The sequence below is a fragment of the Trachurus trachurus genome (assembly GCF_905171665.1).
Source record: "Trachurus trachurus genome assembly, chromosome: 4".
NCBI classification, from domain to species: Eukaryota; Metazoa; Chordata; class Actinopteri; order Carangiformes; family Carangidae; genus Trachurus; species Trachurus trachurus.
The window spans coordinates 12,736,440-12,858,335 of NC_139898.1; the positions used below are offsets into that span (position 1 = coordinate 12,736,440).

General features: G+C 43.2%; 3 protein-coding genes across 3 annotated transcripts; 1 reads left to right on the plus strand and 2 right to left on the minus strand.

The window, feature by feature from the left end:
* Window positions 1–45,664: 45,664 nt before the first annotated feature.
* midn (midnolin) lies at window positions 45,665–74,620 on the minus strand. The gene is made up of 8 exons (XM_083970248.1): window positions 74,170–74,620; window positions 71,557–71,785; window positions 69,667–69,754; window positions 69,435–69,497; window positions 58,257–58,814; window positions 56,837–56,969; window positions 56,361–56,684; window positions 45,665–49,468 (listed from the first exon to the last, which is right to left on the minus strand). The coding sequence occupies exons 1-8, from the start codon at window positions 74,243–74,245 to the stop codon at window positions 49,206–49,208; spliced, it is 1,734 nt and encodes a 577-aa protein (XP_083826374.1). The 5' UTR covers window positions 74,246–74,620; the 3' UTR covers window positions 45,665–49,205.
* A 21,616-nt stretch (window positions 74,621–96,236) lies between these two features.
* On the minus strand, window positions 96,237–100,949 carry atp5f1d (ATP synthase F1 subunit delta). The gene is made up of 5 exons (XM_083969684.1): window positions 100,712–100,949; window positions 99,920–100,073; window positions 99,309–99,397; window positions 96,546–96,675; window positions 96,237–96,370 (listed from the first exon to the last, which is right to left on the minus strand). Exons 1-4 carry the CDS (start codon window positions 100,826–100,828, stop codon window positions 96,553–96,555), a joined length of 483 nt encoding a protein of 160 aa, XP_083825810.1. The 5' UTR covers window positions 100,829–100,949; the 3' UTR covers window positions 96,237–96,370; window positions 96,546–96,552.
* Window positions 100,950–102,929: 1,980 nt separating this feature from the next.
* cbarpb (CACN subunit beta associated regulatory protein b) lies at window positions 102,930–116,032 on the plus strand (the record flags this gene model as incomplete). Its single annotated transcript, XM_083970217.1, has 10 exons — window positions 102,930–103,020; window positions 103,953–104,025; window positions 105,640–105,779; window positions 108,452–108,513; window positions 110,212–110,374; window positions 110,814–110,985; window positions 111,413–111,565; window positions 112,327–112,564; window positions 113,149–113,338; window positions 114,505–116,032. Exons 2-10 carry the CDS (start codon window positions 103,978–103,980, stop codon window positions 116,030–116,032), a joined length of 2,694 nt encoding a protein of 897 aa, XP_083826343.1. The 5' UTR covers window positions 102,930–103,020; window positions 103,953–103,977.
* Between the last annotated feature and the right edge of the window lie 5,864 nt (window positions 116,033–121,896).

Sequence of the window (121,896 nt, forward strand, 5' to 3'; positions counted from 1 at the left end):
CTGCCCAGAAAATTTAAACAAATAGCCTCCTTTTTGCTCGGCCTGCAAATGAGGTGTGTGTGTGTTTGTGTATGTGGGAAAGTGGGACCATACTGTATATGTGGGGGAGGGCATGCTGCTGCTGCTGCTGCTGCTAGTGGGGGTTTGATGCTGATGAGGTCTGTAATGGGAGTGAACAGGGAGCGTGAGGGGAATAGATTGGGACTTCATTGGCAGGCCCACTCTCCCTATGCACTGCAGTATGCTTGCCTATTTATTCCCCCATTTCAATGCGCCTTTGCTTTGACCTTTCTCCAGCCAATGACAGTAAAATCACATTGCCACTAGAGAGCTACACATCAGCTACTGAGCACCCCTATATGATTTCCTCATTTATTTTTTTTTGCCCTATCGTTCCCCACAGACTGGAGCAGTGCAGTGCTTCAGACTGAAATGAATTGTACCTATGGCCACATGTAAATGATCACAGCTTTGACTATGTAAATTCAGGGACAGAGAGAATGAGGCACAGTCTGAAGAGGAGGGTGGTTATGGAAAGACATCAATTCAAGATTCATCACTGTATGCCAATGCTTTATACACAACAGGCAGAGAAACGTGGCAATTAATAATTCAAATACATGTGGATGCATAATTAGTGTCACATAAAAATTGATTTTAATGTTTTGTGTGTAATTGATGGATTAGGTGAAGTGCACAATTTTTTTTTTGGTTTATAGATTTGGATGCATTATAAAGGAACATATTGCATGAAAGGTTAAAAATGAATTAATTTTTTAAACTTTAAATAATAAATAACTTTTGGGATTTTTTTTCACTGTGTAAGCGAATGCCTGATATTACTTATTTCTCAGTGTCCCTGACTTCCACTGCTATCAAAATTGATAATATTGATTAAAGCAGAAGTAAGCGATCCGGTCGTTTTGGCTAACTTGCTGTCAGCGGATGGAGTTCCCCGCCCTCGTCCCTACGTCACCACATGCACGCACATCGTCCTCAGTCTATGCAACTGCCCCCTTGGCTGCACACACAGAGAGGACCGCCCCTTTATGCCGTTCTCTCTCTTCATTGGATAAAGGTTGTAGGATACAAGGAAGGTTTTCTCCTCGGCTTACAGCAGAGCAGAGTGACTGACAGACCCGTGTTTCGGACCAAACACTCTATATAGTAAGTGATTGCTGTCGGAAGATATAACTATTTAAGACTTATATTAACACAAACATTCTGCTTACTTCTTCTTTAAACATTATATGATACGTGAGTCATCATTGCTTGCATGCACAGGATATTAAGTTAATCATAACTCTGAAAGTGTAATAGATATATAGATATGTATATAGATATAGATATATAGATATATCTCTGTTTCGAAAACAAGTTGGATTATCAGTCCCGAGGACAAACTAGGATAGTCGGAAACATGTGAGATCGTTGATAGGAATATTAAATGTAGAATATTGCCTGGTATATCAGTTAAAACAGTTTTTCCTCTTCGGGAAAAAAAAGTTTTTTCTTTTCATCCAAACAGCAGAGACAAGGCAGCATGTATGCACTGACACGGAAGACTGTGTTTCTACACAGTTGTCATGAACAACAGAGAGTGGTGCACATAGCAGAGTTGTGAAGTTGAACACGAGTGTGTGTGCACAGTGAGCACAAATGTAGTAAAACCAAAGGCAATGCTCTGTAATAGGCAGAAGTCCAGATGGTGAAAAAGACCAAAAAACAAAACATGTTGCCCGGCGTGATGGCCTCAAACAAAAAGAACACATTCAGCCAAAAAAACAGATGGAAAACACTCCCTCTGTCTCTTCTCCTCCCTCATCCTCTTTCCTGCCGTCTCTCCTCCCTAACCCCTCTCTCTCACTCACTCACACACACACCACCACCACCACCGTCCTCCCTTTCCCCTTTTCCCCACAAATCCATCCTCCCATGTGATTTTGAGGAGCAGATGCAGGCAGCACAGCAGAAATAGAAAAGGGTTAAGCAGTGTTCACCCATGAAGCAGGCAGAAAGAAAAGGCAGGAAGCTTGAGATGACGCTAAAAATAAATGAATCCTTGGGTGAGAGCGAAATGCTCAAAGGTCCTAAAATAGCCGGCCAAACAAAGGCATGAATAAACTAGAATGAGTGTGAGGGTTTCTTTTTTTTTCAAGAGGAAGCCCCTCTGTGTGTGTGTGTGTGTGTGTGTGTGTGCGTGTGTGTTCCCTCACACAGCGACTCCCTGGTTGCTAGGTTACGACACTTGTGGCCGCCATCCACAGACTAAAGGTGCTTTTTGCATTCTCAGAAAGGCCTTCTTTTTTCATCCATCATTTGAAATTTAAAAGAGGAGAAATGGAAACACATGCATTGTCAATTAGGGGAACACCAGGCACAGTGTGAGGGACAAGATCAATTTGTACAAAGACAGCCTGTATTTCAGACGCACCATGGAAACAGAGATGACTCTAAATTACCTCAACTAACACGAGTGCGAAAGTGGAAAAGTGGAAAAATTCAAATTATGTTTGTTTGTCCTTGTGTTTCTGTTTATTTATGCTGAATATCAATACCAATTCTGACCTGCTGTCACCAAGGAAACACCAAGTTTAACAATAGGCCTATCTTATTACCAGTTCTATAGTTTCTATTAAAGGGACAACGAGGAGTTTCTATTCGGTTATAAAAAAGTCTCACGTTAATGTGGATGAATCTCCGCTACCCACACTTGTTAATGGGCCCATTTTCGATAAATATATAGTTCTGTCTCTATCGTTATTTTGTTATTATTAGTGGTGGCGGAGATGCTGGTCGAGCCGACCAGCGTTTTTTACTTTCGGTTTCGCAACGAGTCATGAGAATAACGCAGCTGAATCGCCGTTTATGGTCGGAACTACGACGGTATGTGAACCTCTTTGAACCTCTGACTTTAATTCTTGATGAATGAAAACATGAGTCCGTCTTGCGCCGGTCAAAAGAATTTTACGGTGCGCGCGGAGGCTCATAAATGTAGTGTGAAAACGCTTCGCTTTTCCAAAACTCCTCGTTGTCCCTTTAAATGAGGTGAGATTTACTAAAAAACGCAACTTTTTAATCCCAAAATAAAAATATAAAGATGTGTTTGTGGCACAAAGTGGCAACAACATCTCTGGAAAATAGTAAAGAAAAAGAAAATGTAACACTGACACTTTTCTGGGACACAATTTCCCCTTAAAATCCTTACAAAGTGGCACTATTCACCTCCATACACAGCTGTTTCAATGGACATAAATCCTCCCTTATCTACAACACAGGCTGGAAATATCCTCATCTTCATGGTAAAGCCTTGCCGTATCATATCGAATACCAAGTAGAAACTGGTATTACACATAGGTCATTTCCTACTACATTTATCAAAGTATCAGTGACAACTGTGTAAATACTTCTCCATTTACTCGTTCCCTCTGCAAAAACACATATGGGAAGGTTATGAATAAAGTACAATTAATAATGAAACACGTACTCTCTTCGTAATTGCATAGCTTTGTAATTAACACAACAGAGAACAAAGTAACACGAGTTCACTGTATTTCACAGATTTACAATTTGATTTCTTTTGTGGCAAAATCGATAGACTGGAAAGTTTATAATTTATTTTCATTCACATTATGAGTTTGTAACCTAAACCATGTTAAGGACATTATTTCAAATGGTGCAGAACCACAATCATAACATCTCTTTCTCTCAAGACATGTTATTCAGTAACGCAGAGAGTCATTATTTTTGAGTTATTTGCAATCATATAACTGTATTCCATGAGTCCCCAGTGCTGAAAGTGCACAGAAATGCACACAAAGGCGCGATGAAAAAAACATACACACACCCTTGCCCATTAGGGACTCAAGTTCAAACAAGCCTACACCACAGGGCAGGGCCCATATTTCATCAGGGAGGGGGGTCAGAGTTGAAGCCCCAAGGACATGCCGTTTCCTCTTGCTAGTAGGGTTCCAGAGGGCAAGGCGGACATTGTTTACTGGACACCAAGTCTCCATGGTCTCCCTCTGGACAGAAGGGAGTTGGCTCGCTTTTAGAGCTCAGCCAGTCAAGGTGATTTAAACCACCTAAAGCCGAGGCATTATGGACCAGGCCTGGCTCCCCATTCCTCCAGTTCCTGTCTTTCATTCGTCCCACAGTAAAAAGATCACAGTCCTTGTGTTTCAGTGTTTTCAGGAGGTTGTTATTGTGTCCTTGGGAGCTGATTTACAGGGTAACCTTGTGCGCTGGGAGCTACTTTCATTGGTTTTCTTCTTCTGCCTTTAATTGTGAGCTGCAGTATGGTGGCTCTGAGGTACAAAACTTTTAGAAAATTCATGAACATACACACACAGTAAAACATAATAACCAGTGCCCCTGATTATGACTGGGATCTACTGCAGATGTTTAGGTGTGATGCAGGAAGTGTAGTAGGTCTGTAAAGTGAGATAAAAAGTGAACAATGTGAAAGTTGCAGTGCTGGATGGATGAATAGCAACTGCAATTAACAGTGTAATTAACTGCAACCCTGACTTTCCCCCCCAACCATAACCAAGTGTTTTAGTAATCAAACCTTCCTAACCTAACCTGAAGCATTTGCCCCACCTATAACTGTAACCATATTTTTACCCAGTGAGCATCCACTGTTGGCAAAACGCACAATTAATACATACTTGGGTTATGATTCCTCCTCATATACAGTGGACAACAAAGAATATGATTTCCATGCATTGTCTTTTTCATTTCAAATTCTTTTTATATGCTACATTATGTAGAGAATCTGGGGGCAAACCACAAAGCCGGTTCTGAGTCACTGATTAATATTTCACTGTTCAGTCCCACATGAACTGCATCCTCTTGTATGTGTGAATGTGTGTTTATGTGATGCTGGAGGAAAACAAACACGTTTATTCTTTGAAATGAATTTGGTATTAAGTACATTTTGAAAATGTTTTATTTTATGATACTCACGACCTGAAGTACTGTGTGTCTGAAATGACATTGTGTTTCATGGTATTTCGATATTTCTCTCTCTTAAGGTTCATATATTTGATCTGTGAAATGTGGTTATTTAACACATCGAGGCTACCATAAGGCTCAGACCAACACACACACACTCACACTCACATACTTGACTCACGACTTTTGGGGAGAGCTTTGCCGCTAGCGGGCAGGCAGTAAGGCAGGAGAAGAAATGTCTTATTAGAGAGTGAATGGGAAACAGGCGGGCCTGAGCTGAGCCAGGTCCTCTATTAACCTGTCCTTCCAGGGGAGAGGCTCGTAAAACAAGGCTGTGATGGCAGGAAGGGCTGCAGGAGCCAGGGAGGAGGTGGAGGGAGAGATGGGGAGGTAAGTGTAGGCCTTCGTGAGGGAGGGAGCGGGTATTGAGGGGGGTTGTGGGGGCGCACCTCAGGGACAGCACTTGTCCGTTCAAAGGAAGAGGAGAGAGCATTGATCTGTGTGATGCCTCTGATGTAGAGGACATGAACACAAAAAGGGACTAACGCATAGACGCTCCGGATGACAAGCTGTCATATTCTTTTAAGTCCCCACGTTGAAAGATGTATTGTTTGTGGGAGTGAAGATGAATCCATCCCATTAGCCCGTGGCTAGGACTTTTTAGGGCCAATAAAAATCACTTGAGCAAACCTGTGATTGATTTTGAGCGAGTGGAAATGGCAGTTTGGTAGTTCTGCCCATCTCCTGCTCAGCGCAACTCTGCTTTCTCCTTAATGTGTCAACAGCGCACACACACATACACAGTTCGTTTCTCAAAAGGCACTGTAGCCTCAACGAACTGGGTTAATTTGGGGCACAGACAAAGAAGCGGGTCATTTTAGTCTACATGGCTTGACTTGACAGACAACAGCAAAAACAAACACACACTAAACAAACAGGCTGTTGAATGCTAACCAAGCCTTTTGTTTCTTTTGTGGTAGTTTTTCAGATGAATAGAACAAACATGGCAGAGGCCGGAGATTTGGGTGGAATGGGTATACAGCAAGCCTGGAGAAAAATGAGGACATTGATGGAGATGAGGAGCAAAATGGAAAACAAAGGTCCTCTCCTCTCTCCTCTCTCTCCTCTCGCCCCCGCAGCCTCCTGAGCACAGCTGTCTACATGGCTGGGCTGTTTTCACTGACAGGCTGTGAGAGCCATGAAACAGGAGGGCACCAGGGACCTGGGCCACCTCGACAACATGCGCCCCCACAATCTGCTGTTCACAGTGTACCCCAACCCTCCCTCCTGCTCTCTCTCTCTCTCTCTCTCTCGCTCTCTCTCTCTCTCGCTCCACTAACAATCTCCTTCACTATTTCAAATATTTCATCCCTCAGGCTCTCTCTCTCTTTCCCTCCTGCACAATATTTTTTTTCAGAGTGTCTCGTCTCAGTTCTATCAGATTTTCTGTTTGTGCCTGTCATTTTCTCTCCCTAATACTCCCCCCTTCTTTTTGCCCTCCAGTGGCCCTCTCATACTGTCACATCTGCATGTTTTTTGCTGCTTGGCTGTCATGTCCCGTGTTTTTGCCTCAGCCACACATCATTTCTCGCAAACAGCAAGATGAAAGCAGGGAGGGGGAGAATGAAACGGAGAAAACAGAAAGTCCAGGCTGATTTGGAGGAGGTTAAGAAAGCATGTGGAATAAGAAGGAGGCAGGGTGAACAAACCAACAACAAACAATTTCTTATTTTGACTGGCTGCACAGCGCAATTGCAAGGCTGCCTGGGATTTAATAAGCACTTCTATGGCATTAGGAGTCTGCTTGTTTTCCTTGGTGCCGAGGCAGAGGCACTGCGTGGTTTCCCCCATTTTCTAGCTCCAGACGGAGGCAGAAGAGAACACGGCCAGGGGCTATGGGAGGAGAGTCCCTCTTCTGTCTCTCTGTTTTTCTCTCTCTCTTTCTGCCTTCTCTGACTGGGTGGAGCTTAACTGGGGTGCTGAGCCTGAGGGTAGGTGCAGGAGCCGAGGTAGTGATGGGGACAAGCTCCCCTGGAAAGCCCTGGAGGGAAAACAGATTCTTTGCAGTAAATAAACAGCCCACTCTCCCTGCATGGAGCAACTCCTCCCTTTATGCATCTCAAACCCTCAAGCCTCACATCACTGTATCCCTCTCCCTCCTCCTATGGTTCCCCTTTTCACTGTCCCTTTTTCTCACACAAACCCCCCCTCTCCCGACTCTCTGTCACGCCACACTCATGCAAACATTGTCATCCCCCCACACACACCAACTCACCAAAACCTTTTTCAACACATCAGATCAGAGGACAAAAATGTGATCTTTGTAATTCCATTTTTCCCCTTCCCAGCCCACACCATTGTGAAGTTTGTATTTATTTTTTTTGTCGTTTTTTTTTTTTTCCAAGGAGAGACAAACAACAATGAACAATGTGGGATCTGTCGCATTCTTCCCATGGGAGAAGACTTTTAACGGCATCTTCTATTAGGGATGGAGACGAAAGAAGAGAAGAAAGGAGAACACCCCCACTGTGCAAACAAAATCAAAGGAAGAACCATAACTCGGAGCATAACAGCACAGTGGTATCAGATTTGCTTAGAATTTACTAAATGCAAAATCATTCTGTATCCTGTAAACCTTAAGAAACTCACACATTTTGTAAAATAGCAAACCAGCATAGCCTGTGCAGGCAACAATCAAACAATTAACTTACTTTATAAAGTAATTCTAATTTTCATACAAATCGCTATCTGTTGTTTTGAATGGCTCACTTTCTTAGCTCACTTCCTTGTCCTTCATGTCAAAATCCGACCACATGTGACAAGTCATCAAGTGCAGCAACATGAAAGTGAGATTCAAGGTCAATGACGGATTTCTCGCGTATTGCGTGAGATGCCTCGCTTTCACCCGATACAAATAACACATCTGATTAGCTCGCTACATAGTCCACCCACGTACATAGCATGCAACATATACGTATGCTGCACACACACGCTGTATGTTTCTTGCGGTTGTCTTGATGTGATACGGCCTCTAATTTACAGGGGCCTTTTGCTACTTCTCCTTCTCTCTGCTTCTCATAGAGCTGTTCCTGCTTGACTCTCACCGCTATGCACAGTGGGACTGACCCACTTCTTATGTTGGTGGGCCCAAGTGACGGCCCCCAGGAGAGCCAGAACACACACACACACACACATATGCACACAAGCTGGCATAAACACATCACATTATACATGACTGCTTACATACAATCACGTACACTGATGAATAAAACATGGCATTATTGGTACCTCATAATTTCATCAATGAACCGTAGCATGTGCAGCTCCTCTGGATCGTCCATAGCAGAGCAATTGAAAACACTGCACTTAACAGTGATTAATACACAGGAGGGAAAAAAAATGTAAGGAGTCAGATGAGAGGATAATTCTGGTTTAGTACAACCTGGGTTTTGTTTTCATAGTTTCAGCTGTCATTACTAATAATAGCCTTGTATTTGATAAATTGCTGAGATCTGGGAACACACAACATGCTGAGGTCATCATGGGCAAGAAACACAAGCAGATAAAATTCATTGGGTTTAAAACAAACTTCCAGAAGAAAGTAAAATGGTTACCCAAACTGTCGACTGAAAACCTCCTTTAGAGTTTACAGCCCAAATCCTGGTTTAACTTTGACCTCGTGTTTTTGCACTATAATTTTTCAAAACTTTGTGTTAGGTTGACTCAAAACTAACAAGCAATTAATTCAAATGAATCGTTACTCAACACACATTGTCAAATCCTAACTATTGTGGCGCCTTTGCTGCCTCATTAGCATAAGAGAATAAGCTAGCATTGCTGTGAAACAGTTTCATTTTACAAAGTCAGGAAACACCCTTGACTTAATTTATGATGATTGTTTTTTTCCATGTGTGGTTGTATATTTAAAAATGTTGCCTCATATTTATTCTTAGATAAAATGGTGTCATATCTATCACATCTGCACAGCTTGCTTGTCCTGAGTTGGTGTTAGTGAACAGAAGGTCAAAGATGGGTTTCTCACATATAATGTGAGATGTTCTGTGCTTGTAACCCCCCTCCTCCCCCATCCATACAGATTGGGTAACAAGTTATGCAAAGGGTCATTACAGATCCAATATTTACCACATTTGAACAAATGACCTAATGAATATCTGTAGGCCAACAGAGCTCAGACACTATAAGCTTTTAATCCATAGCAAACTTTTTATGTGCTTGATACATAACATGTGGAATGGCTACTTGATGAGTCATTGCCGTACAGGACTACAAAAGACACGACAAGTCCCAGATCACGGAGTACTGAAAATCTTGGTAAAAAAAAAAGAAAAAGAAAGGTTAGGAGATTTTTCTTCATTTTACTCAGCCGGGAGAGATACTGTAGAAATCACCCATCTCGGGAAATAACAACCCATGAGTATAAACAAATTCTCCACTGAGTGGTTAAATTTGTTCAAATTATAATGACAGCCCACTGTGTCTCCACCTTTTTGTGCTTGAAGTACACCACACATTCATTACCTTAATGAGACAGAGGTCTGGCTGTGTGAGATTAAGACAGAACAGGAGACAAACTACTTCCTGCCTAGCATCAGGCTGCATTCATCTGGTTCATCACATGTCTCACTTCCCATACAAAGACCAAAGACAAGGCAGCACACAATATAAATGCATGCACACGTGTATCCTGACCTGCAGGCATGCATGGGAAGATCCAAGGTTACCTCCAGCTATCATGCATGTGAAGGCTCTGATATCTGGACAGCATCTTTGATGTCAAAATGATGAGAGCATTCTTAGAGCATATAAGAACACAAAGGCAGCGGTCCAGGGTCAGATCTACACTATCTGAAAGTCCCCTCTGGTTTAACTTATTCATCAGATGCGAGCACTAAGAATACACAAAGACATGAATAGTGATTCAAATAAGAAATAGTGTTGTGAGCATGTGTGCTGCAGTACTATGCAGTTTACTGGATCAAAAGAAATATACATATGGTGTACACATGGTGTCTGCTGCAAGTTATTCTGGCTCAATAGCACACAGACAGCATCAGATATCCTCTTTAGTTTTATATATATATATATATCGGCCAAAGAAATATATATTGTGTGTGTTCTCCATCCAAAGGGTGCAAGGGGTCACTGAATAGTTTGATATTATTATGGCCATCACAGTCACCACACATTGAACATGTTAGACAGCGCTGTCCACCACCATCATCAAAACACTAAATGAGGGGATATCTTTTGATAGGATGGTGTTAAGTCGATAGATTTGTTGAGTTCATGTCAAAGAGCATTGAAGCTGTTGTGGTTGCATGGTGACTCAACACCTTATCAATATATTTCATGTTGGTTTTTGGACTATGTTGGACTAGACTATAGATGTCACAATTACTGGTATATGTTATTGCTACCCCAAAATCCCCCATTTGAAGACATGCAGAACAATCACAGAGCCACCACTGCACTAATTATGAAAGAATATAGTCATATTATATGTCAAATTAAACAGCAGAAGCTGGCCCACAACGTGTAAAAAACATGTTTAGGCCTATATGGCCCAAACACAGCCCAAACAACTAAACATAAAACTTCATGAAGCACCTCTGTGTGGACCCAGTCGCCACATTCCTGGTTCGTACTGTACATTATGCAAAACACATCACCAGCTACCGCTCATATGAAAGAGCCGGCTACAAACATTGAAACATTACATAGCACCTGCAGCTACACAGAAGCACTGCAGAGAGAGAAGCCAACAACGAGCAAAGTCGAGCAAACACAGACACAGCTTGGCCAAAACATGGTTGTATTTCCTCTTACCTTTGCTGTTTTGCCGTGAAAAGTTTGTTTTATGGGTAAATCCCATGGTAAATCCACAATATTTCCAGTTTGAACTCTGACCGGTGTTACATCTAAATCGGTCCGGACGGACTTTAGGAGCCTTTACGAGCGCCGCACACAACAGCCTGCGCGTCACACATTTCAGGATTTGGCTGATTCTGATTGGCTTCCAGTTGTCAATCACATTAACGTGGGTATCATTCTATTGGCTCTAACGGTTTGAATGAGCTGTCAATCACTCGAATCAACCAATCCGCTGCAGAGATAGAGCCAGGCGTAACTGCAGCAGGTCAGTGCAGCTTTACACAGAGGGACACAGAGGGCCTAGAAAGTAGCCTATAGTAGTTATTTAGTCCCGGTTGATTCTTTTTTACTTAGTTTATGCAAATTGTGTGAAAATAAAGATTAAACAATGGTTTATAGTGGCAGGTGGTTCCAAGCTGTGCCAAAAATGGACATTTTGGAAAGCTCGCCTGAATATTTAGGGTCCGGGCAGCGCAGCTGACAGGACACTATTGTATTCCTAGGAATTCTTCTTCTTCTTCTTCTTCTTCTTCTTTCTTTCTTTCTTCTTCCAAGGAAGTCATACTTCCCATGGGCGAAAACTCACCAAACTTTGCACAAAGGTTCAGTCCCATGCCAGATTCACTCAACTCCAAGGACATGTGCCCCCCCCTCCTAGGGGGGGCACAATAAGCGTTTAAATTTAAAAACTTTAAAAATTCCTACCAAACCAACGGTAGATGCTACAGTGTTGAAACTTCACCACAATGTAGCCTCAATACTGCTGAAACTTTTGTCCACTTTAACTTATTACAAATTATGAAGTCCATCACTCTGTTTTTTTCAATAACTGTAAAACTTTTAAAATGTATCTCCTCCCACAATTTTTGCTCAATTGACACCAAACTTGCTAGAGAGCATCTCCAGACCGTCCTCCACAAAACTTGTTTCTCGGATTTTTGATTAAGCAAAAATTGAGCCTACAGTGCATGAAAACGTTTGACTGTAAACAGTACTGTAAACGTATACCATCAAATTCTTGATAAATACATTTTCAACCTTCCTGAAAAAAAATGAGAATATTCTGGAGTCATGGTTGATGAAGTTTGGCAAATATCAGAATTTTATCTCAAAAACTGAATTTTCTAGAACATTTTGAATTCTGCTCTCATGGGAACAACTGCAGTCAATGTGAGAGTGGAATTTATAAACATCATATTTCCTCTTATGAAGCAAAACACTTATCATTAAAAACAAATCACCAACATTTCAATGCTGTCAAGATGCAATTTATGTATTATCCGATTTTTGTTTAGATGACTGAATTATTGACATTTTGACCATTTCATCACAACAGCTGCCCGGGCACTGGCTCACCTGAGTGGATAAATGAAGCTACACAGCAGGTCTCACTACCAGCCAATTAGCTCAGCGAGTTAGGAGCTGGTTCTTGGTGTCAGAGGTTGTGAGTTCGAGACCCAGCAAAGGCGATGATGATGATGACAGATCAAAATGTCAGTTGTCCTCAACACGAAACACAAGACAATTGTCCTAATGGTGGCATCACAGCAAGCCTCTAAATTTAAAAATCCAAATAGCTTGGACTGGACCATGTGCGAAGGCTCTTAACATCCATCTTCCATAGTAGATGATGTTTGACAAATACATATCATTATTTTACCTCAAAAACTGATTTTTCTTTTTACTGTGGTTTCAAATCTGCCTACACGACAGTGAATGGCTTACTCAATTTGTGAAGCCACTGTTGAATGCCACTTGTCAATTAGCTGAGTGCGATAGACAACGGTCTTTGGTTTCATGGGTTGTGGGTTCAATCCTCAACTGATGCAAATTGGACATTATAAGGACAACTGTTCTGTCTTCCTATTCTCCTGTTTGTTGCTCAGAATTGCCTAAATTTGCCCAAAATTAGCCCGGACCCGACCCATTGCTGCGCAGCAGCTATAATTTGTAGTAAAATCTCAATCATCAATGTTCATACATTGTACAATCATTTGACAGAGGTTTTGAGCTTTAGCAGCATCAATCTGAAGGACACTCATCTAAAATATGATTTTCTTTTTTTTTTGGGGGGGGGGGGGGGGTATTAATTTTATTTTATTTTTTCTGTGTGACATCTTCATTTACTCTTCACCAGTAACACATATACTAAAATTTACACATCTCAGCAATTTCTAAATTTTTTACCTTTACTATGACACCAAAAGTATTCAAATAGACCTTGTGGTTGCAGAGATATACTCATTTTATTATGGATATGCAATTTTCGAGAAAAGCCTAGAAAATAGGCTTGGTTTTAGCACGGAAAGGCTAAAACATTCTAACCCTAACCCCATTTTCACTATCTATCATCAAATCAAAATTTACTGTTAGAAAAATAGCTCGTATGATATGAGAACTATGTGGCCTTGTGCAATAGAGTAATTAGTGCTGTGTTAGCAAACCGTGGCATGCCATGGGTCTGCATGTACTGTATGAATGCAGAGTAGCAGACTGATTCAAGCAGCAATGGGGATGCTCAGGGAGAGGTCACAACCAAAACACACTGCCTGGTCCACTGACAGCACACCATGTCTGTCGAAAGAGAAATCCCTGCAGTTTTGCTCAGCATGATGTGATTAGCATGTGGAAGTGAAACCTCACTGAGTCTTGTGAGTGAAGGCTACAACTGCAGCTCAGCATGATGGGCTGAGCTGCACATTCATAACAGACATGAACATTTCTATCATATGACCCCTATAGTTCCTATAGCGAGAAGGTTTGTATGGGTCAAACAACAAGGACAGGAGTGAGACAGCAGAAGGAGCTGAGGAGTGGGAGGAATGAAGGATGCAGGAAATGGAGTGAGAAACACAGGGCATTGCTAAAACAATAATGACTTCCACTAATTGTGTTTCCTATGGCCAATGTGAGTGTGGTGACATTTCAGTTCTGTGTTTGTCGGTCAAAGGATGAGCTAATTAATATGGTAATTTAGCCTCAACGCCTCCAGTGACAACCACACCCCCTCGTTAGCAGCCACAAGGACAAGGGTCGGATGCTCCGGGAGTGAGAGAGGGAGACAGAGACAGGAGGAGAGAGAGAGAGCATGTTCTTTTTTTTTATGGCTTTGCCTTCTCAGCAGCCCCGGAGTCACACGCCTCTGTCTCTGTAACGGGAACAAGTGATTATTTCTGAAAAATGGGGAACTTTGTCAAAACGTGTCCCACCCACACATTATCTCTCTCTTTCTCCCTCTCTGTCTCTTCCTGGTTCTCTCACACTCTCATACGCACAAACAGAAGCTCTCCCTCTCTCCTGCTCTCTCTCTCTCTCTCTCTCTCACACACACACACACACACACATGCATACACACTTTCATGTTGAGCATGCGTGGGCACTCACATGCATTGGTAGGTATAAACACACACAGCTGTTCAAATATGCAAGCACACACTTAGAGGAACACGCACACGTAGGACTTATAAACTCTAAGGCAGGTTGTTTGATTGAGTTCATCAAGCCAAGGGCGACTCTGCCTGTGAAGACTCATGTGGCATTCGCCGTCTTCCTGTCAGCAAATCACATAGGATGAGACGTTAAAAACTCCAATTAAGGTTTGTTTTCATCAAAAAGACATTTTAGAAACTTCACAAAATGTGACATTTGGCTTAGCTGCACTGCACCAGAACATAATTGTGGAGGAGGTTCTCAGATCCTTTATGTGAGTAAAAGTATCACTACTACCACCTACTATATTACAGATGTTTCAAAATCCTGTTTAGGTAAAAGTATAGGAAGTCCCCTGGGGGTCTAGACAATGATGGTGCTCCATAGGAGAAGAAGAAGGTGGAGATCTGGATGCGTGAGGAGGTGATGATGAGCTCAGCGTGACTGGATATGAAGACCGGAGGTGGATGAAGTGGAAGATTGCAGCAAACACTCTGAAATGACAGCTGACAGCAGGAGAGAGGAGAACACAATTTGGAGCATGACAGGGGCAACTCGATTGGTTGGTTGAGATCGTGGTGAGATCTGATTGGTTTGCACAACACCTGAAGTCGGCTGGTTACAAGGAGTGAGGTGTGAGAGGGAATAGATAGAGACTTTCTCATCTAGACTTATTTTAAGCTTCATTAAAATGTATGTGTTTATGCACAAGTAGCATTAAGCTATCTACCTGTATCTACTGTATGTACCTATATTATATGCTCAAAAACACTATCAAACAGTAATTAAATCAAATACCTGAAAATATACTTAACTACAGTATCTGGGTAAATGTTTTACTATAAAAATCACTGCTGTAAAAAAAAAAAAAAAAAACTTTTTGTTTTGTTTTGCTTTGCAACATAAGGCAAACAGAAATAATTTTCTGCGATGATTGAGCTACCACTGTCCCCTGTCTGATTTTTGTTTTGTGAGCTTCAACACAGGGGAATGGGATCCTGCTTGCTGCCAAAAAACACTACAGCGTCCGCTAATGCAAACAAAAGGAGACAATCCAGCACTGGAAATCTGAGGAAGCGCATAAATGTTTGTGTGTATACGTTCCAAACAAACCTAATTGTAATGCAGCTTTGTCAATTCAGAAATGTTATCTAAATGTCACATGAGGGAAAAGTTTGTTTTGGAAACTTGTCAAACAATGGTAGTCCAAAATCAGTGTTTCATAGCCAGATAGTTTTCCACTGTGACCTTCTTCTTTTTTTTAACACAGATGTGTTTATGTTTCTGATTCCTTCCATATTAGTTTCTCTCTTGAGTCCGTATCTCTCAGAGTGCAGAGAGTTTTATTATTTTTGTGGTTGGAAAACTTACAATAACTCTTTTCTTAACATTCTCAGTGACTTGTAGCTTGTAAATTAACTTAAAGCTTCTATTTTTTCATATTGACAAAAGATCATGTGGCCACTTTTATGTGATAAGGATCACTCAGCGTTGAATTCACAAAAAAAATAAAAAATAAGACTGCAGCTCACCTCAGCTTTGTGAAGCTTATGGCCCACAACTTTCCTGTTGTGGTTAAGTCCCACTGCTTTCATTGTCAAAGTTCCACACCACAACAGATATAGATTAAAAAAGAAAAGAAAAAAAGAATTGTGTTAATATTGGACTTACTGTAACACCAAATGAACACAAATATAGGAATAGTAATGTTGCTGAATGCCTTAAGAGGGATGAGTTTTTTTTAACAAGTTTCTCATATCATCATGAAAAGGGCATATTTATGTCTGTGTGTTACTCAAGCAAGCATTAAGAAAATCACGTAATGCAGAAAAATGCAAAATTGCTTAATGCAAAAACAAAAAGAAAGAACAAAGAAAAGAACAAAAAAGAAATGAAAAAGAAAATCAAATTTTATGCATTTACATACCGGGAGAGCAAAGCGTGTCCTGTTTACCAAGTAACTAAGCCATTTGTTAATTGAAATAAAGATTCATGAATGTATACTTTATCATGAAAGCCAACACACTCCTCTGAAACTTTGAAACTGTGATTTCAGTATTGAGAGGAAACAGAGAATCGTAAAGCGGAAATGCTCCGAAGCTGAAGGGTACAGATAAAAAAAAAACAGGGACTGTGGTGTTAATGAGCAAACCCCTTCGTCTACCACCCACCACATTATTTCTCTTTACCTCCCCTCAGTTGCTCGCATCCCAGCATACCCAATACACAATGACACACACACACACACACATACACAAACACTGCCTGGCTCATTAATTAAAAGCACAAACAATTTACAGAAGCCAGCTCCTCCAGCTTCCAGAGGTTAGGGCATTTTTTTCCCTCCATTTACGAAGGAATGTTTGGGAGCGCTGAGCCTTCTTGTTAATGTAAATAATTTACCTTTACCTTTATCCTGATGGAATCTTAATTGTGCCTCTCCGGCGCGCCTTGCAGCAATTCATCAATGTCCTCCTTGACCAGAAAAAGATGCGCTTGCCTGTCTGTGAGCAAGGGGGAGAAAAGAAATCTAGCACTTTGAAACAAAGTAAGAGGGCGTGCAGACAATGGAGGAGCACACACACACACACTTACACACACACACACACACACACACACACACACACACACACACACACACACACACACACACACACACACACACACACACACACACACACACACACACACACACACACACACAGGTGCAGATTAATGACAACTCTAGAGCAATTAAATGAGTGTTTGTTGTTTTCATCTGATGCTGCTGGTCATCCATTGTCTCTGGATATTGATCTATATTTCAGTGGAGCAAATACAACAGAGAACAATAAGAGCAATACGGGCTGGGGCCATGTTAGCCAAGGAACATTTGGAGTGTTATTGGCGAATCCATTCATTCCAGCGCAAGGTATTCATTATACTGTGAGACTGATAAATGCAAAGATGAGCTGCATGCACATATGGGCCTGGAAGCCATTCATGGGGCAAGATACTGACTGTGCATGTGCATGTGTGTGTGTGTGTGTGTGTGTGTGTGTGTGTGTGTGTGTGTGTGTGTGTGTGTGTGTGTGTGTGTGTGTGTGTGTGTGTGTGTGTGTGTGTGTGTGTGTGTGTGCAAGGGGAGGGCCAGAATGGTGGAGGAGAGGAGGGGTTGACTCTTTATTTTTCATTCTTGGCATATCAGCCTTGGAGGGCCTCAGTGGTGCAGTAAAAAGCCATGCATCTCAGTCACGTGACCGGCGCAGTGTAATTGCTAGCCTCTCGGCTCAAAATGAAAGCAGCATTCGGCCATTTCTCAACAGGGCTAAAAAAGAGACCGCAAAAACCCACCACTTCCCTTAGCGAGAAATCTCCCTGCACTCCCACAGCCTGCGCTCTTTACCAGAAGCAGCAGCAGCTGACAAGGCAACAGTGGCTGAGGCTGTGTGTGTGTGTATGTGTGCGTGTGTGTGTGTACACAGGCAGGGCCTACGCTGGTCTCTGCTGATTTATCTGTGCTTAATTATGTTGCTCTGCAGAGTCACAAGCCAATTATTTGCCCTTTCAAAGCTTTAGAACATACTCAGGAGGAGAAGTACAATAGAGGCATATTTTTAGCTCAGCTAAAGCAGAGATGTGCTATCACAGGTACATTTTTGGCCTTCATGAGAGCGCAAGTGTGTGTTTTTTATAAATATGACTCACTGGGTACAAAATTGGAAACCCATAGTGACAGTAATTAAACCCCAAAAAAATTGCAAATATGCTCAAGAGAGGATGTAAAATACCAGCTTCTACTAATTACCCTTACAGCTTTGAATTTTAAAGTATAAAAGTATATACGAGGCATATGCAGGAAAAGATTATGAAGAGAAGACAGAAAAAAAAAAGCACGAGAGAAATATGAGTGTGACAATAAAACAATGAGGTGAGAGGTCAACTGTGTGTGCGTGCATGTGTATTTGAGGTGTGCGTCTGGGGGACAGGTGACACATAGTGTGTGTCCCAGTGATGAAGGGTCAGCTGAGGGTCACAGTGATCCAGTTACACTCACCTCTCCTCTCCATTGATCCCTCTGATTCCTCTGATACACTGCTGTTTCTATATTGACATCTAACCATACAGACGGATGCTGGAAGGCATACAGACTTACAGTGTCTGAGCTCTTTATTAAGCCATGCGAGAGACGCTAATGACCAGGATAGCTTCCAGCAAGCTTGCATGCCGCTCTCCTCCACCCGTGTTGACCTCTGTTCAGATCTCGGAGGTGTGCGACCGCTCGCGGCTATGATGCCATCAAGAGCGTATGTCTGTCTTTCAGTCTTTTTTCCTATTTTTATCAATACTTATCTCTCTCTGTCTCTAATTTGTCTTTTCTTCTCCTTTTCATTCCAGCTCTACTTTCTGTCTCTCTGCCCCTCCTCCCACCTTTCCTGTGTTTCCCCACCCTGCACACCTGCTCTGGGACCCAGCCCTGTGCCTCCGAGCCCGGGCAGGGTGGAGAACAGACGGCCCCTGTGTTTTCTGATAATCATCACATAGCTTGCATGCCTGCTCCTCTTCTCTCTCTTTCTCTCTCTGTTCGTTCCCCTTCCCTCTGTGCCCCGCCTGCCAGTTTACCTCAGCCAAGCCTATAACTACCCACACCCTTGAACCCCCCCTCGGCTCCTCCTCACTGCATCTGCCCTGCCATACATCAGCCCTCTGACAGCCTCACTCAGCTTCCACAATGCCTTTGTCTCACTCTTTTCACCTTCTGGAAACAGTATATCCAGTGTTGTTTCCCCTAATTACCTGCATTTAAGGAAATAGTTTGACAGTTCGAGCAAAAAAAAAAAGAAGCTTTGTCTTCTGTCTGAACATACCTTAAGGCTAAAACTCATCGGCAGGTTAGCCTTACTTGACATAAACATAAACACAAAAGAAAGAAACAACCAGCTCCTCAACACGTACGATCTCAGTTAACAAATATGCTGTCTGTTTAATCTGTACAAAAACAAAATGTCCATGGCGTCTGTGCTGCTTGACTGGAAACAACAGGATTTCAAGTCACTGCACCGAGCTAAGACATTTTCCAACATGTTTACACAGTAAATTTTGTGCGGTTCAGCAAACAAGATATAACGTGTTTTTATTAAGTTTAAGAAGCGCTAGTGGGAGGATTTTTTTTGAGCCACGTGAGCTGTAAGTAGAGACGTCACAAACTGACGCAAAACACATCCACAAGAGAGGAAACTGCCAGAGGTTACGTTCAAACTACTCCTACTGCAATCTCTATCTAGATTAATGTTTTTGCTCCATATCAGAAGTCATCTACGTCCATATCAACTCACTGGAAAACACGTGTCTTATTCGCATTTAAACACCGAGAAGATTGTCGACTTTACTGTTGTTGCAGAATGTAGGTTAAACAAGGAACATCAAAAGCAGTTATTGCATAATTGAACTGCACAACAGCTGCTAGCTGGACAATAAGGTCAGAAGCTATTTTAATGTCATTATCCATGCTTTATTCACCACTGTGACTGATGGGACACAATCAGGAAGTGAACCAAGAGGTGAACGTGTGTGTGTGAGTGTGTGTATGTATGTGTCATTGTTTCCAGAGGTGTCAGTTTTTTGGAGAAGTTGCTATTGAGCTCTGCAATTATAGTCTGAGTCTGAACAAACCCACTCTGACAGACACATTTGTTGTTTCTGCTGCTAGCTAGTTTACCATCTTCAATTTAATCAACAGTTATATAATCTCATCTTTGTGCATTTCAAGTCTGGTGGTCAACTTTAATGACATGAGGCCAAGATATGAAATCTGTTTTACCAGTTAGCTTACTTTAGCCCACCAACAATTATAAAGCTCACTGTTCAACTTCTCCAATAGTCAATCCAAACCAAAAGGCAAGTGTGAAAAATCATGATTGCAATTTTACAGAGGATAATGTAGAGGCACAGAAGAATGCCAACATAATCCCCATAACAACACAAATTGTCTTTTTTATTTATTTATTTATATATTTTTTTGCATTTGCATTTTAAAAAAATATGTTATAATATTAATAATAATAATATAATTGTTCATATTGAACAGAGCCAGACAAACTGTCTAGTCTTTATGCTTTGCTAAGCTAACCAATACTAACTATAGCATTACATATCATTGACAAAAAAACAACACATTTTTTTTTCATCTGTCTTTCTTTTTTCTTTCATCACCTCACCCTTCCCCCCTCCTGACCCAATGTCTCTGCACCTCTTAACCCTGACTCTCTTTTTCCTCTGCCCCCTCTCACTGTGCCTGTCTCTCCGCGCAGGTGTTCCCATTGCTGGTGGGTAAAAAGCAAAGAAGCAAGAGGCGGCTGCTTCATTCAGCTATTGAGCTAATGGTTCCTCATTCACCACCCACACTGCTTATTAGGCTCTGCTCTAAATAACCGAGAAAAGAAACAGAAAAGTGGCAGTCAGTTCCCTCCCAGAAGCTATTCACAGATCCCACACTGTGCATTACTCCGACGGCTACACGAGCGAGGATATCAGCTCTTGGTGTCATTATATGATCAAGTGGTTTTCAGCCATCCAGTGGTCTGTGTAGTTAGTACTTGAGGGAATGAACACCCCTGTGGGCCCCTCGAAGCATCTATTGTGTCTGTGTAAAGAAACCCGGATGGAACAGGGGGCCCCTGTTGTAGAAGAAATTGTTCATTTATTAATTCATGGTATCAGGTTGTCGGGTTTCATGTTTTACAAAAAGCGCCAGCAATGGGCAGATTAGTTATCAACACCAGCTGTCCAGACTAGACTGGCTGGACTCTATCCCCTCCTATCCTGCTTTACAGTTTCTGCTATACCATCCTATCTGTGTTCTTATCTGTTTTATCTTCCCTTTGCTATCCTTCCCTACCCTCCCCACCTCTTCCTCCTGTGTACTCTGTGGCATTAAGGTCTGGATCAGGCAGATGGACAGAGCCGTAGATCAATCAGAGAGATCAATACTTCCCAGACTGGCTGAGACAATCTGTGCAAACTGACGGACATCTGACGACTGATCTGGGCATTTTATCTCACCACGAAGAGCATTCCTAAATCACACTAAAGTTTCATACTAAAAGTTTTCTTGCACATCCTATTCTCGAAGCTGCTGGGGCAGACCTTTTTTTCATAAAAGAAAAACAGGAACTGCTAAGCTAAGAGTAAGAGTGTTGCTGTGGCTGTGCTTCAGTAAATCATTTCTCATGGACAAGCTTGCTTACAATAACCACTGTGATTGGTTGATGAGAGCCTGGTCTGGGCTGGTGAAACAAGTGCCGCAGTAAATCAAAAGTGGGAGAAATAAACAAAGACAGACCAAGTTAATAAAAACAGATGAAGGGCTAAAGGAGAGCATTTTCCAAACAACATCTACTATATGGTGATGTTTGTGTAGACCTGCATTTGTTGTTTTGTGACACCAGCTGCTTTTGCAGCATTGCTTTATTCCTCAACTTAAATTCATCATCAGTTAAACTGATGAGTCTTGACATCTGAGTTTCATTGCAAACAGACTAGCTATATATGACTTCCTGTTTTTCTTTTAAAATCATTTTATATACATCCCAAACTATGGCTTCTTACAAGGCACAACCTCTTCATACTTTTTTCTGCCTCTCCCCCCCTCTCTCTCAGGTGTTCCTTTTAGTGGCTTTGTGAATTACTCTCTGTCAAAACATGGAATGCCCATTATTTTTATGAGTTTTTTTTTTTTTTTTTTTTTCCCCAAAATAAATTTAGTGTCTAGTTTTAGCCTTAAGAGGCTTTATGAATACATGCCCTGGTTCACTCCAGCCTGCGCTATTGTTTTTTCAGGTCTTGGATCAGATTAGTTTAGCTTAGTTTAGTTTAAATCTTGTCTGGTATCTTTCAGGTCTGACATGTTTGGATTTCAGTCTGAAATGTTGTACAGTTTGTGAGCAAATGCATTTTCCAATTCATCAGTCAATATTTGAAAAATAGCTGACTGTCCTTCAAATGCCTACTCTGAAAGCACATAAACTAAGATTTCTCAACTTGTGGTTTTCTTTTCTTTTTCCTGAAATACATGTCTTGGACAAAATCCATTAATCTATTCTACATGTGTCTGTTCTAGATGTAGAAATGAGCAACAAAATGATAGATGGCTGCGTAACTCACATGAAGGCTGCAACAATCGCACAGTTACCTCTCCTCTCCCTTCATTCACAAGTCATTAAGTCAAAAGACAGCTCTGCTAAATGTCAAAAAGCTGCAGGGGGGAAACCACATAGAGAACCTGGTTTCATTGTTATGCTCTGTGATTATACACAGGTCAAGTGGAAAGTCTATCTTCATCCTCTGAATATAACCTTTTCCCTCCGAAAATTGGCATGTACTTTATTTTGTAATTTGCCCTGCACCAAGAGAAAGGATCGCAGCTGAATGAGGATGGTTTTGCAACTTGACATAAACTCTGATATTCTAATTTTCTGTCCCCTTGAACATAAAGTTCAGACAAGACTGAGCAGAGGAGCATGCTGATGAAAAACAGACTGAATGTTGGTTTACATCTCTTCCCACCTGCTCGACACCCCCCAACTGCACAACACTGCTTCTTCTAGGTCTTTTTTTTTTTGATGATAGACAGTGACAGAGTTGAGCAAAGCTTCACGGTTCCTGCCTGTCTTCCGGCTGCAGCGTCTGGCGCATGTTTGATGTAGTCCAGGCTTACCGCTGGCCCTGTCTCTGACTGTTGGCCCATGACACCAAACTCAGACAGAGCTGAAAACTGAAGGAGAGGAAGGAAGGAAGCACACTTCCAAGACAGTCAACTCAAAGAAAAACAACAGCCAGTCATCACTCAGTCACTGCTTATACATTGTGACATAGTTCAAAGGTTTTGCTGAGTTGTTTTAGTGGATTTCCAAAGACAGTGGGCGGAGAGGAGATGAAATGGAAATAAAGTTGATGGTTAGGCCTTTTCCAAAATAGAAAATATTCCTTCAATGGAAAGATAACAGTATTCTGACTCATCCCAGCAACATCTAGGATTTAGGGATGGCAACAGCAATGTGTTGGTGAGTTCAACCCTCTGATCCACATTTAAATATGTAACATTTATACATTCATCGAGGATCAACCCTAAAGATTTTAGTGCTTGTAAGATTTTTTGCTTTATGGATTGGGAATAAACAGTTATGTTCCCCTGAGCATAAATCCTATAAGTCTGGTGATCCCTGACTTTTCATCTAACACTACTGTATCATAAAGTCTATTTTGTCTAATATTTTGGTTTGTGACCAAATGTCTGCAGAAATAATAACTTTCACATCATCCTCACTGTAAGGATGTTAGCATACAGAGTCCTCTTGGTCTTGTTTATTTATTGGTGGTAAATTATACATCTATTATTACAGCAATGTCCAGTGGTCCAAACTACCATCTAAACAGTGGTGATTAATGTTGTTATGATGCCCTCCAAATATCAAAATTAGACTGGAAAAGTTTCCTATGTGTAAATAGTATGTTGTCACTGTCTTTACTCAACGTACCTAGTTTTAATAAAGTGAGCTGTGAGCCTTATCGGCACATTATGTAAGTGTAACAAATTACCTCTCCCCATGATTAATTTTTTTAAGTTAATAACAAGGATTTAGTAAAAAATTATGTTTTAATGTTTGCCAGAGGCTTAGAAATCTACTACACTGGTGTTGGACAGAGATGGTTTCATTAGGTCATTAATGAGCTTCATACATTGAGTTGCCTGTAGCATGAACCAGGAGGAGCAAGTGACTGCGATCACTGGTTTACACTGGTTTACAGTGATCTCAGTCACTTGCCTAGTGTGGTAGTGATCTTTCTTCACAGTTTTTTGAATTTGAAATGTTTTGCTATAGCTAGCAGATGATTCGTTTCAGGTTTCTGCACTCGCTTAAACACACATTTCCTCATGAGTCCAGATGTTTCTTCCATCCTGTCTCCCACCGAGTATGTTCCGTCAAGGTGGCATTTTTCAAAAGAGATATTGTCCTATACAGCTGGCTGCTCCACTGACCTACTACAACACTATACACTACTGAGAGTAGTGGCTGGTCAGTTACCACGGACTAAACTCTTTTACCCAATGCCATAAACAATGGTGAGGATGGAAACAAGGGTCAACAATAACCTTACTCATAAAGAATCTGAATATCATCCTTTAATGTCATACCTTGGTGTTTTAATGCAAGATTACATTCAATTATGAGGGTATTATAGACAATTGAAGAGCATTGGGATTCTGATTCATCACTATACTGTTCTATAGTAATAAACTTAGTCATGAGTGCAATCTTACATATCAACTGTAAAACAAATGGTCATAAAAGAAAATCTGCCATTGATGTTGTAAGGTGGCATAAAACCAATGTCACTTTGTACTGCTGCATAAACAAGTTGCTATTTTGGTCTCTGTAAGTGTAATAGCACCTATTATGCTGAGCAATTGCAAGTGCGCGAGAGAGAGCGACATAATTATGGAAACGTTTTCAAACCCAGAGCCACTGCTGTTTTTAGCCCCTGCGTGTCTCTGAAATGAATAAGTGACGATATGAGGTCAGCGTTAGTGATATTTGTTGCACTGGCTAAATTTACCCCAGAGCAACGTCCTATTGTTACAGGGCCTTGGCAAAACTGAGAGAGGCATAAAAATACACTGTCAGTGTGCACGTTTGTATTCTTAGAGCATTTAAATTTCCCCCTGGGCTCTTCTAAAACTGTCATGTGATGAGGGTTTGGCTGAAGGTCATGATGTGAGTCACAAAGCAGAACGGGCTCGTGTTTCCTGCCAGGGGAGTCAGAGAGTGTTTCATGCTTCCTTGCTGGGACAGGAAGTGGAGGGGTAAACAGAGGGAATCCCACATGCTGACGAGGAAACTCCACAGTGCCGTCCTACACTCACCCCGCAGGGACTCTTGTGACTGCCTCCGTCTCTCTCTCTCTACCTTTTTCTCTCTCTCTCTCTCTCTCTTTCTCTAGCCCATATACACACATACAGTGCACGCATGGATGCATTGCTACCCACTTAAGTACAAGTGTGCACGGGGTCCCCCATGTCCTCCTTTTGAGACAAAGGATTTCTGTGCAGCGTCTGGCAGAGATAAGAATTTAAATGATATTGGTTCTTCAAAGATTTTTTTCTTTGTTCCATTCAGTAACTTCATGTGGATAGACACTTTTTTTGAGCTTTGTTTTAGAATGCACAGCATGAAGTGTGGTAATTTAGGTATATGGGACAGGTTATTTCTCCTTGACAAAGAACCTTTCTGGGCACTGGGAAAAAAAACCCGGCGCTCTAAAGGGAAAAAGAGTGACTCTGATATGCTTTGAACATGATCACCATCGTGATGCAATAATGTGCAACGTGCCCTTTATAAATTTTCTGGGGAATTAGCCTAGTTTGTGAAATGTCATAGCCATTGCTCACCTTGGCGTAGTGCTTTCTCCCCTGTTAGCATGTGACCTTATTTCTCTTATCTGTGGCAGCCATGCAGGACCTGCATTCCTCTGTTTACGTGTCACTCATTTGTGGTGCACCGTTGCTAGAATCTGGGTCTGAGTCCGTCTCCCCACCCCTCTCCCTCTCTCTCTCTCTCTCTCTCTCTCACTGCTGACATGTGTATGTTTAGGCACTGGGTTGAATGTGTGGTTGCCGTTTTCCCGTTTTGTTTTGACGACACAATACCACGATCTGCCTAATGGGAAAGTGATCTGGAGCCTCTTGAATATTTGATGTTAATGTAATAGAAAAGTCATAAAAGCTTTTCAGATCTCAATTTATCCAGTCAAAGCAGCCATTGATTTAACCTGCGCTGATTTAACCATTGATTCCTGTTTCCCCCTGGTTCACCACAGTGGCTGTTATGCCCGTAAATTGCACGTCCAAATCACAATGAGGATTTTTTCTTAACCATAATTTATATTCCAAGGGGCTTAACTATCTCATTTGAATTATTTACTTGTGGGTTTGATGGAGAGACTAGGGAACAGCTATTGATCTGAAAGATTTAGAGCCTGTTGTCCAAGCCAAATGGCAGGCTGTGATTTTGAGTGGAAGCATGGGGGGGGGGGGGGGACTTGGTTATCTCTTCTCCATAAGGAACATGGAAAATAAATCTGCAAAAAAGGTACAACATGAATCTGTTTTCCATTTAAATCATTTCTCAAACTGACAAAAGAGCTCTATGGACCCAAAAGTGTATTTGAAATTTTTTTCAGAAACTGGTTCCTATTGTACAGTATTAGATGTTCTGTGTAGATGATCTTGGGCAGCAGATGTAATGCATGGTCGCCTCTATAGGCCTAAGGCGACCCTAATACTGGCTCAGTCTGCCACACTTGTGTGACGATGATGATCCAAAGAATCGTGCATGTGGGTCAATGAGCGCCTGCCAAGTGTGTGTGTGTGTGTGTGTGTGTGTGTGTGTGTGTGTCAGTCTGTCTGTGTATGGGGGTGGGGGGGTTCAAAGATCAATACATAATATCTTACAAATTGAATTCGACCTGGATCGATCCAGAGGGCGTGTGTGACCGGCTGAGAACTGTGGACGAGTGCACAGTAAATCCCACTGATCAGTATGGAGGTACAGAGGGGGAAGAGAGTCGGGGGTGGGAGGGGGGTGGGGCTTCCTCTCTCAGGGGTGTCTGCTCTGGGGAAGGAGGCATGAGGAGTTGGGTTTAGAGGGGTGATGGAGAGGAGTGAATATGGAGCAGGAGGGGTGATGGAGTGAGGGGACGAGACGGGGGTAGTATCGTTTATCACCCCCAGTCGGGGGGGTCACTCACTTCTCTCCGTCATTATCTTCAAGAGGCTTCACCCCCAATCTGTCTCTATAATGGTGGGCTTGTTTGGACAAAGTCAATTTTATGGTCTCATCCAGGTCCTTCAAGTGGTTATTTGTGTCAGTGTGTGCCTGTGTGTGTTCATGCGTGTGCGTTCAAACTTAGCAGAGCCATAACATAAAAACTGGTTTTAAGGCAAAACAGTGTTAGCCTAGTTTATCTTAGCTCAGTACAAAAAATGGAAATGGACAGCTATTCAGTCTCTGTGAGAGCGTGACAAAACTAAACTAAAGATGTGTTGCTGTGTCACACCTCATGTCTTTGTAGCTGGCAAAAAAAATAGTAAATCATCTTTACACTGGTTGAAGATATTGAAGGAACCAGATAAAGCCAGACTACCTCTATCATCCTGTTTCTCATGTAACTGCTTCTTTTTCAAAATGTCAGATTTTTGCTATGAATGTAAACCCGTGCGATGGATTTTGCTCTTTGATAATATTAGCACATGCGTCAATGTGAACACATCTACATTAGGCATGATAAATGTTTCCAAGAAGAGGCTTTTATCCTTTGCAGCAATGTGTAATTTACACCCAGAGTGGTAGAAAAGTAAGTCGAGATCTTGCAGCAAAACAGCTCAGTGTACTTTTCTGAAAGGTTATCGAAAGTCTTTTTGACAAGAGCAAACAACCGCAGTTTCATGCTATTATTCAGCAAATTATCTCAGCAAATTCTTCTTTCTCAAAACAAAAACAAGCTCGGGGCACACTTGCACATGTGTTTTCATTTTTGTAAACTGCAGTTGGTTTTCAGAGAAACCAAAAAGAAAGTGTGAGCCACAGAAGGTAAATCACCTATGATGTCTGCAGTGTCACACACATTGTCTGAGTGCTCACGAGCAGAACTCGGGGTCATAAGAGAAAAACAATCTGTGCAGCGGAAAAGCTCTCGGTCAATTCTAACCCAGAAGGCCCTTTGGTCGCCCCGGCTCCAGTGACACGGGGGCTGATGTGTGGGTGTCGTTTACATGGGAGGCTCTGCATACGGCCGGCCTGCTGAGGCTGAGGGCACATTTATTTGAGTCAGTATAATTGACATGTTGGGATCGATGGGGGAACAGAAAGCCTCTCTACAGAGTCCGCCAATACAGAGCCGGTCCCCTGGGCCCCCACACGCTGGGGCCCGCTACCCTATCAGTCACAACCATAGCACTGAACTAAAAGACACCTCTCCCCTCTCCAACCCCTCCCAATATAATTTAAACACACACACAGATGCACACACACACAGTGACTGGGAAACAGACACCCAACGACCACCGCAGACACACATATAAACACACACAGACAATCAAACACACAAAATCCCTATTGATCATCACCCCCCCCCTGTTGTACCAGAGGCCCCACACTGTTTTGGGGGAGGGTGGAGGGAGGGCAGCATAGCAGGAGGGTCCCGGATGATCCACTGATCACACCATGGACAATTGGATCACACTCAGTGGTATCTACTGGAGGGCTGCTGATGTGTCACTCAGGACTCCTTTGTTACCGAGCAACCCTGACACATAAACTATACATCACTAGTAGAGAAATAAGAATCATAACATGTGTGTTTTACCTCAGCACCAGATTTCAAAACCCAGCCAACCAAATCTCCTAATTATTCATTAATATATGACTAAGCTACACTAAACTGTTTTGTACATGTGGAAGTTAATATGATTTTTTTTAGTAGCACAATTAGGTACTGAACAAATAGTCTGTGTAATTTAATGATGAAAATGAGTTACATGTAAACCCTGTTCAGTGTTAGTACTTCATGGATGGGAAATGTGGTTGTCATTTGATAATAACACCAAAGCATATTTTGGCAAAGGAAATTAAAAGCATATAAACATATTTTATGGGGTAAATGACATGGTGACTCAGAAATAAGAATATCGGTAACCCATTGTCCTTATTGTATCAAGCTGATCAGCAGCTTCTGAGAGAAGCTTGACACAAATCAGCATTAACTTTTCATTTGTAGTGTTTATTCATCTGTTATTATTGACATACAAGCAATATCAACCCTTATTTAACATTTATTGAGTAAAAGCAACCGCATTTGAAGATATTGCACTGAAAATATTACCAGAATTAATCCTAAAGATTTGTGTAAATGACCTTTAATATGAGCATAGTATTTTCATAAATGTGTTTTTATGTTTACTTAGTAACATTCTTTAAAGCCAGGCTTTTATTTTTTATACATTAGGCAGACGGATATTCAGTGCTCTTATTTTGAAAGCGTCTCGCTGAGACCTCGTACATATCCGGTGCTTCGGAGTTTACCGGCAGTAGGAAAAGTGTGTCTTCAATGCTAAAAGCAAGCAAAGTGTGCCTAACCCACAGGAAACGCCCTAGCACCTGGCTAATAAGGGGCACAAGCTCTTACTGTAGCATCCCCGGCTAAATGATGGTCGGACTCTCAAACTGATGGTTCACAGTGTTTTATTCCTTGGACCGTATTCAATGTAAACACACCGTAAGAGCTATGAAAAGAAGAAAACAAATACAGTTACCTTTACTCTTACTTGAAATTACCTTTAACTGCCTTTATCACAAACAATCATGTAAGTTGACTCTCTTTTTATCTAATAAACTTATTGTAGACTCACAGGTTTTACTCCATGAATTTAAATATATATTTTAACTGCTACGAATAATGTTACAGTCATGAGGGAAAATTCACATTTTAACTGAAAGACAACCTCACATAGAGTGCAATATAAAACAGTATTTAACATGAAATTAGCGTTTTTAACCGTTCGTTTTTAACCCAATAAACAGTTTTTAACCTTAGCAGACCTTATATAAAACAGACAAAATACGTCCTGTTGCATTAATAAAACAACCTACGAGTTAGCTTATAGCTTCATCTCACTTCAATACAGACCGACACGGCAGCTTGGCCGATGCTAATAGTAGCTACCGCTAACCACAATACGTTTTATGCATGAAAATATCCACGGCAACCAAACTCGAGCCGGACATAAATATAGCATGAGATGGTAACAAAACAAACCTTGTGCCCCTTATTAGCCAGGTGCTAGGGCGTTTCCTGTGGGTTAGGCACACTTTGCTTGCTTTTAGCATTGAAGACACACTTTTCCTACTGCCGGTAAACTCCGAAGCACCGGATATGTACGAGGTCTCAGCGAGACGCTTTCAAAATAAGAGCACTGAATACTGTATTTTGTTTTCTTCTTTTCATAGCTCTTACGGTGTGTTTACATTGAATACGGTCCAAGGAATAAAACACTGTGAACCATCAGTTTGAGAGTCCGACCATCATTTAGCCGGGGATGCTACAGTAAGAGCTTCACCTCATCCGTCACATCACGCCGCTGACCAAGGACAACTGTAGAGGGACCTGATGTGATGGTCAAGGATTGTGGTACCTGCTCACAACATGGAAGCATCAGTAAAGACGCCTCCAGACGACAGAGACTCCGAACAGATGAAGGATAAGGATACTGAAGAGGAGGATCTCCGTCGCTCTGGTCGCCTACGGAATCCCACGGAAAAGATGCTTGCATTTCATGAGGAGGAGGCCCACAAAAAGGAGAAAAGGTTGACTCACATTTATGAACAATGGAAGATCCAGGCACGTAAGGCTAGAAAACAGTTAAAGTTAAACATTCCTGAAAGTGACATTGCAACTCTTATAGACACACTAGAAGAAGGAAAAAACTGTGTTATAAACCTGTACATAGACATCAGAGCTCACCTCACTCCATCTAATGAGACAAGACGTCGTATTGATGCCTGTGAGGCAGTTACAAGGGACATTGTTAAAATTGCTCTTGAAAGGATATCAGGCATAGATGGAGAATTTGATAGTGAAGCTGTAAGGCAACGTCTTCATGAGCTTCTTAACAGAGACTACGCTCGCTCCATCTACGGATCCACAGCTTCACCTCCAAGTCAACACTCAAGTAAAGGTTCCAGTCAACACTCTGTCATAGCAGCAAAAAGAGCAGACGCTGCAGCAGAATTAGCAGCAAAGGAAGCAGAGTATGAAGTGTTATTGAAGGAGGAGAAACAAAAAGAAAAGATGCAAGTCTTAGAACGTGAGTTGGAAAGATTAAAGGCAGAGAAGGACATTAAAGCTGCACGAGCTAGGTTCACAACTTATGATCAGGAAGTAATGCAGGAAGCAAGTGTTCATTCTGTAGATCAGATGAGAACGAGAGAACATCAGTTTGTGTGTCCTCCTTCAGCTCTCATCCAGCAGCCCACTGATATCACAGTGACAGCATCACCTGCAAGGACAGATGTAAGTTATCTGGCTCAGGCAGTCCAAGATAGCATAGCTCTGAACAGGCTCCCAATGCCAGAACCGTCTGTATTTACTGGTGACCCTATCCAGTTCATTGAGTGGAAGGCTTCCTTCACATCCCTCATAGACAAAAAGAACATTGCTTCAGCTGACAAATTACATTATTTGAAAAAATATGTAGGAGGTCCAGCTCGAAAGACACTTGATGGCATATTTTATAGAAATGATGATGACGCCTACAAAGATGGATGGAACCGTCTCAACCACAGGTATGGTCAGCCGTTTGTTATACAAAAAGCATTCAGGGAAAAACTAACAAACTGGCCAAAGGTCCATCCAAGAGATGCTGAGGGACTTAGAGCATTCGCTGATTTCTTACACTCATGTCTGGAAGCCATGCCTTACGTTAAAGGTCTGAACATTTTGAACGATTGTGAAGAAAACCAGAAATTGGTTCAAAAGCTACCTGATTGGGCAGCATCACAGTGGAACCGCAAGGTCACTCAAGTCATGAGAGTTGACCAGGAGTTTCCCAGCTTCCAGGAGTTTGCCTTCTTCATTGTAACGGAGGCAGAAATTGCATGTAATCCTATTACTTCATTCCACGCTCTCCACTCATCAGAGGCTAACTCATCACGTCATCTGAAAGAAAAGAAATGTAAATCCAGTGTTTATCACACACAGACAGTTACAGAGAATGAAACACAAGGACAGTTAAGAACAGGTTTAAAGCCACCATGTGTGTTTTGTCAAGACAGTAAACATCAACTTCATCGCTGTCCTGAGTTTAAAGGGAAAGCTCTGGAGGAACGACGGAAATATGTGAAAGAAAAGAAGCTTTGCTATGGCTGCTTGAGGACGGGCCATAACGCCAAGGACTGCCGCAATAGACATTCATGCGACAAATGTAAAGCAAGACATCCTACGCTTCTCCATGATGACACCTACACCAAGGCCAAGCCCACGTCAGTCTCAAATCAAAGTAACACAGAGGAAACAGCAACCACATTGGCTCTCAGTGTGGCAACTAAGGAGCCATCTACCAACACTTCAATGATAGTGCCAGTGTGGGTTTCTTCTGTCAGCAATCCAGGTACGGAAAGACTTGTTTATGCGCTGCTTGATACCCAAAGCGATACAGTCTTCATTGACCAAGAAGTCAGCAATAGTTTACAGACTGAAACTCATCCTGTAAGACTGAAACTAACAACCATGACAGGAAAGGATGCATTAATGCATAGTCAAAGAGTGTCAGGTTTGAGAGTGAGAGGTTACTGCTCTGCTATCCACATTGATCTCCCCCCTGCTTACACCAAGGACTGTATACCAGTGAATCGAACACACATTCCTACCTGTGACACGGCACGGAACTGGAATCATCTCATCAAAATAGCAGATGAAATCCCACCACAGCTGGAATGTGAAGTCGGTCTGCTGATCGGCTACAATTGCTCAAGGGCACTGGCACCACGGCAGGTAATCCTTGGAGGAGATAGCGAACCATATGCAGTTCAGACGGATTTGGGGTGGAGTATCGTAGGCTGTTCACCTCACCACAACTCACCAAGCATCACCAACATGTGTCACAGAGTTTCAGTCAGAGAGCTTCCTCCAGTGACCCCAGCTGAGGCACTCAGGGTTCTCGAGTCTGACTTTAAAGATGCCAATAAGGACGGAAAGACTGTGTCTCAGGATGACATCCGCTTCCTGGATGTGTTAAAGGAAGGGATCAAGAGGAACATTCAGGGACATTACGAGATGCCACTCCCCTTTAAAGAGATACCTCTAGCTACAGATGTTAGAGCAGAAATACAGATTGGAGATCCTGAAGTCAAGAGGATTCAGACTCTAAACACACAGACACGGGAACAGCTGAGTCTCTCAGACCGCCTGTCAAAGTTTTCCTCGTGGTCAAAAGCAACTCAGGCTGTCGCTCGTCTCATTCGTCGTGTCAGACATAAGTCAACAGACCACAGCACCGTCCAAGAACGAGAAGACGCACGCTGTATCATCATAAGAGACTTACAGAGACAAGCGTATCCAGAAGAGTTAAAGTTGCTCAGTAAGGTAACTCAACTTCCCTCTCAGAGTAAACTGTTTCAGATGGATGCTTTTCTTGATCAGGATGGACTCCTCAAGGTGGGAGGAAGACTGAAAAATGCATCACTCCCTACCTCACTGAAGCATCCAGTGATCATACCAAAGAGTCATCCCATCACCAAGGCAATAATTGCTCACTGTCACGAGAAAGTCCAACATCAAGGAAAAGGCTTGACTATTAATGAGATCAGATCAAATGGATTCTGGATTCCAGGAATCAACAGAGCTGTGGCAACCCATCTGCATCAATGTGTTGCATGTCGAAAACTCAGAAGATTCACAGAGGAGCAGCGAATGGCAGATTTGCCGTCTGAGCGTGTGGATCCATCACCACCTTTCACCTATTGTGGAATGGACTGTTTCGGTCCGTTTTTCACCAAACAAGGACGCAAGGTACAAAAGAGATACGGACTGCTTTTCACCTGCCTTTGCTGTCGAGCTATCCACATTGAAATGTTAGACGACATGTCGACAGATGCCTTCATAAATGGACTTCGTTGTTTCATTGCAATAAGAGGAGCAGTACGTGACATAAAATGTGACCAAGGAACGAACTTCGTTGGAGCTAAAAATGAACTGAATGAAGCTCTCAAGCAATTGGATGCTGATCGTCTGACTACGTTTTTGGCTGAGAAACAGTGTGACTTCAGCATGAACGCTCCGCATGCAAGCCATGCTGGAGGCGTATGGGAGAGACAGATCCGAACGGTGAGGAATGTTCTTCGTTTAACTCTTTCACCCTCATCAGGCAGGCTGGACGATGCCTCTCTACGGACATTCTTTTATGAGGCAGCAGCTATTGTGAACAGTCGTCCACTCACTGTTGACAACTTAAATGATCCAGATAGTCCAGAGCCGCTAACGCCCAATCACCTACTCACCATGAAACCCACTGCAGCCTTACCACCTCCTGGCAGATTCATCAGAGAGGATATGTATGCTCGTAAGAGGTGGCGCCGTGTTCAGTACCTTGCAGAGCAGTTCTGGGGCCGGTGGAGAAGAGAGTATGTGTACAACATCGCCACCAGACAACGCTGGCATACTCCAAGGAGAAACCTCAAAGTCGGTGACATTGTGATGGAAAAGACAGAAGATCAACCTCGCAACGAGTGGAAATTGGCTAAAGTTGTAGAGACAGTGACTGATAAAGATGGACTAGTGAGGAGAGTGAAGATTCGTGTTGGAGACCAGAAAATGGGAAAGGAGGGACAGCGTTCTGGCAAGCCATCCATCGTTGAACGTCCAGTGCAGAAGCTGATCCTGCTCCTAGAGACTGTTTAATCACCCCCTTCACTCCACAACCTATCCTTTACAGTATGAAGAGTTTATGGACATTTTTGACTCAAGCACTAAAGGTTAAAGGTCACATGGTTTAGAAATCATTCATGCTTTACATCTAATAAGGGGATGAAAAACCAGTAATGATTTGGTGGGAGTGTAAATGACCTTTAATATGAGCATAGTATTTTCATAAATGTGTTTTTATGTTTACTTAGTAACATTCTTTAAAGCCAGGCTTTTATTTTTTATACATTAGGCAGACGGATATTCAGTGCTCTTATTTTGAAAGCGTCTCGCTGAGACCTCGTACATATCCGGTGCTTCGGAGTTTACCGGCAGTAGGAAAAGTGTGTCTTCAATGCTAAAAGCAAGCAAAGTGTGCCTAACCCACAGGAAACGCCCTAGCACCTGGCTAATAAGGGGCACAAGGTTTGTTTTGTTACCATCTCATGCTATATTTATGTCCGGCTCGAGTTTGGTTGCCGTGGATATTTTCATGCATAAAACGTATTGTGGTTAGCGGTAGCTACTATTAGCATCGGCCAAGCTGCCGTGTCGGTCTGTATTGAAGTGAGATGAAGCTATAAGCTAACTCGTAGGTTGTTTTATTAATGCAACAGGACGTATTTTGTCTGTTTTATATAAGGTCTGCTAAGGTTAAAAACTGTTTATTGGGTTAAAAACGAACGGTTAAAAACGCTAATTTCATGTTAAATACTGTTTTATATTGCACTCTATGTGAGGTTGTCTTTCAGTTAAAATGTGAATTTTCCCTCATGACTGTAACATTATTCGTAGCAGTTAAAATATATATTTAAATTCATGGAGTAAAACCTGTGAGTCTACAATAAGTTTATTAGATAAAAAGAGAGTCAACTTACATGATTGTTTGTGATAAAGGCAGTTAAAGGTAATTTCAAGTAAGAGTAAAGGTAACTGTATTTGTTTTCTTCTTTTCATAGCTCTTACGGTGTGTTTACATTGAATACGGTCCAAGGAATAAAACACTGTGAACCATCAGTTTGAGAGTCCGACCATCATTTAGCCGGGGATGCTACAATTTGATATTTCTCAGGTTGTTTAACTTTCCTAAATTCCTAATATTCATACTGAGGAATTTTCCTCAAGGATCACCACAGTAATGGTTCTCACTTGTATTTAGTTCACTGACTCTAACATTTAAAACTAAATGCTCCAGAGCTGCAAAGCGCATGTCTTTTGACTATACCAGTGACCCAACAGATCGAGTAAAACGGTTCCAAGAAAAGCACAATTTGGCAACACAACTGCTGACACCTCAGACTCCTCCTGCCACAGATGTTTCAATGTATGGGTCTTCTAGGAGATTTACCATCATAAATCATAACCACTGACAGACGCGGAATAACAATCCTTGTTTCTATCATTGTGTGTGTGTGTGTGTGAGAGAGAGAGCGATAGAGTGGTGCACAGGGGGCTAATGAGTGGAAGACCATTTCTGCAGAGCTTTAAACCCATGAGGCAGCAGCACCTGTCCCTCGCCTTTCAGAGTGCTGTAGGAAAGAGAGGGACAAAAGGGGGGATGGCGAAGGGGGGGTATCTGGATGATCACAGTGCCATAAAAGCAGATGTTTGTCCGTAGGTAAGTGTGTTACTGGAGATGAGCCTCCCTGTCATGCACGCGTCACAGAGTTGGTGTGGCTGCAGTGGGCTTCAGGGTTTACCCCAACCTCCCCCATCTGCATGCAGACGCACCTCCTCTAAGCCTCTATATCCTCTTGCACGTACTTTATGCACCATAAGCCCCCACACACACACACACACACACACACACACACACACACACACACACGTGTCTCCTCTGGTTTGCCCCATTTAAAACAGGTTTATTGTCCATGGATTTAGCCTTTAGGGGCTAACACAATCTGACCACCACCTTTCTTTTAACTTCAATCCTCCTAATATTAAGAAGCAGCAGCTAATTATAAAGGATAAGGCTTCAGCTAATGAGAGAGGGATTGCTGTAGAGATACATCTGTATGGATGGAGAGTGTTTAATTAGGCGGCAAGGGGGAGAAAGGTGAGAGAAAGATGAGCCAGGCCACGAGGGAGGAGTTTTCTTGGCCCAGGACGCTTTAGTCTTTGACTGGCAACAAATCACCTGCTTGGATACTGGGTGGCCCCTAATGTTCGTTCCATATTTCCCTGTTTTGTAGACTTTCTTTGTTGAATTTGAGTCTACATTTGTTGCAAAAAAATGACTGTTCCACGAAAGTGGAGCAGTAATAAAAGCAATTTATCTCAGGAAAGGGACTTTCTCTCTATAAATACTTTTTTTTTCAATGCTTCCCTGCACAGAGGGAATGAGTTAAATGTTTCAGCGTTGAAGTCAGCTAGGGCTATGACATACTTCTATTTGAGCCATGACCTCAAATTCTGACAGCATGACTGTTTTTTTTAAATTTTATTATTTTTATTGCTCCATCCCTTATGCATGCACGCAGCGCTAGATTTACAGTTTTTCCACCATCTTCATCACCCTTCCAGCTGGTGGTCGTAATTGCTTTGTTGTGCTGTATTTCATCCTCTGATGCTGTGCGACGTAATTTCACTAAATTATCTGATCGCTCCCACTTCTCTCTATCATTTTGGTAGCATCCTGCTGGCATGCATTCCCTGCCAAAGTGAAAGGCACAGATTTACAAAACCAGTGGTTGGGTAAACAGTAAAACTGCACTTGTTACCACTAAGCTTTAAACGCGACACTTCCAGTTTAAAATGTGTCAAGACAGTAGCCTATTGTCAATTTGGCATCAACACAGATATTTGCATATTCATCAATCAGATTTTGATAATACTGTTATTGTTGTTAATTTTAGTGCTGCCTTTATATTATTCCCCTGGATAGTGATTTACATATGGGGATTTTCTTATACGATGATTTTCTTGAAAGGTCAATGGTGGCAAAATATTTTTCAAGTGTATCGTTGTTTTTCTGTAAGCATTCAAAAGTTCCCACTGTTTTTTTTGTTTGTCTGTGTGAGTGCTCTGCAGCTGCTGCCTTTTAGTTGTAGCGTACTAGAAATGACGTCAAGACAGTGAAGAAGGCGAGCCTCTCTCCCTCGCTGCTTCGGGTTTCAGTTTGTTACCATGGTAGCAGCTGCCACTTCCTGCCACTGTGGGTCTTCCTGTGTTCATTCATTTTTGTGTGCACGCTCCAGAGGAATTACGAAGCGCTGTGTTTACATTACCATATATGGGGTTTTCATGAACAATGGGCACAGGGTTTCCCCAAAGTCAAATAGATACCATTAACAGTATCTACACACACACACACACACACACACACACACACACACACACACACACACACACACACACACACACACACACACACACACACACACACACACACACACACACACACACACTGTGCACACAAAAACATAGCCCTGTGCTATGCTCCCTATCAGGATATGAAACTGCATCCATTTGCACACAATTATCTCCACTTAGTTAAATGGAATGTAAATGTGTATGCTACTTGACATGGGATTTCAAGGGACTGTACAAAGGATTACATATAAAGCAGTTTACAGTAGGTTAGGTTGGAGTTTGTTATTTGATCTTAATGTGAATTATACTGGGACTACACAGCATTACACCACTCTACACAGCACGAGAGCAATCTATTTCTCTGTTGCTAGCCAGATGACATCCAACAAACAATTTTTTTTGGAGCTTTTTTTAACCTTCTCCTGCCATTTTTTTTCTGTCCCTCTTGCAGTAGAGCTTGTCTCTCTTTGGAGGAGGTTTGAAATTCACTTTTCCTCAGTGGAAAATCTCAAACCCACGCATACAAGTGGTGTTTCCTCGCTGCACGCTCTGCAAGGCAACAACATCAACAAAAAAAGAAGTAGGGAGAAAGCTGTCGAGCATATTTTGTATTCAGGAGGAAAGGATCTCTGTTCCTTCCCTCTAAGCACCGACTACTGTCCCACATACTTTGGGCTGATTAGCAGGATCCCTGCCCTGCCCAGCATTTCAGAGGGAGGGGCAGACAAGCTCACGTACAGCTCAGCTCAGCTCCCGGCTGGAGAAAGGCCAACTCATTTACATTCAGCACACAAGGCTGCATGCACTCTGCCTGTATCCATGACCTCAGCTGTTTCCGCACACTGTAAAGCCATTCCATAACTCCTAGCACCACGTTCACTAATGGGGGCCAAGGGTGGATGGATGGAAGGGTGGCTGAATAAGTGGGGGAGAGGGGGGTCGAGGAGGCGAGTGCACACGGCGGGGAAGAAGCTGCAGAAATGTACATCAATCTACCCCGCTCTCTGGCTCCTATCTCCCCCCTCCTTAGTGCCCTTGTGCCCTACCAGCTCTGGATGCCACAAATACCTGTTGGAGGGCGTCCAAACTGCCGGCCTGCCCTTTCCATTGACTGCTTAGCACGAGAAATCACGCCGTTTGTACAGGAAGCATGGTCAGCACCGAGCAGCAACGGTACACTTCTCACAATTAATTCAGACACAGGCCTAATTAGGTAACAAGCCTGGATACCAACTGTAGGTGAGGCTCCAGAGACTTCAAACTCTGACTAGGTTTGTACTTTATTAGCGCTGCAACGTGCAGGCCAGTTCAGCTCTAACAGACGGTTTTCTGCCATACCAGGCTGCAGTGTATTATTATATCTTAGTCTGGGCTGATGTTTGTGTTATGACTCTTTTGTGCTGAGATATGCTGTGTAATGCTCTCCTGTCATTTGTTAACAAAGGCTGTCAAGGGAAGAACATGTGCTATTGACTTCTGTGCCAAAGGGCACTTCTTACTGTATTGCTTCAATGTCATTCAAGCTACAATCACCACGCAAAGCTTAAAGAAAGAAAAGACAAAGATTGTGAATGTGTGATGCGTCAGCTCTGTAATAGTGTTTGCACACTTAGACGTGACACAGGGAGTGATACGGAGAGAAGCAGGATGAGGTGAGGGAGCCTCAGCCAGTTTCACCCCCACAGCTGCTAAAGGTCACCAGAGCAACTGCTGAAAGGTACCTGATCTTTTTCTCAGAAGAAAGACAGACAGGTGGAGGACACCAACAAAAAGAACATTTGACATACGACAGTTGACAGAAACCTCTCAAGTGCTAAATCTGTAAGTAACAGCAAACCCTCGCACACACAGGGCGTGCGGATGTCGACACACAGCAAGAGCCACAAAAGGAAACTATGAAGTAAAAGGTTTGTGTGCCACAGCAAAAATCACAAAGGATGAAGTGATCCACATTTTTCTGAACATGAGAGTAACCTGTGATGTTTTTGAATCAAATTACTTGCAGACTTAAAATAAAACTTTAAAAAAAAACATGAACATAGACAAAGCAATCTAAGTTTGGTAGCAGATGGAGTCCTCATGAATGCATTGAAGCTGAAATTTCACCTAACTAAAAATGATAAATTTGAAGATATATCTGACATAATATGTAAGTAAAATGAAAAGCAACAGATCATAAGTAGAACTTGAAAGGAATTGATATAGCTGTAACAAGCTGAGGTCAGTTTGCTTACAAAAGTAATAACTCATTTTTTGACTAAGAATTACTAGAAATATACTAGAAATACTCAAATACAACAACATCAGCAGGAGCAGTATATCATCTGCTACTGACTGATCAGTGCAAATTGTGTAAAATGAAATACCATCACTTCCCCAACAAGCTAACATCAGCCAATACGAACACAATGTCAGAATGAGTGAAAGAAAGCAACATTTCACTATAAGGTTTACCTACACAGCAAAGTAAGACGATTTATTGACATGAATGGTAAGACACTTATATCTGCCAACCTCCTGGACTGAACACAACACATTTCAAGATTATCATATCATATCATGACCTCCATAGTGTGTACTCTTAACATGCAGAGATACTAGTCATCCTAACATGATTGGAGGCAGTAATGAGAGGTTTATGCCTGATAAGAAAGCACAAGACCTGTTTGAACCGTCTCATTATCAGTGCATCTTGGTGTGTGTGATTGGTGACAGGGAGCTCCACCCTGTGCGCGCGAGTGTCCGCAAGTGTTTGTCTCGATCTTAAAATAAATTACACTGCATTTGATAAAAAATAATTTCTCTCTGAGCTCTGGGAGCTGGGATTTTGTTGCTAAGCAGCTTGATCCATTTCTTTTACAGCAGGTTTGTACTAACACCATGCCCTCGTAGCTTCCATGGGGTTGATTTCCACTTGTTTTTCTCTCAGCTCAGTGGCTTTTGATTAGTGAGTGCCATATGTCTGGGTGGGTGTACACATCCTGTTTACCTAGTTTCCATGGTTTATTTTAACCATGACCTCTGTGGCACTACCCCATGGGGTCACAAGGTCAAACTCCGAAGTCGGCTCCGCACTGATGGGGATGGACAGCTGAATACCTTTGAGTGTGATATGTGCATGTGTGTGTTCACTTGTCCGGCAATGGCCCAGTGATGGCTTGTTTAGGGTTTCACAGAGGAACCTTGTGTATGTTTGTGCATGTGTAAGTGAGTGAGAGAGTGTGTGTGTCTGTGTGTGTGCGTCGCCTGAAAAGATATCAAAGGTTCTCTTCACAGTCTCACAGCTGCATAAATATCCATCAGGTAATGTTTCAAACAGAAAGCCATTCTTCTCTTTCAACTGTGCAGGGAACAAACAAGAACAGACAAAAGACAACACGGTCCCTGCTGACCATGCGAACAGCCCTGGGTCTTGCAGAGGAGGAGGCTGTAAGGCTGAGCTCTGATGTTTATGCCCTGACCTGAAGAAAATGCATCTTCACTGTGTTCGCTTCATTACTCTCTTGTGCAGATGGGGCTTTCATCAGAGAAAAGAGGTTGTTTGTCATCCTCATGTAAAATGATAAAAGCATCTACTTAAACAAGAGAGCTCTATGCACAATAACAAAAAATGTAAGTGGAAAGAGAGGATTTTGAGGAACAGCCAAAGTATTTTTCCCCCCTTAATATGTGTAAATATGAAGGCAGCAGCCAGTTACCATGGTTTTTATACTTAAGTTGTGTTGTGTTGCTTTTAACAAATGAGATGTTAACATGAATCGGTGAATTGTAGCAACATGGGATCAGATTTTGTTGCCCTCAGACAGTCTCATGTCTTTTGCTTCATATGTAGGCCTACTGCAGCTGTGAGAGTGGTATGGATCTTTAAGTGTACTCTCAAGAAGCAAGCAAAGACATGTCTTTCCCAACATGACAAGCTATAAGAAGATTCAAGAAAGAAAAAGGGCTAATCTGTCTCTACTAATTTCTGGGTCTGTGATTTTCCAATATGCAAAGAAAAGACCAACTTTTTTGAATTACAGTAAATCTGTTCATTTTCTCATCTATCAAAAAAAAAAGGCTTCATCTTTCAGTGGTTTTGAAAAAGCGTTCACAACTGGCACCTGATACATGCAGGCCATACACTCACAGATACACAAGTAGCACGCAAATAAGTACACATATATGCTATGAACTTTCATTATGACATGAGGGTAAATGATATTCGCATTCTTGCAGGGTGACATCCTGGAATATTTTCCGTTATGTTGTGTGTGTGTGTGTGCGCGCGCGCGCGCGTTTGTGGTGTGTGTCTGTGCATGTGTGTTTTAAATGAAGGGAGGATACAGCTGAGCATGTCTTATCTTAGATCACACAACGACTTGTGAAACCCCAACTCTGCGGAACTCCTCTCAATCCCAGAGCCACAGGGTTTCAGTTTGCGGTGGCAGCTGAGCCTCTCTCTCTCTTTCTCTTTCTCTCTCCCTCTCTGTCTGTCTTGCTCTCTCTTTCTCTCAATCTCTCTGTTCTTTTCTGTCTCTAAAGTCAGTTACATCCACAGACAGCAAGCTTGCAGAAAGCAGCAGATAAGTGTGGAGGCTGAGACTGACAGTCAGATGCAGTCAGAAATAGGCAGTGACTTCTCAGAAGAGGCTCTTGATAGTTGCAGTATGACTGGAAGCCATGAGAATTTAGAAGTGAGCTGCTGCGCTTCATGCTCATGTTGTATCCAGTAAAATGCAGAGCTGAAAACCGTAAGCAGTCAAAAAAAAGCAGAACCAGAATCAGTATATGACGTGTCTGTTAGGTACACCTGCAATATTCATTGTGAATATGTGTCAACATTTTCGCTTGTGGTTTGTTTTGTTTGAGTCTCAGGGGAGGGGTGCATTCTGATCAAAGGAATATGCAGTAAGAAAAAAAAGTTAGCTTTTTTAATCGTTTTTGTATGGAAGCCGAGACCAGCCACGTCCGTTTTCTCGTGATAACGACTTATTATTTCGTTATCTCGAGATAGCAAAGTCCATTTTCTCGTGATAGCGACTAATTATTTCGTAATCTTGTTATAACAAAGACTGTTTTTCCCCAACAGATGCACAAACTACTGCTGGTTGGATTCTCTGCTGAGTTCCCAATGGTTTTAGGAAATTAAAGAAAAACTATATTTATGAAGGTTAAGGTCTGCATCTTCAGCAGGAACAGCTGAGTCTGGGACAGACAGGTAAGGAAAGTCACAAAGTGCAGGAAAAGAAAGCGCTGTGGGACACCAGACCTCTAAAATCTGGAAGGAGGTGGTTTTTGTTGAAAATCAAGTTTTTAACATGTGCATGATGTTTTTCTATTTAGCTAGTACAAGATAGGATAGGCAAAAAGGCAGTTGAGGTGGCTATGACTGCATAGTGAACCAGTGCTAACCCAATAAAAACAGATTGAGACAAACATTTGTCACATATTAAGAACCAGTGCAAACAACAGAAACCACTATAGGCTACAGGGGTGAGACATAGCATTAGCACAACTAAAAGATGCTATCTATGCTACCCATTCATGCTTGTCACTGATGTTGGTCGAGTCTAACACATGCTGCGACCATGTTTCCTCCACTGACCATATTATACCAATTTTACCTGCTGGCAGCAGCAGTGGTAGGTGGGGCACAAGGGTGGATCTAGATTATCATTAAGGAAATGAGAGTAGGTGTGATTCCAGCACCGTTTTCCACTTATTTGTCACTTTTTATGTCGAAAAACTATATCAAACAAAAACATTTATCAGCAGTATCTTTCCTTTTTTTTCCTACACAGTCTGGGTGGGAAGATTTTTTTTTCAATTATACAAACAGACCATAGTCTGTTTGTATAATTTTCAATTACTCTTATTTTAGCTTCACAAATCGGTTCATATCTGTGGTGAGATTCACAATCAGATATTCTTGTGTGTAGCTCGATGCCAAAAAAGCTTTCAGTGTTAAAAATAATTGTGGTGGCTTTTGGACAGCAGCTGCTACCTAACACTAAACCAAGCTGAATAACAAAGTGACAGATTTTAAATGAACTGTGGAGAGTTTGGGTTTACCTTCCCCATGATGGAAGCTGATAAAATAGCTTACTCTGCTCCATATTTATCTATTCACATGGTTCCATGGAAATGCATGATCGTTGGCTATTGATGAGCAAGTCAATGAATGAGCTCTGATTGATCTTCTGCCCTCTCTCTTATCAAACTTTGCTAGCCCTTGGTTCACCACAGGCCACGGACACAGGGGAAGAGTGTTTGCTTATTTACAGAAGGCCACTGAGTAGGAGGCTTTCATTACCAGAATCGTCTCTGCAGAAAGAGGAAGGGAGGCCAGGCATCAGAAAAAGTCCAAAGGAAACAATTTCTATAGACCTTGGCCATTATCAGGCTTAAGATGTAAACAACACGAGGCACCTGGCCTCTCTGGCTGGAACACATGGCTTTTGAATCTGGAATCACTGAGGATTTGTGAGGTAATTACTAAGACACAAGTCATTGGCTAAAGTTGGATCACTTTGCCTTGTTGAGAGGTATGTAAATAATGACTTCAATTCTATTTCTGAACAAGCATATTTTTTTTATTCATTATTAGGTATAAGATCATTATAGCAACTCAAAGTGAAGCACGGAAGCAGGTGTCTGTCATCATGCTATGTTGCAGTTTCTCTCGTGTGTCTGCTGTGTTATTGCCTGAGCAATGCTTTGACATACAGTAGCTTTGTCCTTTCATGTTCAATCCTCTTTCAGCTATTTCTTGATGCTCCAAGTCAAGCTCTGTTCTCAGCCTCGCTGGAAACAAGAGCAGGGAGCTACAAGTGCCGCTTCAAAACACCTTTTGCTGTAAGTACATGTGTCAGGAAGCAGGCTTCACATGAGGCACGGCTCTTTCTCCCTCTCCAATCTGTCACTCCACTTTCGCATTCCGTCTCATCTTGAGCCGGGCTGCACTCGCAGATGTGGAGAACGTTTCTGTTGGCTCTCTCACTGAACCGCCTGCCCTCTTTCAACCTCCCTCCACCCACACACACATACACAAAAACCCCTGCTTTCTGGGCCTTTTCAGCAACATTTCACAGGTTAACCAAAAGTCTAAACTCTTATAGCTGGTCAAAAACTGCACCTGAACCTCAGCTGTCTGAACAGATACTGTATATCAAAAATGGCCAAATATACACTGAAGGATCTGGCATTATTTGGCCAGATACTGATTATTATTTGTATTCGGAATAGGAACAAAGAAATTTATGATGAGGTCACCCACATGTACGCTGATCCTCTATGGGACCGTGACCCTTTGTGCCCTTGGAAATGGTTGGTAGGTGCAGCTCAGTAATCCATCCATGTCCAGCTCCACCCCAGTCCACCGAGATGGTTCAGTCCAATCATCAATTACATTAGCTTTTGATACAGGGTAAGGCTATATTTTATCAATGCATTTCCAAGGCAATTCTTCTATGCTTCTCATCTCATGTTACTTAACAAAATAGATTCTCACATGAAATATTAGACTGAATAGCAGCTTTCACGCAATGTTATTGAATAGGTTAGTAATGAATACTCACAGAGACAAGCTGATGTACTCATTTTGTTTTTTTATTTATTACCTAAAAAAAGAAAAATGTTCTATCACAAGTCACACTGAAATGTATTGCTTAAGAAAAAAAATATATTCATATATTTTTTTGTTTTTTTTTGTTTTTTTTTCCTTGTTTTTTTCATTTTTTTCCTCTTTTTCGAAAACATATTGTTTCCATTATATTCCACCAAAAACAAAACGTTTTTTTAGACATGAGCTGCTGCCATGTCCCGACAACCTTCTCCCCCGCTTCTTAAAAAAAATGCACAAAGAAATACATAATTCACAGTTACCATTTTGGTTTCATAAATTAATACAGTCACACATGTGCTACACCGGTCTAGAGCTAGAACATTGTAAATTGTATTCTTGAATCCTGTTATTTTCAATAGTTGGCTACAAGAAAGAACAGGCAACTTAAATGACGTGATCAGAATTCCACCAACGTACTGTTTTTTACCCTCTCTGTAATGCTTTTGTCATCTTTTTTGTTATGTTTCATCTTTTTGAGTTTCACACAGAAGTGAGGCACACACAGAGTATAGTTCATACATATACAAAAAAAATTAAATAAAATTTGGGAGGGGCAGGGGATAAACTGTCCTTTAACAATGTTGTATCCAAGGAAACAGGAAGTGCATGTAGTCTGGAGTCCTCAGAGGACATTTCTTATTCTGAATTAGGGCTGTTTCTTGCCATCTAAGTACTGTGGTGTAAACTTCCTTGATTAGTATAAGTTACACAGATTTGTAGCTTTTTTTGCAGCTTGTTGGTGGGGGGACTGAATTAAGAGGGATGTGAAGTTTGGACAACGGAGACGAACAAGCATTGCAACACAATGAAGAAATGGGACAAAGACAGTATTTGAGGAACAACACTGACTTTGTGGATAGTATTTGTTTCACTCAAACAAGCTTTACCCCTAAAATCTACAACTCTCATGGCTGCAAATACTACAGTCGTGTGTATCAACCAATGAAAACAAGCTTAAATCTGACACCGACACTGCAAGGGCAACATTTTTAAGGCACAGAAGCCTTGACATAATAGAGACTCCACCAGCTAAAAGCACTAAACAACAGATGCCCAGTGTCCTCAGTGACAAAAATGGCGCCTTGATGACAACAAGTCCAACAACGATACACACAGAAAGTTTTTTTAAAAAAAGAAAGAAAGGAAAAAAAGAAAAAAAAAACATTCCCGCCCCCATTGTCCCCAAGTGTCTCATTTTTTTAGTGAAAGGTAAGGCCACTTAAAAAAAAGATGAGGTTCACCAAAAAGGTAATCTCTCACTGCAATCTCTGGGAGTGCAATTGTGGTAGGGTGGTCGATCAATCAGACAGACAGACAGACAGACACACAAATATAGAGACAGACGCCTGAAAGATGCTTCTCTCGAGCAGGTTTGATGGACAGTACTGTAAATCCGCTGGGGCCTGTTGGTTCCCTGTGAAAATACGTCCATGCGAGCCTCAGTTGGCTTTTTGGGCTGGGAGGAGGAGGGGGGGTGGTTTATCAGTTTGTGGGCTGTCTGAGTCCTTGAGAGTCATGGGGGGTAAAACCAGCGTTCAGGGAGTAGAGAGAGTCAGTTGCTCTTTGCTCATCATCATCATCATCTTCATTGTCACACAACAGGAATGTTCAGTGCTGAGCAAGACGTGAGTCCACACTTAACTTCATCTGTTTTGGTTTTGCGTCGTAATACTTTAGCAGGACACTGTTGTTCTAACATTGAAAAATAACAGTTACAAAAACCTAACCAACAAAAGCAGCATTGTTTATTTTCTTCACAAATTCATGCATGTTGTTAACCTTCATTCTCACAGCACCAGTTTCTTTTTTTTTCTTCCATCAATAGAAAAAAGATCAGTGTAATTTCACACTTCTGCATGCAAAGAAAAGTCACTTTTTCCCTCCCACTTTTTTTTTTCCATTAGATGTCCCCACGTGTAGCAGCAAAACTGTGAAGGCCTAACCTGATATGTCAATGGATGTACTGGTGGAGGCACTAGATAATGATGCTGGATACAGATCCCACCTCTTCTCCCTCTTTGCCAATAAAAAAAACAAAATCATTATCACAAGGACTTGTGGTAAAAGTAAACATCACATTGGCCTGGAACTGGGAACCAACTTTTTCAACCAATTTGATGTTTTATCCGGTTATGACCCATGCATCCACTGTAGCTGATCTATACAGTTTTGAGAAAACTGTGGGGGTCAATTGGGAGAAGACAACTCAGACGAAAACATGGGATAATCTAAATCAATTTACCATACACTAAGGTCAAACATACACACACCCTCATAAACCTTTTTGCCAATTGTCACATTTATGTACACAAATTAATACAAACCCTCAACAAGTCCATTCAGGTCTGTAAGACATGAGGCGGGCTGGATGAAAATTGTCTTTCCGTATCATATTTGTTGTGGCTAGACGACTAGAATTCATGAATGAGCTAATGAATGATTGAATGGATGTATCTGTTGGTAGTCAAGGACTTGACTAAAGCCACAGAGGGCTGCTGTTTTTTGAAAACAGCAGATAGGAAGAGAAATAAAAATAGATTTTTTTTTCCATATACATTTTAAAGATTTTAAAATCCTCTAAAGCACTTTCTGTTAATATTAATTCATTTTGTTTATTCATTAATCATTCCTATCGATACCCTATGCCACTGAGGTTGATATCAATACTTCCATATTCATTTTTTATTCTATTTCAGGCCCCACCTCCTCCTTCTTGCACACTTTGACCAGCTGTTATAAATCAAGAAAATGTGCAAATCAACTACTTTGAACTGTTTTATGAAAACCTGAATGCTTTGTGAACAATGCTACATATTTTTTTGTTTATAAAATATAATAATATGTTTCAAAATGGAAAAAGGAAAAAAAAACAAAATAAACAATTTTAACCACCCCGTAACAGGTAAAAACTGGACTCTGGTTGGTGAGTTTTGAGATCGATAAGAATGCCCGTTGGAGTAATCCATAGTTCGGCAGTTCTGCCTTTCTTGTGATTAAGAAACACTGAGGCCTCTGGTGTTCCTGTCCTCTTAATAAGTCCAGTGTGGATCTCTTCATTGCTGTCCAGAGTGCGCTTAAAAAACAAACCTTAGAAAAAAAAAAAGGAAAATACCACCACCACCACCACCACCCACTGAATTCTGCTATGCTCGAGTTCAGGTACGGTCTCTGTGATCATACCTTGAAAAAAAAGTCTTGTACACTGTTAAGTCCGGTTGTTGCCTGTCCAAATCCAAGCATCACAAGAAAGTTCTGTTGCTATTGTTGCTGTTTTTCACAAGGTCAACTGTGAAGGACAGAATGGGATTAAAGTCTGCAGGGAGCCTTTTTTTTTTGTCATGTGACAAACACCAGTCACTAGAACAACTCTAATTTCCTCTTTGCACAACACATCTTTGAACAGTTCTGTGTCACCTCCTGCATATCCACTCCCTCAAACCGTATCTTTAAATAAATCCCAGGCAATGCTTTGCTCATCTTTGAATCTACGATCTAGTGTGAGGGGACGTCAGATGGTTCAAGCCATGACGAACTCAGACTTCAAATCAGCCTTGACGTCGGGTTTCCACACTGAGTCGTCAAAGTCCAGGTCCAGGGAGCCCTCGCTGGACATGCTGCTGTTGCTGTTGCTGCGTCCGGCCTTGCGGTTGGGCAGCCATTGGTAAGGAGCGCGCTGGTCCCTCCTAGCCTTCCTGCGCAGACGCTTCTGCTGCATCAACAGCTGCAGGCGTTCCACCTTGCAGCGGGTTGCGCGGTTCTCAGTCTGACGCAGGCGGTCACCTATGGGCACAGGACAAGGGAGGGGAGAGGTGGTCAGTCGGGCGTTTCTGTTTGCATTAGGGGCTAGCATACTTACAGTTAACATAATTTACACTAACAGCCTTGAGAAGGATGTCAATATGTGTGTGTTTGTGTGTGTGTGCTTAGCAGTTACAGATACAGCCCTACAGCCTTGATGATAAAGCCAAGACATGCTAGGATCATTCCCTAGGCTCTGACACACACACACACACACACACACACACCATGCACACAATGTAACACTGCAATCTGGTGCTTAACCTCCCCCACTGAGCATCATTAGCCCCCTCAGTGCTATTTCATCCCCTTATCGCTGAGTGGGGAGACCTTCTTCAGCCTGAATCTCCTTGAGAACCAAAAGCAAGGCCAAAAACACATAAACACAGGCCAGAGATGACACTGTTTGTCAGCTGCCCGCGGTATCTGCACATATAATTGCAGATGACATGCCTGGATGACTGCGTGTGCTACTAAGTGCATTTCTAGCTGTTGATGTGCCTATAGGAGAATCTGGTCTCAGGGGAGAGGCCTCGCATCGCACCGTGAATGCTTTTCCTACAGTGACCGAGTCGAGCCTAATTCCATTTATTCGTATATTCAGGAGCTTGGAAGGAAGAGAAAGCAACCGCAATCTATTAGCCAGCTCCATTAGTATCTGTCTGGGAATTAAATAATTAAATAATAGGCTAGAATGTCAATAAACCGAAGCACAGTGGCCATCTCTGCCTCGGCTGCACAGCACAGCACACACAAATGCACACGCACGCACACACACACACACTCAAATCCACGCTTGACTGCATCACGTATTCACACAAAAACCCATACAATGTGTACACGCATGCATATATGCGCACAAACACACAGCTGCACAGACACACAAGCGTGCATTCACAGGTGCATGCATGCGCACACACACACACAAACACACACACACACGGCAACAGCAGCAACAACCGCAGTAGCTTTTAACGTGGATCGATGGCAAATTAAAAAGACCTATTGATTAAACCTTAGCTCTAGTGCAGCCATCCATCTCGGGCCCAGGACAACGCTATTGGCTTTCAATAGAAAATGCAAGCGAATGGAAATTGTAAGCAGAGAGAGAGGGAGACGGGGAGAGATTGGGTTTTTTCTTCTATTTTTTTTCTTTATTATGGCTGTAGCTTCCTACTCTCAGCTCATTGACCTGACAACCCCCTACTCTTCCACCCCGCACACACACACACACAGAGGACCCTCCTCCTTCTCCTCCTCCTCTAGCTCTTGCCCCATGTCTCCCCAGAGACAGCTAGGTGGGGCAGTGTGAAGAAGGGGAAGCAGGGGGAGAAGAGGAGGGGGCGATGGTAGTGTGGGTTAAGGAATTCCTCCCCCAGGGGCAAGTGGGGGGGTTGAGAAAAGGACGGAGGAACAGGGTGGAGGGTAAAGGATCAGCCGTAGGTGGCAGTTTTCTGAATCGATCGTGCCCTCCTCTGCTTTTCCACCCATCGGAATGAATTCCGGACTCTGTGTGGGCTTAATTTACCTCTTTCCCTCATTTGCTTATCGGATCGAGCAGCACAGAGCCTTTTCTCCCGCTATAAATATTCACCGCTGTTTGGCAGTGCATACTAAAGAACTAAACTGCTGTTGAGCAGCCTTGCTGCTTCTTTTTGAGAACAGAAAGGATGTGAACACTGACACAGAGTTAGCAGAAAATAGTACTTCATGTAACACTCAGCCACAAAGACAGACTGGGGGTTTTCCACTTCCTGCCAATATGCTCCGTCCTGATACAAATGCATGAGTGTGCGTCCAGATGCTGCATGTGAGGGCAGCATGTCATCTCTTGAGAACAGGGGGTATACTAGAGAAGGGGTGGGGGTTCTCCTACATTAGGGCCATTGTTCCACTGCCTCAGCTCCATGTGACATCCATATACGCTGCTGTAAGGCTTTGTTCACCCTCCAGTCCTCCCTCTTCCCCTTATTCCCCTGTTCCGACAAGCCAAAAGTGAAACCGCCCCTCGGCTGTGTCGAAATATGGCTGTACACAATGAAATGGCAAAAAGCCAACACATGCCTACATACAAAATCTGTTTGGTCTAGTATGATTTTTATTTTAGAGTGTCTCCGTTTAAATTCTCGCTTTATTTCACCAGTGTAGTCCCTCAGTCATGATCCTGTTTTTGTACCAGGGGACATTTACTAGGAGAGCTTGACATTATATAAGAACAAATGCACGATACATACACACACCCATACACACATGCGTGCAAACACACACAGCATAAAGGGCAGTTTGGTGGTGCTGTAGGAGGTCTTGGCCTTTGGCTTGGTAAGAGCTCTGGGAATGTGCTTGGAGCTACACCAAAATTGGTGTGTGTGTGTATATGTGTGTGTGGCCATTCATCAGCGTCACTACCGGAGCCCTGGGCGACTGGGCCGGACACAGCTGGCCGCAGGGATCTCCAGACTATGTTTATGACAGTAGGGCTATTATTAGGGCTGGCTAAGGAGGACCGACTATACACACACACACACACACACACAACACACACTGAGATACACACAGGCTGGCCCAGAGCCTGGCTGCAGAGACCAGGGTTTGACGTGCGCACAATAACCTTGGAGGACCCAGAGAGAGGTGGGTAAGAGACATAAGAAATGAATGAGAGCAAGAGAGAGAGAGAAACAACCTCTCTCATATGCAACCCCGCGTGACACAGAAAAGACGGATGATTAAGCAACAATGGATCTTTTCTTAGAAACACGCAGTGGAAGATATCAAAAAAAGTAGACGGGTCAAGGGCACAAAGAGGAAGGAAACATCAGTCTCCTTTTCCTTTCTCCTCTAACCACCCCCTGTCTGCCAGTCACACCAGCGCTCAATCCAGAGCAGCACATTTTTCCATCTCCAAACTCTCCCCTCTGAAGACTTTGACATGGGCCCCGTAAATACACACAGCACTGCAGAGGAAGCCAGAGAAGAACAGACAGAGAGAGAGAGAGAGAGAGAGAGAGAAAGAAGGGGTGATCTATGAATAATCGATGCGTCAGTCAGTTTTCCTTGCCTCCGAGCCCAGCCCAGCAACACAGCAAGGACTGAGATACGGAGGGAGTGCATATGGGAGGAAGGGTGGGAGGAGTGGGTGGAGGAGGAGAGGCAGAGGATGGAGGTAGAGAGAGAGAGAGAGAGAGAAGAAGAGGGAGGAGGGCTGCAGTGTGCAGGACGCAGGGGGAGATTAAAGGAGCTTCTCCTTTTATTGATTGTATAAAGATTGGCCTTCATTTGCAGTTGTCTTAGTGCTGTTGTTTGTTTGTTTGCCTTGATAAGTCTTGTGATCTTGCAGAGAGAACATTGTGTTTGCTCAGCATCCAGGGAACCAGGGGAAAGAGGGAGGGGTGGACACAGAGAGAGAGAGAGAGAAGAGGAATAAGAAGAAAGAGGAAGAGGAGGAAAGAAAATCACATTGCAGCAAAGTCAGTCTTGGTTTTTCCATCTGACTCTTATTTTAAACCTCTGACAATAACTAAAGCGGTATTCAAAGCATGTGATGATGATTTCTTTAACTGGTTGATTGGAGGCTGCAATAGATGGATAGAACTCTGAGTCTCAATACAATCTGAATCTGGCCACAAATCTGAGAAACTCGACCTATCTGAAGCGCTATACCAAAAAAAAAAGACAGAAAAATAACTTATCAAACTGAAGCAGCCAATCAAATCAGGGCTAATATGAGCATTTGACAGCCAGTGAAAGGGCATTGACAGCCCTGCAGGGACACAAGCTCTTCAATGACTTTTAGACTTCATTTGCATTCTCTCTCTCTCTCCCTCTCACTCTCCTTGTCGACAATGAAAGGGCACCTGATATGCTTGACTGGCTTTTGCTAGATAGCTCTGCGCTGTGTGCTGCATCGCCGGGGCGTTTGTTGAGTTACCGGAGTACGTGCATCACACCGAACCTGCGTGTGTGACAATAGTATGGGGTGAGGCCGACCGGTGGTGGATAATATGCTACGGGGGGGGGGGGGGGGGGGGGCTGTCCCGAGCAGGTCAGAGCTGAAACAGCGGGCTTGGGTGGGGTTAAATGTTTTAGGATCTTTTTCCACGTCTTGCTGCTTGTACCTCCCCTCCCTCTTTTGGCTTGCCCGGTCACCCAGCCAGCACGAGGCTAACATAACCTGACAAATCTAAAGGGGGCAGTGTGCGGGGGGTGAAGGGATGTGGAAGGGACGCAGGAGAAGCTTTCAGAGTTAACTTTGCCCCTGTTTTGCCTCTCTGTGTGCGCCTGTGTTGAACTAAGGCAGCTGCAGTGGGAGTGGGACTAAAAGGCAGCCTTATAATCCCATAGCCCTCCCCTCATCTACCCCACAATGGCTCAGCCTGGTGCCCTGTATGTAGCCCCTGTCCCTGGCCCCTGCACAATGGCTTTGGCTGGGCAGGGGGCTAGAGGGCTGAAGGGGAGAGGAAGGGGGGGGGGGGGGTGTTGTGGAGGTCCAACCCAACTCAGTAAAGGAATGTAGCTAACAATCAGCCTGCCTGGCCTTCCCAAAGCCCTCCTGTTCAAATCCAACACAAGTCCTGGGCTGACAAATCCCCACACTCAGCAATACTATACAGCAAAGCCATGAAACCAAGCTAGTCACCCAAGCCTTTAACCAGGCATTTATAGCCAAGTGTGTGTGTGTGTGTGTACGCGTGTGTACATGTGTGTGTATTCAAGCTTTTTATTTACGCTTGTCTTCTCCTCCTCGCACATGAACTTGCAGTGGAAAGGGTAAAGGCTCTCAGGAGACAGCCAAGCTATGTGACATTTTCAAGAGGCTGTCTCAACCTGAGTTTGACTGCACACACTCACACACACACACGTTAGGCAGATGGGAAGCTCAGGTTATTCCTGTAGCTGAATGAAGGCAGGTTTCTGTGAAGCAGAGTTAAGCTGCGGTGTTAAGTCCAGTAAGTCTTCCATCAGGTGTCGGCTGATAAGACTGCCTGAGAGCGCTTAGTCATCGGCTTCTTTAGGACACCATGTGGAACAGGATACAAAATAGGCACACGCAGCCACTGTCCGCACAAAAACACACCAGCGCATCCAGTGTCTCGGTTGCGCTGCGACCCATTCACATAATTTTTTTCCCGGAAGTGTGTAGTGTCAGCAGGAAGTTGGACGGGGGCAGCAAAGTCGGAAAAGGGCATTAGACAGGCTATTCTTTCTTTTTACTTCGCCCTTGGTTAATCAGTGAGTGGGCAGTTAGTAGACTGATGGACAGGATATAAACACCCATATGATGAATGGAGGCTTAGTGTTGTGGTTTTAACAGCCTCCCTCTTCCGTGTCCTCCTCCTCCTCTTACTACTTCACAAAGCAAATTCCTTTCAGTGCCGCATTTTGGAATAAACCTATCTATTTAAAGGCCAAATGAACACAGACAATGTATTGATGCACAACACAGACATGGAAAGAGATGGAGGGAGTGAGGAGGGTGGGGGTGGGGGAGGTGGAGCGCGATGGATTTTACAGACAAGGCTGTTTTGGGATAGCAAATGGGGGAAACAGCAGTGTGGGCTGTTAGAGTACAGACGGAGAGAGATTACAAGTATGGGAGAAGAGGGGAAGAGCAGGAGGAGGGAGGGGGGTGGGGGGTGTAGGGTTGGTGGGGGCAGTGAAGGAAAGGTGTTCCCTGAGTTAGGAAAATAAGCCTGTGTTATTCCAACTGTTCTTGCGGGGGCACTTGGGGTGATGCGGAGCAATACTGGACATTCCCGGTCTATCCGTGTTCAGTTGCTACAGCTAAAAAAAGATGCCATTCAGCCTGGAACAGACAAAGCCAGTGTATGACAATAGAAATGCTCTTGCTTTATTATTTTTTTCCAAAGAAAAGAAAACATTAAACATTAATCACTGTATTCCAGGACCCTCCCCGCCAGACTATTCAGCAAAACTGACCAGCAGCTCACTAAAAGACTGGCTCGATTTCCTCAGCAGGAGATAAGGAGACAGCAGAGGACAATGCTGTTTCTCTCAGCACAGTCAGTCTAACCTTACAACATTGACTGAATGTTATCAGTTCTGGACATCTGTCTGACACTCGACATCCTGTGTCTCCGCAAGGAAGAGGAGGTTTTAAAACAACCAAACCCAAGTGTCTAAATGCTATCATCATCTGAACTCCTGTACCTGTCCCTGCCCCAGCCCTTGGGCATCGGTATGTCAAGGCAGCCCATACCTGCCCAAGCCGCAGCCCTTCTCTAAAAAGATAGGTTAACCCACCCCAAGCCTAATCTAATCTAAACATAGCCCAGCCCAGGCTTGAAGGGGTAAACCTATATCCTTGGTGCACAAAAACAAAGCCTATCCCACTGCCTGACAAGTGAAGCCTGACTGAAGAAGCTTGTATTGCATTACTCAGAAGAACCCTCCCCCTTCGAGGAGGATCCTCTCTCTTCCTCTTCTCCTCTGCCTCAAACCCCAAGAGAGATACATGACTGTTTTTGTTCTTGACTCTGACTTTTCTATTCTTGCTTTGTCAGAATTTTAAAGATGAAAACAAGTGTTTCAGCAAGACAATGATGCAAAATCATCCCAACAGAGCTGGTAGCTAACCACAATGTGCTATGAGAATAGAAACAGAAAGACAAAGATGACAATGAATTCTTTAGCAGGTTGCAAGGAAGAGCAGAGCGCAATTAAATGACAGGCTCTAGACTGAACTCATTTCACACACATACAGGGACACGGACACACACACACTCCTCCAAAGCTGTGGAAACTACTGCAACATCTGTTTCACAGGGGCCTCAAGGGATTGACTCGATGTGTGTGTGTGAGTGTTTGTGTTCACGATGTGCCTGCATGAGCCGAGAGAGTACGGAGCAGAGTCACTCACCAGGGGGTTTGCACATGCGGATCTGGCTCTGGCACTGCACCAGTGGATGAAGAGTCGGCGCAGGGCTGCTGGGGCTGCCGGCAGGCACAGAGGTAGCTTTGGCAGAGAGGCCCGTCATGCCAGCGACTGGGGGCGAAGGTGGTGGGGAGGGGGACGGGGAGGTGGTCGAACCACACTGGGTCTGGTAGCGCAGCTGGGTGAGGGAGGGAGGCATGCCCTGGTAGTGGCGTGTGGCGCTCAGAAGGTCATTGAGGATCTGCAGGATGGTACCGATGTCTCGCCTGGGACGTCCGTTGCTGTCCTGGCAGTTTGGGTGCAAAGTGCCTGAGAGGGAGAACAAGAAAGATGAAATGAGATGAGCCCAATTTATCTTAAGTTATCCGTAGAACCACGGCCAAGGTTTTACTTTTACGAACAAGCTTTCAAATGGGACCTGTTATTGCTTAGAGCAGCAATGAATCTTAATGGCAGCTCACCTGAAAAGGTCCCTGAGAAGACTCCGGGAGCATGGTTGACAAAGCTCTCAATGATGGCGCCAGGTTTACGGGAGCGTGTTGAGGGACTGGAGCCACTGGAGCCACTGGTAGGGCTGTTGGTGCTGCAGTTAGCCTGGAAGACAATAAAAAGAGATGCACCGTGAGGCTTAAAGGTGTGAATGGATGTTTTAAAACAACCAAACATCCGTGGACACTCAGTGTCTGAAATGATTTCCACTCCCCATGCTGTGTTAACATAACATTTAATAAACAGCATGTTGTGAGCTGGGACATTTTGTCATCACATAAGCTCTATAATGAGGATACGCCCATGAGCTCTGTATGTAACTTTCACTTGGACGGCTATGTATGTATGTGCTATGTAAGTAACCTATGCAGTAAAGGCCAACGATATAGGAAACCATCGGAATAAGGAAACCTGAGCCATCTTCCAGCTGACGGCCCACAACACCCAGTATATCTTCAAACTTGGGGTCAGACCAAATAACAACCCTGTTACTTCACCTTATAGCTTAACTGATATCTGAAAGTGAAACCCCTGCTTAGGTCTCTCTGTGTTAGTCTGTGTTTGTGTGCATCACCCATGTGAAAGCCTGATGAGGAATAGCCATTTCCGTTTTCTCACTGCTAAACTGTCTTTCTGTTTTTCTTGTTGTGAATCGTCCCTCCCACATAGTCCGCCAACATCTGGTTCTTATTCTCTTTCCATAGGCCGGAGCTCAGGGAGGTAGACAAAGTATAAACAGCAAATTTGGTTGGTGGAGACGAGTAAGTGTGTTTGTGCATGTGTGCGCAGCTGTTCTTAGCGTTAACCAAAGTTAAATAAATGGCTGCGAAGGTTAATGATAAATGGCTGAAAACAACGAGGTTAATGATCAGTCTTCACATGAAAAACCAACTCTGATTCATTAAACCTGCCTCTCTTTTTCTCATGCTCTTTATCCCCCCCCTGCCCCCCCATTAACCCCCATACATCTCACTGGGCAGGATGAGGTCATATGAATGTCGTGTTCTCTTGGCTAATTGTGTGTGTTGGCTTGTTTGTACGAATTTGGGAAGTGCGCTGCACTCCAGCAGCAATGACTAATTGCGTTTTGGAAGCACACGCGCACATCACGTGCAAATCTCCTCCAGATTTGACTAAACCACTAAACCACGGGTTCACCCTCTACCCTCACGCTGCTCGGATATCCCACTAATCTAATCAATTTAATGCAGGATGATTCAGCTGTGAGCGTGGCACTCGTGTCACACAGTCACAACTCGTTCTCTCCGTTTTTCATTCATCAGAGGGCTGTGATGACACCGGCTACTTATGTAAAGGTTGAAGCTAGAAGCGAGGACTGATGACTAAAAAAAAAAAAAAAGATAAATAATGTGGATTACTGGTGGGACTTACCTCAGGGCAGAGGACTGGAGCTACGGGGCTGGCCCGGCCGATGTCGTGGCTGGGTTGGCCTGAGGAAGGCTGGTGGTAGTGGTGATGATGGTGGTGATGATGGTGATGATGATGAGATGGAGAGCGGAAAAGACCTCCGGGGACGTGAGACGGGCGAGGGGAGTGTGGTGGAGGAGGAGGAGTAGGGGGGCTACAATGAGCGGAGGAGGGCGACTGGTGGTACATGGGAGGGAGCGGTTGGTGGTGCGTGGAGGGCAGGGGGAAAGAAGGGGAGCCCGGGGAAGAGGGGGAGGAAGGGACCGTATGGGGCTGGGTCAAGTGGGGGCTGGGGTGACTGTGTGGGTGATGGTGGGAGTGCGGGTGAGGGTGGGGAACACGGGGCTGCCCTGTGGGCTGTCCCATTGTGGTCTCAGTGTTGCCCCGGGTGATGAGGTGTCTGTGCTGGAGCTGGGGACCGCCGGACTGCTGCGCCGCCAACTGGAGTTGGACGAACATCATGTGGTCACCTACGCGCAGTGCCAGGGTGAGGGGTGAGCGGCCGGACAGGAAGTCACTGACCTGCAGGCAGAAAAAGAGACAAAGAAAGTTGAGTTATTTGATCATTTGATCATAATCTTTCACAAATGTCACCAAAACAGTTTTACCATGGTGCAGTGGCCATTCCAAACTTAAGTCTGTGTCAAATTCTTTTAACAAGTGAAAAGACTAGCCCCAAAGATAAAGACTTCTTCCTTAGTAAATGGACAGTCTGCACCGTGGGCAGCAGTTAAAATACACACAACAGTGACTGCCTGTGATTCCAGCTCCCCCTCTCATAGAGACATGGACATGCCACATTAGCTCATCATGCATCAATCACTATTCTGTGACACTGGCCTATTTACTTCTGTTGAGGAACGGTGGACGTGGAGACTCATTGGAAAGCACACACACACACGCACAAATAAAGCCCACTCTCTCTGGCTTCCCACTGCCCCTCAATCCGTTCTTAGTCAGCAGTGTCATTTAGAGCAGAGACAAAGGCCACCCTTCTGTCTGGCCCGGGGCCTGAAAAATCAGTCCCATGTCCAGGAAATACACCCCGCCTGCCTCTCAAACACAGAATGGCCGATTGTCCGCGGGTCCGCGGCGGATCTGGAAGGGCTGCCCATTTTTGGAGCTCTGGCAATGGCTGACAGAAGCCAAGTGTGGAGGTCTCCACTGACCCACCCATGGCCCGGATGGACACACAAATACACACACAGGATAGCGGAGTTGTCACGACTTGGCTGGAGGATTCACGCTAAACAACAAAAGTTCTCTTGTCCCCCCTCCTGCAAGCCTTTGCTGTGTGTTGCCACTAACCGCTGAAGTCTTTGTGTGTGTGCGTTTGTGTGTTTGTGGGAGAGTCATTCCAGGGTCACAAAGCTTCTTTGGGCCATGAAGACTCAGCAGTAATGACGTCTCAGGTTCTCCCCAAATAGAAACAAACAGCACTGGCAAATACAAAGTGACACCTCTGTCCAAAAAGGTTTCGGCAACCCCTACAGCCTGTGTGCTTTCAGTCCCGTGAGAGGCACAGAAGGGGGAGGGGGGAGGGGGAGTGAAGGGGAAACAGGAAGACAGAAGGAGCACGAAAAAAAAGCTACTCGAGGGGAAGAGAGAACACAAAAGAGGATGGGAGACGGATAGAAAGGCTAATAACAAAGCAGAGAAAACAAGTAATAGAGACGTACATATACAAAGACAGCAAAAGAGAGCAGAGGTCTCACTCCCTGCAGACCCTGCAGCCTTTGGAGTGTGCTTCTGAGATGGTGGCCTGTAGTTAACCCTGTGAATCACCAGGCTCTGCCCTCCATCACTTCTCTCCCTTTTCTTCTGCTTATTTATTTCTCTATCGACCGCTGCCTCTCTGTTGCCAGGGTGACCTTTGCACATTGATATTGACATGGTGTGGAAAAGTGGATGGAGGGAGAAGAGAGGCAGGTGAAAGGATGAGGTGGTGGTGGAGGTGGTGGTGGTGGTGGTGGTGGTGGGGGGGGGGGTTATCTGATGACTGCATTTCAACATGTAAATAATCAACAGCTAAGAAGGCACCAAAGTGAAAAAAAAGAAAGAAAGAAAAATCAGCATACAGGCAGCTGCAGGGTAAACAGAAACTCAGCCTTTTCAGAGTGTAAACTCAGTTGCTAATGGCTTGTTGATACAGTCCACACCTGCCATGATTACCCTATCGTGGTAAGACAATAAACTCGGCAGGCTCAGGGCAGGGTGTGAGGCAAGGCGGGGAACAGGGGCAGGGTGTTACGTGAGAGTGCTCTCGGAAACTCCGCATACAAAAGGTCACCTGACAGACATGATGTGTGTGTGTCTGTTTGTGTGTGTCTGTTCGAGGCCTGGGGGAGAGGCAGGGTCCCGAAGAGGGTGGGGGGAGTGAGAAAGAGCAAAGAGAGAAAGGGAGGGGGAGGGGGAGGTGACGCTGACTGTGCCTGTGACTGACAGCTGTCAAGAGAATGAGTCGACAGTTTGCCAACCCACAATACACACACACACAAAAGTGAGAGGCCCCGGGGGAGACCATCAACCAAGTGTTTAGTTAGAGGGAGTGGGGGAGAAGAAGGATATGGGGGTGGGGGTGCAGCCTGAGGAAGTGTCTGTCTGTTTGTCTATGGTCCAGTTGAGACCCCCTATCCTACATCCACGTTTATCCAGACTGTGTCGGCATCAAGCTGAGACAGGTTACAGTTCACACCTGGCATCAGTCTGTCTCCAGCGCCTGCTTGTGATCAGAGTGTCGTAGTCGTTAGAGAAGAGGCAAATTAACTGTTAATTACGTGCAGTCTCTAAATGTTATTTATACCGTGCTATACGCATGTTCAGTTGTGCATTTTGAGAGCAGAGTCGTGGCTCTGTTTATATCCATTTCCTGTGAAGGGATCATCCAAGATGCATTTTGATGTCAAGTATCTACAGGGCCACTCTGTTTTTTTTCTGTCTAGATGTGTGTGTGCGTGTGCAAAACCAAATGCGAAAGAAAGTGAGAGAAAAAAGGACGACAGTGACTGACAGCAGGAGAAACACAGAGGAGGCTTGATTACCCTTATAATGACTAGTGTGGATTATTCAAAAACCACCGAGATGAAATTCATGTACTCCTACTGAGCTTCCAACACCACATGGCAGTCATCAAATTAGCCGGCACGAGAGGCGAGCTCTCTCCCTCACGCCTCTTTTTTTTTTTTTTTTTAATTCTCATTTTTCTTCTTTTCCCTCCTCCAGTCAATTTTTGTCACTCCAGAGTCTCAGAGTCTGTCGTTGACTCATAAAGTCAATTTGGGGGTTGCTCACACAGGCCCCACCAAGTCTCACATGCATGTGAGCTAAAAATGCGTGGAGGCCTCCTCCTCTGTAACCATGTATGTGACTCATATGGGGTCTCCATACATACACACACCACCCACCACAACCTCATCTTTAGGCAAGAAATTAAAAGGCCACAAACCCACATAAACACAAGACATTTCATTTGCAGGGAAAATGACAGGGGAGAACTCTAACTACTATAATCCGATAGGTCACTTTCTTTTCCCTCAGACGATAAACAAAAGGAGCCAAAGTAAACCTTCAGGTGTGGAATTCAGCTCCTCCAAATGAAGAGCTGCATCATTTTCAACTGACATGCTATTTTCCCCCCCGACTCTCCCGCATGCCCAAGAAAAAGGAGAGTGAACAGCTTGTGTAGCTGGGAGCCGAGAGCCGTGGAGTGGAACACCTGAAATAGGGCCCGTTTCCTGAGGGAGGGGAGGAGGCGGAGGGTGATACCGCACGGCCTGCCTGCCTGCCTGCTAGAGGCTAGATTGGCGAGAGTGATCGTGTAACAACAAGCCTCTTCCAGACGGACAGAGACTGTGAGAGAAACAAGGGGAGGGAGTGTGTTAGAGTGTGTGTGTGTGTGTGTGTGTGTGTGTGCGTGCAAGGGGGGGGGAAGGGGTTCTCTAGTGCTGGAGAGCTGGCTAGCGAATGATTCCCAGAGGTCTCGACTAGCAGCTCAGCTCCAGTCCAAACATGCCTCTCTGCTCTCAGGAGCACAGCCAAGACAGCCAATGTGGCTGGCTACCACTGACGTCAGGACAAACAGCAGATAAAGCTTTCTGGAACATCACAGGCAAACAAAAGAGAGCTTCTAGGCTTGTCTTTAAGTTTGCAGTCCTCCTCCTCTTCCTCCAGTTTTTTCCACCTTGCTCCTTGGAGCACACTTGACAAATTCCGATCCTTTAGAAAAAGCAACTTATGGGCCGTCTGTGGTGGTTTGTTATGAGAGACGCGAGACAAGGAGAGTGGAGGGCCCCACTTTTTGTTGTGTTAAGGCAGACGGAGAGAAACCAGCCCTTCATTGTTCTCTTTTCTGATGCAGCAGCAGTGGTATGCAAAGAGAGGAGGAGCTCATGCCTGAGGAACAAGGTGTGTGTTTGCTGGAAACGGCATACGTGGGTGATTTAACTCGACAGAAACCGGATGGCCGCCATGTCACTTGCAGAGACACACGAGTGTTGATGAAGAGCCGCCCGTCGCACTTGATTGCGTTCACCGCTCTCCTTTAGCGAGTGACCCCACAGTCAGTGCCAACCAAGCGTTCTCTTTTAGTTGTCCAGGTGGTGGTATTTTGTTTAGCAGGAGGCTTTGGTTGCTATGCAGTGATGGAGGGGGGGGGGGGATATGATAAGGGGCAGCCTGGGGAGGAGGGGTTGGAGGAAAGATGGAGGAAAGGGGGGGAGGATGGCATGAGAGGGGGAGACGGCGAGGATGGTGAGGGGGGATGGGGGATGTGGGCGATGGGGGTAGGGTGTCAGAGTGGTGGTGGTGGTGGGTGATGAAATATTCAGTGAGAGTGTGCCTCTGGCTCCTTCCTTCTTTTTTTTCCCCCCTCTTTCGACATCTCTGGCTGACAGTTTTATTTATTGGGGTCCCTGTGGTTCAAGGAACTCATTTGCAGTCGTTCTTCCTTTGCACACTAAGCGAACTAAGGGAGGGAGATAAGGAGTGAGGGAGGAAGAGAGAGGCTGAGAGACTGAGGCAGGGAGGGAGGGTAGGAGGGACAGGGATGGAAAGATAGAGCGGGTTGGCAGCACTGAGCTGACATTCATGAACAACTGAGCAGCTTTGTGCCGGAGAAAAGAGGATAGAGGATTGGAAGGGCGGGACAGGAGGGTGGAGAGAAGGAAGCGTGAGAAGGAAGCCGTCTCCTCCAGCCATATTTTGGTTCCAGTGCCGCTCACCTGTCGAACGGCTAGGTGAAATGTACGGTTCAAAAAGCTGCTTATTAACCCGCCTATCGACCTAGATGTTTTGATCGCACCAGGACACTATTGATGGTCTCTGTGCAGACACACACTGGCTAAAGATGCAATAACAGGCTCTCAAAAGAGAGAAGGAAAAAAAAAATCAATGACTTGGATCATGCCCCAAATCCTAAAAGCAGCGGGGGGGGGGGGGGGGGGGGGGGGGGGGGGGGGGCTTTTCAAAAGGCCCCATTAGAAAGATAGGCGTCTGTAATACTGCCTGATAAGAAACAGAGGGGGCTGAAGGAAGCGGGAGAGGACCAGCTGGCCATCACTGAATTTGATCGGCTGAGTGAAAAGAGAGATCAGAATGGCAAAGTTCAGGAAGATCAGGTTCCTGCTAAAGCTACTCCTCGCTCTCCGACGGTGCCAACGGCTAACCGGCTACACTTGAGCCGACTCACATGTACATACAAGGCTCTCAATCCCCCAGCCCTCGTGCGCTAGATCCAATTCGAGGCAAGCAAGAGCAGCAGCAGCAAAAACAATCCTCACCCTCACTCGTCCGCCTGCTGCTCACGCTCGTCTCTCACCACCGAATCCCTTTTCTACTCGCTGATTAAAACTGTTAATCAGGATCCTGTGTCGGTGGAGAAGAACGTCACTAAGCGATGAGTGGTTTCTGCACCCGGCAATAAATATCTGTGGATATTTGTACAAACATCAACCAAAGAAGACTGAGTGAGGACACATCGTCGCATCTGTTTGAGATACAGTAAGTGGGTATGGAAATGGAGAGAGGAGAGGAGGTTTGTCTAAGTGTTGCAGGAAAGAATACAAAGAGAGTGGCGGCTGTGAGAGTACAAAAAAGGCCGTCTTTTCGGAAAACTTCCACGCTCTATGTTTATTTTATGACTTAAATTATCGACCTGGGTCTCTTGACCCTTTGTCTCTGTTCCAGCAGCAGCACACACCTAATTGACTTCATTAGACTTGGTGGTGGCCATAAGACGTGATATTCCTGGCCTCCATCCTCCCACGCGGTGGCCCCACTAGTCACGATTCCTGCTACTTCAATCACAAAAGCTCCGTGTCGCCAGGGAATGGAAAACAATGACGGTCATGACTCAAATATGGAGAAATAAGACTCCCCTGGCCGCTGAATGAGGACACACGCGCAGACACAGCCACTAGAAATGGATGTTGGCACATGCACACACATATGTGCGAGCAGATGCATATACACAATAGGACAATGAAATCCCCCTGCAAAATCCATCTCTCCCTTGATTGTCCCACAACACACCTTGATTCCCTCCACCCATCCCTGCATCCCTCCCCCACTGTGCGTTTAAGCATCACAAAGGAGATTACACAGGTGCAAAAAAGAAAAGAGGAAAAAAAAAAAAGAAATACTGCGTGATCAGCTTATTAATGCAATTTTCAAGGCCGGGATTTACACGAGCAGGGTCTGAATGGGCCTTTAGATCAGCATTGTCTTTTATTCCATACACAATTTGATTTACACATTCAGCAACAAATTAATTTCTGTAGCTTTCATTTAAGTAACAAAAAAGCAAATTACCATTCTAGAGAACAAGGACTCCCTCTCTTAAGCTGCATGCATATAAAAAGCCTTCATTTCAATAGCAGTGAAAAGGACAGAGGGAGCTACATGCTATAACAAAAAAAAAAGGGGGGGGGGGGGCTTCTCATATTGACCACCAGGCTGACTCAGTCATTTTTCAATTCCTTGCACTCCCAAATCCTCAATACTATTACACCTCAATGATTTCCAGTAGTGTCAATCCTGCTGATTAACTAGCATCTAGACAAGGTGCAGGGCTGGAAAAAGAAACATATTGACCATCTGCACTGAGCTCTTTTACACACAGTCATATCCAGGCACACAGATGTGCACAGGTACACAGTTCATTATATGCACACCACTCTCACAAGATCTGTCTTTTCTAGTACAAAGCCAAAGCCTCTGTCCTCTTTTGTCTTGTTTTCCACCCTTCCATTAGAGCCCCCCCCCCCCCCCAACACTTCAACATCTGTGAGTTACCCAAGTATGTGTACTCATCCTCCCCATTACCTCCAGCCTACTGCCTACATAACTTGCGCACAGACAGACTTGACATCTTGCAGTACGGATTGCACTAAGCTCTCCCTTTCTTTTTCTGCTCCACCTATCCAGCCCACCGTGGCACCCCCCGGGGGAGGCAGAGCAGAGGAAATGAGGTGAGGGTGACCCAAAGGTGACTCCCCACAGATTGTTAGATCCTACTAGTTTCCATCTGTCTGCTTCCAGACACAATGACAAAACGGTGCCATATCCCCGAGTCTGACGTTCCTGGAAAAGGAGGAGTAGGAGGAAGGGAAGAGAAGAGTGGATGAGGACAGGAGGTGCTTGCTGGCGGGAGTGAGAAAAGTAGAGCAGATACGCAACAGCGTATTCCGCAGGGACATATGGAATGGCAACACACATCCTCCTCCCAAAGCAATCTGTGTTAGTGTTCAAGGCAGAATTTGTCAATCTGCAGCCCACTGAGCCTCACTCCAGCTGGGCCGCGCATTGATTTTGAAACCAGTATGGACCACTGCCGATGCCTATGGATGGATGGATGGATGGATGGATGGATGGATGACGGATAAAAGGGGGTCATGGGTGTATGGGTGTGTGTGTGGGAGGTGGGGGGGGGGCAAACTTGAAAAAAGTGACCCTCAATCGTTGTTGTGTGTTTGAGGGTTTGTCAACTGGGCAGGTTTGGTGCTCATGCTTTAAGACAGGAACAAAGAGGGGGTTGCATGGGGGAAGGGCAAATGGGGGGATGGTAAGGGTGATGCCTGCCTGCCTGGTTGGCTTTTATTCTAACATCAATGTGCATCAATGAGCAAATAGTCCCTGTGTGCTGAGAGGGACATATAATCCTTCTCTTTCTGTCAAATACCAAGATCAATAGATGAATGGCTGATGTCACAGCCTACATATGCCCAGAAATAGTGAATATTGCTTTCATTTCCCTCTCACTGCTTGTCTTGTAAGTATACATTCATTTTACTACTAGGATCAGACATTTTCTCATTCACTGAGCAGGATCAGAAATCCTCTTAAATATATCCTTTCAATTCTGGTTGAGTGTGCGCATGTGTCCGTGTGTGTGTGTGTGTGTGTATGTGCCCGTGCATGACTGCATAAGTAAGCTGTACACACAACCTCTATTTTGCAGACAGAATGAGAGGAGAGTGGTGCAGGCAACTGTATTTTGATGGGCTGTCAGGAGGCAGTGGCTTAATACAGCTTACATGTCATGTAAAAAAAAAAAAAAAAAAAAAAAAGTCCAGTGAGATGCCAGAGGAAGAATTAAGGCAGCCAGGGTTGTCCTTGCTAAAGAAGCCAGCCATCACGGTCAAGTCAGGCAGCTAGCCGGACTTGCAAACCACAGCACATTTAAATTATAGGGCCCTGAGAGAGCTGTTAAGCAGAAACAAGAGAGGGAGAAGGAGGGAAAGGGGGAGACGGTGCAAAAAAAAAAAAGCACGGGGGGGTCTCATTTCGATAATTGCTGGGGCTCAATTTCCATAAAATATTTTCTATCCAAGTTGCTCCACAAAAGTCTGAAACAGCCACTGGAGGCTGTCATGTTCCATCTGGCTAGTTGGCCAGCTAGCTGCTAACTGCAGACCCCTCCTCAATTCTGATAAAGAAGTTATAATGTGATATGCTCGACCCAGGCTTCCATGAAGACACATACTTCCTGGGAAAACACCCTAGCTGGAAATCAGACCTGCCACGACCGAAATATATGGACGGGTGAGGAGTAATAAGAGGTCCAGGTGTTTATACCCACGTCTAGCAAGAATACCATAGCCAACAGTCACCCCACATCTCCGCTCGGCTATTTTTGGGTGTATGGGCATATCAGTTATCGTGTCAGACACTTTTAAGAGCTAAGTGCATTGATTGATTTTTGATAGCCCCAGAGTTGAGGGAGGTGGTGGGGAGGAAATGAGGGAAAGCTTTTGTGTTCCTATTTTCTAATCTTACTCAGATCCATAATCTCTTCGCAATCTATATCATTCCCTTCCGCCTCATGAATTATAAAGAGGAATCAATTCCCCTGGATAAAAACACACTAAAGCAGCTTTATACCTTTATTTTAACCTTTTAGCCTGATATCATTCTTAGTGCGCCCCCTTTATTCTTTCTGTGCTCGACTTCCCCCAGGATTACGATTAACATCACGGTAAATATGCATGCTACAGTAATGTACAGCGAGCAATTCTCAAGAAGAAAAAGATTCAAGCACATGACTCATAATGAACCCGAGTGTTACGGGGTTATGTGGCTATAGAGAGAGAAACGCAGGAAGAAAGGCAGAGTGAGAAATCTGCTCTTCTGGGTCGGCGGTTGAGTTATCGTCTGCCTCTGGTGAAAACGACAGTCACTCATGGCTGCCCAGCAAAGGCGTACCACATGATGGGCAAGGCTTCCTTCCAGCCCACTACCACTGTGACACACACACACACACATCTCCACTTACACACACCTACACAACACGCAGTCGTCTGCTGTCAGTTGCTACAAGATGCATGCTGAGTTCACACACACATACACACACACAACCAGGATTCCCACCATAAAATTATCAGCAGGGAATGAAGTCGTACCAAACCACACTCCACTATCTCTGAACAGCCCACATCCTCTCATCAAAACAACAACAAAAAAATTTGGAGAAATGTTTTTTCGGGGTAACTTCATCTGGACGTAACCGCATTATCACTGACACACTTAACTCCTTACATCAGCAGCATGCAATTTCACCACCTCGTACTGTTTTGACATCATTCAGCGGCGCATCACTGATGCAGTTACGTACATCACAGTGTTACCAAACGCTACAAAAGGAAGTTGATCTGAGTCAGTCAGTCAGCTGCGGAGGGTTTTCATACGTCACTGTGTTGTCTGTGAGCATTCAGCCTTATCGCCTGTCTTCTTGCTTGCACTCTCTCTGCGGCCGACGCAGAGAACCATTTGCCTTTTTTTTTTTTTCTTCTTCTTTGCTTTTCTCTCACTATTGATCATTTTGGTGAGTCACGCCACACTGACTCAAACGCATAGTGCACTTCGCTAGGCCTACGGAGCTGTTTCACTGTAAGTCAGGGTGTCGGCCCCACTCAGACTGTACATGCCGGGCTTCCAGGAACCCTATGCTAATACTGAGTGAGAAGGCTGTCATCTGATGATCCAGCACTCTGTTTATGAGTTAGTGAGACTACACTCAATCTCCATGTAGCCACAGCACACTTCCTGGAAACTTGCCGGTGCATGTGTGTGCCTGCGTGTGCCTGTGTGTGCCTGTGTGTGCGTGTATGTGTGTGTGTGTGTGTGTGTGTGTGTTAGAGCATGAAATACAGAGGGAGTGGAGAGAGATTACAGATAAAGGTATAAACAGAAACGTGGAAGTAAGTGTTATGTGCTTGTCCTCTCAGCATCTCACAAATAAGCCTTTCTTGTGTGGTGTTCACTCCTGTTTCCTGCAGTGACGTGCACGCACGCACACAAACACGCTACGCACAGATGTTACTAGGATACAGGAGGGTGTTGCTGCTTATTATATCCTAACAGCTCGCGCTGGATGTCTAGCTTGGCTTCGCTTGCTTAAGAGGCTGAGATTAGACGAGCAAAGAGGCTTGTGCTTGTGCAGCCTGCTCATCTCATCTCATCTCTCTCTGTCTCTGTCTTGTCTGGGTGTTGCTCTGCAAAGCTACAACATCCCAAACCCCCCATGCAAACACACACAAACACACAATGGTTCCAAAGCTCTGTTTAAATTGCAGCCATGGTAAGACAGACACTAGCTTTGCTACATCCATGTTATTCCAGGGTCAACACAGAGAAACAGTTTCTTACCTGAGTTTCTGTCAAGCTCTCCAAGGCTTGCATTACTGACTGTTCTGGTCTTGATGCTTGAGACTGCGCAGAAAGAAAAGACAATGTTAAACAACCAGTTTAAATAACCAGAAGGAGTAAATTATGTAAAACGATTTCGACTGAATATATTTATTAGAAATGCAAAGATACTGTACTTGGAATTAATATATGAGCTCAAACTGAAATGAAATTACAGTGAAGTGAGCCTTACCATTAATCCTGCTTCAACTGTTGGAACAAGTGTTAACTTGCTCCCATCAGAGATGCCGAGATCCTGGAGTTTGCCTGAACTTAGTCGCCTGCAGGGTTAGAGAGAACAGGATAATTAGACTGTGCTGACAATATCTGCTCTCTTCAGACACACAAACACCCTTTAGCCAAGGGAGGGGGGGGGGGCAGACAGACTTCAAAACTAGTTTCGAAAAGAGCCGTGGGTGAAAAGCTCCATGAAAGAGAAGTATTGATTGGGCTGTCATATTTCAATTTCGAGTATAGTGGAGCTTGACAATTGCTTGCAGTGGATATTTGGCACCACTGCCACTTGCCTAAGTGGAGGTAAGTATTTTCTTTTTGGCATTTTGAGTCGTACAAGTGATAAGCAGAAACTCCAAGGTGAAACCAAAACCACAGCCCTTTAAAAGGATTATGACAAAAGATAAACAGTAGCTACAGCAATTAACTATTGTTGAAATTGCAAAGCTATTGTTCTGAGGTGAAATACAGACTGATATGAGAATTGTTTCTGCAATTCCACAGAAAGCTAAACCGAGTGATATTATATATAATACATTTACAGTGTTTTACTATTTAATGTTTGGTGCATAGCTGGAGTATTTGTTCCACAATGAGGAAAAGCTTTTATCTTGCAGGTCACGATGCACTGAAACCACTCACATCCAGGTGTAAGTGCCTCCTATAGTCTCATGGAGATTGCTTAGGGAACCTGCTGTACAAGCATGACCCAGATCTCACCCTATGCAGCTGAACAAAGGCCCTCAGCACTGACTTGCTGGAGGTCTACAGTTTGAGGAGCAGGAGGGGATTAAAAAGGGGGTTTCAGGTTTTAAAGGATGATGTGATTTATTGGGTGATTACAATGGGTCGGAGGGGATGGAGGGAGGGGGGGTTGCTGAAAAACAATGCTGACTTTTTTGCATACACTAAAGCCCCTCCAGCCCACCACCCCTCACTTTTTTGCATAACACCACCTGCACTATTGTTAGCCCGTTTAACCTGGGCCTGATTCATTTGGAAAACCACCTAATATTGTTGGTTTCGGTTTTGGTAAATAAAGGTTTAACTACCCCCTGTCTCCAGTAGCTCTGTCCCAATGTGCTATTTACAGGAGCATTTTCTGAGTACTGGCCAGCCGACACCTCACACCCAGAAACCCACTGAAATCTTTAAGGAGTTACACTGTTTCCAAAGATACTGTCTATTTCCATGCAAATAGAAACTAAGACCCCCAGTCTCAAGCACAGGATGTATCATTTTCCATGAATACAGCAACATGTCCAAGATGAGCCATATGTATGCCTGCAGTTGCACAGTAAATAAATTACAGGCTACCAAGTCTGTGTGACTATACTCATCAATGTTTAACGTGCATGATTCACACAGCATTAGCAATTCAGTCAGGCTTCGGTATTTATAATGAAGCATGGATGAATCAATGCAAGTCTGCAGATCGCCTTGTCAATACTGTTCCAGTGACCGGCACGTCCCCTATGCGTAATTCCAATACGGTGGTCAGTAGTTTCCTTGAATGTATTGATAACCAAAGCAGCCAAGGTTGTGCCTGGAGCCCACGGGAGCACCAAGAGCGAATAAATGCAAACTAGAGCCTATAGATTGAAACATATGACTGCAGGGCTGGAGAGTGAACTCACCTCATGGGTTTATTCACATTTTTTTTTAACTGCGGTCGGCTATAGCTAAGCATTAGGCTATGGCTCAGTAATGAAGTACAAAGTCTCAAACACTGGCTGCCCTTTTAAGACAAAAAAAAGCATATTCTACTGTTCTCCGTGCAACAGAAAGAGCCACAACACTTGCCGTAAAAACACGTTTCAGCATTGCTCACAAAGAAAGCTTTACTCACGTTTCTTTGTGTAGCAGAGCGAGTCTCTCTTTGGGTACTTTGAGTCTTTGCGACAACCTCCTCTTCAGTCCCTCCACGGTCTCCTCCTGGGGCAGGGAGAGCTCGAATCGTGTGCCGGTGGTGGAGTGGATGTACAGATTCATGGAGGGCTCAGTCGGGACGGCCTCGCAGGTCGAAGCCCCGCGACTGGTGCAGCTCCGGGCGCTGGGATGCTGGTCCATCCGATAACCTGTGGTCAGAGAATGGGAAGGGGGGGTGGTGGTGCGGTTGGGAAGGGGAGACAAGACGTGCAAGAGCCGGGGATGAGGAGGGTGAGCAGGAGGAGGAGGAGGATGGTGGTGAAGCAGCTCCGCCGCTTCGGCTACCGTCCCTTGTTGTGCTCGCGACTCAAACGCAACATTCAGAGAGCTTTTCTTTCGGTCTCTCCCTCGAGCTACGGTCTCGGTGCCCTTTTCCTTTTCTCTCGCTCTCCGAGAGTCACAATAAACCCCAATCCGTCTTCTCTCCGGTCGATATCATGAGAATATTCCCCCAGGAAAGTAAACTACATAAAGCTCTATTTTCCCCTTCTTCTTCGTTTGATCTTTGTCTTTAATGTTGCCCTTTCCGGCCGTGCCAGCAAAAGTCTTCCTAAATGCTACATAGATGTGCAAATGCCAGCCAGAAACGCAAGTATGCAGTCAGCAAAAAAAGCAAAAAAAGAAAGAAAAGCCACGGACAGTCATTTAGGTAAGAGGTTACCTTTAAACAAAAAAAACCTGCGTGGTCTAGTAAAAAAAAAAAAATAACGTAAATTCCTCTTCGTGTTTTTGAAAGCTTTTTTTGCAAGCTTTAGAGGAGAAAATACACGGTCCGTAAGCTGCAAAAGCCTCACGCGGCTGCTAGTGAGAGGCTCTCCGCAGCGCACTCATACCCACTGCAGCTCCGGCGAAATATCGACAATGAACATTGTCACAAAGTATCCCACTTCCACCATCGATAAAATACGCCCACAAGCCCCGGGGCGGCTCGGCCAATCAGAGGAGAGCTCCTTCAGGACGTTGCTGTTCTCAGCCAATAGGAGAATGAAATCCACACCCACGTGGAGGGCAGGCGAGTTTAGGCCATTCATAATAAATTACAGCATAGAACAAAATATGTCCTTACCACAGTAGCCTACAGCCGTGGTTCCTAACCTGGGGTTGCCTTAAATACCTCCGGGCGATCTGAGGGGGGACCCGATTTAAATGAGGCACTTAAACGTAATTTGCCTATTGTTAATCTTTTAATTTGTTATTTTGTGTATTTAGTATTATCTTCCTTGTGAAGTGTGCAACAGGCTTAACAGTGCATTCATCACCAGAACGCACAGCTACAAAAAAAGCATCGTGTCTGAGGAGGTATAGCCTGATCCTAGATTAGTAATTCAGAGGTATGAGTCGTTACAATTAATGAATGTATTGATCTAATGTGTATGTTACTGAAAATACAGATTTAACCATATCAAAGAGAGTATCCATGTTTTGATCAGGTTTCACTCTCTTCATTTAAGGCAAGGCTACAAATCAACAGCAAAAGTGTGGTTGTAGCTATTTTAAAGGTTTTTATGACACTCTTCAGTGGTAAATCTAAAGTTATCAGCTGGATTGTAATGACATTAATAGTGCTGACACCATTTTCTTTCCCCTGACCTTTGCAACATACAGATACCATTAAAGTCATTGTGAATGGTAGTCTACGCAAATGACCTCCAATGAAGAGATATAGCCTACTCTTCAGGAAGAAATACACTATACACAGTCTACACAGTGTTCCCATGTGGCAGTAAAAGAATGAGATGTAAGGGACTAGAGATTTTCCTACACATAAAAAGGTGCAGCTGTGACTGATGCTGCAGGAGTTCCAAATAAATTCCCCCCCCCCCCCCCCCCCCCCCCCCCCCCCCAAAAAAAAAAAAAAAAAAACGAATCAGGGAAGCTTGCACACAAAGAGGGGCATACTGAGAATACAGGTATCTACAGCCAACATAGTCCACCCCTACATTTCCTATCAATGCACTAAAAAGCAGATACTCAGTCGCCACCTAGTGGTCAAGAAGAGAACTTTCACAATCAAAACTTAAAAGAGACTCACTACAGTTTACTTGTGCCTAACAATGGAGGATTATTTAGGTGGGACTTTAAAGCGACTATTTATCCGTCAGAAATATCAATTCACATTTTCATATTTAAGAACTCATCGCAAATTAGCTTATAATACTCAGTGTACGACTGTCAGTGCTACATCATCATCTAATATGGTTGTTATTGTGTTTCTAATCAGATATATCAGCAGCGACTTACTGTCAGCTACCAATTATAATTTGCACTAACAGCGACATTCTCCTGTGGTCAATACCGGCCTTATTAAGTTAATCATGCCCGGTGAATTTACATGGAAGGAGGCCGATCCAATCACTTGACAACATGCTTTTATCGATCCGCGATTGACCGCTTCTCTCCGATCAATTTCTGACCCACCAACGCAATATGGCCCGTGTCAAAACTTCTGTGGGCACTCAGCATCTCGGTAAACGTGCTATAACAACGTATACAATAGTGTTTTAACACAGGCGTGATGTTAAGGTGTACTTACCAATTATTATGGCGAAAACTGTGAAGCTTCGCGCAGAAGTCAGCTGTGTTTCAGTCTGTTCCCCCAGCTTTGGCATGTAAAGTAAAAACCCAGACAGTGACCAAGAGACCCTCAGACGAATAAATCCAAACTCTTGAGTATCCAGAGGATTTCTTCTCCACTTTAAACTTCTCTGACTGATCCGTACGTGTCCAGCGCGCGACGTTACGCACCAGACCTCGGGGAAGTGCTGCTGGCCAATAAGGAGCAGCGGCTATGCCCTAAGATGCCTCCTCCGCTTGCTGTTGGCGCACCGGTGTGTTTCTTGATAATAAGCTCGCGGTGGAGAAGGTGAGACACCTCTTTACAGGCTCTTCTCAGAGATGGGTGGAGAGTGCAGTTCTTGGTATGTCAGCATGTGATTTAAGGTGGCCTTGCTTCGCTGTTCGACGCGTTCTCGCCGTTGGGAAAGAATGTGCCTACGCAAAGCGGCAACAGATAAAGATATCTAACTGTGTCAATGCCCTGGCTGTCCGAGCAGCAGGATACAGCTTTTAATGGAAGTAGATATCTAAATAGAAACAGAACCCCCGCCGACCTGTAGCCATGCCACCTTAACAAAGAGTCAATGAAATGAGTGCTTTGGCGATATCAGGGGTGTTGCCATGTCTTTGACGACATCGAGAAATATGTCACCGGGCAACAGAAGCAGGTAAACAGGCTCCATGGATACGGGAGCACGAACACCGGTAAACAAAAACTGTACCTATGTGTTTGAGGAAATGCATCCGTGGTGGGGAAGTTTATGGATATTTTTGAGGGAAAAAATAGAAGTTAAAGCAGTTTTATTTTTGTTGACAAGACCTTGTCTGTGAAAAATTGACAGAAACTGCTCGTTGTTGGAGTGAGGGAAGTATTTAGATGGTCAAAGTATACACAGTAGCCTACAAACACATTCACAATAGGAAGTGTAGCACAAGTAAAAACATCCATTCAAAATTTTAATATGTATTAACAATTATGTATTGTAAAAACACATCTAGAAGTGCCTCTTTCATAATGGTTTTAGCAGTATAGTTTTCACTGATGCATTAACATGTAAGCAGACTGTTACATGATATGTTAATGTTTTTATATTGCTTTGTCTGCAAAATAGTATCAAGTATAGCTTCAAATAAAATAAGTGCAACATTTTTAACTCTGAAGTTCAAATGATTAAGAATTTAAAGTTGTACAAAATAAAACTACACAACTACAAGTATCCTAAATGTGTACTGAACTATAACACAAATAGGCATACATAATATTCCAACAGTGAACCTAAACAGGATATTGTATAATGATTGTGCACTGATTGTGTCCATGCAGCTCACATGTGTGATAATCATCACAACAAGGTTCACCTGCAGGACAAGAGGGAGGTTGTGCAATGTGTCAAAGAAAAAAGAAAAACCTGACTTTGCCACAGAGGCAGGTCACATTCACCAGCCAAGAACTGTCCTTCCTTTCAGCCTCAGGACCAGCACAGACTGTCTGTCTGATTACAGAGACACACTCCTCCCCGCTTTGCAGGGGACGTCGTGCCCCACAAGCATATTATCACGTTGTCTGAGGACTGAATCATCCACATGCTAGTGTGTGCCTGTGTATTTGTGTGTGTTAGTGAGAGACAAAGCAGTGTGTGTTCAAAAGAAACATTGGCGTTATCTCCCAGAGACTACGATCAGACAAAGGTGCCTGTCTTTGCCTAGCCCCAACAGCTCCCTCTCTTGCTCTTTATCTGTCTCCATCTCTTTATTTCTCTCTGGGAGATGCTGATTCAGTGGAGCAAAGTGAAAGGAGTTGGTTAAACGCCCTCCTCTACTTGAAACCCAACCCTTTGTTCCAGTCAAACGCTGCGCTTTTGAATTAGCTCGCTCCATAGCCTGTTTTGACGCTTGTCGTGCTGGCAGGAGCACATTACGGGATCTGCGTGTACGAGACTTTCATACACAGAGGAAGCCAATGTGCGCTGATGTGTGTCACTCTGGCCGCTTCAGAGTCAAGTTCTTCTTTCAGCCATGAGACGGCTTGGCTGTGCTCGTCAGCAGGTCTTGCTGTCAACACAGTGCTGGTCATGCAGAACACTCTGACCTTGTTTGCCTGAATTAGACTTTGTAGTTGAGCTGAAAAGCTGATATGTTTTGTGACAAAGGTGCAACCCCCACCACATGTAATCCTGATCTTGACATTGTCTTTTAATTGGCAGTTTTTCATTCCTTAGTAAAGTAGAGGGCATGTTTCTTTTTTCTTTTCTTTTTTTACTATTTTGGGTTGAGACCTTCTTTCAGTATGTCATTTATTTTAATCCCCTGTAGCTGGTACAGTGTGTCCCCTCATTCTATCTGTGCTAATATGACAAATCACAATGTGATTAAGTAAAAGAATTGTGTTAATGCACAAATTTATCATCACACAGCTTAAAAGCCAAATGTTTTCCTCTATGTGCTGCATGGTGCAGTAGGATGCACATGGATAATCCTGTGATGGAGGATGCAAGAGCAACCCCCACATGCAGCCATCTACATGATAATGTATCACACGTACTTCTGGGAAGAGTTTATTGACAGGGGAGGAAGGCCGTGTGGGCGGGTCGTAAACATTTCACGTTGGATATCAGATCTGGTGGGACAGAGCAGCCTGTGTGTGAGTGTGTGCGTGCACCCATCTGCGCGCTTGCGTATGTGTGTGTCGATGCACAAGCAACAGCGCACGGGTTGTTGTGCGAGAGTCTGAGTGTGTGGGACATGTGTGGGCGTGTGTGTGTGTGTGGGTGAGCAGCATTCCTATCTGTCAAAGTCACCCGTGGGCCGCCCTCTGCCTCGGGAGAAAAATGAACCGTGCCCGACGCGCTCATCCTGCTGCTGTTGTTCTCCGGCTAGCATTTCCTCCTGATTCACCCCGAGTGGCTGCGAGTGGGACAGACACACCTTGTTGGCCATCACAACGCTACACTCACAACTATTACCACCGGAAGCTGACACATACAGATGCCTGCATTCCTTGCATGCTGATACAAACAGTACAGATGGATGTTTGTAAAACACACAACTGCTGTTTCTATCTCGCAAACAGGTGCGAGGGTGGCTATTAAACAATCGGGTAGTAGTACTCATACAAACGTGCACCAACACAAACACACAGCAGACAAAGGAAGAGTGCGCAAGGTGCAAGTCAGGTCAACATCCCACATATTTGACGTCAGGGAACAGCATCACTTTTTGTCCGATTCCCAGGAAACTATTAAGATTGTTCAACTGAATATCTGACACATAGCAAGTGGAACAAAAAAAATTCTCATGTTTAGTTTGTCAGAGAAATAATGCAGGAAGACTGACCCGCTATGACCCCACTCGGTTCTTGATTTTAACTACACGAGGCCCAGATCTTTATGTAGGCTATCTCTAATTTGATTTACATGTTATCTTTCAGACAGTATTGACTGCAGCTCGAGTGTCTGTTTCAGTCGGTGGATAAAGTTTCTGAATTATTAGGAAGCTCAGCCATTTGAATGGTGGACACAGGCAGAATGGTGGGTGAGATGGACTTGTGAATGCAGACTCATGTTCAATCTCAGAGGGATGTTAATGTACATTCAGACAAATAAGGGCACTTACGCTTAATGACTATGACTCAGAGTTAAACATAAAAAAAGATATTATGAAATAAAAGCAGGATACTGTATTTCAAAATGTCCTTTTTCTTAAGCTCATATTATTTCACAATGCTGTTTTTTCCCCAGAATGACTTTTGACACTTTTCATCACAAAGTCTTTGTTGGTCAGTAATCAGGGCAGAGACAGCCACAGCCAATCACTGGCTCAATGTCTCAATGTTAGAGATCTCATAACACATTGGTACATGTACTGACATATGCAGTTATGCACCATATGTTTCAGAATAGGATAAATTCACATACACCACTATGTAAATTAAATGTCAGTCCTGGCAATAGATATAATATATTCAGAGAAACACGTCAAGACCTGAGTCACAGGTCTTCCCATGTGCAAATCAGGATGTGAAAGCTTGAAATATGACAGATGTATCAAAAATAATGTAATAGAAATACAACTAATGTAATCATAATTCGGGTGTTGCCTACAATTCTGTTATTAACACACTTCAAATTGTTGAGACAGTGTTTCCTCTATTTTTAATTTCTCAATGTTTTTAACGCATGTGCGTGTGAGTATGCGTCAGAAGGGGGGGGGGGGGGGGGTTCTTTGTATCTACGGTTTTATGCAAAGCACTTTGGGCTGCTTCTCTGTGCATGAAAAGTGCTCTATAAATAAAGTTTGTTTGATTGATTGATTAAGAAGCTGAAATTTCCAAATTTAAAAAAAGGTTTACATTTTTTCTGTGTTCCCAAGAAATGAATAGTTCTTCATACAATTTGCTGGACTTAGTTGGTAGGAAGCGTCCTATAAGCACATGGGCCTACATGCTTGAAGTAACCTGGTCATAGTAGAAGCAAACGTGGAGTGGGATAAGTGTTAAATGTTGGGATGGAGTGCAATAGCACCCAAGATACAGTGTAGGATAAAAAAAGAATCTTCAGAGAGAAGAGGGGTGACGAGTTGAGTGGGAGTGGGAAGGATTTCACTGTGGACAGGGCCTCTGATCCCACACCTGCAGAAGGAGCCCTGTTTGAAGTGCCTTCTCGCTCACCCCGTCGGCTCACAGCACAGATGACTGATGACACATCTCGAGCTCTACAGCTTTACACGCCGAAGCAGACAATGTGCCAGATAGAGTGTCAGAGGCACGGCTTGAGAAACAAAGTGAGAGAAAATGTGCAAAAACGTGCAATGATGGGACAAGAAAAGAAAAGTGTCACTCCAGACTATGATTCAGTCACGCTCACACTTTACAGTAGCTTCTGAACATATAATACAAGCCAGGAACATTTCGACCAGATCCCCAATTCCAATACGGCGAGTCACGACATTCCTTTGAATTTAGTCATCAAAACTTTGAAATGAAACTTCACAGGAAGCAGTTTACTTCATCTCCCAAATGAAAATTAGTCGACTGATAAATTAATCATGTCAACATCACTTTGAGTACTCATTGACAAGTTTGTATTTTTCAGTGGTTCCTGAGTGAGTGAGTGGTGACTAAGCACAAGAACCGCCCTGGTCTGAGTAGCACCCAGAGGCAAAAACATTTCACAATCAAGCTCACTGAGTTCATTCTGTACAGTTGGTGCATTCGTCATACGGCTGAATATATGTTGTGTGTGTGTCACTGATGAGTAACATTATATGTTGCTTCTCTGTTCTTTCTGTATGACGTTTTGAACATGCTCATTATCGCATCTTTGCTCAACACATTCCTAATAATTGATGAGATATACAGTACTTTGTGTTACCCAGTGTGTAATCATCATGCCAGTCCTCATACTTTGGCATGAGACTGTTTTTAAACAATAGTATATTCGTCATTGTGGTTCCATCAACCATATCACTATTATGTAACAGCTGTTGCTTGCTGCTGTTTTGAAGTTGCATAGTTGTATTGTAATTATTAGGAGTTAATTCCTTGACTTGCTTCTTGGTAAAAATGAATACTTGATGAGAGGACTGATACCTCATGTCTATTACTATAATGCACTTCGCTTAGCATAAAACCTGGGAGTACAATGAAACAGCTAGCTTGTCTTTATTTAAAGCTCAATGACATGAACTATTTTTTTTTTGTTTAATTAAAAAAAAGAAGTTATCATTGATCAGTGATCATTTCTGGCCCAGGTACAGTGACTTCTAGGAGTTTAGTCATTTCATTCAACAGTGAGTGTTGAATTGCTAAGATGTGCAATTTCTTTTTTTTTTTTTTTTTTACCTTTTTGTTTTGTTTTGTTTACCAGCTGTTTCCCTGTTTTTCAGTCTTTGAACTAAGCTGAGTTAAGAGTCTCCAGACTGTCACTTTATATTTAGCATACACGCATGAATGTGCTATCTATATTCACATGAGTTGCTTGGCAAAAAATCAAATAGTGTGGTTGTGAAAATGCCTAGGTGTTCAAAATGCAACATTAATTGAAACAACTAGTTGTAATAATGTGAGAATATGATAGGCTAGTACGTCCGCAACAGGATAGTTTACACTGCTTTCCATATTCTGTCCATGTGCAGTGAAGCGTTTTGTCATTTTCATAGCCTCGCTTGTGTTGTGGCGCTGTATGACTCATAAGACACTAGTGAACTCCCAAACCCCAGACCCAAACCATGGGTCTGTTAAGCACTTACTGCACAGCCTAATCCCAGTGGTGTAAATTCAACACCCTGACAAAGTGGACCTGATAATTGCTGCCTTTTCCAGAGCCAGTCTGCTCACACTAAAAAGACCCACAATAGGACTCAACCTGGAACTGGGCTGAATGTGCTAAATAAGCTAATGAAATCCGCCCACAGGACACAAGCCGGGCACGATAAGAACCTTTCTAGCTGTGAAACTCGGCCACGCTGGGAGGGTGTTAGTGCTATCTGTTTGTTTATTTGTCTGTTTGACAGCCCACGGCATAGCGCCAGAGGAACTGGTGGTCCGACAAAGGTTAGGTGTCAGCGTGGAGTGTATAAAATAGAAGAGAGCAGAACAAGTGTGTGTGTGTGAGAAAGAGAGGGAGAGAGACGGGAAAAAATAGGAGCGAGAGAGAGAGAGTGGAGGAGAGAGAGACTCAGGGCAGGAAGTGTGGGTGGGTGGGTAGGTGGTTTTGGCAATGCAGAATGGACTTCTTGCGTATTACTTCTGGTAAAACAAAGATATGACTTTTGCAATGGCTCTACCCATTCACTGAGTAGTGTGAGTTGTAAAGAAATGTTGCTCTTTAAGGTCAACGTGTGTTGAGGGGACACCAAATCAGTTTAAGAGCAACATGTTGTGATGTGCACCAGTACTCCCAGCGCTTTTACACTGAAAGAAAACATAGGAGATAATAGCAGTGTGTGTGTGTGTGTGTGTGTGTGTGTGTGTGTGTGTGTGTGTGTGTGTGTGTGTACAGTATGCAGTGATGAATACCAGATGCAGGCATTTCCTTTGTTGGTGCAAGCAAGTTCAGAACTTGCCAAATCACCCTGCTCTCCTCCCACACGGTCGAATACTTCCACACACACACACCCACACACACACTCCTGAATCCCTGCCCACTAATCCTCCACCAGGCTTAGGGGTAGCTGAGGCTGTGGGCTAATTCAATCTTGGCTGGTGCTCCTCTGTTTTACATCTCTCCTGTTGTCTTATGTTCTCCACCCTTGGTCCTTGCACTCTCGCTCTTGCTTAATTTGTTTTTTTCCCTCTATCTAATCCTTCTGCTTTTAACCCCCAATTCTTTTCTCAACAGAAGGACTGTTGAATCTTCTTTTTTACTTTTTTTTTTGCTTGCTTTCACTCTCTCCCGTTGTCTTCTTTGCAGCAGCTTATTTGCTCCTTACAGCAGGTCTTTGCTCTACAGTTGACATGCAGTAATCTAATCACTGATAGCGAAGGTCATTACAGGTCACATGACTGGGTTGGCCGGCTGTGCAGAGAGTTGATCTCATCTGTGACGTCGGCCCAGAGAAGTGCGCAGCGGCCTTCTCCCTATCATATTCTTAAAATAGCGCCCTGTCCCCACTGACGACGTCATCCATTCCCGTCTCCCTCTGGCCCCGCTCTCCCCTTTTCCCCCTTTGCTCTCCTTTTTCCACCCCCTCCTCCTCGCCTAACTTTCCAGCCTTTTCCCCACTGTCTCTGCCATCCCTGTGTTTGCAGTTCACGATATCAGCAGTTATGTCACAAAAGAGAGTTCATTGTACTTTATGCAGATTGCTCTCAAGCAAACAGCTCTTTCTAGTAACGTAGCATGTTCAATAAGGAAAACTACCAGGGTTTATTCTGAAAAATAATAAACAATATAATGCAAATGAACAGCCTCACTCAGAATGCAGCTTCCCCAGCACTCAAAAAAATAGTCAAGAATTTCATCAAAATCAATGACATGCCACCGTCATTTCTGAGAAGAGTAGCACTTGGATGCTGAAAAAAGAATGCCACCGATGACGTGTGGTTAAATATTTACTGTGTATGGGTGGAATACCATGAATCCAAAGTGAGTCACAAAGGGAAGGCTCGCTGACCCTCTGTATCTATATAACTAATGATCAAAGGCGAGGCTTTAATTGAACCCAGTCCACGAGCAGAGCAGTATTTGTTCCGCTGTGACAGCTCCACCGGTCACGCAGCGAGGGATCCTGTTGCACTCCAACACAGAGCGGAAACTGTCATTATCGTGTGCATATGAAACTAGGAAGTGATCTCAAAAGCTGTAAAAACCCACAAAGGTTAAGAGTTTCACTGAGACAAATAAACTTATGACGCAGCAGTTATAAAAAGATGACTAAGCACATATTTTTCATTCAAGTGTTGTTCTTCTTCCTAGATGTAGACCAGGGTAACTGGTATACATTTTTCTCTGAGTTGTGTTGGTGGATGATAAGGAACGAGACAAAGACACCTGGGGTTTAAACCTTGCGTAACCCAGTTGAAACGGCAGCGACAGTTGAACGGACAGCTTCAGTGTGACGACGTAGATTGTATTTTGACACTTCCTACCATAGCAGTCCAACTACTACAGAAGAATGACTGTCGACAGAATGTACGTCATCGTGTTACGCGGTAGTAGCCCTCAGCTGCTGCTGCTGCCTAAAGTGCCTGATAATATCAATGCAGCAACTTGTCATGCCATGTTTCTAAAGGCAAGCCTTTTCTTCGGAGAGCCTGACACCATCTCTGCATGACTGTCATTTACCACCTTCTATCTTCTATTACGTCAGTAAAATTTACAGTAAATTTTTACTGTAAAGCTACAATTATAGTCTCCCTGTGAAAGCTACCCACCAGCAACAATTTTATGAATTATTAAACTCTTAAAGAGTTTAAAAACACTTTATATTATTTATGAAAAAAGTTTAAATAATAAATACAAAAACTCATTTAAATACCGACATAACAACAGTTATACCAGTGCACAAGACAATACTATCAGTGCAGCAACTTCTCGTGACTCGATTTCTGCATGCAGACCTTTGGAAGAGAACAGGAAAAAAGCAGCAGACCACATGAGATGTGTGCATATATTTTGGTGTTTTTAGTCATGCATGGCTTTAGGAGTGGCAGTGTCATAGAGTGATAAATATCCAAATATTAGGCATGTTGAAATTGCCATATTAATAGCTTTAATAGCAACAGTGTGTCAAAGGAGGATTACCTAAATTATCAATATCAATCATTTATTTTTGCTTACCCTCTATAATAGTTGGCTGACACTTGGGCTTTAAAAACAGACACGACAACAAACAGGCCTCATAAGCTTATTCTCAACTGACTGCAGTTGTTTGTCATCCTCTTCCTGTCTCTCAACGTCATGCTGGTCATAACCTTCATCAACATGCCTGAAGCTCTGAATTATAAACCAGATGATAACTAACCTCACCTCGCTTGCTCCAACAGGCTCTAGCCCTGTCTATGTTTAGTCATGTCTATTCTCTCTATTTGATGTTACTTGATACAGCCAGTCGGCCCACTATGAGTTCATGGTTAATTAGTCAGTTGTGTCTATTTATACTAGCTGACATGTCTGGTGTTGACTGCTTTTTAAGGATGTGTTTATCCAGTATTAATCAGTGTTGCACAAAATTAAGAATGTGGATGGTAAAAAAAAAAAAAAAATAAGTATACAATCAGACTCATTTCTCAGTGGCTGTAAAGTGCCAAGTTCAGAGGGAGTTTAAAGGCTAATTTGAGACTACAAATGGGTGTGGAGGAAGTAATTCCCTGGTACTCGCTAGTATATCATGATAATTTTGAATATTTTGTCAGACAGTATCATCAACAGGGTGTGAAAAGTCTGTGTGAGTCCAGATATAATAAAGTTATTCAGTATCATTACGGACCCTTCATAAAGGACTTTTATGATCTTTGTGAAACCATGACTGAGATCATTCACATTTTCCAAGACTTTGACTCTCTGGCACTGTGGTTATAAATATATTTTGTGGCTTCCCTCCCTCCTCCTCCCTGACACTTTTACTGTCAATGTTCACTGTGACGCCAATAACAGTGAATATGATTCCTGACCTGTGAATTGTTGCCACTGAGTAGATTAATAATTAACTAGATTGCCCAGCACATAATGTGTTGTTACATCAACATAGTGTACAGCACAGCCATGCTACTCATTAATATTTTTGGGGTGTTTAGTTACATTTTAATCATATTACAACAGTTTGGCTCCATCCACCACATCCCACCTGCTCAGTTGTCAAATGTGCTGATGCCATATTTCTTGCCTTGGTGCAGTTACTTGAATTTTTGCTTAATTATACTGCTGCGTGCTGATTAAACATTAGGACCATTGACCAGTTCCTGTAGCCTATGTAGTGCTTCTATAGTGAAATCCATCTATCTGACCTTTTCAGAGTCATTTCAAAGTACTCTGGCCTTCTATTTGGAGTCATGGAACAATCCCACCTCCTTCCACGTGAGGAATCAGTCAGTAGCTGCATTCAGGGGATGTCTGGCCTGGGCTCAGCTCACGCAAAACACCAGCTCATGCAGTAAGAGCTATCGGCTACAAGGACTACAACAATCAAAGGCAGGGCAACATGGTAAAATGGAGCTCTGCAATATAAAGGGCCTTGTGTGCAATGTTTCTGAACATCTAATTTATCACTCATCTTCTTAACAGGAGCCATGCACACTTTAAAAATATCTATTTGTACATCATCATCATTATTAGCTCAATTGTTGGACCCTACATCCACCAGACATAAATGCTGTTGAGGACTATCAACACAAGGACCTCAGACTTGCCTGAGCCGGCCCATACATGGGAGTTATTTATGCCTCCTTTGGGTGTCCTAAGTGGAAACTATGGTAGCTTGTTGGCATATTTTCCTACAGCGCTTCAGCGGAGAGTCTTGTGACTATGAAAGCACAATGAGTTGTCAGTCACTGTGGGTAAGTGAGCGTCACCCAGCGCAGCAGGATTAGCTGGACTGGCGAAGGTTCAAGGGGAGCACGTTTACACCAGTCATCTCGGAAAGCATGCCACATGCAGTTTCATTTCTGTAATTTGCTGTCTTGTTGTTTCTCTAATTTAAAGTTCACGCTGACATGAACAGTTTGGAAGGTGTTTGAAGGTGATACGTTTCACTTCCCCAATTCCTTTTTCTGGTGTGACAGTACATACTGTATAATGCAAGAATAAGAAAGTGGATAACTTAGTAACATACTATAATTTGACAAAAAATATATGGCTTTCATGTTTACAGTGAGGGACCAAGAATGGACATTTCTAAGGATGTTGTTTCAATCTACAATCTGAAAAATGGTGAATTTCTCAATGCACAAGCCGTAACATGTATTATGCAACAAATGTGCAGGCAAATAAATGTAAATGTATGTCAAAGTATCAATGTATCGATCAAAGATATCAGTCAAAGTGATGCATTCCTTTCAACCTATGACTCAGCAGAGCACCAATTCTTCACATGCCACAAGCGTGTTAACATCGGACTGTGTCACTGCTTGAGTTTACCAGAAAGAAGTTATCTTTCGATGTGACTTCAAAATAGACATAGTTTTTTTCCTACTTAATCATTTTGTCAGGAAATGTGACATCATCATTTGAAGAAAGTCGATTTGAAGAAATTCTGTTTCAGTTGGAAAATTTCAAAACAGCACAGGTGGCAGAACCGAAACAATGACACGAAGGTTTCTACACAGCTTTAGAGGAAGCAAAGGAAACCCTGAGGTGCTCCTATGGTGCTATTTACACTCGGCCTCAATTCCTCTTTTGGCACGATGTGGTTATGCACACGCACAGAGAGAGAGAGAGAGAGAGAGAGAGAGAGAGAGAGAGAGAGATACAGACACACATGCATGCACGGGCATATAACAAGGCCCTCACCTGTTCAAAACATGCAATTAAAAGGGCAACAAATAACCAACTGCACTTTCAAGATGAGTGTGTGTGTGTTCGTGTCCTCTCAAGTGTGAATGTGTCATCACGTGCCTGTAGATCCACGAGTTGTTTTGGAAAAAAAGGACACAGCAGCTTAACTCAGCTAAAGACAGACTACAGGGAAACATATGCCATAAAAAAGTACCAGGAGGCAGAAAAAACCCCTGGGCCTTAAAGACAGATCACATGGGACCGTCTGATCTGTGAGGGGAAAGAGTGTGCGATCTGTGGGACAGGAAAATTGCAATCATCCCAGGGATGACTAACACTGCAAACGCATAGTGGAGCGAATCAGACGTCATCTGCACTGAGGGATCAGTGTTTGGTCCCTTGTTTGGAACGAGTCAAGTGTCTGCACCGGGATTAGTGGCGTGCATACTACTGTTAGCTCTGGTTCACAGTTGTCAGCTCAGATGGCGACCCCCCCCTCTCCCGCCACCCCTCATATCATGGCTCTTACATGAACTATTACACAGGTGGCAAGTGTACCACCTGTCTGCCATGGCAATTAATCACTGTGGGACAATTAGGCTGCTAGATCACAAACAGGAATGATTCCCAACCTGTTTAATCAGATGTAGCCCTCTCGCTCTGACACTGACTCCACCACCACTGATCCATTTCTTTCATCAATTTCAGTTTCTTTCTTTTTTACTGTGAACTGTTATTTGTCCACCATTTCAGCTAATCACTTATACCCTACATCCTTGCTGACTACACTCTCAGGCATAAAGTGGTGTTCAAGTGTTGCTGGAATATTATTATTTTCTTTTTATTCAAAACGTAATTTCCTGCATTTTTCTTTACACACATATACCCACAACATCTTAAAAGCCCCCCCTGGGTAACCTCTAGTTGTAAATCCTTGTTGTGTAGCAACAGATTTATGCTGCTCTTATGCTATTTTTTAGGCAGAATTTTACTTCTGAGAAACAAGCTTGTAAAGAAATGTAAAGCTAGACTGAAGTTGAGCCGGCTCACTGGCTTCTTATCTGTGCATATTGTCAACACGGGCATGAAAAGCCGTACTGCTCTCATCACACTTCCTTGAACGGCACCAGTGCCCTTACGTGGCTCTACATTGTCTTACCTTATACCGTGTTCTTTCAAATCTTCCCTATCTGTCAATACCATCTTTGTTTCCAAATCTCCTCCCTTTCACAGGCACTCACACCTACCCATGTTGTACTGTACACACAGGTTGGGTCCCACCCTGTTACTGCACTCATTTGAACCCTGGAGCATGTGACACCTCCAGCTAGAATGCCAAACAGCCACAAATCCCATTGTCAGCAGCTACTGGGGAGAGATGGATATTTTACACATCTGTCCCAGCCAAACCAAGCAGCACATTATCCTCATATTCTTTCACAATCACATGCACACACATGCACAGCCTTCACTCATTTTCTTTATACAGTTTTTCTTGAAGGGAAGATTTAATTCTGCTCGCATCGCTTTATGTCGACAGCTATTGCATCCTTTAGATTACATTTACCCATCCTGCTGTCAAAATGTGCATGAAACCATTCAGATCTGCTAATTAAGGCCCTGAATTTACAATAAAAATGAAGAGTGGATGTTTTTCTTTGGTGATTTGTAATTGAGTGAAGATTATCAAAGCACATGCAAAACTGGAAACCGATCGGGGATATGGAATAACTCCAAACTCAATTTAAGCAAATCTGCAGCGTGTTTGTTGCTGCTTATGTAAATGTGCCCCACCTGTGCTGCTTCTAGGAAATAAAAGAGCAACACTGAAGACTACATTGAGCTTTTTGTAGCTCTTTGGTGTTTTTCCATTATGACCTAGGTTTACAAGAAGATGTCACAAACAAGGACAGCTTAAGATTTCATGGCTGCATGAACATAAAAATATACACATATTATTATGTGGATGTAGACAGTTGGTGGTAGATGCAGCCATAGGTGCCTTTTGTGGCCATTTTTGTATACCTGCATGCCCTTGAATCAGCTGCTCATTTGTAAGTGAATATGCATAGACACACAAGGACGGAAAAGCACTCTTCCCCTCTCCCACAAAAACACTGCAATGATTACCTGCCTTGCCACTCAGGGGCCATTTGCTCTTACCACAAAGCTGATTATCTCACCCCTACAGCAGGCTGTATTTGCAGCTTTGCGATTTTCTCCCAAATGCCCACACTGCTATTTGTAGAAATGTTACCTAGCTGGCACAGGCTGAAATATGTTTGTGTTTGTGTGGATGTTTGCGTCTGGTTGAGTGTTTGCGGCGGTGCCTGGTGTTGTGTGTGTGCGGTGTGTGCGTTTGACAGGTGGGTGGGTGTTTTGTGTGGAATGGAAGGCTGTAAGAATGGAGGGATGGATGACACAAACAGGGCAGAGTGGTGGGAGGCTGGTGTCAGGGCCCTACTCCCACTATCAGGCTGGATGCAGTATCTGACAGCTGACTGAGAGTCTGCAGGCCCCCTCTTTACACAGTCCCACCAAAAGGTCAGTACTTCAATCAGCTCTGCTCTCTGGATGCCGCTCTTTCGCTCGTACTACTGCAGAGCCTCCGTTCGTCCCCCTTGATGCACACTTAGCCGTGCTTGACCATATCTCACAGGGGGGAAATGTAGTCTTCACACACAAGAAAGCGGCCCCCAGAACACCTCTGTGTATCTGCACCGCATAACATCTACATTACAGTAAAATTCCACGACAGATGATTATGCACGCTGGATGATATGTAATTCTTGCTGCACTTTGGTGTATGGAAAATTGCCATCCCCAAAAATCATTGCTGGCTCTGAACTCGAAACGTAAAAAAAACAAACTTTAGGGACCTCCTCAGTTTCTTTTCAGGTGCCTAATTTACCTTCACACATGTGGCACTCTTGATATCCTGCAGCCTACCACCTGCCACTGGAAAATATTCTTTGATCAATCAAATATTGTTTAACGTAACAACGGAGTACGGCACGGAGTACGGCACAGAGTACGGCACGGGCAAAAAACAGGAAAACAAGAGAAACAGATTGGGCACAGTGATTGCTTTAGTTGAGTTATCAAATCAAAACATTACATAGGTGAATGAGTAATCTGTAGTGTAATCTTGTGTCATTTGTTTAAAACAAAAGTATGTGTATCTTGATGCGTTTTTTTTTGTGAGTCACGGCACCTGGCTAAAAATCTGATTACTCTCTCATAATGTGTCATCTGTCACTCCCCCGTTTTATGCGTAACTCTCTTATTATTCACCTATTACACTGTTTTATTTTTTCATAGCCGTGCCTGATAAATTAACAGGTTCCCCAATGCTGTCAGCGGCATGAATTATCATTAACATGAGGAGCGAAATGTCAATGGGGGTGCATGTGAAGTATGTCCCATGATTTCATGAGGCTAATAAGAGCATTGATATTAAAGAGATGAAGAGGGTTTCAGTTTCAGTATCCACTGAGAGACTCTCATCTGTGTTTCAAGTCTGATGAGGTTAAAGTCACTCCATATCCCTGCCCATATAGCCGGTGACTAAGCCTGTATCAAGACACTCTGAAGCCACACAGGAAAATATCACGCTGCCTCACAGCCAGTGTGTGTCATGTTGGATCCTCTGCCAGTAGGCTACATAAAGAAAATCGTGTGCCTCCATTCTTTCCATTGGCCGCATGATTAATTTTACTGCCCACCACTTGACTGTGAGGTCTTGCCCTCACTCTGACAGATGCTTGGGCACAAGCCGAGCTACGCCCTATAGATGCAAGCTCAGTTCTCTAGTTGTTTTTAATTATGTTTTATTCTGTGTGTCTTCTAAACATGAACATTTAGTAAATTATATATTAATATAGGTCTAGTAGCACAACGTGACAGTATTAGATCTTTTTTTTTTATTAGAGACGAAACAATTATTCAACTTGTCAATAATTAGATCATCAGAGTAGCAATCAATTTTAATAATGAATTAATTGTCAAAGTGATTTATCATGTTGTAAGCCATGCTAGCAGCCCAGAGAATGTGCTAAATGCTAACATGTTGATGTAGTCTAAAGCTATTAGCTCATTAGCTAATTAGGCCTGGACACAAAGTACAGCTGAGGCTGCAGGCGATATCATTAGTTACACAGGTGTAAATGGTGCAGCTAGAATGCACAGCATCCGTGGATTTTTGGATAAGGTTCAAATCAATACCTCAGTCAGTACACACATATAGTACTCAGTGTTCTTGGCATAGAGCCCAAATTTCAACATAGTGTTGTGTCCCAAATCAAACACTGCTGTTGTGCACTCAACGGAAATGATGATCCCAACAGGTGAGCGCCTGCCAGCTGTTTGGCTCGCTCGATTTCAAAATCAAGGTTTGACTTTCCTGTGTGTGTCATGCAACATGGTAATTCAAGGACACTTCCAGGCAAATTCAACCTGGAGCTAGAATTTCCTAATATTTTAGGTCTAAAAGAAGGAATCTGAAAATTTTCTTTTTAATTGCTCCTGTTATGCAGTAGTTCTGTCTGACCCCGCATCGCCACAGCAGCGTATGGAGCGGACCGATCTTACGCTGTTTACATCTCACAAAACCACATTTTTTTCCACAGACAACGTTTGTTTACTGTAGGAAAGCCGACATGTGTCTTGCGAAGTCTCACGCAAGTCAAGTTGACATGCTCAGTATGTTTACAGGCAGAATAAATAACTACGAAGACTATATAGAGCACTATATAGTGACTACGCCATTTTGTAGTGGTGTCTGATTATTTAGTGATTATTAATGTTCACTATATAGTGCACTCATTGGGCCTCATTCACCAATATCTTCTTAAGAATCTTCTTAGATTCTTTCTTAAGTTGTTCTTAAGAAGTTCCTTAAGAAAACCCTACGTCAGATTCATCAACGCGTTCGTAAGCCTCAGAATTGTTCGCAGCTGTGTTCTTATGCCATCTCCTCGTAAGTTGAGGGCGTGTGCCAGGTGAGTCTAATTAACATAGGATTAGCATAGGTAACGGCCCCATCAATGCCTGTAAAAGGGCATGAGACTGCAGGGCCGTGTGCAAACAGAACCCACAGGCACTGAGCAGAGAAGGTGAAGTGAGAAAGAAAGTTGAAATGCTCAAATGAAAATCTGGGAGGGAGCACCAGACTCCAAACGTAAAAAGAACTTAAAGCAGAAGTGAGTGATATATTTGTGTTAATATAAGTCTTAAATAGTTATATCTTCCGACAGCAATCACTTAGCTACATAGAGTGTTTGGACTGAAACACGGGTCTCTCAGTCCCTCTGCTCTGCTCTGAGCCGAAGAGAAAACATTTATCGTATCCTACAGTTTTTATCCAATGAGGAGAGAGAACGGCATGCAGGGCTGTGTGTGCAGCCAAGGAACGCCGTGAATGTGGTGACGTAGCGACGAGGACTGTTATGGTGCGTTCAAGGAAACTCGTATTTTTCCGACCGTGAAGTCGTACCAGTTCGATCTGGTACGAGTTCACCGGTCGGAAGTTACGAGTGGCCGTTATAGTGACTTTCACCGGTAAAACAGGTCGGAAAAACACGAGTGGGTTGCCTGAAACGCTACAAAGTCGTAAGTTGTGACTTGAAGCTGTAATTTACGATTTCAAAAGCCTGCCTGGAACGCAACATTAGCGAAAACGACCGGATCACTCACTTCTGCTTTAAGTAGTGAAGTGGCGCTACTGCGGCAGGAATGAAACAAAGAAACAAACATAAGGCTTATATTTAGTTTATATTTTATATTTATATTTAGTAGCGTCAGCCGTGGATGCAGCTCTTCGGTTGTTATCAGAGAGACCACACTCTCACATGTGCCATCATAAATATCATCATATTATCACATATTTTTAAAAAGAAACAGTTGTGTGTAGTGTGAACACTTACAGTAAGTGCACTGTTGCAGCCCGCAATTAGGAAAAAAAATCATATCGGCAGCTGCACAACAACAACAAACAACACATTTACCCCCCCCCCCCCTCCCTCCCCCCCCAAAAAAAGAGAAAAAAACTGATATGAATTAAGTGTCTATAATGTTTTTTTTAAGAAACTGCAATGATTTATTATTTATTTATTATTAATATATGATTATTAAAAACATCATAAAAGATAAGAAAATAATCCTTATTCAAATCATATAATATCATACAACTGCTGAACAGAAGAAAACGCTATAATCGTTTATTTTTGCAGAAGTCTCAGCACCTAAAAGTGCGTAAGTATACTCCTGACTGTTCGTAGATTTTGTTCTTAGTTAAAGCAGAAGTGAGTGATATATTTGTGTTAATATAAGTCTTAAATAGTTATATCTTCCGACAGCAATCACTTACATAGAGTGTTTGGACTGAAACACGGGTCTCTCAGTCCCTCTGCTCTGCTCTGAGCCGAAGAGAAAACATTTATCGTATCCTACAGTTTTTATCCAATGAGGAGAGAGAACGGCATGCAGGGCTGTGTGTGCAGCCAAGGAACGCCGTGAATGTGGTGACGTAGCGACGAGGACTGTTATGGTGCGTTCAAGGAAACTCGTATTTTTCCGACCGTGAAGTGGTACCAGTTCGATCTGGTACGAGTTCACCGGTCGGAAGTTACGAGTGGCCGTTATAGTGACTTTCACCGGTAAAACAGGTCGGAAAAACACGAGTGGGTTGCCTGGAACGCTACAAAGTCGTAAGTTGTGACTTAAAGCTGTAATTTACGATTTCAAAAGCCTGCCTGGAACGCAGCATTAGCGAAAACGACCGGATCACTCACTTCTGCTTTAAGAACACATTCTGGATAAGAAAACATTCATGAATGCCACAATCTTCGTAAAAACTTCGTAAGTAGGACTTAAGAACAAATTTGTTCTTAAGAACGGTTCGTGAATGAGGCCCATTGTATTCTGCAATTCACCGCGAAATAGAGTGGACATCCAATGGTCATTAACCGAAGCAAGATATCCCATCATGCACTGCGGTCACGGATCGCAGTTATGGTCTTATAATAGATCCATGGGTTACGATCATGGTTACGATGGCAGTCGGCATTGATCTGAACGTTTCAATTACGTGACGTAATACGTAATAAACTGTACGACGGAGTAGTGTCCCAAAGTGTTTTTTCATTTAACCAGTGAGCTCACTATATGTAGTGAATGAGTGAATGATTTCGGACACAGCAATGCCAACCGCGAGTCTTCGCAAGTTCACGTGAGATTTTGTGAGGCTTTGTATTTACAACTCCGTTTACAAACATGTCCGCTTGCTTGAAGCAAACAAATCCCTCGGTGTATGTTTGAATAGCCATTTGATGTTGTCTGTAGAAAAGAATTGTGGTTTTGAGGGATGTAAACAGCCTAAACAGGTAAGATCGATGCAGGGACAGACAGAATTACTGCAAAACAGGAGCAATTAAAAAGAAAACATTCACAATCCTTCTTTTAGACATAAAATATTGACTTCATGTCATATGATATTATAATATATAATAAATATATAATATATATATATATATATATATATATATATATATATATATATATATATATATATATATATATATATATATATATATATATATATATATATAATATAATAATTTTTGGTGTCTCCTATGGCCACGTTGGCAATCATTCAGGCTCAGAGGTTTTGAGTGCCCCATCTGAATACTTATACTGCTGTATACACTGCATACATTACTTGTCAATATGACAATCACAAAATACCGAGTGTGATTATGAAAATATGCAAGTTGAGACACAGTAATGGCCTATTTACCTATATGAATGATCTTTAAGATAATTTATAGCAGCATTTGTTAATTGCAGCCTTGGAGTTTGTCTAACCAACTATCATACCCAAAATTGATGGCACAACCATTAAATTGAACATCATAATTGCTGATGATTCATTTTTGCGTAGCTCAACGAATTGTTTTCACGCTATGCTGTTCCAAGCGCTTAAAATTACTCAGCTGCCGGCAACACCAAAGGCACTCATAGCTGTGGCTTCTTTTCAAACCGAAATCTCACAGAAGAATACACAGCTCTACTATCATTTCGGAGCTAGCATTATTTATATAAGATGACTCACATGGGCTTGTCTCCTTTATTCTCGCCCCGGTTGACTCAGTAGAGACTGTATAGCCGTGAGTCCTCACAAAGCTGGGAGCTGTGCTAAGTGCACCACTCAAAGATGACACCATGGACTGTCATAGTGTGTATCATGTTATTCTCTCCCAGGTGCAGTAGACAGGACAATCTTTTAATTACAGCACAGGGACATCCATAGGAGATAATGTCGACTGTTACTTATTATCACAGGCCTCATCAGCACTGCAACTGAGTGGCTCTTGAGTAAGGGCTCTCACTGGATACTCGTCGTCCATCAATTCACAGCACTTCTATATCAATGTACAGCACTTCACCGCATTCATATCAATGTTCAGCCCCTCAGTGCTCAGGCCAAGCAGTTCATTTATTTCTGAATGTAGTGACTTTTGACTAAAAATGCTTATGGTGCCAGTTTAAATCCAGCAAAACTAAAACTGTCACAGACAAAAAGTCTAGTTCCTCAATTACAGTATCTTCTTTTTCAGAAAGGACTGGAACATCCTGCCCTCTCTACATGACTGCACACACACGGAGTGAACAGAGCGTGCACATGGAAAGCACATGGTCATTTTCTGCTATACCTCATGAGGAGAGTGGCATCTCAGCGCAGAGCAGAATATTAAATAGAGCTCAGTTTCAACTTTGCCTATAATAAATCTGAATTAATGAAGTGGTGGTTTTGACGTGACTGTTTCATCTAGTCTGTCTGAAGTGTTACTCACTTGCATGTCTCCAGGCTCTGAGGCTGACTGATGAGTGAGTGTGAGTGTGGATTGTCAACAAGTGTGTGAGTGTGTGTGTGTGCACAGTGACGATGAGAAGGTTTTGATCAAACAGACAGACGGATTGGACAGGAGAACAGAGAGCAGGATGTGTGCGGGGGGGTTGAGAACCATTTTTTTTATTAATGGCTTCTGGCCTCAGTCACAGCCTGCAAGTCTGCACACAGCACTTTTTTCCGGTGGAAAAAAAAAATATATTTAAACATTTTTGACATTTCTAAAACATGCTGTTATCTGGGCTCACTGATTATAGAGGTGGATCTGCTCACTGTAATGATAGAAATAAGATTAATTTTCCTCTTCTGGCATGAAAAGTCAGCCCTTGATGATGCTGCTATAAAAACCTATGAGCAGCAGTTTCACTGTGCACATCAAAGAGCATTTCTGTTTAAACACCGGTGCTTCCACTTGTTACAGGTCCTCAAGAGTTTTGACATTCAAAATAAACAGGTTGCGGTTTCTGCTCTGAAAAAGCTTCAAGAGGGCACGTGAATGAGGTCAGCGCCTTCCGGAGTGAGTCTAAGCTGTAACCTGCGGTTATGAAACAAGGAAAAGAAGGCCCAGTTTTCCACAGGATGGGCAGCAGAGGACTTTTCCTGGCCTGGTCACACAATCCTGAGGTCATCATTCATAACAAATAAGCAATGCCAGCACAAAACCACGGCAGTGACCGAGAGATCCAAGTAACTTCAGCACCGTTACAGTAAACATGACTAAGTTCTCACTAGTTGGAGAAGCTGACACACTGCTCCGTAATTCAGAAAGAGGATCTTCATTGTTAAGGAAATAGCTGAGCAGCAGAGGTAGTGACAAATTCCTTCTCTTTAACTGTGGTTTGGTACGAAGTTCACTAAAAAGCTGAATGTCTGAAATACTTGGTTGTAAACTAGCTGATATGTGCTGCCCCCAAGTGGCAGAAGTATATACCACAAAAAAGACTGACATGTCCCCAGACTTTTCCACTCATGTTATATTTGCTTATTCAAATAATTATATTATTTCTCTTGTTCTGCGGCAACACAGTAATAACCCAGCCTAATAATACAGTATATCTTATCTTGATGTAAAAAAACAACAACAACAACAACAAAAAAAACACTTGACACATGTTCTGATAACTCCAAACAAATGATCAAATTGGTCAAATCGATTTCATTCATCATAGCAGCAAAGACTGAAAGAAAACACAAATTTCAACCAGGTAATTCCAAATAAATTTATTTTTTTTCTTTTATCCACTGTACAAAGAAGCATGGAGTCTTCTGGACACTGATGTGACTGAGACTGGAGACATAGATGGACCATTGACTTCCATCAAAGAAACAGAAAAGATTACCTGGAGGGGGGAAAAAATAACTGTTTGATATACACAGAACAACATTTTGTTGATGTTTCTATTTTCTATTATGTTATCAACTAAGCACGGTCCTCCATCAATACTCTAGTGTTGGAAAAAACGCATTAACAAGACTGGTGGAGCTGAACATGTTGCAGAAGCTGAGGTGCCGTACCACAGGTCTACTCCAGAGCCTTGACGATGGCCTCATTGGCTTCTATGCTGATCTGAACTGCTGCCCTTGCTGCCTCGTCAGATGCGCCTGCCATTTCAGACTGGGCCTTCTCCAGGTTGGCCTTGGCAGCCTAAAAACAGACAGAAAAAAAACAATGTATAACAAGGGGACGCAATAAAGGAATGTGATTGATAACGTTCATGATTCAGATTTAGTTTCAATGGAATATTATCATTTCCTGTGATGAAGCTGAGAAAGAGAGCAATGTGAGACTTGAGGAATCGCTACATTAGAAGTATCATCACTAAACACACACATGGCCCCTCACTGTCCCAGCAGAAACTGACTCAAAGAAATGGAAAGGAGAAAAAAAGCCCAATTCCTGTGATCCCAAAAATGCTCTGCAGCTAACTGAAATGTAAGCAGCAGGCTGAGTGAGGCTGAAAAAGAATGAGTCAAAAGTGGGCAGAAAGACGAGCCGAGAAAATCCTCTCTGCCTCTTTGCTCTGAAAGCTCCATTTGTCACAGTAGCGATTAGAAAAGAGAAATGCCAAACATAGCTGGAAGTTAAAGGTCTCCCAGCAGGGATTTGACACATCTGCTATAACTCAACAGTGACTGACCTTTCCCTCCTTATTAACAGCGTGGGCCCATGTGCATTGTTACTGCAGAGTGGAAGGCGACAAGAGGGGCGGGGGGTGTGGGTGTGAGGGGGGGACAACTCATTTACTGCTATGAAGTCAACTTGACAGTGACACTGGCACTGCCCAAGGTCAAAGACAGACACCTCCACGGCAAGTGCATAATAACGCAGCCCAGTATTAACAAGACTGACATTTAAACAAGGACTCGATGGTGAGGTCCAACTGCAACACTGATCAGATGGATAATCATCGGCTGGGTGGTGCTCATCTGCTCAGCACATCAAAATGAGAGGGGGAAGAAATCTAGTGTGGGTTTAAAGTATATTCTCTGCTGTCAAAGATCAAGTCCCTGCTGGGAGAAACGCCAGGGTGAACAATCAGTAATTATGCATGGCTCAACAAATTGGATGTGGACACCCATCACGCAAATCTCATTAAAACATCACAGATCCATAAAGAATTGACAAACCCATACTAGTCTGACATTTTGAAGATATAATTTGTCAACTCTGAGTTGTCCATACTTGACGTTAAACAGTTTAAAGTAAAAGACTACAGATCCAGTAACCTCACAGGCTGACTTTAAGAACCAACAACAAAAAGGTAAAAAAAAAATTAAAAAAATAAAAAATCAGACCATAAATTTGTGCTAAAAAAAAAATAGAGATACTTAGACATGACTGGTAAGAATTTCAAAGTTTATGGCAAAAAACATACTTTGCATGATGTACTTTGAAGAGGAGACATTGACTCTAACCTTTTGAGCTAATACAGAATGGGATCAGCCTTGTTTTACACATACACACACAGACAAAGGTAATTGCTTCTAAAGCAAAAAGTAAAACTAATATCACCCATAGTGTGTTTTTAAATAAAGGGGAGGGATGACAAAAACAATAAGCGTCCCATTAAAGTGAGAGTGAGTAATTTAAATGCAAAGGATCAAAGTGAATGAACTGTGAGGATGTGTGCAATTCAATAGGTAAAAACTATTTCACAACTTACACTGACCATAACCAACAAATAAACATACAGACGAAGAAAGAGTAGTACATTTTTTCTGACAAAGGGATGCCTTATGTTGCAGTATTGAGGCGGTTGGTTATCAAGGTCAAAGTGTTCAGACAGGTTCCAAACAATGACCTCTGGCATTTATATCTCATCAAGAATAGCTACAATAAAGATCATTAAAAACCATTAGACACTTTATAGATAAAAGATAAATTTCACTATTAGCTCTCTAAATCATTATACAGGCCAAGTTCATGCAATTACAGGATAACCTGAAGGATATATCCCAATATGATCAACTGACCCTGCATTAGATGCTATCTTTGTGAAATCTATGATCAATATATGCTACGGCTGTGACTGCAAGATGTTGATACATTTTGAAATGTAATATATTTTGCGTTTGTTCATGTTCTACCCCCCTCCCCTTTTCTGCACCGAACTGTTGAACTGTAGCTGAAGTCTTTTTGTTGTGATGCTCTAGTACAGCATGTTCTTATAGTTCCTTTCAAACCTATTTGTCTCAAATGGCATTTCACGGATGCTTTTTTCCTATTAACCTTTCAAGACATGGCTACTCTTTTTTTTTTTTAAGTATATTTTTTGGGCTTTTTCATGCTTTATTTGACAGTACAATGGAAAGAGACAGGAAATGGGGAGGCAGAGAGAGGGGGAACGACACGCAGGAAAGGGCCGCCTGATGAGGGATTCGAACTAGGGCCGCCTGCACAAGGACTATAGCCTCAACACATGGGGCGCCTGCTTAACCCATGGCTGCTCTTTTTTAGTAGAAAACTACTCTCAACTTCTATCACTTTTCTGGACAAAAGTAGAATACTCAAAATAAACATAATTGAGTAATGCAATACACTGGATAGCAATATGGATAAAATCCTCACAGTAAATGGAAAATGCATGCAGCAGTTAAAATGCATACAACTGTCTTGATTGAATAAATATCGAGAAGCAAAAAAACTGCATCTACATTGTAAATGGCAGAAAGAGACATTCATTTCTAAGTTTGTTTATTCTAACCAAAATAGTGATGAAAATGCATGATAATATAGTGTATGCATGTATGATGGTGACATGAAGCCGTTATACTTACTGCAACATCCAGCTGGTCCAAGGGGACGGCCTCCTCAGCGAGCAGTTGCACTGAAGAATCAGCGTTGACTGTAACTGAACCACTGCTCACTACACACACACACACACACACACACACACACACACACACACACACACACACACACACACACACACACACACACACACACACACACACACACACACACACACACACACACACAAAGAGTGTAAGTACCTTCACTGAGTTGTGAAACTAATGATACAAATATATAGTCAGCCAACACACTGCCACACTCTGAAGAGCAGCGTGTGTTCCAGTGTGGCATCAAACACTTTACAAAGATGGTACACTGCAGGTACTATGCTTGCTCTGAAAAGAGGGGAGGAATTTACCTGAGAAGCGTCTTTAGAATTAAAAAAGCTTATACTGAACTTAATACCATGACAAATAGCCATAATAAACAAAGAAGGTTTTAATATTCCCCTTTGACCCTACATTTAGAACTTCTGTAAAATAAAACTTGCTCTAATGCAAACAGACACAAAGATGCCACTGTCGCCTGGTACAAGTGTGTGCGCTTACAATTTCGTCAAGAATCAGCCACTTGGTTTTCTTACGGAAAGTCTTACCAAAGTATTTGGCAGCAGAGCCATCGTCACTGAAGACTGTGACAACACCTGGCCGAAGCACCTGCAGTGTGGGCACGTGGGCAGGGAGGATACCGAAGGCTCCGGTCAGTGTGGGCACATCAACCTGTTTCACACTGGCCTCTTTGAAAAACACCTGGGTGAACAGAGAAATGGACAGGTGATGACAGTTGCATTTAATGACTAATGGACAGCCCTGCTACAGTTTGTTAACAAGAAATTACATTATAGAAAACTTAGCAACTAGACTACACACAGCAGATTGGAGTCTTTAGTATGATATAACGACATGAGCTCACTTGGTGGGAGGATAATCACTGACATGGACTTCAAGGTTAGAGATCCTTACAGTACACACATTGGTTTCACGGCGGTTTCATAATCACACACGTCTGAAAACATATAAAAACTACAAATACTAACTTAAATGTCATGATGCCAGTTGAGTAAATCTTTAATAGTGCCGTTTCACAAGTGCAAACTGATCCAATGTTCAAAGGCAGTGAATGACAACTAGGCATGTTTAGGTTAGCTAGCTAAGCTAAGCTAACTCCCTGCACCGCTAAATCTGACAACGTCCACACAGCACGCATGCATCATCTATAATAACAACAGCAGTAATGACAGTAACCCCGTGCATTAGTACAAACTTGCTAAACGACCTGAAGGACAGAGTTTACTTGAACTATGACGACTGCGAGCTCACTCAGCTAGCCGAGGAGCTAGCTGGGCCTGAGGAGCCTGGACCGAGACTGTGAACATGTAGCTGGGTACCTGTGTCGGGGAGGCGAAAGTGAAGGACATCTGCGGGGCACCGGAGGCGGCCTCGGCGTAGGAGCGAGCGTGCCTCACCACGGGGAGAGCACGGCGGAGGAACCTTGCTGCCATCATGTCTGAAAATCGGTTTTAATTCAAGTACAAGTGAATGACAGAGACCACCAATCCCTTGCGTGAAGGCAGTCAGTGTGCGCTCGGTAGGACAAGGACGTTGGTAACCTACCCACAAGGCTTTACGGCGACGCAAAGGATGCAGGGAAGTGTAGTCTTTTAATAAACACTCATCGATTATCTCATGTATTATCGCACTCATCGTGCAGAAATCTCCATACGCCGATGCGTGCAGGCGTTTATTACTGTGTGCCATCTGCCATCATGTTAGCAATTTAGTGGTAATATAACTTTTTGCTAGTTGAAACCGTGGCTGTTAAATAGAAAACCTCTTTTCATTTTTGCTATTAAAAAAAAGAAGGAAAAAAATCTAAAACAGCTGTGTTCACACCTATGGTTCACACAACAACAAGGGAAGAGTATTCCATTTAACAAAACCTTTATTCCATATTTACTGACTGCTCGAGAAGAAAGTTACTGCATATGGACCGACACTAGATGGCGCAAAAACCATTGTCATGTTTTTGTCGCTCCACTTCATGTTAGAGAACCCGCACTTTAAAACAGATTAACTGCAGATGAGGCTGCACCGCTTATTTTCTCCAACTCCATTGATGTCGTTTTAAAAAGGTAAAACAAATAAAAATAAAAAATAAAATAAATAAAGTGTAATGTCTTTTATTCTAGGGAAATAGCTACATCAAACAGTGAATAGTTGAAAAGAGTGATAAATTACAGTTCATATTGATTGTGTTCACTTGACACTGTGTGCAGCTGTGGGGGCTGACCCCGAGCATCTGGATCATGTTGAGAAACCCCTTCCAGTCAATCAGCTCTGCCTCACTCGTTGCGTCACGTGGTGTGCCTCTGACTGGGGTGGTGGGCGTGTCTTAAACAGTGGGGTTTCATTCATAAATACTTTTAGCTTTAAAAATCCACATTAAAGTGTTCACGGAAGAGTTTCCCGTTATTGGCTTTGCCCCTCCACCCCTTCCTGGACCGGGCTGGTTGAGTAGGTGAGTGTTTCCGTCGCCTCATGCCTGCCTGCTTGCCTGCCTGCTTGTGCAGCCAATTCAAATCGTGAGCTTCCCTCTGTGTCGGTGTCACCGGACTGATGAAAATCATGAGCGCCTGTGAATTATCAAGATGGTATATTTATTAACCTCGCCGCGCTGATCGGAGTAGGCTACAGCACAGCTGCTTTTCATCCATCAGCTTTTAAGTTTGCAACCGGCTTCATTTCACCACGCTGTGTGATGTGATCTATTCTTTCAACAACAAAAAAAAAGAAAAAAGAAAAAAATGTATGAGCTAAACCTCCGTAAGGAAACAGCTGCCAGTAGCTGTGCTCATCATTTATTGCGGTAGCGAGCAATAAGAAGCGGAATGCTTTCTTTTGTGTTACCATAATAAACAAGTCATGATACCACGTTCAACAAACAATGGACCATCGTTGAGGTAATGATTGTAGCCTATAGGATGAAGTGTAAAACGCAGCCATAGCGTATGTGTGATAACACTAATGCAGCTGGCATGCAACGAAATTTTGTTAAGCATATGACTGGATACGGCATTATTGGGACACCCATGTCTCACCATCTGCTCAGGCTACTAATCAATACAGCAATCTCCAGGGATTGCAACACCACACAAGTAAGCAAACGATTGGCTGACTCGATTTCTATAGCATGCTTTCATAAATATGTTTATTTTTCCCTCTGTTGTTTTATGCTTACCATAGTTATGTGTGATAATTTCTTCCTTTAATGAACACAGTGAGGTAGCCTATATTCAGCTTTCCTGATGCTTGAGATTCTGTGTCATTCTATATCATTCCATATTTACTTTGATCATCGCCACGGAAACAGACTGTATAGGGTACCCTGTGTGTCTTTGATGTTGACTGTTGACTGCAGGCCCTTATGTAATGTAAAACTTATCCACACAAACAACTGAATAATTAAACAATCATTCTGCTGTATGTACGTTTGTTATCAGCCATGCAGCAGCACTGCCGCCCTGTTGCTCCGAGGCCAGTGGGCCAGCCCTGAGGGGGAGACACTGCTGCTCGGGCTCAGTCGGCTGGGTGGGCTGGAGTGCTGAGGATGCAGCAAGGGAGCTGAGGAGAGCCACAGCCTGACAGACACACACAGACACACACATCCAGCTGCTGCTGCGCACTGCCCTCCGTCAGGGTAAGGCTACTTGGTGCTGGTAGAAAGCAGGATGTGGGTATAGTGATGAAAAAGGAAAGCATTCTGGTCAGCGCCTGATGTGTTTCCTGTAATAGTTTTCATGCTCGAACGGTAGATGCAGGGAATTTTAGACGGGCTGGCAGCGAAGAGCTCAGCAATAGCTTACAGGTTGTAGTGCTGCTGAAGTTGACTGCTGCAGTGGCTGGCAGGCAAGCAAGCAGTGCTGAGTGCTGCTGGCATGTTGCTTCTCCCCTGATGGGTGAGTAGATCTATCCAGGGTCCGTGTGTGTGTGTGTGTGTGTGTGTGTGTGTGCGTGCGTGTGTGTGTAGGCGTTTGGTGCAGCAGCAGCAGTATTAATGGCTATGATCTGTAAGAGCGAAAGCATCATATCAGCAGACGTAGTGGAACTCAGTTGCTGTTTAGTAGCTGGTGTTTCTCCCTGTTCTCTCTCTATCTCTCTCTCTCCCTCTGTGTTCATGTGTGTGTAGCTACTTGTGCGTACTGTGTGGAAGATAAATGGGCTGATGAGGAATTATGGGTGATGATTTACAGGCAAGATGCTCACATTTGCATCTTCTGTGGGATTCAGCGCATGCGTCCAAGCACACGCCGTACACACGCACATTATGTTTCTGCCTCTTCTTGCAGTCTTTCTGGGCTGTTTAAGATGCAATAAGGTTTTTCTGCTGCAATGTGCATTTTCTAAGATATTATATAATTGTCCATTTGCTACGTATTAGTGGGCTGCACTGAAATGCATTATTCTGGGTATAAAGAGAAGTTTTGTTTTATGTTAAGATGCGCAGTATGTCTGGATTTCCTAACGCAGATAATCCGCAGTATCTTTGGTGGTTAACTCTGTGATTTGATTAACAGCACCAGTAACAGTCATTTCCTCTGTGTGTTTGTGTGTGCATGTGTTATCTCTCAGGGGGACTCTCTAGTCGGCCTGGACCATGAGCAATGAGTCTACCGTCTGGAACATCCTACCAAAAAACTCCACAGTAAGTCTGCCTTTCACCACTGTCTTATTCCCCAACTTCCTGTGTGTGTGTGTGTGTGTGTGTGTGTGTGTGTGTGTGTGTGTGTGTGTGTGTGTGTGTGTGTGTGTGTGTGTGTGTGTGTGTGTGTGTGTGTGTGTGTGTGTGTGTGTGTGTGTGTGTGTGTGTGTGTGTGTGTGTGTGTGTGTGTGTCCAGCTCACCACCAGAACCATACTTTGCTTCATTTTCTTTTCAGGCCGATTGACTGGCTAATAGAGAACATCCTGACCTGGACCTGAAATAATTAAATCTCTGATCTAATCTCATCTTTAATTTCCCCTCGCAGAGAAATTACAGTGTGACGTCAGACTCCAGCGCTCATTAACACTTGATGTGCGTTCTCCATCGTAGAATTCAGCATAACAACCTACCTTTAAGATCATTACTGTCATATCCACTGTCTGATATCTTTACCATTTCTTTGTAGTTATTTATTATTTATTCCCTGATGATTAAGTTTGACATAGCTATCAGTGAGCCACTTACTGTAGTCTGTACTGTTATCAAGGACTCATTCTGAAAATGTACAGTATAAGGGTAGATAGACAATATTATCAATAGAAATACGTCTCTGGTTTGGTAGCAGGTCATTTATGCAGCAAGTTACATTCATGTGAATGTTTGTAGTGATAGCTGTCTGTCTGCATTTTGTGGATTTAGGAGATTTTAAAATGGCTTATCTGCTTTTGATGAAAAATAATATGTATGTTATTATTATTATTATTATTATTATTATGCAATGGTAACCACTGAGTACTGTCTATTGAGATGGAAATAATACAGATATTAGATGTTAAGTGCTGGTGCTCTTTGTGTGGTTAACCCACCCAGCTGCAGTCCTCCCAGTGAGACACCTCCCATAGCTTAAGGTACACTGTAGACAGTTTAATAGCCCTGGCACTTATTGATTAATTGCACTGTTGCATTTATAGATTCATTTTAGGCAGGGAAACCAACCAGTAGGGCTAAATCAATCTTTTGAGCTGTGTGGTGTTACTGGAAGAGTACTGTAAGAGATCTGCAAGTCCAGTACAACGTTGAGGTGCCAGGCATTTCATGTCACAAACCAAACGTCTGTGAATCTCTTACACTGAACCTGCAAAGTGCATTCTTATGTGCAATTATGCATTTTGGAGCAGTTTCCATTAACAGGTATGATTTGCTGCTATGACTTTTTTTTTTCTCCGGTACAGAAGAGAAATCAAACTTTCCACATTTCATATGCAGGCTTGTTAGCCAGAATAAGAGTGAGAGGTGAACATTTTGAGTGAGCCATGAGCTGAGAAAGGAGCTGCATTAACCAGCAGTGAGTGATGTCAGTGCTTTGATGTTTGCGTGGGAAGCTCTTCTTTCTTGCCCTCTCACTCTTAAACCAGTATACAGTATGTATTGTCCAAATGCAGAACAGGAAGGACACCTACCTCACCCCGTTATCTACTTCACTTCCCCTCACTGCCTATGCACAAATTTAGAAATAATAATTTCATAATTCTATCTATCTATCTATCTATCTATCTATCTATCTATCTATCTATCTATCTATCTCTAATGATATATATTTTACTGTTTTACCTCAGGAGATCCCATTTGAGGCAGAGGAGCAGCAAGATGGCTATGTGCTCCTCCTGGTGATCCTCTCCATCCTCCTGGTAGGAGCTCTGATCTTCATCTCTGTCCTCCTCATCGCCTACCGTCGAGGAGGGCAATGCTGTGACAGGTGAGAGGCAAAAATGGCGTGTTAGGCATTTTGGCAGCCCAGGGCTGCACAGTTACATCACAAGAGCCCTGTCATGAATTGTTACTGTAATGATTAGTTCTAAGCCTCAAAGCTGGTTCATTTAACTCTATGGTAATTTTAATGCTGTAAAATGTGTTGCATTGTTGTATTGGATTTCATTATAATATAAACTGTATAATTCCTGGTGGTCCCTGCAAACCTCCAATGATGGCGTTAAAAAAACACAATAAAACCAAACTCGACAACCCTGAAAATTTGCACACTTAAATTAACACTACTCCCACGAGGGTTCAACCAAAACTAAACATGTTTCAGTCTGCAGATACTGATGCAGAGTTTCACAGCAGCCTGTCTACACACCAAACAAACACACACACATGTGCTAGTTTGCAGTGATGGGAATAACGGCACTATACTTTTTTCAGTAACGAGTAAACCAAAAAGTTACTGTTTGCTCCATTATAATGCCATTACCATTATGGACAAGAAAATGTGCCGTTACTTGACTCAAGAAGTCCCGTCACAAAATAATACACCTGTTAAAGTGTACGTTATACACATTTGTTTTAGTCAGTCAACTTGTCAGAAAAGGGCCGTTCATCTGGAACTAACCAACTCACTCAGTATTCCTCCGCACAGGCGGTTAGTTGGTTAGTTCCCGATAAATGGGAGCTTAGGGTTATGGTTAGTTGGTTAGGGGGGCATATTATAAAAAAATAACGTGATGGTTACTGTTCCTGGTAATTAGTTACTTTTATAATGTAGTAATTCAGTTACTATCTTAGTTACTTTTTAGGGGAAAGTTACTAGCAACTATAACTAATTACTTTTTTTAAGTAATGTGCCCAACACTGCTAGTTTGTTAACACCCAGAGGCATCTTTTCCTGAGCTCACATGCTGCTGTCATTTGAAGATAAACCGGTGCATCCGATTGAATGTGTACTCTTTCTTACATAATAGGGCTCATTCTAGTTGTAAATGACTCTAACCTCCTCCTGTTTACTCCAGGTCCAGTGATGCATTAAACAAATTAAACCACCTTTACAATGAAAGAGAGAACAGTGTAGTTGAAGTAAATGCTCGGTGAAAAAAAAAATGCAACTCTGCTTATGAAAGCATTTGAATGCAGCACAACATGGACCATTCACTCATTAAAAGTGTCAGCGACCTGAGTGCCGGAACTCTCGGGGGGGGCTGTTATGATATTACAACTTGATGGCAGCACATTCAATGCTCCATTCATTGGGGTCGTGTAGTGTTGGGCTGGTGTGTGTGTGTGTGTGTGTGTGTGGGGGTGGAGCTAATCCCAGCTGACAGTGGGCGAAGGCAGCTGCGTGTCGTGACAGGTCATAGAGACACTCACATTCACACCTGTGGCCACTTTAGAGTCTCCCGTTAACCTAACGAGCATGTCTTTTGGACCGTGCCTGAGGAGAGAACCCTCACAGGCACAAAGAGCATAGAAGATGCTCTTTGTGCCCCAAGTCCGGGGTTCAAACCCAGACCTGTCTTGCTGCGGGGTGACAGCCCTAACCGCTGTCCCACCGCGCCACCTTACATTCAGTATTCATGCTCATTTATTTGTGATTCATCCGTGTTCATTCAGCAGTAACATGGCATCCCTCAAGTTGCTCCGTCCCTCTCCACAGCAGCACACATAAGCTTGTACACTTGGATGTACGAGATTGCGCCAGCTGGATGCAGATAAACAGAGAGAGCAGAGGCTGAGCCGTGAAAAGGCGAGGCTTTGCCGGGGGAGAGCAGGAGGAGAATCGGGCAGACTGGTACAAATGATGAGTGTAATGAGATTTCATAGCAGCCATCGGCGGTGATTAATCTAGCGTCTCAACCCAGCCCCGTGTGCACACGCCGAATACACACACAGACGCCGAATACACACACACACACACACATACACTCACATACAAGCCGGGGAAGCGGGGAGCAACAGAGGAAATGAAAGACAAGAAGAAGCACAGATCTGGGTGGATGGAGAAATCCCTCAAGTCACTTAACACCCACCCACACACACACACACATAGACAAAACTCAGCCCTGCACAAAGAAATCAGATGGAGAAAGAGCTTTCAGTTTCTTTCTTCTGCCTCATCAAGCAAATCCTGGGCATGGGATTTTAAGAAGCAGTGTGGAGGATCGACAGCTATTAAAGATGTTTCAACAGCAGGGTTAAGGGGGGGAAAAATCAGTCTAAAAGAATAATATACACTCCATCCCTTAAGCAATAGCTATGCCCATTATTGTATATTTCTCTCTGTGCATGTAAGAGAAACATGTAGTCCAATAAAGCACCATGCTTTATCCACCACACAACAGCACCATTCAAGAGGTCCCCTATGGCCCTGAAGGTTATCTCGTTACTGGCAATGATTTAGGCACTCACTGATGACACAGCCAGGCAGCTATTTAGACAAACAGCACAGTGGATAATCAGTCCCGATGGCCTTGTCTGTTGCCTGTTGACCTGTGTGTGTATGTTAACTCCTGCCGAACAGAAAGGTCAAACAGCAGTGCAGCTGATCGCTGTGGTTGCCAGTGTGGCTGTCCGAATCAGCAGGTCCTGCCGGATGAAAGACAGACTTCAGGGGTAATCATGTCAGAGTATTGATCTGAATGTTTCTGTGTGCCCCAGGGCCAGCGATGACCCCGAGAAAACCAACACCATCTACGTGGAGGAGTCTCAGCCCACCCATGGTAAGAGAAAAATGGACAAAGTGAAAAAGACGTGGGGTTAGAGGAACAGAGAAAGAGGGGAGGAGTAATGGAGACAGGGAGGCTGAGAGGGACTGGATTGATGGAAGCAGGGATATTTTTATAGCATCAGCACAAATGTGTAATGTCTATTCCATTACAGTATTGTGACCTCAATCCAATTAGTTTAAGTAGCCATAACACTCCTGGAACACAGTTTGATATTTTGGGACCAGTGTTTGTACTTCCCCACTGAAACCTATTTATTGAAAGGCAGCATCAGTTTGGCATGCAACTGCTTTTGTAAGTCTTTTTTTTTTTTTTTAATTATTCCTGTCAGCAGTTTCCATATTTTTCCCAAAGGGGACTAAACATTGAAGTTTGACTTTTACTATAGTTAGTGATGCAGACTGTATTTTACAGTATGAGGCTTCACTTTAGATGGACTATGAATTATTCTGGGGCATTTTAGTCCACACCGTGCAGTTGAAAGATTGAGTAGAAACTGTACTGACAAACTTGGACTTGGGACATCATGGTCAGTACCCTGTGTCACTATTAAAAGGGCACCCCCACTTATGACAGACCATTGATTGGGCTATAGTCATCCTATAACATTTTAGATGAAACATGTTACCTGGACCACAGTACTGTCAAAACCAGACAACAAATATTGCAAGCTGCAAGTACTTTAAGCTGGGTGCTAGTGCTACATTAACATGCTACCATGCTCATAATGGCAGGGCTAACCATAGACATATATACATCTATGGGGCTAACATGCAGATGTTTAGCAATAATTGACCCTTCGGTAAGACCCTCCTACAAATGGCTACTGTACTGTCCAATACGTTAGCAACCATAACTATGCACAAGAGGCCAGTCAGTTATCTTCACTGCATTATTGACCCATGTAAGCGTGCTTACACTTATTAGTTTTGGGGTATTTGTACATAAAACAAAGTATTAGCAAGATAGAAAAAAACAAAGATCAACAAAGCTAGTGCATTTCAATCCAAGGGTAATAGGAATGTGTGTTGCTACAGGTAGGCTACACTATGGTTATTGAGATATTTTACAGAAAACCACAAATATCAACCTCATGGGGATGGTAGACAAAAAGTCAAGGCATCACCAAATTCAGTAGGTTTTCTTATCTAGTAATTATGAATATCTGTATGAAATTTGGTGCCAAACCATTGTGTTAATGTTAAGATAAGAGAAGACTTATTAGCAGGATTCATCCTCTATGGACCATGACTTTCTTTTTATGAAACAAACCAACCAGGGTTTGTAACCACTCCAAATGGAACCAATCATGATTGAGTGATCAAATTTTAAGTAAAAGTTTGGCTGATACAATTAGTTCAAGATGGATTATAACCCTGCGATTGCAGACCTCCAGGGCACTTTTAAAGATAAAGATATTAACTATGTTCATTATACAGCAAAAAAAAAACAAGGTATAAACAGAACCATTGTTCAAATTTTGAGGTGAATGTGGAGAATCATTGCACTCCCAAAACCACAGAGTTAGCATAATAATAATTCTGAACACACCTACTTTAAATACATTATTGTCAATGAGCAACAAGTAAACTCTAAGTGCACTCCAGTTTTTCTTTGCTATCACATCTTAATTCTCTACTTAATTGCCCATCTCTTGTCTTCTGTTATTTTTTTTCCTATTTCACTGAGCAGAAATCACCATCAGGGTGGATGAGTCAGACTGCCTGTCAATGGCCAGCTCTCACGACCAAGAGACGGAGCGCTTCCTCTCCACCGGCACTACAGGCCGTCGTGTCTCCTTCAATGAGGCTGCACTCTTCGATCATGGCAAGAAGACCCAGGAGAAGGGCCGCAGGTTAGAAAGCCAACTCATACACAGAGGCCGACTTTTTACGTTTTAGTATTCAGTATTCAGCTCTCATTAATGTCCATACACTCCAACTTTACTGCTTTCCGTGATCAAACGTTGTACATATCTGACTGTGTCCATTTCACTTGTATGTTAGTTTAGGGCTAGGGATTAATTCATAATGCATTATGGCTACATGGATATGGATACAAAGAGCTCTCACCCTTTCTCATTATTTCACTGCCCTGAGCCTGATTCCCAAATTCTTCCGAAGCAATTATTCTCCAGGGCTCGATGCAGAATCCAGAGTAATTGTGATGAGTTTGAAGTTGGATATTTTCCCTTGGCTTTTTGTCTCTTATGCAAGGAGAAGCTATGAAACCAATGTCTCTCAACTCGCGCAAATTTTACAGCATCTCTTTGTTCTTTGTGTGCTTCATCCCAGGTACACTCTGACCGAGGGTGACTTTCACCACCTGAAGAATGCCCGCCTCACACACCTCCACATCCCTCCCCCGGCCCTGAAAATCGTCACCATCCATGAGTGCGACTCAGCCGAGAACACCATCACCATGACAACACGCCCTGTCGCTAAGTCAGCACTTTCCATCTTCCAGGTGACGGCCTTGACCTGCCATTTGTCCTGATGCATCATTAGCCTTGATCGGGGGCCAATTAGAACATCAATCACTCGGGTCGGGTCAAGAAAATGTATCAACCTAATGTACCCAAACACAGCGATCAGGGTTCCCTTTGTGTGCTCATTTCAACAGAGCCTGCATATTGATTTCACATTTAAGTGAGGCTATTTAATCACTGGTACTGTCAGCTGAGCAGGGAATCTGGACTGGAAAAACTTACCTGAATACTGTACCTTAATGTGAAAACATACTTTACAAGTGTAGCAAATAGACTGCAGTACAGTAGATTGTGATTGCGTGATACCTAATTGGATTTATTACCAGGGTTTTGCAGAAAAACAAGCACGCTCGATAAATGACTCACAAGGGGTAAAAGTGAAGCTTTGTGTGTTCTTTCTTACAGCCAATGCTGTGTCCCCTGCCACAAACAGCATTGACCAGCCTGAGTGTCAATCCCAGCTGTGCCCTCCCTGGAGATGCTCTCAACTCTGTGGTGGACACCAGCTTCAGCGAGAACACTAAAGCGCTCAGCACTAAAGAGCCTAGCTCCATCTCGGTAAGCTATCTCCAGTTACTGCAAAACAAACAATATTTTTTAAAGTTTTCACAATGATTGGGATTTTTTTTAAGTGATTTTCTTGAAAAGCAAGGCATTAAAAAACATGAGTGCAAAAAGAGCACTATATATTGAGAGTGCCTAAAGGCAAGGCAAGGCAAGGGAATTTTATTTGTATAGCCCATTTTTACAAACAGTTTGTCTCAATGGGCTTTACATGGCATCATAACAACATCCTCTGTCCTTAGACCCTCACATCGACTGAGGAAAAACTCCATAGAAAACACTTTTAACAGGGAAAAATTGCAGAAACCTCAGGTTGAGCAACAGAGGATCTCTCACCCAGGATGGGCAGATGTGCAATAGATGTTGTATACAGACAAGAAAACAGTTTTATAGCATAGAATATGCAAAACATGCAAGAGTTGAAGAAGATCTCCTGTAAAAGGTAAAGGTTCATGTTGACCTCAGTGGTACTACACAAGAGTAGCATCAAGGTTAACATGAAGTTTGTGGAGTTAATCATTTGTAAATTGATACATTTTCTTAAGTCAGCCAGTCAGTGCGCCAAGCAGCCAGCCAAGCACTGAGTCATGGACATTAGAGGGTCACAGAGCCCGAGGGAGGACCATCAAGAGTGATGGCTGATGGGTAAACAAGAAAGCCTGTGTGGAGCATCACTGTCAGGGAGGATTACACACAGGCCACTAGTCTTGGCAGGTTTTCGTTCTGACCATGTCTCTCTCTCTCTGTCTGCCCAGATTGAGATGATAGGAGTGGGGCCCCAGGGCAGAGGCAGCAGTGTCAGTGTTGGTGAGGGGGCCGTGGTGGGTAGCAGCGCCCCTCCAGCTTGTGCCGGTGCGGGAAGCCAGGGGCCCATGCTACAGTTCTTCACTAAACTGCGGCGCCATGCTAGTCTGGAGGGGGCGAGTCCTTACTTCAAGATCAAGAAATGGAAGCTGGACAGCAGCCAGAGAGCCTCGAGTCTGGACACCAGAGGTAATGGATCCTTGAAATGTATTTCTGTCGTATTATTTTAAGGAACAATCTGTACCAATGCGGCACAGAAGTGAAACAATTCCCTTTTGTTTCCTTTTCATAATCATACCTGGGAAAATAAAGTTATTCTGTTCATAATACCTTTCTATGTATTTGTGCGTTTAGTATTTTTGGCAATATCATCTTGTGGTAAATAGATAGTGGTTAAGCGGGGGGCTCCAGCAACCAACTGTGAGATGCCTCTTGGCTGCGAGGAGTCGGATATACACTCAGACACACACATACAGGACAGATGGCTCAGTGACGCAAGGATTGGTCTTTCCAAATAAATTGAAGCCCCTGAGTGAATCCTCCCTGCCGATCCCCTTCATCCTATATACACACACACTTCTCTATTGCTCCTCTTCAGGCTCAAGTATTCTATCATGCTAGCGGACCAAAAAAAAAAAAGATCACCAAATCCCCCTCCGAGACCTCAACAGTTGATGGAGGCTTTCTTGTGAATTAAGTATCACTTCACTCATGCCTGCTGTTACACAACCTGTATAACGCGCTGCTCTCTCCCCATGTTTGGTGCGAGCCAGGCTCTCCGAAGAGAAGGCAGTTCCAGCGCCAGCGAGCGGCCAGCGAGAGCATGGACCAGGACGACAATGACGCACATCACATAGACCTCATCCAGTACATTGCCCGCACCCAGGACGTCACCTACCGCCCCAGCCAACCCACTACACGCCTCCTCTCCCCTCCCTCTACACCACCCCCCTCCCTCGGCAGGTATCTTTAATTCCCTTGCCATTCATCCTGTCCACTGCTTTGCTGCCTTGCACTCATTTCTTTACAGCAGCCAGAAAATGTAGTGATGATACACAAGAAACCATTCTCCACCACTTTGCCTTCGTTTAAAAAGTGGGCTTTTATGAAAGCATGTTGCAAAAATTTTTATCCCGAAATGTTAGTCCAATGAAAAATGTCAGATAAACTCACAGTCAGATAAACTCTCACACTGAAAAATATAGATAGATAGTAATATAAAACATTATGGTTGAAACTGCCCTCTCATTGTTGCTAGATTAATTGTTTTGCTATGACATTTAATTAGATTAAAACAGTCCATGATGGCTAACTGTAAATACTATTCAACTATGATTTGTATGCTGTGATCCTTTTAAACAAGAGTCCTTTCAAAACCAATTTCATGTTTTGAAGCCAGATGGAGGGGATTCCCAAAGTCCACTTTTTCTAGGGGAGTGGAGTGGAGAATTTGGACACAGGGTTTATATCTGGCATAGGAAACCATTCCATCGCTGACATGGTCTGATAAGGTCAAGAAGTGCAGGGGTCACTGTGATTTTGTTATTTTAAGTGTGCAATTACAGTAATGCCGATTTTGCAGAGTATTATGTTATACAACACAAATAACTTCACTACGTATCTTCTTATATAACTATTTATTTTCTTTCTCTGATAATTAGATTACATTAAATCTGTATTCCCACATATTTCCTGGTCCATGTTTGCAGATGTTTGTTGTTGAAAATACAAGCACTGTCTGGGAAGCTGCCATGAGCTAAGAAATTTGATGATCCTGGTGCTTATTCACAGTTTATTGCTACTGCTCTCTCTCCAGTGACGCTCCATGCGGTATGCATTCTTTAAATTTGCTGTCCCCAGTTAAAGCAGGGGATTTCTGAGAATTTTCAAGCACAATTGTTTTCATTATTCAGCTTTTACTGACCCCAGTTTAAGGACATGCAACAGCAGCCATTGCCAGTCATGAAAATCATTCTGTGCACTGTGAATACAGCCATGTCACTGATGAATGTATTGGAGTGGATTCTCTAACACTGACACTTGTTTTACATGTCTGTGTTTCTCCTCTTCCTTCCCTCCTTATTTATTTCATTTTATCTCGTCTCTCCGTCCCTGTGTGCGCACTACAGGGTAGAGGTAGAGGTGATGGTGGAGCCCCACAGCAACCATGGAGGACCAGGGGTGATTGGCTTATCCCCTGATCCCCAAGATGAAGCACTGAGCCTGGCAAGAAGGGAAGGTGCTGACCCCTTGGACCCCTTAGATCCCCAGGACCCCCAGTCACTTTACAGAGACATCTGGAACCTTCGTGCATCACTGGAACAGTACGCCGCCTCTGATCAGAGCAGCAACAATGACAGGAACTCGGTCTGCAGTGATGCCGACAGTGTTTGTTCGCTGGGTGGACGCACAGAGACAGAAAGAGGAGGGCTCCCCAGCTACCCGTCGCAGGATTTAAAGGATGAGCCAGATGGTGGAGAGGATGGCAAGGGATTTTTGTTGTATGCGGATGAGAGGCCGGGGATGAAGGAGGGAAAAAAGAGGAAACAGGAAAGCACAGAATCAGAGCGAGGGAGCAGCGAGGGAGAGTCAGGGACTCGTAAACTACTGCAGATGGACAGCGGCTATGCATCGATAGAGGTTCCATCTCGAGGTCCGGAAGACCTGCGGCTGTTTGGGAGCAGCAGCATCAACGGCAGTCCCAAAGACAGGACAGCCCACGAGAAAAGGCACCACTTCACCAACGCAGGGCGAAGTGGCACGATCGGTGACAGCTTTGAGTCTCATCTCTTCGAGGAGGAGCCAGAGGATGAGTCGTTGCTGGGGGCCAGTGGAGGAGTTCCCGTAGAAACAGATGCTGGTTCACTAAGTTGGTTCCCATACGGCCAGATGCTCACACCTCGAGAGGCTGCACAGCCTTCACCTCAACCACCGACACTGCACCGGCGAGACTACAGCATCGACGAGAAGACAGACGCATTGTTCCACGAGTTTCTCCGCCATGACCCTCAGTTCGATCAGCAGGAGTCGCCGCTAAGGAAACACCGGTCTCGAATCCACCTCCGCAAGCAGTGGCAGCGGCACAAGCAGTGGAGTGACCCCGGTGTCAGACACTTCCATTCCTCCTTTGAGAGACAACGGACCCCGCTACGAAGGGGTGACAGTGTAAACTACCCACTGGACACAAGCTACCACAGCACTCTGCCACGCATTGTCAGTGCTCCAGACGAGGAGACCAGCGATGGGACCGGCAGCACTCCTGACACTCCAAAGCTAGAGCCTACAGCCATTGAGGATGGAGGTAGGGACAGGGAGCAGGGCATCACAGTCAGGGACACTGAGGACCATACCACCTCTTCTCCTCCACCTCCTCATCCCACCAGGTCAGAGAGAGATGAAGGGCTAGGTGAGCACCCTGACCTTCAGGAGGACACCAAACAGTCAGGACTCCCCCCAGAGCCTCCGGAGCGCTCGCCCCCTCAGCTGCCCGACTCCTCGGGCTACGGCCCGCAAACCATCACAGCAGAGCTCACAGACAAAATGACTGCTAACCTGGATGAAAGACTGTACATGGGCCTTCGCAGGACCAGGGACACAGCCACTGAATGTGTGACGGTGACGGCAACACATGCTTCTCCAGACCACAGCCCAGTGTAGCAGGGCTCCAGTCGTCCTCCTCGTCAGCCTCACTCCTGCTGATACACACTTTTTTTTTCCTGTTTGATTTGTCTTGCCTCGGTTTTAATGTCTCTCTGTATGCAGCTTGAATGGTGTGAACCAGACCCATTTAGAAACAATGGAATGTATGCTTTAAATCAGTCCACAATTAAACATTTATTCTCAGATTTTAGATACAGTTGTTATACAGTTAGAAATTCAAACAGTCTCTCTTTATGCCCGTGAGCATTACAAAACTGTTCAGTGTTGCCATTTTAAAGTGAAGAAATCAAAACAATAGATGAGCTAACATATCAAAGCTAATGGTTTCGGTAATAACTGTTTGTCCATTGTTTTTTTTCTGTTTCTGTAATTTTTCTTGTCTCAGTTTTCATGTCTCTACTGCTGTCATTCCTGTCTCTGCTCTCCAGTAAGAGTAGGTGAAGCTGAGAGCCAGTCTGGCCTCTGTACTTGCTGATCCACTGTGAAACCAGGTGCTATTAGAAAATGAAGAAAGCTACAGATCTGGTACCTATCAGCCCTGTGATCATACGTTACTGGAAGATAAGTCGTTTTATCGTACTGATGAGCTAAGAGATTCGTTGAGATGTTATAATAAATCAAAGCTATGAGTAAAATTTTACCTGGATGTAGGCTTCTTGGATTATCCAGACCTATCCAGAACAATATGTGACTTCGACAAGATTCTAAAATATGGAGCGGGTTACTTCCACAGTTGTTCAGACCAGTTATTTAGATCAGTGGGTCCAAACCTGGGGGTCAGTATCCCCCAATAAGTCACAGAAAAGATCTGAAGGGTCATCGGTCATCGATCAGATATGAATAAGGCTATAAATGATGTCCTTACCCAATCAGGAGCAAGTGACATAGATTTTCCGCCAACATTATTTTTCACTCAACATACAAGCTATTGTAGCGGTTGCTAGAAGCATTTAACTTAACTGTACTGTTAGGTCAGTGTCATCCATGATTGTTACTTATTTTTGGACTTTGAGCTAAGGATCTAGCTGGCAATGTAGGACAGTGACGTCATCATCCCACCTCCAACCAGTCAGTTGTGTCAAGGTCAAGATCTGAAGAAGAACTAAATGTCAAAGCGAAGACATTGCTTCATTTTTAAGGGGCTACAAGCCAAACAGGTTGGGAACCACAACACGGAACGCCAAAAAGGTTTCTCCAAGTGTGATTTCTTTTGAAATGGAAGAGATCTTTTGATTCTCCTTACAACTGGTCATGCTGTCTTTGACCTAAACTGCTTCTCTATGTGACAATTGTGTTTTTTTTTATTCATTGGTTTAATGAGTTGTAATATATTTTTGTATTGTCTGCATTGCTTGAATGAAAACTGACAGCATGGCGGGTTTGAAAAGGACAGCACTCTTCGCCAACAGACAGAAACTAGCAAACCAGACAGCCACTAGCTCTCTGGCATGATGGCTCTTTATTAGTCACAGATATGATGATATATGACATCATGAGCTACTCTTACAGTACTCTTACTCTAAAAGTAGCTCTGGGCATCACTGACACTAGAGCAAACTCAGTCTGAGTCTACAGCCATGGGGTGGGCAGTTACATTAAAGCCATTAGACAGGATGGCTGCCCTTACAAACCTTTGGTGTTTATTGAATTTATAAGAAAAGGCATGCTTTCTCGTGCATGGGGCTCCCAGAACAGGGTTTATTTGTCCACATATGACATTCTTGTTTTCCCCTCCTCTTCCTCTCTTCTCCTGAGAAAGTTGACAGTGTAGTAGATGCCTCCCTCGGGGGCTGAGGACTTCACTTCCTGCCAGCTTATAAAACCAAACTGAACAAAGACGTTATTTGTAGTTAAATCCACTTTATTTTTTCTCTTGTTTGGCTTCCTCTGTGCGATTATAACAAAGTGGTCCTGCCATTCAAATGAAATCAGCACATTATGTAGAGTGGGGAAAGAACATCCTCAGCAGCAGCGAGAGGTTGATTGTAACCCAGTTTTGCTCATGAAATCTTATTCTCAGAGGGGCTGTCGGGCTTTTCCGTCTCTCTCTTGTGCAGTGCGGGAAGCCACTGCAGAATGATGGTGTTGAATATTAATAATAACAAGAGAAGGGAAGTCTTCTTTTCATCCTCTCTCCATTTTCGTGTTCTTTGAGGCATTTACTGTGCGTTAAATTGACGGGCTAAATAGAAAATCATGGAGGAAAAAAAAAACATTATCCTCCTCACTTTGTTTGGGCACAATGATGATGCTCTTTCCAGCCAGATTAGATCTTTCCACTGCTGTGTGGCAGTAGTCTCCTCTTGTGGCTCAGTGGACTCTGAGGCAGAGGCTGCATCCCTCATTAGAGGAGCAAATACTGAGATGAAAAGAGGTGAGCTCAAATGAGGAGTACAGAGGATAGTCTTTTCTTTTTTTGGTCTCTTTCATGTTGCCCCTCTGAACCATTATGTCACCATGAAGAAACACAGTGTATATCAGCACAATTTTGTGCAATTAGATTCTTTTTATGTTGGTGCTAATCAGCAGGAAGTAAAATACTTGTAATCCCCCCTCTTAGTTATATGGAACGGATGCGTCCTTGATGGTAATAAATACTCAGCAAATTCTGACAGTTCTGGGGGAAAGAGGAAGACAGCTGCGTTTCCCACAGATCAAAAGTCAAAATTTCTCAGAGCTGAGTCAATGCGCAATGACAACAGTACAGCAACCACAGCAATTCAAAGAAAAAATGGCCATAAAGGTTGATTATCAATCAGTACATTTGTACAGAGATTCAACTGTGTATGAAAGCACAACATCACAGGAGCTAGACTAAATCAATATCCTTCATTAGGCTTAGACAGATACTGTATCACTGGGGACACTGTGGTAAATGGTGTTTGTATACTAACCAGTAGCCTGTCAAATGCATTGATGCATCGCTGTGTGTAGGTCTGCATGAGAGTTAACATTTTAGTACAAATTTTCATGTTTTCTCAGACTTACAGTACAAAATGATCAAGTCCATAGTTAATGCTCATTTGTTCAAGGCAGAAGTTGAAATATTGGTATGACTAGAGATTTTGTATTTTATGGAATCCACTTTTAAGAGTCATGCTAGGATGCTGTAACTAATGAGATTTTGTGGGATTTATCTCTTTGAAAGTAGAAGTATTTCTGTATTCCTTGCTTGTTAGTAAACTGCGTAATTTCTCAAAGAAAAAAAGGTGAGCTTTCTTAAACTTTGCTTTGTTGATCCAAATCTATTGAGCCTTGAGGGACCAAATCATGAAAAAAATGTGTTATTTTAGGGTTGTTTTTCAATCTGTGAATAAATGAATGAAGCAAAAAAGTTTCTAACTCGCCTTACTCCAAGTAAATGGTTGTTAATCAAGGTGTGGTAATGAAGTGCAGGTAATCTTACCTCTCCTGAATCTCATTTTATTTTTCTCTTTTACTTAGGCATATATTGATTTCTTGCCTCTCCTTATCATGTCCTCTAAATAAACGAATTGGAGACGAGAGACAAGTCAAGCCTGTGATCTACAAAGGGAACATCTCACACCACTACTTTCCTCTTCACACTTGTTAATCTAGCCCCTGATCTATGCCTTGCAGGGTTTAGAAACAGTTTATAAAAACAGGCAATGGTGAAATGCTAATTTATGACACCAGGTGATGAAAACTATTGGAACTAGCAATTAAGATGTGTTAAGTAGGTTATGGGTTTGCAAGGCATGTTGTCAGAAATCAAGTGTTAATAATTATTGTTGAATGGCTACAGTTTTACGGACACAGTCAGACTCTCCTTGGACTGAAACCTTCATGACGTCGTGCTCACATCAGAAAGCATCAAAATAGTTGTGTAAAAAAAAGAAGCCAATAGTTTCAGAAAATGGCAGACACCCACCACTTCAAGTCTAATAGATGTGAGAAAAGGGGGTGTCTGAAGTTATTCAACATCTATCAAGCAGATTTGATGGAACATACGTATATTCCCTTGTTAAATCTATTGACAGACCAGAATAATTTGAAACAGCATTTTGCAAAGAACTGAACTGAAAGAATGAATCAAATAATTGGAGGAATTAAAAATCTGGCAGGATGATTGTGCTATAGTTGAGAAGTTGAGGGATTGGGGATTCATGCTCTGTTAACTGTGAATGCAATAGTTTGGACCAGTGTGGTGGAGCAACCAGCCAGAGCTGCCACCCACTGAGTCACACTGTACCCTTGTTAGTGCCCTACAAACTATTTTATGAATCTTTAGTTACCTTCAAATACCCTTAAGACATGTATCAAATAGTAGAAAGGAAAAGGGATTCACCTCTACCGTCTAATCAACAAGATAACACACTACCAGAGGTTGCAGTGACAAACTACTGGAGGCACAGCTGTGAAGAAATGCGTGAGTTTGAGCACTGTGTACAGTAAGAGAAGAATCCTTTGCATCAATCTCAACTACATCCCTGTTTAACCAGTATGTGAGAAAGTGATGACAACAGATTGATTCTGATTAATACAAAGCTCCACTCCTCCTGTGATGGAACAGACTTGTCACAGTAGAGGCCACAGACTGCCAAATCAAAGTCTGCAATAAAGCCAAGCCACCAATCAAAACGATACATCAAAGTCAAGGTGAAGCGAACTGCAGAGTGCTGGTGGATGAAATGGAGGAGACTGCAGGGAGGAGAGCAGGGACTGCTGCTGCTGCTGCTGGAGAGAGGAAAGTCACGAGCACATATAACAATAACCAACATGAAAATATGTAAGGGCGACATGATAGTGCCTTATAATCATATTCTTGTGACCAAAATATTGCAGCTGTTGCTTATTAAAATGCATCGTAATTACAGTAGAATAGTCATTGAAAGATAATTTAATATTCTTAAAATCAATGCAGAAGAAAATTTAATCAGACAAGCGATGAGAAAAGTACTTATGTAAAAACAAAACTTGACAGTAGCATTGTTTGTCTCTCTGCCTTGAGCTGTATTGTCTCATTTATTCACTTGTCAAAATACAGGTTTCATTATAGCAAAGGTACGGTGCACTGTGAAATAACTGCCTATGTCTATTGCTTCAGTACACGTCACTTTGCACTTTATACTACAGTCAGAACAAATTACATTTCTTCAGAGTAAGCCAGTAAGGTGATGGCTTTAGGGAATCTGACAGTGAGGTTTTTTTTTTTTTTTGGAAGAGAGGGGAGCAGTCATGGTTTCAGACTGCCTCTCTGTCTACTGCGTTTCACTCTTTTGCATCACCCTCAGCCTTAACCCGATGACTCTTTGTTGTCTGTCAGCCAATCACTGAGCCAGACACTACGACAGTCAGCCAGTCGAGTGATTGGAAAGAGGGGGTTAAATGCAGCATTCAATCTCAATATGAATTAGATTATGCATTATTACGTAGTTCTGTCTTGTAGGGTCTCCACATCAAAATCAAATTCAAGTTCCATTCACATATTGTTGCATTGAAGTTGAAATTTCTAATCTAATTGTGTGACTTAATTCTTCTATAAATACAGTATACACGATTTCCCATAACCCCAGTCCAGCATAGATGAAAAGTCATGGCCCTGACAAAACAGAGCCATGAGCGACTCAAGGGACTGTGGCAAGCACAGACATGTTTTTAATAACAACAGTATTAGATGGAAAAAGGTGAGATAAGACTGTTGGTGAATAAGTACGTGTTGGTGAATTCTCATGAGAACTGTATTTTTTTTTTTTTTTTCATATGCTGACATTAATTGTTTTACTTGAAGTTAGTTAGTGATTGATTTTTCTTTTTCAAGGACGAAATATAAGGCTAAAAGAGATTAGAATTTGTTGCGGAACAGCTGCTATAGCCCAGATACAACATCAGCACAGGGA

Bases quoted from the DNA above. Each gene is read 5' to 3' on its own strand.
- midn (XM_083970248.1), bottom strand. From the start codon at position 74,245: ATGCCAAAGCTGGGGGAACAGACTGAAACACAGCTGACTTCTGCGCGA. The intron at 56,970-58,256 runs GTAAGTCCCACC...ATTGTCTTCCAG, and splicing joins CTCCAGTCCTCTGCCCTGAG to GCTAACTGCAGCACCAACAG. The intron at 49,469-56,360 runs GTGAGTGACTCT...CTGTGCCCATAG, and splicing joins CCGCATGTGCAAACCCCCTG to GTGACCGCCTGCGTCAGACT.
- atp5f1d (XM_083969684.1), bottom strand. From the start codon at position 100,828: ATGATGGCAGCAAGGTTCCTCCGCCGTGCTCTCCCCGTGGTGAGGCAC. The intron at 100,074-100,711 runs GTACCCAGCTAC...CTGTTCACCCAG, and splicing joins CTTTCGCCTCCCCGACACAG to GTGTTTTTCAAAGAGGCCAG. The intron at 99,398-99,919 runs GTAAGACTTTCC...GTGTGTGTGTAG, and splicing joins CTCTGCTGCCAAATACTTTG to TGAGCAGTGGTTCAGTTACA.